This window comes from Conger conger, chromosome 8 (assembly GCF_963514075.1).
Source record: "Conger conger chromosome 8, fConCon1.1, whole genome shotgun sequence".
Taxonomy (NCBI): Eukaryota; Metazoa; Chordata; class Actinopteri; order Anguilliformes; family Congridae; genus Conger; species Conger conger.
The window spans coordinates 16,577,796-16,688,537 of NC_083767.1; the positions used below are offsets into that span (position 1 = coordinate 16,577,796).

The 110,742-nt window shown below is 43.0% G+C and overlaps 2 protein-coding genes across 3 annotated transcripts; both read right to left on the minus strand.

Moving 5' to 3' along the window:
- Positions 1-12,993: 12,993 nt before the first annotated feature.
- Positions 12,994-25,786, minus strand: LOC133134715 (guanine nucleotide-binding protein G(i) subunit alpha-1-like). Of its 2 annotated transcripts, XM_061251043.1 has the most exons (10): positions 25,626-25,775; positions 25,325-25,458; positions 17,378-17,420; positions 16,863-17,004; positions 16,556-16,713; positions 15,567-15,695; positions 15,143-15,272; positions 14,904-15,057; positions 14,286-14,492; positions 12,994-13,876 (listed from the first exon to the last, which is right to left on the minus strand). In XM_061251043.1, exons 2-9 carry the CDS (start codon positions 25,449-25,451, stop codon positions 14,302-14,304), a joined length of 1,074 nt encoding a protein of 357 aa, XP_061107027.1. In that variant the 5' UTR covers positions 25,452-25,458; positions 25,626-25,775; the 3' UTR covers positions 12,994-13,876; positions 14,286-14,301. The 2 variants fall into 2 exon arrangements, with proteins under 2 accessions (XP_061107027.1, XP_061107026.1); XM_061251042.1 differs by having other exon boundaries at positions 25,325-25,786.
- Positions 25,787-42,013: 16,227 nt separating this feature from the next.
- LOC133134995 (semaphorin-3C-like) lies at positions 42,014-70,981 on the minus strand. The gene is made up of 18 exons (XM_061251711.1): positions 70,837-70,981; positions 65,084-65,260; positions 58,084-58,244; positions 56,620-56,682; positions 55,504-55,623; positions 54,753-54,843; positions 54,114-54,233; positions 53,529-53,671; positions 52,999-53,113; positions 52,226-52,295; positions 50,600-50,744; positions 49,561-49,783; positions 48,836-48,924; positions 48,074-48,115; positions 47,809-47,966; positions 46,198-46,268; positions 45,814-45,944; positions 42,014-44,985 (listed from the first exon to the last, which is right to left on the minus strand). The coding sequence occupies exons 2-18, from the start codon at positions 65,220-65,222 to the stop codon at positions 44,638-44,640; spliced, it is 2,229 nt and encodes a 742-aa protein (XP_061107695.1). The 5' UTR covers positions 65,223-65,260; positions 70,837-70,981; the 3' UTR covers positions 42,014-44,637.
- Positions 70,982-110,742: the final 39,761 nt, after the last annotated feature.

Here is a 110,742-nt window from a genome sequence, read left to right on the forward strand (position 1 = left end):
TTTGCTCTGTATGGACAAATCTCAGTTTTTTATGTTTCTCTAACAGCAGTGTGCCTGTGCTCTGTGCTCTAACAGCAGTGTGCCTGTGCTCTGTACTCTAACAGACAGCAGTGTGCTCTGTGCTCTAACAGCAGTGTGCCTGTGCTCTGTACTCTAACAGACAGCAGTGTGCTCTGTGCTCTAACAGCAGTGTGCCTGTGCTCTGTGCTCTAACAGCAGTGTGCCTGTGCTCTAACAGCAGTGTGCCTGTGCTCTGTACTCTAACAGACAGCAGTGTGCTCTGTGCTCTAACAGACAGCAGTGTGCCTGTACTCTAACAGTAGTGTGCCTGTGCTCTGTGCTCTAACAGCAGTGTGCCTGTGCTCTGTGCTCTGACAGACAGCACTTTCCCTTAATTCGGTTCAGTTTTTCAAAACTTTGCTCTGTATGGACAAATCTCAGTTCTTTATGTTTCTCATTTCAGCATCTGGCACACACTCTCATCCAGTGCTACATGCACAAAATTGATCCCTTCCATACAATTCATTCATACATTTGACACCCTCGAAAAATATTGCAATCAATTTCGGAATTTCAGGCAGGGATTCAAACCAGAAAACCACCCCCTCATCTGTCACGAGACCCCCCCTCAACACACACACACACACACACGACAGTACACTGCCCCACCCATCGCATCTACACCTACAGCAAACTGCACTTCAGTTACCATTTAGCATTCAGTATTTTATATTTACAGACACATTCTAAAATTCAAAACTAGGCACCTTGGGAAACCAGGCCGGGGCAGTTTCTGCCAAATAAGTTTCTCTCTCACACTGCAGACCCATTATTTTGAGGTCAAATTTCAGCCCCCATCAGGATCACCAGGGTGGAACCAGCGATATATTCACCCCAGAGCTGTAGCCTGTGACGTGTGGCCTAAAACACTGGATTAATTTGGGCAGCGAAGCGTGCTATTTACTGAGTCTGGCTGGTGTGCGCCATTTTTTGATGTGCGTTGTGATCTGAATGTTTTTCCCTTCCTCTGTGGTCCAATGCACACCTCCTCTCCCCAGGATAGATCTGTACATATTCATGCACAACGCAATTTCTACGCATCGCATACTGTAAATATGCAGAGGTGCAAAAAGCAGAATTTCTCATTCCTAGCGTTATGGATGCTTTATCTCCCCATAGGAGAGAAAACGCAGGGGGAGGGTGAGAGGGGATCTTTCCAGTCCCACGGTAAGCACGGTGAAATAAATGAGGGAATTCGCTACGCTAATGCTAATACTACGCATCACGGCAGAATGCAGTCCTATTATGCATGCGACCTATGAGAGATGGGCGTGATGTGAAATGGCATTTTAGAAGGCTTCTGGATACTCGCTGAAGTGAAAGGAGCGGGTTCGTGGAACGTTCCGGGTTGCAGTGAAGAGTAGGCTAATTATCCGTTATCAGACAGAGCCACAGAGTGTCCCATGGGGGAGACAGGAACTCACAGCGGGAGTGGGTCCCATGGGGGAGACAGGAACTCACAGCGGGAGTGGGTCCCATGGGGAGACAGGATCTCACAGTGGGTCCCAAGGGAAGACAGGACCTCGATTGCAGCTGTACAGCAGGGGGAGGCTCCAGCATTCCTGCTAGGTCCAGACATCCCTCAAAAATCCTCCAACCTTTGCAGACAAAGGAAGCAATGCTCCCAGAGATGCTCAGAGTATTTATCTGAAATTATTGGTATTATGAAACAAAAGTTGCTCAGTTTGGTGATAGTTCAGCATCATTATCACGATAATAATAAAGACATGTTTTAGAAGGGTATACCAGCATTGGATGCCCTTCCTATTGTAGTCTCTGTATAGGGATGGATGAAGTTTGTAAAGGAATTAAGTCTGTCTGATTTTATACCTCCAGGCTCAAACACTTTTCAGGAATCTCAGTGATTCCTGCTGCTAATCCTGTGAGATTACTCACAGGCCACACTACAGATTAACTAGGAGCTTCGTGTGGATCTAACAAACTCCACTGACCCCCCCCCCCCCCCAAGCTGGGATAGAAAAAGGACTGCCTCCTTCCAGCTGCAAGCTAAATGCATACAGTACATATGCATACAGTGAGTGTATTTATCACAATATGGTCTGCATCAGAGATCCCAGCACAGACTTTCACAAAAACATGGCAGAAACTCCCTCTCTGGACCAATTATAAGAAACTCTGTGAGGAAAGAGGCCACTACAACCACTCAGAACTGGTCAGACAGTGTTAATGAGTACACTAATTACAGCTATGAGTTACTGAAACCTAGTGATAATAATGATCATATTGTTTATTGTATGAGATCAGAACAGTGAGATCACGACAATGATTAAGGAACTGTCTGTTTCTTCCCATCCTTTCACTCATTAAAATACATTCATTCTTTTCCTTCTTCGTCCTGGTGCGACATTCTGTTTATTTTTCATGTCATTTAAATGAGCCCACGGGGCATGCTGTGAAGGCACAACACTGCCAGGAGGTCTGAGCCAAAAAAAGGGTATCGTATCGCCATGGCCTTCCATTACCTGATCGATATAGCACAGATACAACACAGATACGGCACAAACAGATAAGGCACAGACAGAAAGTGCAGACAGGTGAACATATGGCATAAACCTTTTTCCCATGGAGAGTCACTTCAGATAAAAGGAATGGTAAAAAAAAAAGGGGGGAGGGATTTCTGTTCAGGTTGTAAACTGGCCAGTGATGGCTGCAGCTGCACAGATTTGGACATTTCATCTTGTGTCGCGGGAATTTTCTTTACCTGTTAGTGACGCACCAGTGGTAGCACAGTGAACACATTTTGGCTGGGTGCTGAGATGTATCACATGGGCAGAGGATGAATTAATTAACTAAACTGGGTCTGCAATGGAGACAGAGCAGCAGAACCAAGTCAGTAATAGAGACGGAGCAGCAGAACCGGGTCGGAAATGGAGACAGCAGAACCAGGTCTGTAACAGAGATGGAGCAGCAGAACCAGGTCTGTAATGGAGATGAAGCAGCAGAACCAGGTCTGTAACAGAGATGGAGCAGCAGAACCAGGTCTGTAACAGAGATGAAACAGCAGAACCAGGTCTGTAACAGAGATGGAGCAGCAGAACCAGGTCTGTAATGGAGACAGAACAGCAGAACCAGGTCTGTAATGGAGATGGAGCAGCAGAACCGGGTCTGTAATGGAGATGGAGCAGCTGGCAGAGAGCAGCAGAAGATGGGTGATACAAGATCTTACACCTCCTCCGGAGGATACACCTCTTCGGGAAACTCTCACCATATTTTCTTTCTCTCTCGCTCTCTTTCTCTCTCACACACACAGACACACATGCATGTCTGGCCACTCTGTTCATTATCTTACAGAAACAGGTAGGCCAGCAGTATGAGTCTCCATTCCGCAGGACACAGCTAAATGACAAGCTGTGGAGCCGCGGCCAGCGCTCCTCTTTAGTCACAGTTTTCCTCCGATAATAACCAGCGATACAGACAACAATCCCTGCCGCCCAGCACTCAGATAGGCGTGACAATCCGATGAGCTCGGACTCCGATGCAATTAAAGCCGTTTAGATTGGACTGTTTCACAGGTCGAGTGTCGCTGCACACCCCTTAATTCCATTCCGCACCAGACGTGACCGTTAAACTCATAAAGCCGTGGCAGTCAGGGGACCCATACTGCCATCTAGCGTTGTAAAACAAAATGGCACCCGGAGTTATACACGTGACTCTGGCCGGTTGCATTAGCCAGGCTCAGAGAGAAGGCGGGTGTGAGGCTGATATTGGCACGGTGCCGTATCAGTGCCACATTGATCCAAAGGGGATCAAGCTCTGCCTTCTCATCTCAGGGTTTACCATCTAAATTTAATGTTTATCCCCTTAAAGCCCTCGCCCCATCTGAGGGTTATCAGCCTCGATCGCCCAACCTCATCAGCATGTCAGTGTCGAACAGCTGGATGGCCGAAATGGTTATCTTTCAATTACTGCGGAGTGGTAATACGAATTCGGGCTCGCTCAAAGTCCTTTCAAAACGTGTCCGACGGTACAAAACTATTGGGGTAAATATCTTGGTTCTGGGGGAGCGGGGATTTAATCTATGATTTGATTTTAAATTATTTTGCCTCGTAGTTTCTTAAGAGACATTAATCCACCAGTAAGACGGTCCGAGCGAGTGTGTGCAAGTTTTCAAAGAGTTTCTGTAACGCAAACACAAACTACAAAATCAATTGAAACTCTCTGCAGATGGGTCTTCCATCGAGATAGCATTGCAGCTAATCCCTCGATCGATTGTTCTGAGAGTGTTTTGGCTGTAAATGGAGATAAAAACCAATGGAAAATATGAATAAATGATTAAACTAACCAGAGCTGTTCATCAAGTCCCATGGTTGTTTTTCAAGGCAAAACACAAACAAAGCTATGTATTACGTTTTCAAAGAGTGACTCATATCGTGTAAATATGTAATGAAAGCGACCCGAATAGGCTACATGGCAGCGTGGAGTGGAGTAGGCTACTCATCCCGGCGAACGGCTCTTGAATACCGACAATCCCAACGTGGCCAGGTGCGGTTTCTGTGCTCTCAGTATCAGAGCGCCTTGCTGTGCATGGATGGGGCGGTCTGAGCTAGAAGGCCCAATGTAAGATCTTTTCATAGGGCCCAAAATCCCTGGTATACCCATGCACAAATGCATGTGCGCACACACATACGCAGTGCAAAAAGAAAATAGTAAATTTACCAAGTACATTAGCTTATTATTCTTATTCTATTAAACTTATGACTTTCTAATTCTAATTTCTAATTATTTGCCAATGGGGTTAGATATAGTTCTCTACTTGAGAGGGGAAAAAAAAGAATTTAAGACTCATTACAAGACTAAAACACTTAAGACAGACATTTTTGCTGTGCATGGGTGTGTGTGTGTGTGTGTGTGTATGTGCGCAAGTGAGATGGTCATCCTGATTACTAAAACACAACTAGACGTGATAGAAAATCAGGCTGAGCAAGATTATATGACAATGTTACTGCAGGACAGAAAAGTGCTTAGGCCTACACCTAAAATTTATAAAGATTCTTCAGAGTTCAAGATTGTGCTGCAAGAGCAGGTTGTTATTTTTGATTGACAGTTAAAAATCGTGCCTCTCCTTTTCTGACAGGGGCGTTCTTTATAGAATGTAAAGAATAGCGTCTCTCACAGGCATTCAGTTGTCCAATTTAGGTAGGCTACCGAACACATCGTGCAAGGGAGAAGAGTTTTCTGTTTGTAGTTTAAATGGTGAATATACCTAGATATAAACAGGAATAAAACAACAATTAAATCTGTGTATGCAAACTCAAGCGTCATCGTTAATATTTCTAGAACCAGGTGTCCATCTGATTCATGAAGTACAAAACACACACTCTATTTAATGCCTACGGTTAGTTTTGAAATGCATAGGTTTGTTTACTAGGTTACATAGGTTTGAGACCACTCAAAGAACAGTAGACTGAGGACGATTGTAACACATTCTGCGTCAACATATATAACTCAATGAATGTATATGCTAGCTCCCAAACTTTGACATAAGCTACCCACATTTTTCTGCCACAAATACTAGTCATCATCCACTACCTCACAGAATGTTTGAGTTAATGTCAAATACAAGGAGTTCCACTGTTACAACCCACCCCACTTATGGGATGAGTTGTGACACCAACTGGAGATGGATCCAACAGGAACAGAACATGTGCTTAAATCAGGCCGACACTATTACTAGGGCGGCCTGTAGCCTAGTGGTTAAGGTACAGGACTGGGATACGCAAGGTCTGTGGTTCCAATCCCAGTGTAACCATGATAAGATCCACACAGCCATTGGGCCCTTGAGCAAGGCCCTTAACCCTGCATTGCTCCAGGGGAGGATTGTCTCCTGCTTAGTCTAATCAACTGTATGTCGCTCTGGATAAGAGCGTCTGCCAAATGCCAATAATGTAAATTACGTTTGCAGTTTAGGCCTTCTTCCGTGAGATAATGGGAGAATTTTAACGTTAGTCAATGTCAGCTTAGTTTATTTACACTCCAAACAAGAACTCGCCGGACCGCTGCTTTTGTTTTCGTAAGGAAATGTAAAATCCCGATCTCGTGAGGACAGCCTTTTCCGCGCTTCTTCATGAAGATGAACAGAAGGTGTGTGCGCGAGCGTGTGCGTGCGAGGTCACCTTCACCTTGTTGTTTTTGTTTGAGCTGCATCGGTCTTGTGGGAGACTCATTTGGTGCTGAATAATGACGTATTTTACTCGTTTGTCTTGTTTATCGCGGAGGCTGAGATCAAATGCGTCTGTGCATCATTCGTTTCTCAGGACTCTGGGACGTGCTGGCCTTTTGTGAGGTGAATAAGTGGATGAGATTAAGTGTTCACTTTTAGCCGTATACATTAATATTGGCCTGGTCTTTTCTCACAGAGAGGTAATTGGGCCCTAGTGTCTGCCGGTTTGGTCTCCCAGTGAGCTTGTCCTTTACACACTTGCCTTTGGCTTCATGGGGGTTTAGGCCATGAGTATACTATTGCATTGTGGCAAATATTTTGCAAAATCTTTTGCAAAATGTGCAATATAAATAAAACCTGGTTGTTCAAAAAATTCATTGGCTGGTGTCTAAAGTGCTATTTCAGTTGAAGCATTTGGCACAGCGTTACCTGACTCCCTGGTAAGGTATAGCCCCCTGGTACCTCCATGTGCCAAACACCCGCCTGTTCACACTGTTATTCACAGTGCAAAATGTGGTGTAAACACATTAACAGAATCGGTTTTAGTGCTGTGACAGCGTCTCCTCTCAACTGATACTTTAACCTGTTCTTCTGGTAACCTAAACAGCTTTCTCTGCGGTACTGCCAACTTTCATATTTGCTAGGGTATTAAGAATTCTTCTGGCAGTAGCAGTTTGACGTCAGAGCTTTATTAAAATAAATAAAAGATAATTGGTCTCACATCACCCGTCTGTGGGCCTTTGATTGTGGATTAACTTGCGTGTGACATTCCCCTCAATGTCAGTCTAATAGAAAGTGCTCACAGGCAGCTCTGCTGTTCTCAGTCTCTCTCCATGGAAAAGGGCTTCAGCTGATGGAAAGTCACAGCCAGGAAAACTCACAGTGTTCTCCTCTGCCCTGTGCTGTTGTGCACAGGAGCTCCTTTACTTTAAAGGCACAGGATGGAAACAGTCTTGCTTACTTAGAAAAGTAGTCATTAGCTGTCCTGTTCAGTTTAAGCAGCCTGTTCAATTCCATGTCCACCCATCATAATATGCAAAGTTCAGACAAATGGGGAGTTTTATAATGGCTATAATAGAATGCTATGTTTTATAATGGTATCATAATGGCTATAATAGAATAACTTACGTGAAGTCAAACCAAGTATTATGTCTTCCAAACTTATTTAAAAAAGCAATGAAGGAATAATTAAAATGCCCATTAAATATTTAATATAAATGCAGAAGTACAGGCATGTGGTACTAAAACTGCACAGACAATGAAGTTTGTGTATAGATTCATTATATGGCCTATTTCTATGCATGGACCATATTTTTAATGGGTAGGGCCATGCATGACTAAATTCCTGAAGAGGAATTGAATCTATTCAGTAGGTCCATTGTTCCATGATATCAACAAAAGGTTACTATCATATGTGAAAGAGATTTGTTATTTAAATGAAATATGTTAAACATTAAAACTGGCACAATAACCCACAGCTTACTTCCTCAAATCCACCCCTCCCCCCCTTCCACACAGATTAAATAAGATCTGTTCTGCTGTCTCTCTCTGTCTCTCACGCAAAAACACACACAGAAACTGGTAGTAGATTTTAGATTAGATTTTACTCCGAAAGGGTTAATTTGCTCCTTTAGCAAGATGTAGCCCAGTTTCATGTTTTTCCAGAATGAAATATTTCAGCTGTGGTGACAGCCGGATAATGAGACAGTCACTGGATATGATATCTTATACAAACAGAGACGAAGTGGAATGTTGCTTATCTACAATCTATACGCACCTGACTGCCAAGTAGGAGAGATTTGGTTATTTTTATCAGCTACTTTTAATCAAGGTTCCATGAACATTTTCACAATACTGAATTACCTTGTTGTGAATGCATGCTAAACCACAAAAAAAAAAGAAGTCTATGTAGTCTATGTAGGCAAACACTTACACTGAAATATACAATTATAAATCGTCTGAACTCGCTGCGAGTGCTTATAGGGAAAACTGCATGTTTGGTGACAATGTTGTCCCACAGTCTTTACAGATCTAGAGCAGGAAATTTTATTTCATCAAATCATTTGTGATTAATGTTTCCCCTCTTTGCTGTAAAAACAGCTTCTAGACTTGTGCCACCAGTGGGCGCAATGAGCAAGGTATCGCCGAGGAAAGATCTCAGCTATAAGATGAAAAGTGCACCACACACTTGACTAGGTGTCCCATTACTTTTTACTCCATCCTACTTTACTCCACTCCCCCACTACCACTCCTCCACTCCAGTGGAAGTATGTGGCGCAAAGGAGTGGAGTTAAGGAGAGGAGCAAAGGACCAAACAAGGGGGAGTGAAGAACATTGGGACAAGCTTATCCACTTCGCCGTCATCAAAGTTGATGTCCGGTGTTGAAGAAATAGCCCTATTATAAGCGTTATTTTTTGCTGAGCTCATAAATATTCCCATAGCCCAGGGGTCGGCAACCCTGGTGGAGAGCCACAGGGTGAGCTGGCTTTTGTTGTTACTCTGCACTTAATTGATCAATTAAAGCAGTCCATTACACAGTCATCTCACCTCACCTGGTTTCTTGGGTCTGAATTGGTTGCTGGTATTAAGGCATAAACAAAAACCAGCACACACTGCGCCTCTCCAGGATTACAGGGTTGCCAAGCCCTGCTATAGCCAGTTACAGATCTCACACATGGTCAGCCCATTTAAAGCAACAAAGTCGCTTGTACGTTTCAAGCACACAAGTTGCATAGTAGGATACAACAGCCTGTACTTGTTGTTGAAATGTTGCCAACTTATATGAAGCTTCCTATATGACTAATTGTTTTCCAGTGCTCAGTGTTCACATTGAAACGTTTGGTTGAATAAATTCATCCAATAAATTCATCATAATGGTACCTGCTGTGCTTATTTAGAGTCATGCTAGTTTTATGTAGAAATAAATAAATCTTTATATTTATAGACATTACAATTCCTGTGAGCACATCCTTATCCACTGTGACAGATTTGCCGGTGCAAATGATAGCATCCCTCTCTGATTGATTCAACATCCAACAGCCATCAAGGGTTATAATTTGGGCGGAGAGCTCAGTGTTGAACATATTGAATCAGAAGGAACCCTGACCCACATTATGTTAAAAATAAAATAATACGAGCCGCGGTGGCGCAACAGGCTAAGATGCAGCAGGCTTGCGGTTGCAGTTTGCTGCAGTTGCACACCGGGGACTGGGGTTCGATTCTCGGTCCTGCCAAAAGCAGTTTGGCCGGCTCACGTGGGGCAGCAATAATTATAAAATAATACAAATTCTAGGAGATTTCAGAAAATATTTCTGGGGGGGTTTCAGTAAATCTTTCTTCAAACTAAATGCATGTCTCAGTATATGAATACACTTAAACCCCCTTCTAACCCAAAATAAGTGAATAATTTATCCCTTGTATCCCTCAATATTGCTGTTAAAAGCATTAAGATTGAAGACTGCTGTCACATGGAAAAGCTAATGCTGCACTCGTCTTCTTTGCCTTTTCACAGAACAGGGATATGTTATTTTTTCTGAACAGAAGACATATAAATTATAATTGTGTTATTTATGTATAAACACAAGTATATTCCCATAAGTGCTGACTATATAACTGCAATCATATAAATAGTGCCACTATTTATTAAAAATCCCAATGGTGAAATCTATTACTGCAATTCCATTGTGGTACAGAGTTTCCATATGCAAACTACCTATTTTAACATTGCTGCCATATGGCAACGCTCATATTTTCTTAATTTACTTTAAAAGTATGTTAAACAAAGTTTATTCGTGAATCTATTTAATGGACCAAAAATGCAGGAGAAAAAATCATAATGTAGAACAAATGCACAAAATCTTTTGTAGTGATATTTGTGGACAACTTTGACAAGCCTCTTACTTGAGATGGTGACCATGGGAAAGGGAGGCCCAGATTCATTTAAATGGCATGCAACTTAAAAACAGCACATTGTTGGCTACCTAAAGGCCTCCCCTTTTAATTCCTACAATGCAGTATGTTGTAGTTTTTTTTCTGAATAGCGAAATGATGTTCCCATATGGCAACATTGTACCATAGAGGGCGAAAGTCAAAGCTAAACATAATAATTTTGTTTTGAACATGAAACATTTTAGTAATTACATGTTTCCTCAAAAGCTTTTAAACTCCCAGTCCAGAGATGAAACATAAATGAGCTTGGCACTTTCACTTTGCTTGAATATTAATACTTCCATCTGTACCAGAATTTAAGGATGATGAATTAACAATGGCTGAACAAGTGTCCCCGTACGCGTTTAGCATTTGCATCAGCGACGCAGACACTGGGTTTTGGCAGACACGTCAGTCATTCTCTGAGGAGAATTTATGGCGGATGATTTCAGCTGAGGTAGCCTACCTGTCGCCACGATACCAGTACTGCCGCGCGTTCCAGTACATATGACGCCGTTGGTCCAGCGCTGGCCTAACATCAACTTTTTTTATTTACCCTCAATTTGCATCTGCAGCATATTTGCATTCCCTTACCATAGCTGCAGCATCCTGTCAGTTGGGGAGGACGCACGCACAGACAGGCGCGGGTCAGATCTTGGACTGTATCTGCTGAGGGCTGCTAGCAGGTGATTAGCGGAACTGCTAACAGCTGTACAATGTAGAACTGCGACTGGGACGTAGACTACAGGGCTAGTTGGTTTCTGCTAGTTTACACACTGTTTAGGATGTGACATAACAGACACAGTAAAATGTCAAGTGTTAACTCAACACAAACAGAGTACATGGTCCTATTGTGGACCAGCGTAGAATCATATACTCTGTAAGTCTTGATCTAACACTGTAAGTGTTTATTTAACAATCTTATTTAACATTTAACAATTTTACGGTGCAGTGTTGGAATTGTTCAGTTAATGTGTTGGAGATTAACGGAACCTGTGCTTTGATATTTTAAAGACAACAGGATATTTAAACAGTAGGCTACATTTCTCACACAATGAAGTGGGAGTACAGATGTCATTTCTATACCACGATGTTCTCAGAGCAGTGATGGACATTTTGCCTGAACACCCCGTCATGGTCCTTAACACACAGCATTCAGCATCTCAGGCAGCTACAGGCTCTGCTATCCTTTGAGCCCAGAACAGGTGACTCATTTAAGCACTGTGGAGATGAAAGGCTAATGGTCAGTTTGCTTGGAGCTCATGATTACCTCATTCTCCAGGTCCAGACGCAACACAAATCAGCGAACAGTAGCACTGCATTATGTGACAATAATCATGGATGTGGATGGAACAGTAACAACAGTAGCAGTCACGGCAGAACTGGTGGAGCAAGAAAGGGTGCTGGCAGTTCAGTTGCTCCCAGGCACACAGGGCTCCCTGGGAGCAACTGAACTGCCAGCAGGAAGGCCTTTCATGCTTTATATATGGCTAATTTGGCTAATGTTGCACACTCACGGCGACATCAAAGCTGTGTTTCTTACATTCTGTAATGTATTCAAATTAAATGGCTTCAAATAAGAATAATAAAACTGAGGAAAACGTTACTGTAGCTAAAATGATTTGCATAATGTCATGGCATTCCCTAATGCCTGCCAAATTTGTCATCAGCGGTGGTTTCCCAAGGAAAAGAAAAGTGTTCAATTTGTCAGCATACAATGAAACGCTTACACCAAGGAGAGGGAAAGCGCTGCCTTTTATATTTAAACATAAAAGTGGCGCAAAAAAGGAAATTGCAGCGCGCCCACGAGAAAGTAGCCACATGTCTTCTGAAATTGGACCCTTTTTGGTCTTCTTCTGCCAGAGATTTAGTTGATGTTATTGAGGGGCTAGGCAGAGCAAGCTAACAGCAGCACTGCAGCCTGTGGTGTTTCGCCTGTATCTCCACAACCACCTTCAGGGGCTAGCTCTGACAACAGGTAGCCTTTACGTTATCCTACTTACTACCCATCTAAAGTAGATAAAAGATAAATGGACAAATATCTCCAAATATCTCCACAAATACTGTTAGGACAAATATCTAATTGTATTTGTGTGTGTGTGTGTGTGTGTACGTGTGTGTGTGTGTGCGGTGAGAAAACCCAGATAAACCAGAGATATCTATGGCTCTGATAAGTAGGAGCTCTGCCTTTGTTAACTGATCATCCAGTGGCAAAAAATGGGGTTGTGATGAAGGCCCATTGGGAATTCTTACACTCAGGCCCATAGTAACTCTGTTCTGCAAGAGACCATTAACATCTTATATAAATGTTGTGTAGAAACCGTGTACAGCTTGTGTGAAAGCTGTGTAGAGACCATGTACAGCTTGTGTAATAGCTGTGTAGAGACCGTGTACAGCTTATGTAATAGCTGTGTAGAGACTGTGTGCAGCTTGTGTGAAAGCCACAGCTTCATTCCACTGTTGTTCTCTGGCTCCACAGTACTGATAAGGCAGCACCTCCATCTGTCATCTGACCAAATAGCAACTAAAGACACCAGAGAGTACAGGACAGGGAGAGTGAGATAGTATTACATGCACGCACGCACGCACACACACGCTTTCTCTTTTTCTCTCTGTCACAGACACTCTCCCTCTCTCTCTCTCTCATGCACACACAGTCACTCGATCTCTCTTTCTCTTTTCTCACTCACACACCATGAGTTTTTACACCGCTGTGAAAAAGGGGTACACATCGGCGTCATACGAGGCAGCCCCCCCCCCCCCCTCGCCCCCCACAAACACCCAGCTCAGCCACAGGACTGAAAGACTGCACCGCACAAGCGTCGAGATTGTTAATGTTTTTATTAGCAAAATAAGGTAAATGAGGCTACAAATGTCCCCTTTACACAGGGAACAGAGCTACAGACAGTGCTAGGCACAGGTTCTCCCACTTAAACACAGCAACCCCCTTTTGTGCTTTTAAAACTGCACCTCTGACACCTTTCAGGCTGTCACCTCTTCTAAAAGGCTTTAAAACTATTTAAAATCCATATGATTGGACAGTTCTCCCTAATAGACAGAGTTAGTTTCCTCCTCTGTCCTGCCTACACCTCTGTTTAGGTTTAAATAAGGCTGCTGTCCTACTAAGAAGATTGAGTAAAATTAGGCACCGCATCCAGTTCTAAATGGGGGAGACTCTTTGGCGTCTCTGTCGTAGACACACTGTCACAATTCCACCAACGTCTAAGCTCTTAAGCAGCCGAGATTCCCACAATCTCTGGAGTGGGGGTGGAGGGGGAATATATGAAAGTTACACTTTTGTTGGAACGATTCCAGTAGGTAAAAAAATGGTTTAACAAAGAGATGCAGAAGGCACGAGTACCACAAACTTGATCCAAATTCAGGAACCAACCATTTTCCTCTTTGGGGAAAATAAAAATTATTTTCTTATACTAAAGTGAGGCAAGTCTTCTTTTTTTTAACAAAACGAGGAAAAAATAAAGCTGAATAAAATATCCTTCTTTAAAAAATAGCTCTGTGAATAAACCACTGCAATAGTTACTATACAAACATCAGACACAAATATTCTGCTTAAAAGGTTCCCAGACAGAGATAAATTAAGCTGCAGAACTCATGAGCTTCCGTTCCATGCATGTGCTTCCCGATTTTCTCCTTGTACACGCACAGAGTTCCCAAAAAACAGCGTGCTGAGCTGACCCCATCTGCCCCTGTGTGAGTCAACACACACGCACACAGAGGAACCACATTAGAACAGCAAGCCTCAATCATGCATGCAGTCCAAATGCAGTAATCACATTTCTCTGACAAATCATCAACATTTACCCTATACATTGCTGTCATCAATGAACATCTTTTTCTGTCTCTTATTTAGCTTTTACTTAAGCAAGTAATGAAACAGATTTCAGTTCTCATTTCAACCATTTTCAGTCAGTGTGTGTTTTAAGCAGTCAGTCAGTGTGTGTTTTAAGTAGTCAGTCAGTGTGTGTTTTAAGCAGTCAGTCAGTGTGGGCTTAAGCAGTCAGTCAGTGTGGGCTTAAGCAGTCAGTCAGTGTGGGCATAAGCAGTCAGTCAGTGTGGGCATAAGCAGTCAGTCAGTGTGGGTTGAGGCAGTCTTACCAGAAATGTACTGGCTCTAGAATAGGCCGCAGTCCTTCAGGTTGTTTTTGATGATGACGTCAGTGACAGCGTCAAAGACAAACTGCACATTCTTGGTGTCGGTGGCGCAGGTGAAGTGGGAGTAGATCTCCTTGGTGTCTTTGCGCTTGTTCAGGTCCTCAAACTGGCACTGAACATAGGCAGCAGCCTCCTCATATGTGCTGGATCCTGAGCACAGGAGATAGAGTGAAATGCACTGAGCCAACTTTTCCTCAACACACTGAGCCAACACTTCCTCAACACACCAAGCCAACACTTTCTCAACACACTGAGCCAATGTTCCCTCAACACAACAAGCCAACATATTCTCAACACACTGAGTCAAGGTTCCCTCAACATACCAAGCCAATGTTGTGATGCATTGTAGGTAGAGTTTATAGATGTGTCACTGCTGACGGTGCAAATACTCGCATCCTGCGCTTCCGCCCAATCAGCACTACACACCTGCATAGACATGGTCACCTACACAGTCCTGGCTTGGTCTGGTCTGGGCAGGATAGCCTATATGTTGTCAGCGTGGTCTGGGTGTACTGACCTGCATACCATGAGTGTTTACCTGCATGCTATGGGTGTGGTTACCTGTGTATTCGGGGAAGCAGATGGTCAGTGGACTCTTCTTGACCTTATCCTCAAACAGGTCCTTCTTGTTGAGGAAGAGGATGATGGATGTGTCCGTGAACCACTTGTTATTGCAGATGCTGTCAAATAGCTTCATGCTTTCATGCATGCGGTTCTGGGTACCACATAAACACGGTCAAAAGTGCGGTCAAACACAAACACGGTTATGATGCTGTGAAACACGGTCAGAATGATCTCACCATCTCCTCATCCTCGGCCAGGACCAGGTCGAAGTCGCTCAGAGCCACACAGAAGATGATGGCGGTAACACCCTCAAAACAGTGGATCCACTTCTTTCTCTCTGACCTCTGACCGCCCACATCAAACATCCTGAGACACAAAAATGCGCACACACACTCATATCCAGCTATGTGAGGTCATACCAGTACCATCTCGAATTCGGGGTGGGGGTTTACAATGGCGGTCTGTGCTCCTGCATACATCACATCCTGTTTACACCCCCTTCCCAGTCACATCACATGCCCTTTTCTGTATACATCACATCCTCCTTTCAGTTTACACCACATTCACTTCCTGTTCACATCACTAACATGGTGTGGCCCCTCTGTATTATTGAACTCGTACCAGCAGCTGAATGTTCTAGCTGCCTGGGCGGAGACTTACTTGAAGTGGAGGTCTTTGAAGGTGAAGTGGGTCTCTACGATGCCGGTGGTCTTGACACGCGACCGTAGGACGTCCTGCTGGTTGGGGACGTAGCTGGCCTGTGATATCCTGTCCAGGTCGTTCAGGTAGCTGCAGAGAACAGGGAGGCGGGGTCACTGAGGGTCCCACAGACTTCACATCCAAATGTATCACTCACTCAAACACAAACACACTGTCAATCTTCAGTAAAATGGCTCTCCTGCCCAATTTAACTCATACTGCTCATGTCATATGGTTCATTATTCTTGCTGCAGCATCATCTTCCTCTAGGGCTGACTTATGGGCCGTATTAGCAGACTGCATTAAGAACCACATTCCAGCTCATCTCTCCCATGCAGAGATGTGGCAAATGATAGAACTAAATGTTCTGTGCCGTCCCGCTGCAGGGTGAGGAGTAAACACTTCAAGCTTCCTTAGTGAACCTCTCTGTCACTTCGGTTTCCCATTTAGCCTTGTTACTGTGGGGTTCGAGTGAGTACAGCACTGTTACTGTGAGGTTTAGGTGAGTTCAGCCCTGTTACTGAGAGGATGAGCGGGGTTCAGTTAAGTTCAGCTCTGTCACTGTGGGGGTTAGGTGAGTTTAGCCCTGTTACTGTGGGGTTCAGCTGAGTTCAGCCCCCCTGTTACTGAGGGGTTCAGCTGAGTTCAGCCCCCCTGTTACAGAGGGGTTCAGCTGAGTTCAGCCCCCCTGTTACAGAGGGGTTCAGCTGAGTTCAGCCCCCCTGTTACTGAGGGGTTCAGCTGAGTTCAGCCCCCCTGTTACTGAGGGGTTCAGACTAGTTCAGCCCTGTCACTGAGGGGATGAGCGGGGTTCAGCTGAGTTCAGCCCTGTTACTGGCGGGTTCAGGTGAGCCACCCCGCTGTAAAGCACTCTGGAAAAATGTTATCCATAATTATCACTATCATCATCATCAGCAGCAGCAGAAAGAGAAGAGGAGCAGTAGACCCACTATGACGCCGAGTCGTTGAGCTGGTACTCTCTGGAGCGAGCGAAACACGTCTGCACTCCCGCGTCCTTCCACAGGCGCTTTATCACGCCCGCCAGCTCCGCCGTCATGAACCCCTCGTCCGCCGAACCCGCCAACACAAACAGCTGCCGCGCGTCGTCCTGAGGAAGCACACCATTGTCATCATCATTACCCATGGAAGTATCGTCATCCTCACAACACTCAACCTTTACAGTTCTTCAGCCGACTGTCTGAATCTCTCGCTCCCTCACACATGCACATACACTGCACACTGAACACACGCACGCACCGCTCTGGCGGGGTCGGCGAAGTCGATCTTGAGGCGGCCCATGGCGCGGACTATGGCGATGATGGACTGGATGATGTTGCTGTAGACCACCGCCGCGTACTGCTGACACTCCTCCTCTGAGTACCCTGCCTCATGGATAATCCTGAGAGACAAAGATTACCGTTACCCGGGCAAAAGCACGCACGCGCACACACACACACACACACACACACACACACACACACACACACACAAACACAAACACAAACACAAACGTTCTCTCTGGGGACACTATTCGTTTAAATTAACCCACAAGCAAGGGCTGACACAGAAAAAGCTACTACAAGATGCTCTGAACTGACGTTTAATGATGTCTTCAGTTCAGCATAAGTGAATACACTTCATGAAATGTTTCAGTAAACAAGGACCTTGGATAAAAAGGCTTGTTTTCAACATTGCATGAAACATGTCTAAGAACAACACAAAAGCTTCTCTCAGTTTGTTCATGTGCACTTTCATCTACGGTGAACACTTACTTCATCTGTTTGACGATTGTGCTTTTCCCCGACTCACCGGCACCTGAGAGAGAGAGAGAGAGAGAGAGAGAGAGAGCAAGAGAGAGCGAGAGAGAGCAAGAGAACCAAGGAAGAACAAGAGAGCGAGAGAAGCGATAGAGAGGGAGAGAGATTATCAGTTCATGCACATATCCTGTACATCATTTAGGACAGAAAACTCTTGGCAGAAGACACTGAAAGCTTTTCTTTTTTTTCAGAAAATGAGAAGAAATGTTACAATACAAAATATACGTTTAATCACAATGCAAAAGCAAAGCACCGAGACTTCATTGCAGAATAAACAGATGGAATCTAGAGAAATTCAGCAGCAATGAAACTGCTTGTTTGCACACATTTAATATTGTACTGTTTATTCAGTGATAAACATGGAGCGGTTAATGCTGTATAAATAGAACATACAGTGCCCTCCATAATGGTTTAGACAAAGGCTTGATTATGTCTTGATTTGCCACTGATTTGCCACAATTTCAGATTTGGAATCACACAATTAACATGTCTTAAAGTGGGTATTTTTTTATACATTTTGGTTTCACCATGTAGAAATTACAGCAGTATTTATACATAGTCGACCCATTCAATGGCACCATAATGTTTGGGACACATGGCTTCACAGGTGTTTGTAAATGCTCAGGTGTGTTTAATTGCCTCCTTACTGCAGTTATAAATGAGCTCTCAGCACCTAGTCTTTGCTCTAATGTTTCAATCACCTTCGGAAACTATTATTGCCTTTTATCAACATGAGGACCAAAGTTGTGACAATGAAAATCAAAGAAGCCATTATGAGACTGAGATACAAGAGGAAAATGGTTAGAGACATCGGCCAAACCTTAGGTTTACCAAAATCAACTGTCTGAAGCACAATTAAAGTGCCCTCAGGAGGTAAGAGCAGTCGTCTGGCAGTCGGAGGGCTGCCGGTACGATTCCCGTGTGTTGAAGTGTCCCTGAGCAAGACTGGCTAGCCCCCAAATGCTCCTGACAAGCTGGTTGGTGCCTTGCATGGCAGCCAATTGCCATTAGTGTGTGAGTGCATGTATGAATGGGTGAATGAGAAGCATCAATTGTACAGTGCTTTGGAGAAACTCCAACCATTTACCATTTATATGACCACTGCTGTAATTTCTATGTGGTGATCCAAAATGTAAAACAATAAAAAATATGACAATGTGCACTTTAACCATATGTGATTTTAAAAAAAAATTACTAATCTCAAATGGCGAAGTACAGAGGCAAATGAATAAATGATGGGTCTTTGTTCCAAACATTATGGAGGGCACTGTAAAGCCATCAGTCTCCCCGCAACAGGAGAAAGACTTATAGACGCTACGCTCTGAGCCCTGTTTTAAAACACATATGTGCAAAAACGGATTGCAGAAGGTTTTCACAAACTGCAGTTAAAAGCAGAAACTACAACTAAAAGTGTGAACTACTGAAAAAGCAGAAACTACAGGAAGACCCCCTAACTACAGGAAAATGCACACATTTCAGGACACCAAGCAAATACATTATCCAGGCAAGCTGTTCACCAGCTACTTGACTCACTGCTGGAAAAACCCCATGTTTCACTGCACCTTACTGTGTTTTGCTGTACTTCACTAAAGCAGACCCAAATCAGACACACCCTGATCAGCACTGCTCACTCTTTGATTTAGTATGTGCCCCAGATGTTATTAATTATAGGCCTTCGCACAAAAATAGCTCTATTCCCCAGAATTATTATTGCCTGGAAGTCCAATCTGCAAAGCAGCAACATGCAGTTCATTTCTGTGACCTGGGATGGGAGTTTGATTGGGAGCATCTGGTGTTTGAACACAGAACAATCTTACATTTTTTTATGCCATGAACTGTTGGACAGAAGAGACCTTTCACAGATTAGAAAAAATGGCATTCTCTCACAAGGCATCTGCTTGTTAAAAAGGGCGCGCCCGCCTCCCAGAACAGGTTGCCTGTTACATCACTCAAACATGTTTCACCGAGGTCATGGCGACCCCCCCACAGGGGTGCCATGCACTGTCTGTGTGGTTCTACCAGAGAAACAAAGACAAAGGGAGGAGCCAGTGCATGGGGGAGCCAGTGAGAGTGAGAGAAAGGGGATGACTGACTGGGGAACACAGAGATGTGACATGACTCACAATCTCACAGTCCTGCCAACTGGGGCTCATGCACACGCCATGCTGCCATGGCAACTAGCCCCCCCACCGACCCACGATGGAGGGTGGGGGGAGTCTGAGCGCTTGTTTATAGCACTTGTTTTAATCTATATTAGCTTGTACAATCAAGATCTAATAATCTATTATACGAATGAAAAAAACAAAAAAACAAACCAAAAAAACTCATGTGGTTCTGGTGGGGTACCCCAGTTTGGGAAATGCAGTGTTATAGCACTGATTTTGGGGCAAGCTCTGAGGGTTCAGGAAAGTGGGGTTCAGGAGAGTGGGGTTTGCCTTGTGATCTGGGGGTTCAGGAGAGTGGGGTTTGCCTTGTGATCTGGGGGTTCAGGAGAGTGGGGTTTGCCTTGTGGTCTGGGGATTCAGGAGAGTGGGGTTTGCCTTGTGGTCTGTGAGTTCAGGAGAGTGGGGTTTGCCTTGTGGTCTGTGAGTTCAGGAGAGTAGGGTTTGCCTTGTGGTCTGTGAGTTCAGGAGAGTGGCTTTCAGGAGAGTGAGACAATGGTACAGCATTTGTCACCGGCTCATCTTCCCCTTTCTGTCCTCGGTCACGTAGGTGGAAATGGAGAACTGGGTTTGCGTTTGTCCTTATGCACAGAAATGCACACACTCTCCAAATGCTCCCTCTTGCTCTCACGCACACGCGTACACACACACACACACACACACACACACACACAGCAGCGTGCCATGGGACAGCAGTGCTGAGAGGGATGTCACTGCAGGGTGTTTTAGTTCTTCATTTTAATTACCGTGTCAGCGTTGTGCCTTCCCAGGCCCCAGGGGGCGCCAGCGCACAGAGCAGCAGCATCCCAGGGCCAAACACACACAGCTAAACGGTCCAAAGGGACCGACCAAGCCCCACCTCGGGACAGCCCACCAGCCCCTACCCGCATCAGACCAGGCAGACCCACCACGATTTACAGCATTCAAACAACCCGATGAAATTACCCAGCGGTTTCCATACAGAGATCACTGCAGCACAAAATAAAATTACAGACAGGGAATAGTTTGTGTTTGTCCAACCAAACAATTTTAAGGGGTTGATTTTATGCCAACGCCCTCCCCATGTTTACATGGCTCTCTTCCTACGCGCACACACACACACGCACTAGTGTCTCTCTGCTACTGTTGCTCCCACACAGATCTTACTTTTGGAATGAAGCCATGTTTTCTGACAGAGATTATGAATAAGTTATTAAAAATATTTTCCCTCAATAAAACCACCCTAATGACTGCCTAAAAAAGCGTTACAGCCTCAACACATCTGGAACTGGATATCAGGATATGTTGTATATGTGGAACAGTACAGCAGAACTGCACTCACAGAGCCAGGGGCCCCAATCACCTCATTGGGGCCTTACAGAGTAAGATACAGTCTGAGACAGTATGACCATCAGTTCTAAACTAACCTGCTTTTAAGGTCATTCCATGAAAAATCATCAATCAGAGGTATGGGGGGTGACTCTGATTTTGCTCAGACTTCGTGCAAATGTTCCTTATATATTGAATACACAACATTAGCTTCATAGGAAGTCATTCTAGAGAATAAGTTGGGGGTGGCACCCAGTCACGTGATTGGAAATTGCGGTTTGTGTCCAGTTTGGAGGATCATATCTTTGTTATTAAAGCAGGGAAACACCTGAAAACGTTTTCCCTACTTTCAGATAATAAACTTCAATTTATTGTACATAATACTGCTTAGAAACAAAGTTATGGTAAGTTATCAAAGTGTTCATAGCTCTGATTGATTTTTCACGGAAAGACCCTTTAGCACAAACACCATTGGGCACATATAAACTGTTTTGGCTCCTACAAATCTCTGGCCAACCCTATAAAGTAGAAACTGTTGTTAGCATTTTCTTGCCATTGATGTCACAACTGTGGTTTAATTCCCAGCCAGCAGAGGGTGCCGTTTGTAGTGTGAGGTACAGAATTGTGGAAGTGCGATTTAATTGATGCTCCAAATCAGTCCAGTGCTTTGGGGTACTTCTACAGGTGCTTCTTCACAACAGTTGTATGGTCTCAGCCAATCCCAAGGCTCTGTCCACTCTGTGATGCAGCAGTCATGTTTAACTGAGTTAATGAGTCACACACTCGAGTGAAAAGCAGGAAATTACCCCCAAGCCATTAGAGACACACAGTACTTCCTAGCTCGGCCTGGGTGAACAAGCTTTGCAGTTTCATAATCAATGAATCATAGTTATATGACAGACTACATCCTAAAAATGTTTGCAGCTACCATGACACCAAGGAAAGACACTAAAAACAGTCAGCCATTTTATGAACGTGGCCACCATTTATCTTCTCTGTGACACCCTTGTTATGGTTAGCGAGATGAAGGCTGCTCCTCTATTCTCAGACAGGATCACAGTTTCAATCCTGATCTCACCATTTCAGCTCTGTCCGATAAGTAACCAGCACGCTCACTTTCAGTCTTAGCTATTACTCACAGCACCCCTGCTCACAGATCACATGACCTCCGCTTTAATCTCTCTGCTATTTACCAGCTAGTGTTTAATCTGCTCTACATGAGAGTACAGCAGCCAATTAAAGCTTGCCTAATCCACCTGCACTCACCCCATAACAACGCCACACTGTTACCAGCCAGAGAGCTTAACAAAGAGCCACAGACAGGCAGAGCCTTTAGTTAAGCCTTTACTTAATCACATTAAATAAGACGGGGGGCACAGATCAGCAGCAGCAGTGTGGAGCAGTGGTCAGAGCGGCGGTGTGGAGGAGTGGTCAGAGCAGCAGTGTGGAGCAGTGGTCAGAGCAGCAGTGTGGAGCAGTGGTCAGAGCAGCAGTGTGGAGCAGTGGTCAGAGCAGCAGTGTGGAGCAGTGGTCAGAGCAGCAGTGTGGAGCAGTGGTCAGAGCAGCAGTGTGGAGCAGTGGTCAGAGCAGCAGTGTGGATCAGTGGTCAGTGCAACAGTGTGGATCAGTGGTCAGTGCAACAGTGTGGATCAGTGGTCAGAGCAGCCGTGAGGAGCAGTGGTCAGAGCAACAGTATGGAGCAGTGGGCAGTGGGTACACCACATTACATCTAACCATATCCAGGACAAAACTGCACAGCTCCTCCATTTTTAATGGCACTCAGAGGCAAGGCTCGGTTTCCGTTAGTTTAGCCCACTGCACAAACGCTGCCCCAGCTGGTAATCTGAACATGACATCAGCGTTGCCTGGCAACCACAGGGGCCTGAAGAAACCCTGAAAGCAAACATCTCAGGATGTTCAAGGTGAATGCACACATGGCACACCACACTTTGAGCCCACCAGATACTGGACACCACACTTTGGGCCCACCAGCTCCGTCATGCTTACAACCTAAAAAAGCATAACTGAGCAATTGAAGTATGAGTGCGATGGTGTGGTGGCTGAACATTATCTAAAGACCTAAATATGTTAATCTCCTCTCTTAGGCTGCTGGCACTCACCGTTCAATCAGCTCCAGTGCTGTTCGCAAACAAAAATTTCACAGAGCCTTTCAGGCATTTACAGCTGGGTGCCTTTTTATCAAGTACAACATTTTAAAAAGTCCAGTGACCTGTCAGGACAATATGGGCCAGGGGACCATTGTGTGCCAAACACAGCCAGCAGCCAGACCAACATGCATCCTGCTCCTGCCAAATGACTGAAGCTAAACAGACGTGGGCTTAGTTAATACTTGGATAGGAGACCTCCTGGGAAAACGATGTTTTTGGTGGGCCAATAGGGGGTGATCTCTGGTAAAATAAGGCCAAATGCACCAGTGCAGTGATGGGGACACTGCACTGTAGAAGTCGCGTCTTTCGGATAAAACGTTAAACTGAGGTCCTGACTCACAGTGGTTATTAAAGATCCCATGACAACCAGTCCCCGGGGCCTGGCTAAATTCCCAACCTGGTTCTTTCAACCTGCCAGCTAATCATGGCCTAATTTAATTGGCAAAAAAAAAAAAGTCTCCCTCTCCGCCTTGGCTGATGTATCGTGTGCAAAATGGCTGCCGTTGCATCACCCATGTAGGTTGTGCTTTACAGTGCTGGACTTGCCCCTCATTACTGTGAAGCCTTTTGTGCTTGAGTAAAGCACTAGCCTATATAAATGCAACCATCTATCTACCTATCTTTTCAGGGAAGAATAACAGGGAACGGTGTCACCATATCGGACTTTGGAGGGGGGGGGGGGTTAAGCTGGTTAAGCTGATGGTCAATGTGCAGGGCTCGCTAAAGCTGAACAGCTGGCCGCCCAGCTAAAAGTGTCGAAAACACAGTTTAAACAGGCCTTACCAACTTGGGCTGTTTTAAAAAAGAAATTTCAGCAGGGAGCCACAAATAGTGACACCTCCAACCAAAATGAGCAAACAGCACAGGATAAACAACACAAACTGGCTATATCTCCATTTGACGTCTGTTAGTGGTCAAAAAACTACAATGCCGCAAGCTCACATTATCAGCTCCAAGCTGTTTTAACGGTGTTAAAAACTAGGTTTTTCAGCACGCTGTGTTCCGGAGTAGAGGGAGGTAGAGCCCATGCCATTCAAACGCTGAAGCAGTAGCAACATCGGCATGGTTCATTTACGCAAAGGAATTCCACAAAACAATACCCATCTGATAACAGACAAACGCATGGCACGCTGTCATCTTAGGTGAATATCTATTTTTGAAGGGGGAAGCAACATCAGGCAGAACACGAAAGTAATCCCTCCCTTCCGAACACAACTTCTGTCATTGCTCAAACAAAGAAATGTATGATAAATATATAAAATATAGTCTAGCTTGCTATGATCATAAAATGCGACTAGTTCATTTGGCTAAAGGAATAATACTAATAATAGACTAACGTTGTTAAGAAAGATTAAAATTTCACATCTAGCCATTCTATGTCCTGGAAGAATAAATCATTCTCGCGGAGGGCCCCCGGCAACGTGATGCTCTACATATGCAACCGCAGCCGTTAGCCTAGCAGCCAATGTTACTTGTTCAACAACATTCCAGCTTCCTGATAAACAGGCGCACAGCATCTCCGTAAGAACCAAATGTAAACACAACTTCAGTTTTCCTAAAGTATATTTCGATCACTGGACAAAAACATTCTGAGTTCAACAGGTAGGGTATTTGTATTGTGCTTTATTCGCCAGCTAGCAGATCACATTAGCTTTCGAGCTATGGTGACATGGAGGGGCGGATCATCTGGCCAATGTTTGCAATCGGCATATTACAAACAAATCATGACACTTTTTAGGCCGTTCTAAAATACTAATCAAAGTAAGTACTCGTATAAATGTGTTTATTACAGCAACTCAATAATTAATCCAGAAAACGCGGCTATAGGCTACTGTCTATATAGGCATTTGCACTAAAAGGCAGCCTATACCGCGCTGGCAGTTTTGTGTCAGATTTAATGCCCGATTGCTTTGGTTACTGTGTAACACTGTTGCAAACTTTCGGATATTTGTTCAAACACTCAACAACGTTACAGCAGTTCACCGCCGTGCTAGGGCTGTTGAGGCTGGAGTATCAGCTTAACACTATGTTCAGGCTGTCGCAAGAATAGTAGTAGTGTGCGTAGCGCAACAATCTACTTAACTCTGGCAGCGAGATACACTCACTCCGTATGTATGAAAAGTGCATTCGCAATCCCTGTTTTAGCTTGCAAGGACAAAAAACTACTCGCTACTTTTTCTAAAGCTGACGATTCTGGCAAAGGGGAGCGAAAATGTAACTGATAACACCACAGGGAAAAGTTTGCCAAAATCCCCACTTCTTACCCAGGAGGAGTAACTTGACTTCCCTGGCGGCTTTCTCTCCGTCGTCCCGCAGATTCTTGTCGATCATTTTACTGCGCTCCATCGCCGACTTATCCCCTGTTGCACTTAGGGTGCACCCCATCCTCATGCGGGTCCTCGGGACGGTGTCAAAACGGAGAGATAAAATTCATGCAACGTCCACATGCAAGATTAAAAAAAATACCCTCCAAAGAAAACACGTCCTTGTAGCAAACGAGTAGCGGACACAAACAAGTAAGAGTTTCGAGAGCTAATTAGTGGGTTACAAGTTTCCGGTTTATACCTTGCTGTCTTCAATAGATTAAAAAAAAAATGAAAACAGTTTCTTCCTTAGATGTCACTGACTGAAAAACACAGTTAAAACCACGGAGACGCTCCCACTGGCTGTATGTATCCGTCTCCGCGTTCATTCGCAGCTCTGCTGTCATGCACGAGGGCTCGTGCCCAGCAAGCGCGTGCCCAGCAAGCGCGCCCACCTGCGCAGGAGCGGCTCTGGCTCCAGCGCAGGCGGGGTTGGACTGCACCCGCATCCACATCCGCAAACTGGGTGACTTTTCACATACTGACAAATATGTCAAAAATAGACTTATGTTCAAGAGAAAGTGAAAAGCACAGCGAACAAACAGCTGACCAATACCCGGATAAGAGACGTCAAGTATGCATTGGTTTGCTAAGAGGTTTTGGACTATTTTTAAACATCCAGCCTGATTCTCTGCCTAGTGGTGACAGTCACCAGTAGGCCTAATGTCTTTACATTTTCAAAAAGGATATTGTCATGTTATGAATCAAAATTTCATTCTATTTCAAGCATTATTTTAGCTTTTTAAGATTTTATTTAAGTAAATATTTGCTTATATTTTTCTGTATGCTATTTTAGTGCACTTTTAATCCTACAAAAAATAGTTTTGTAACAGACTTATATGTTTATGTTGCTGTAGGCTAAATTAATAAAATGCTTTTAATGAATGCTTTAAAATGATTCCACAAAATTTGCTTCTCTGCCAAGATAATGTCTCTGCAGACTGAAGCTCACTGACTGGTGTTTACTGACAAAGCAGCAGTCTTGGTAAGCTTTGCCTAGAGGCAGCAGTGCTGATTGGATGTTTAATATATGAGTTTGAGTTTATTAATTGTTTATTAATTGTATTGACAGTTTACAGTACTCCAGATGCAAATGCACATGGCTAATCTGCTAGATTTGGACATTTGCTTAACCTCTACCGTTCAGGCTGAGTATTAATATGAGATGATCAGATTTTCACCCATTTGGTTAATCTTTTTTTCCTGCAGGGTGCCTTTGCTTTGACAGAACTGTGTTTTTATGTTTTTTGCATCTGTCATATTTAAACTGATGCAAATGAAGATGTGGCCTATTAGCACGGAGGAAGGTTTTCCTGACAGAGTTATCCCCAGCTAAGTTGGGATGCTCTCTCTCTCTTTTGGAGGGCAAACCTATTTGAATACATCCGGCAGATATGGAAAGGTTTCTGGGGCCTTTCCGCCCATCTCCTGGCAGGGACACGCTTGCAGGCCCTCAGAACGTCACGCTCTGCCATCTGCCAAACATAGATTTGCATGTGGACCGGTGGTTTGGATAAGCAGAAAGCAGAGAGCCAATACCCAGTACACTTTAGCATTAGTGCTAAACCTCCCACATTTTGGAATTTAAATGTTTTATTTATTGGCAGGATAAGCCCCTTGAGATGGTTCTAAACAAAAGTAGTAGACTCATCTTATGAAGTGTATCTTCTGAAAAGCAAATTACTTTAAGAAAAAAATTAAATAAAGGGTGACTGGATGGAAAAAAAAAGTTTAAAAGGGAATAAAGAGCAACATTTGTGTTTCTGTGAACTACTCCATGCCGTGTTTTTCCTTCAGAGATAACTTGCATTCCTCAGCCGAACAGACTGAGGGGAGAACTCAGCCTGTGATCAAAATAATGCTTTTATCATGCCATGGTGATACTTATTACAGGAATTGTCAGAACTTCTCTAGAGGAAGCAAACTACACAGTAATGTCTGGTGAATGTTTACAAACTGGATGTGAAGGATTCCCCTAAGAAGATAAATATGGACAGGAAACTCAGTGGTATAAAAAAGGTGTTCACTCAATTCTGCACAAGTCTAAGGCAATCTACTAGCCTAGTACATTAGACTAATAACTTGCGTGTGTAGTGGATTATAAAACACCTGTAGGGAATCATACAAAATAAATAGAATGACATCTGTCAGTGTGGATGGCACCCAATCAGTTTCTTTCTACATTACATTAATGGCATTTGGCAGACGCTCTTATCCAGAGCGACATACAGTTGGTTAGACTAAGCAGGTGACAATCCTCCCCTGGAGTGATGCAGGGTTAAGGGCCTCGCTCAAGGGCCCAATGGCTGTGCGGATCTTATTGTGGCTACACCGGGGATCGAACCACCAACCCCAGTCATGTACCTTAACCACTACGCTACAGGCCACACAGTTCACATAATGCATCCTAATAAGGGAGACAAAGTTCAGAGATAAATGCTCATAACCTCAGCTACTAAAGGTTATACTCAGTCAGGACAGCTGTGGTCTGACCGGTCAGGTGGGGGGCAAAACCTTCCGGTTTATTTAAGGTGTGGAGTCCACACATACCTGCTCCCAGCTCAGTGGACCACTGAAGCTTTCTTCCATGATGTATCTTTACATAATATTTCCATCTGATATGGATACAGGAGGCTGAGTATGCAAATTGCCATCACTGCCTGTCCAGTGCAGTCATGTGGATAAACCTCACTGGGTAGCGCCATGGAAACCAGGTGCAGAACAGAATGTCTAGCACAGCTCCACACTGATACAACTACAAGCAGGAGAGTGTTTATCACAACAGACACACGCAACCATTAGAGTGTGTTTATCATTGTGCGTCATGAGCGTGTCTTTATGATGCCAGATTGGTAGAGGACATTTTTGTGGGGGTTTCTAATTATGTGTGATTATGTAAACAGCTATAAAAAAGGGCTATAAAATATCTTATGAGCTGCATATTGTTTGGGGCAAAGACATTTTTATTTTCTTGAGTTTGGCTCTGTCATTTTAGATTTGTAATCAAACAACAATTTGTAATCAAACTAACCCTAACCATAACCCCCCCCCCCCCCCCCATTTCAGCATTTCAGGGTACACAAGTCTTTCTGATTAGTCAAGTGTGTTCAATTGCTTCCTTAGCACAGGCAAGAGAGCTTTCATATCACATCTTGATTTTAGGCCTTTACTTGCCTTTGGAGTTTGTTACTGGCATTTGTCAACAGGAGGACCTGAGTTGTGCTAATCAACATAAAGGAAGCCATCATGAATATAAGAGATTGTCAGAGAAATAAACATTTCAGGCCAAACCTTAGGCTTACCCAAATCTATTATTTGGGACATCATTAAGAAGACAGAGAGCACTGGTGAGCTCAATAATTGCAAACCACCTGCTAGGCCAGGAAAGACCTTCTCACCATTTAAAAAAAGAAACCACTAATACCTTTTCCGACAACTCAGAAACACTCTTCATGCATGAGTATATCGGTAACTACTGTCCACAGAAGACTTCACAAACAGAACTATGGAGGTGACACTGCAAGTTGCGAACCAGTAGTTAGCTGCAGAACAGTTTGCAAGAAGTACCTAAAAGAAAAGAGCCTACAGAGTTCTGTAAAAAAGTATTGTGGACCGATGAGACCAAGATTAACTACAGACCAGAGTGATGGCAAGAGCATAGTGTGAAGACCAAAAGAAACTGCACAAAACTCAAACCATAGCAAATCTGTGAAACATGGTGGTGGGATGTATGGCTGCCAAATGTACTGGTTCATATCTTCAGCGATGGTGTAGCTGCTGTTAGCAGCAACAGAATGGATTATGATGCGTACAGAAGCATCTTATCTGCTTAAGTTTAAGCAAATGCCTCCAAACTCATTAGATGGTGCTTCATCCTACAGCAAGACAATGATCACAAACATAATGCTAAAGCAACAAAGGAGTTTTACAAAACCAAAAAACTGGAAAATTGTTGACTGGCCAAGTGAATCACCCAATATAAACTCAATTGAACAATTAATAAAAAGTGCTGTCATTTAAAATTGTGGATGACAGATCCAAATCAAGAAAAAAGATTGGGCATTGGTCTTTGTTCCAAACATTATGGAGCTCATTGTATACAGTTCATGTAATCCTGAAAATAAGGATTTACAACATTTCTAAATAAATTAGTTACTTCAAAGCATTTACAAGAACTAGAAGATCAAAGAAGAGCAAGGAGTGCTGAACAATCCACAATAACCTGACCTCAACCCCATTGAACATTTTTGGGGGCACTTGAAGAGTGACAACAGTCAGTAATATCACAAGATGCTCTTTGGAACATTGTCAAATAATGCTGGGATGACATGGATCATCAGGTTTTGCCAGTTCATGCCAGTTATGCTGATAATATAATTTTAATTGAAAAAAACTTTTGGACCCCACTGTATGTGTGAGTGTGTATACGTGTGCGTGTGCGGTGTGTGAATGTGTCTGTGTGTGTGTTAATGTATGTGTTGAGAGCTGATTTATTTTGTGTTTTGCATCCTTAGAGCCATCAGTACCTTACACCTGCAGGCAGCGGACTCACAGGTGAATAGTAATGATGGCATGCCCAGTACCTCCAGTGCTACTGCAGCCCACAAATCAACAAAGCAAATCAATTAGCAGCTCGTTAGGAAGGAGGAGCTCGTTAGCACAGGGTCCTCTGGGCTGGCCTGATTGCTGTGTTCACTGCCTGAACTTGGCAAACTGCTGTGTAGGGACCGCAGGGAGGGGGGGTCTCTAAAAACACCCCCCCTCCCCACACCCCCCAGAGCCTGGAAACATTTCCCTTCACTGACACATAATTTCTCAGCTCGATATATTTATCTCCCCTTCTCTCTCCCATGAAAATTACTGTGAATGCTTATGCTGCCAAAGTCATACTATTATCTGTAAAGACATTTAACAAGGACAATTTCTGTTATATGAATTGACCATACAGGAACTGTTTCAGTAATTATATTCAATTTTAATATTTATTACTAATATTCTTGGTAACACTTTACAATAAGGTGACATGGTGGCATTAACTAATGTAGTTGTTAACACAAATTAATGATTTACAAATGCATTAATTTAGCATTAAATTCACTTTTCATGTAATGTATTTCTTAACTCCTAACTTACATGAATAATTATACCATAGGATAAATGTATAATTCATTAAGCATTAACAGATTCACATTCAGTGGTTTTCTCATTCCAATATGAATTTGCATGATCTAATGTAGTTGTTAGCCTGTATTCATGACATAGATATACATAAACAAAGCTGAACAGCTTAATGTTTCAGTAGCTAGATACTTTAGTTCATGCCAATTCATGTAACCTTATTGTAGTGTTTCCATATTCTATAGCATACATTGAGGGTAAAGAATCCCATGGTGACAGTGAGACACAAAATATTCATAAGTCCAGCACTAGAGGGCGCTGAATGATCACAGGTAGATCACTGGAATGGGCGGCCTGCAGTGGTTAAGGTTAAGGTAATTGACTGGGACCTGCAAGGTCAGTGGTTCAATCCCCAGTGTAGCCACAATAAGATCCGCAGAACGGTTGGGCCCTTGAGCAAGGCCCTTAACCCTGCATTGCTCCAGGGGTAGATTGTCTCCTGCTTAGTCTAATCAACTCTACGTTGCCCTGGATAAGAGCATCTGCCAAATGCCATTAATGTAATGGCCTCCTTTGCGGTTCATGCTTCAGGTCTGTGAGGTGGATGGAAGTTTCTTGGAATTGACAACAGAGGACATCTCAAGGGTGTGAGATCCCTGCCTGCACAGCTGGGTGTGAGATCCCAGCAAACTGAACCTTGCCCGGGGTACAGAGTTTATCTCAATAATTCTAATGTTTGTCTTTTTTGTGCAGTGCTAATAACTGGATCCAACTGTGTATTATCTTCATATGTTTTAATCTACATATGATTCATGGGTTCCATTTACATCTGCTGGATCGCATTTAATAATGAAAATGGTCATTAATAAATCCTTTTGTGATCGGATTTACATAGGGACAGAGAGGGCTTAAATCATGTTTATCTGTGGAAAAATGAAAACAAAACAAAGTTTTCATGCAGTAGATTATTGATATTTATTGATGTATTGTTTTGAATATGCAAAACACACAAACCCAAGCACACACACTATAAATAATATATAACAATAATAACAACAACAACAACAACAACAACAACAATAATAATAATAATAATAATAATAATAATAATAATAATAATAATAATAATTTACTTCTATTTAAATAGCACCTTTCTGAAAACCAAGGGCACTTTACAAATTAAAGGATTAAAGGATATCCAACAGAAAACAGGCAACAAGAATACAAAGATACAACAAGAATACAAAGAAAACAATTCATTTATAATGCCTTGCATGCAAGATTGCAATACAAAGTATTGTACATAGTAAAGATAAAAGATGATAAAATACCTGCCCACAACACTGGAAATGGTACAAAGACAATAAAATAATAGAACACCAATAACAAAAATATCAGTAATAAAAACAATAGTATATAACAATAGTAAATTAATGAGAGTGAGAGATTAATGCAATACCGTAAAATAAGACTCAATAAGTAAATAAATAAAAGAATGGATTACTGAGGAAAAAGCTGAGATAAAAAGGTATGAGATTTTGACAAAAATGGTGATGGCTTTATACGCACAGTGTACTCAGTTCAGAGAGGCAGGCGGGATGCTTCTGTAGCTTCAGGATTGGTCAGAGCATGGGGATGAACCAGGGCAGGAGCAGGGCTGCAGTGGTCCGGGACCTCAGAGCGGGGAACCCAGTTGGAGCGGTCCATGAGCTCCGGGGGTGAGGGGTAGATGCCCCAGGACAAAGAAACAAAGTAGGGTGTGAGGCACTGTAGAAGTTACCGGACATAATTACATGTTTCGTCTGCACCAAAGCATCCTGGACGGACAACATCTTCCTTAATTTAGAAATGTTTCTCAGGTGGAAGAAGGCGACTCTCATGATATTATTAATATGGGTCTGAAAAGTTCTGAATCAATAGTCACACCAAGGTTTTTACCCACTGCTTTGGCGGAAACAGAGAAACCATCAAACTACAAAGAAAACAATTATTATCTAGATGTCAGTCTCATCTGAATTCAATCAGAATAGATTTGGGGTCATCCAAGCCTTAACATCTTTAAGACAGGCCTATTGCAAAGAAAAGAGCAAAGAACCCAAAACCAATCCTTGGGGTACTCCGAAATGTACCCTGGAATGCTTTTTGCTTGCCCTAACAAATAGATCTGTAAAATTTGAACTACATTACGCAGTAGTAGGTCAATTATGAAAAGAATAGAGATACAGCCACAATCAAGGGAGAGACACAAATCATTAATTCAGAAAGCAAGGGCTGTTTCAGTACTATGGTGCTTCCTAAACCCAGACTGAAACTTCTCATACACAATGTTGGGCTGTAGGAAATAAAACAGCTGTTGAGCAATGGTTCTTGGATAAAAAAGAGAGGTTTGAAATAGGTCTATAATTAGCCGGGACGGTGGGTTTCTTGAGTAGTGGCTTTATTTCTGCTATCTTAAAAGATATGGGAACATAACCTGATGACAGTAAAGACTTAATTATGTGAATAATTGTTTTACCAAGAACAGGCAGAAGCTCCTTTAATAGCTTTTTGGGTATAGGGTCTAGGAGATATGTGGATGATTTGGAAGAAGAAACTCATTTGATGAGTTTGCTCTGAGGTACCAAGGGACCAAGGGATTGAAATGAGAGGGAATATAATTTCATAACATCCTTATTAAAGATGGTCAAGCAAGAGAAACCAAGGAAATTACAGCAGGACCTGAGATGATTAGAAACAGCATAATGCTTCACTTGACATGATAATTAACCAAGAATTATGAATGAAAAAGAAAATGAATGTTGTAAATTAAATATAATCTCAGGAAATAAAAAGGAAACTGCTTCTGAAAATATTATGAAGCTGGTATTAAATAAGCAAAGATATTGGCTTATAGAATAAGAAGCAGGTGGAGAACACCATACGGAATAAGGAATAAGGAATCCCCTGATATATGGAGTATAAATTAAAGGATATCCAGAGGAAGAGTGAATACAGGAACCTACCATGCCCTCCAAAAGTATGGTAATGGTAATGAGTTATTTTTGTGATATATCGGAGGCATTTGGATTTGATATCAAAAGATGAATATGAGACAAAAGTACAATCAGCTTTTATTTTCATGGTATTTACAGTCCCCTCCAAGAGCATTGGAACAGCAAGGTCAATTCCCTTGATTTTTGTGGCCTGTAGTGTAGTGGTTAAGGTGCATGACTGGGACCCACAAGGTTGGTGGTTCTAATCCCAGTGTAACCACAATAAGATCCGCACAGCCATTGGGCCCTTGAGCAAGGCCTTTAACCCTGCATTGCTCCAGGGGAGGATTGCCCCCTGCTTAGTCTAATCGACTATCTAATCAACAAACTAGCTTCGGATAAAAGCGTCAGCCAAATTAAATGTAATGTAAAAAAAAAAGAGAACATATCACCTTTTGTATCAGACCACCCAATTTGAACAAAAGTATTGGAACATGATGTGAACATGACAGGTGTTTCTGGTTTCCCAGATGTGTCCTGTTAGATTTATGAACAATAAATAGTTCCGAATGTCTACTCTTGGCTTTAGCCTTGGGTTTTGCATGTGAAGACTGCATTTGTGTTAGAAAATATAAACCAAAATGAAGGCCAGAGAGCTGTCTTCGGAAGAAAGGCAAGCCATTTTGAAGCTTAGGAAAAGAGGGGAAATTGATCAGAGCCATTGCACAAGGATTGGGGATAGCATGTACAAAAACTTGGAATGTCCTGAAAAAGAAAAAAAACGCTGCTGTACTGAGCAACAGAAAACAACAGCAGTTGTTGAGAGAAACATTGTGTGAGCTGTGAAAAAAACCCCAAAACATCTGTCAGTGGCATCACAATCTCCACAGGGCAGGGGTGAAGGTATCTATCTGTGGAAAAATGATCAACCTTTTGAAGAAGACTTAGAGAACAGCAATATAGAGGCTATACCACAAGATGCAAACCACTCATCAGTAGTAGGAATCGAAAGGCGAGATTACAGTTTTCAAAGAAGTACAGAGGTGAGCCACAAAAGTTCTGGAACAAAGCTTGGAAAACCATCACAAAAGAAGAAGGCAACAGATTGGTGATGTCATTGGGTCTCAGGCTTGATGCAGTTATTGCAACAAGGGATATGCTACCAAATATTAAGTGTGATTTACTATAATTTACTTAAATATTCTATGTTTGGGTGGTCTGATGCCAAATATGCTATGTTCTAAGTAGTTGAACATACTGTATCTAGGTGTAAATACCAGGAAATAAAAGCAGAAATTCTGAACTCTTTCTCGTGTTCCTGTTTTTATCTCAACCACAAACGAGCTTTGCTGTTCCAATAATTTTGGAGGGGAATGTATATGTAAATATGCATTTACCATTTTTCAGAAATAGCTGTTTTGTGTCTTTTGTAGTTGATGATATTTTAAGAGCTGTGAAGAAGCCAATCACCAGACCTTAACCCAATTGAACATGCATTTCACCTCCTGAAGAGGAGATTGAAGGGAAAACCTCCCCCAAATAAACAACAACGGAAAAAGGCTGCAGTAAAAGCCTGAAAAAGCATCACAAAAGAAGAATGCAATAGTTTAGTGATGTCAATGAATCGCAGGCTTGATGCAGTTATTACAAGCAAGGGATTGACTGGTATAGCACAGAAGTTTGGAAAGTCTTGAAAAAGAAAGAATCCACTGGTGGACTCAGAAATAAAAACCATACAGTAAAAGTCGGCCAAATAGGACAACTGTAGTTGATGATAGTTTAAGAGCTGTGAAGAAAACCACAAAACAATGGACTGTGACTACCAGCAGTCTCCAGAGGACAGGAGTGAAAATGTCACTGTATGCAGAAGACCTGAGGCTACAGAATTGTAGAGGCTATATTTCAAGATGCAAAACTCTCATCAGCAGCAAGAACAGTCAGAGAGAGTCCTGCCACAACATTGTATGGACAGATAGGACAAAATGGCAGCAGGAAGATTAATTTGGAAGTCCACAGACAGAATGTGTCTGGCTATGTTGAAAGAAATTCCACCAACCTCATTGACCGGCACTTCATCCTGCAGCAACTCAATGACCCCAAACACACTGCATAAGTATCCATTAATGAGGAAAATGGGAAGATTTCCATTACTGGCCAGTCAGTCATATGATTGAAATCCAATTGAGCATGCATTTCACTTGCCGAAGAAGAGATTGAAGACAGAATAATGATCCCTGAAACAAAGATCAACTGAAGGTGGCTGGAAAAAAGGCGTGGAAAAGCATTTCCAAGGAAGACACAAAATGTCTAGTGATTGGTCAATGAGATTTGGACATGATGGTGCAGTTATTGCATTTAAGGGCTTTGCAACCAAATATTTGACTTCATTGCTTTGATTTACTTTTAAATTCATTATAATTCACGTAATTTTGCACAGCTGAAAATCGGGGGAACTCAACACAAAAACAGTCTCTGTAAAATCTCCTTGCTTAAAAACAAAGAGGCACACACAGAGCTGGACTTTACTGGAGTTTGGAGATGATCCCCCTAGGCCCTGTGGTAAGGACAATATTGATTTTTAAGAAAAACTAAATTATACTTCATGCTCAATAAATGTTCTGTAGATGTAATTACTTCTAATGGAGTAGGCAAAATGCCAAAAAAGTGTCCTACAGAGATTGAGGAAGTTAAATACAAATTTGGCCAGATGGAACAAACTGAACAGAAACTGCCTCTGGAAAGGAAACTTTGAGAGGACATTGAGAAACATTAAATGGAAATACAAATGGGAACAAATGGATTTTTAACCACAGAACGGGATCTGTCACAGAAATCATTCACAACCAGGCCTACTAGAAACAGCAACTGTATACTCGTATAAGAACCAGGATAAGAAGTGTCAATGCCTGTAAAGCAGGCTTATCAGGCGCCAGGACTGAAGAACCAACCGCAACTCAGAAATAGGCAGAACTTATGAATTATTTATAAATTATTAATTGACAAGATCAGGCAGGCAGGGGTTGAATGCAAACGGGCGCAATAGAGAAAACCAAGGAAAACAGACGGGTATAAATACACTGACAAATTGACTGAAATGACAAACAGGTATGAGTGAAGGCAAAACAGGTAACGAGACACAGGTGAATAAATGACTATGAAAAGCGAACAAGAACAAGAGACTCGAAAACAGGAAACGGCAAACGCTAGGACAGGGGAGCTCTGAGTGTGACAAGGCCATCATCAGAAAAAAACAATCACAATAGAGACCTGGTCAAAAAATTTGATGTGTCAAAATCAGTAAATTGTTAACAAGCAAGAATGCACTGGTGTGCTCAGCAATGGTAAATGTCCTTGCAGAGCCTGGAAGTGTATTGGATGACAGAAGAATCCTTTGAATGGTGAAGAGAAATCCCTTTCTACAGTAACTGTTCAACAGATCAAGAACACTCCCCAGGATGTAGGTGTAGATGAGTCAAAGATGACCATCAAGAGAATCACAAGATGTAATCCCCTGCCAAGCCTCAAGAATAGACTATTTCAATTTGTATTCAGGCGGCAGGGATGGTGCAGTGGGTAGCACTGCCGCCTCACAGCAAGGAGGGCCTGGGTTCGAATCCCCATCGGCCGGGGCCTCTCTGTGCGGAGTTTGCATGTTCTCCCCGTGTCTGCGTGGGTTTCCTCCGGGTACTCCGGTTTCCTCCCACAGTCCAAAGACATGCAGGTTAGGCTGATTGGAGAGTCTAAATTGCCCGTAGGTATGAGTGTGTGTGTGTGCGTGTGAGTGAATGGTGTGTGTGCCCTGCAATGGACTGGCGACCTGTCCAGGGTGTATTCCTGCCTTCGCCCAATGTATGCTGGGATAGGCTCCAGCACCCCTGCGACCCTGTTCAGGATAAGCGGGTTAGGATAATGAATGAATGAATGAATGAATTTCTATTCAATCTGTCCAATTAATTTTGTCCATTGGAGAGAATGGCAGCAACTCTGGGGTACTGTTGACACCTATTAAATCCAAGGCCAGTCTCTGACATTCTTAGCCAAGCTTCTGCCTCAAAGTGTGAAGAATTAACACTTTTTTAAAATAATAAAGTAACCATTAGACCTGGTATTGTCAACACTGGCAACTGAGATGATCAGCCCTGTAACAAGCCAGCCACTATTAGAAGCTTTACAAGCATTTCTGATGCAGGGCTTTGTAAAATTGTAGCACAGAGTAAACCTTCAACATGTCATCTTGACCCTATTCCTACCACATAAAAAAAAATGTTTTTAAGCATGTCTCAACAACTGCTCTAAAGATAGTCAATACATCTCTGGAGACTGCCATTTTTCCCAAGGCTTTTTAAACTGCGGTTGTGAAACCTCTTTCAAAGAAATTAAATTTAGATTCTAAATCCGAAGCAAGTATATACCTACATCCAACTTACTGATCATGAGCAAGATACTTGAAAATTAGTTTTTAATCAACGTAGCATCTAAACACTATAGAGATACATTAGAGAAGTTCCAGTCAGGTTTTGGATCTAAACATAGCACAGAAAGGTTTTGATTCTTAATCTTTTAGATTTGAGTGCAGCTTTTGAACCATTGACAACAATATTCTAATTCACCTTGAAAACTGCTTTGGTCTCTCCAGATGCGCTCTTAACTGGTTCAAACATATTACAGAAGACAATTTTATATTAAACGCTAGCATTGGTCTCTGTTACATCTGTATTCACCAGCACCCCTCCTACAGACATCGACCCACTTGTGATACCTGAAAGGCTCCCCCGCCACAGAGCTGCACCCAATGCTATCACCACCACAGACCTTTTACCTGCATTCATAGGTGAGCACTAAAGAACAGCTTAGTGCCCAGTGACATTGTAATCTACATTACAATGTCCATCTGTATTTACAAACTGCCAAATTAGTACATTACATTACATTATTGGCATTTGGCAGACGCTCTTATCCAGAGCGACGTACAACAAAGTGCATACCCATAACCAGGGATAAGTTCGCTGAAAGACCCTAGAGGGAAGTACAATTTCAACTGCATAATAATATATAATAATGTATAATAATATATAATAGATCTATAATAATTTCTGAAAAATATTGAAGATCCATCCATCCATTATCTGAACCCGCTTATCCTGAACAGGGTCGCAGGGGGGCTGGAGCCCATCCCAGCATACATTGGGTGAAAGGCAGGAATACACCCTGGACAGGTCGCCAGTCCATCGCAGGGCACACACACCATTCACTCACACACTCATACCTACCGGCAATTTAGACTCTCCAATCAGCCTAACCTGCATGTCTTTGGACTGTGGAAGGAAACCGGAGTACCCGGAGGAAACCCAAGCAGACACGGGGAGAACATGCAAACTCCACAAAGAGAGGCCCCAGCCAACGGGGATTCGAACCAAGGACCTCCTAGCTGTGAGGCGGCAGTGCTACCCACTGCACCATCCGTGGAGATGGCGAGACCAACTGATTTATTTTTATTTGACACCAGTCAATATGAAGCAGCACGTTCAGGAACATGTTTTACTATTGTACAGTTTGAATGAACTGAATGCCATTCTTACCCAAGCACAGTGTGATCCCTCTGGGTCACATCCTGGCTGATGTGTTGCTCCTGGATCCTCCTACAGCTTGGGAATTCCAGCCTATAGAATGGACATGAGGAACAGATAAACATGCTGAATTTGAAATTGAATGCCCGAGCAGAATACATGAACATGCAAATGAAATGAAAGGAAGTGAAAACCACTACCATTGTTCTTCTGTGCAGTCAATAGACACAGCAGACCTCTCCACGCAGGCAATGGGAAGAGCTGCCTCTTCTGCTTAGCCGATGTTATGGGCCAGTCTCTGCTCTGTGTACCTGATGTTACAGGCTGATGTCTGCTTTGCGTACCCAATGTTACGGGCCAAGGTCTGGTCTGCGTAGCCGATGTTATAGGCTGATGTCTGGTCTGCGTAGCCGATGTTATAGGCTGATGTCTGGTCTGCGTAGCCGATGTTATAGGCTGATGTCAGGTCTGCGTAGCCGATGTTATAGGCTGATGTCAGGTGATGGTCAGAGCTTTCGTAGCCAGAGCAAACCCTATGCTGTCCATGGGATCACCTTACTCTGTCCAGTCCATGGGATCAAATGGTAAATGGTAAATGGTTGGCATTTATATAGCGCCTTTATCCGAAGTGCTGTACAATTGATGCGTCTCATTCACCCATTCATACATACACTCACACACCAACGGCGATTGGCTGCCATGCAAGGCACCAACCAGCTCGTCAGGAGCATTTAGGGGTTAGGTGTCTTGCTCAGGGACACTTTGACACAGCCTGGGCGGGGGATCGAACCAGCATTCCTCCGACTGCCAGACGACTGCGCTTACTGCCTGAGCCAATGTCGCCCCCAGAACACCTTGCTCTGTCCAGTCCATGGGAACACCTTGCTCTGTCCTGTCCATGGGAACAACTTTCTCTGTCCAATCCATGGGAACGCCTTGTTCTGTCCAATCCATGGGAACGCCTTGCTCCACAACCTGGGCCCATATGTTAAAAAAAATCATGGATTCATGAATGAATGAAAAGTCAGTGAATTTTAAATTAATCATGTTAAATTTTATCCTAAGTAATTCTTAACTGAAACAAAACCCTCAACATTTTTACATTTTATTTTGAGAAATATAAAAATGTTTCAATATATTCAGTGGTCGTGAAACACTTGTCTTGTCATTCTACATGATATTTGATATTTCCGTATACAGTAGGCTATATTCTTGGCTGACCCATTATTTTTTTTATTTTTTTTATCTGATATATGTTTATATTTAATTATATTTGAAATAGCAGTTACTCAGTTTTATATAATATTTATCCCAGGTATATTTATCGCAAAAGAACGACTTATGAAAGGAACCAATTGATACTAATGCACATAAGTGGATAACACGGACAATTCAAACATAATAACATCAAAATTAAGTAGGCTGCTTACCGGACAAAAATATAACAATGAAAAGCTCATTTTGGTAAATTAACGCAGTCTGTCTTGTTCAGTGAGTATTGTAATTGTTTTGAAAGATTAATTTGGCGGTAAACATTCAGTGTACATCACGTCATGAAATTCAAAAATTCCAAACGATGACTGTTATTTTAAAATTTAAAATTAAAAATATAAAGAAAAAAATGCAATTAGGCGGCATATGCATTCAATCCCTCTGAAAGCACCATTTCCTAGAATACAGAATTGCTTTATTTATCATTGGCCTCTGCCTGGGAATCACTCTTCTGTCACAGATCTGGCCCAGAGTCACCAAAAAGCATGAGGATGATCCGGTTAAGACGTGGGAAAAGGTTATGTGGTCAGATAGAGATTTTCGGCAAACAATTAAAATTGCTATGTGTGGCACAAACCTAACACAGTCCATGCCTGAAGTAACACCATTATTATGCAGTGAGGTATGGTGGTGTCAGCACCATGCTGAGGGGATGATTTTCATCAGCATGGCCTGGGCACCTTGTCAAGAATGAAAAGCGAAAAGTACAGGTTAATACTGCAACAGAACAGCTCATCAGGACAATGATCCCAAACACAAAGACAAGGTAGCGCTTGAGCAGGTGAAGGTCAAAAATGTTAATGTCCTATGATGTGCGGCCCTGTCTAAGCCCACTTCTCCATCCCTCTGAGAATCTGTGGCACTATTTGAAGATTGCTGTCCATCCAACCTACCTGAACTACTTGGAGCAAATCTGTTCGGAAGAATGGGCAGAAATCACGCTCAAACATTGTGCAAAGCTGGCAGATACTTACCCCAAAAGACTTAAAGCAGCAAAAGGTGGCTCCATCAAACATTCATGTGTGGGGGTCATTATTTATGTAGGCTGCATATTTCAGGTTTTTTTATTTTTTTTATTTAATTTCTTCTTAATTTAATATCTGCTGATAACTGATTTTGGCTTTGAAAATATGCCGCTAGGGCAAAGGAATATACACACTTGGTGTGAGATCCTATCAGACCTATCAGACAATTGTAATGAAAAGTCGGAGTGTTTCTTTTAAATGTAATTTTTCTATTTGAATATTGCTGTCTTTCTAAGACTAATGTAAAAAAAAGAAAGATGGTTCAATACAGTGGGGGGACCCCCTGCAGTGAATTCCTTTTCATCTACACAATCACACATTTGCATGTAATTTCATCATTAGTGCCATTACATAACACAATTTCACTATAATATCACCCTGAAAAACAGTAGTCATTACATTAATTATGAGGGAAATTCGTAATCCGGTACAAATAATGTGTAGGATGTAAAACAATCAGTGACTAGGCCAAACCTAGTGTCACCAAACCCTCTGAGTTTAGAGCTTTTAAATATATTCCATAGGCAACTTCGCCCTCTGCTGGCAGAGATGTGTATGTACGCATTTTGTTTCACATATCTGCCAATCAGACCCAGGAACGAATCTTTTTTCCATTTTCAAACACAATGACTTGAATCAAATTCATATCCATTTTAATGAAGCAGGCATTGAGGATATTACATTCATAAATAAAAATACATGTACATTGTAAGTTCTTAATTTTTAAAATAAAACAAACAAAAAAAACCTATTGCAAAAAGTTTACAAATTATTAAAATATTAAGACAATAAATTTGATCTTTCAAACCAACGAGACAAAACATTTCATTATAAACAGCACTGTTAAAAATGAAAAACAATCTGCAATTTGCAGATCTGGTCTAAAACACCTGAAGAAACATTCCTAAATTATATACAGGATTTGATCATAAATTTAAAAACCAAAATACATTCAAACTTACATGATGACACGTTAATCACAACAATAACAATGAATACTCTCGACACACACACACACACACACATACACACACACACACACACACACACACACACACACACCAAAAACTGTACAATGCAACAAACTCCACAGGGAATATCACACAGTATATTTCCATTCCTCCTTAATCTAGTGTTTAAAAGAGCAATCATCTAATTGAATAATAACTGAATTGGACATTCATCACATGCATTATGACATTATCATCATAGCAGGTAGCTACTAAACACTAATATTATTCTGGGATCTAAGTGCAATAACTTTTAAGTTTGTATAATCAATTCTGTGACAGATTTCAAATGGCAGAAGCCTCATAATTCATATATAGATCATTTAAACAAGTTCAAAGTTATGATTATGTCTGACAAAGCATGCTGTATCACAGAGAAGAAACTTTAACCAGGAAATAAAATGGTGACAAAAATGCAGTTTCCTCCAAAGAAAATATTTAATTACAAGAGAAATTATGTCATCCTCTGACTCCAAAAATATGTTTACAATATTTTAAAATGTGCAGATTTCAATTCACCAATGACAAAACACTTTCTTCCTTCTACTCCTCACTTTAGCTGAAACACAGTTGAGCCCTTATTACAGTTAAGGGCTTTGGTCAATTTTTTGCTTAACTTAAAAATGCATGAACTCTTTGAATGTGAGGATGAATTTTGATCTGTGAATGTGGAGTGAATTCCCTGCATTTGTACAGGTAATAGAATACCCATGCACTCATACACTCAGAGCACAGCTGGGCTGACTCATTTTAACTTTCTGTGGAAAACACACACACACACACACACATACACACACACACTCTCTCTCTCTCTCTCTCTCTCTCTCTCTCTCTCTCTCTCTCTCTCTCACACACACACACACACACACACGTATGCACACTTTTTTTTCATTGGATAAAGAAAATAAAAAAATGCTATCTGGCATTTTTGGGGAGTCAGACCCAAAAAAAGCGCTTGGGTACTTGGACGCACACACACGTACACAGATAATTTTTTCTAGACTATTTTTGACTATTTTTCTTCTATTGAAATAATCCTACCAAACAGGACCTGAAATAGTTTCCTTCATTTTCATTGAAAAAGGCTGGGATGTTTAATCTTATCAGGAAAGGGTCGATGTGGGTGCAGGTTTTTTTTTAGCCTACACTATGACATTAAAGTGTCATGGTCTTCAATTAAGATATTGGTCAGTAGAATCTGGTGTCTTTGCACTGGGATAAAACAAAAACCTACGCCCACATGGATAAGATTGTCCATCCCTCTTCGAGAATTTCAAATAACATTCATATCATGTGAGTGAACATCAATAGTGAACATTCTGTAAATGAAACCATGCACTTTGAACAACTGTATAAGAAACCCACCACACTAACTGTAAAGCCTTTACACTTCTGCCCTGAATCTATGCAGAGCCAACGGCGTAGTCTACGCAAGGGGCCTACATTGCTGTGAGCATTTATACTGGGGTGCGCTGGGGTGTCTGCGTCACTCTGCAATTTGTTTTCTGCTAGTTTTCGCCAGGCATTACATCCCATAATCATTTGGGATTAACCGTATGATTCTTGCGTGAAATTAATAGCGGGTGAAAACAGCGGCGGAGTTTGCAAGGAACTGTAAAAGAGCTTGTCCACAAGTGCAAGTACACAATGAGCTCGACATTTTGTTTTAGTTATACTTTTGAAGCAAAATTTTAATTGCTTGACACACTGAAATAACGTATGTAATGTTTTAAGCCTCCGTGAGCTAGCCAGCTAAATTGCTTGTAATTGCGCATTACGTAATTACTATACTTTCACTCTGACATCTTTCTGTCTTCAAAGCGCATCTCAATTGCGTGCTGCAAAGGAACCTCCAGAGTCGCCATGGAAGGACTGATTACTAATCAGGCAACAAGGCATCAAGTCAACTGACTGCAGTTTCAGACACAGCCACAGGCGACTGAAACTGATCAATGGCAGAGCGGCCGGAAATGTGTAATGCGATGCTACCAAGAGGACCAATCACAGTTGTTGTGGTCTGCATCGCCGTTATGTGTAGTTACATTTCTGTGGAGGTGCACATCAGGCTACGGTGTAGGCTACGGTGTAGGGAACGCATCTATGCGGTACGTACGCCATAGTCTCTGCGTAGAATCGACGGAGAAGAATAAATCAGACCGAACACATATCAGCAAAGCATCTATAGGTGGGTGTACGTGCGCCCCTCCCAGCTACACCACACCAAACCCCCAGCCTCACCCACTGTCCCGCCTAGTCCTGAGAGAGAGGGTTTCTGCGGCTCCTGCTCTTCCTGTGCTCCACGATCTTCTTCAGTTTGGCCAGGTCTCCTCTCAGAAGGCCCACCCGCTCGGCCTGCTGCTGCTCCTTGCAGTATCGCTGCATAGCTAGCGCCTCGCTCGCGCTCACCGCCCCCTGCGTGACCCTGAGGGGCGACTGCCCGTCGGTCAGCGAGCCTAGCACCCGCAGGCGGATCTTAGCCACCGTGCGCTTGAAGCTGTTCTCCGTGGCCAGGCAGTAATACAGGCCCTGGTCTATGGGCTGGACGGAGCGGAAGAGAAGGCCGTGATCCGTCGACACCACCCTGTTGCTCAGCTTCACCTGCGCGGGGAAACGCGCTGTGCTTAGTAAACTATACTGTGCTAATATACTGTGCTAAATGATGTACGCTGTTATAAACATTGTGCTAAATACTGCTAATTAACATAGGCCTAGACCAGAGCTACTCAACTCCTTGTCCTGCGGGCCACAGTGTCTGCAGGTATTTGTTCTGACCACGTGCTACACTACCTGATTTCACTTAGCTTATTATCCAAACCAAGCAGGTTAAATAATTAGTGAAATGGTGTAGCACACGGTCAGAGTGAAAACCTGCAGACACTGAGGCGTTGAGGAGATAAGTAGAGCTGGCCTTGACAGTGCTAAACACTGTGCTAAAAATGACCAAACACTGCATTAAATACTGTGCTAATTAACAAACACTACTGTGATAAACACTGTTCATTTAATTAAGCCTACAGTGTGTTAAACAATCCCTAGTGTAAAATCCCGCTATGGCCAGCTTGAATTTGATTCAAAACATACAGTAGTTTCAGCTGGTCAAATCATGTTGAGTATGGATCTGGTCTGAACTGGTCCCAACTTAAACTGTGTTTTTTCAGCAGGGCTGTGCTAAATATTGTGCTAATTAACAATTACTGCACAAAACACAGCATGAATAAAAATACACTGTGCTAAAAACTATGCTAAACACTGTGATAATTAACATACACTGTTCCAAACCCTGCTATTACAGTCTGTGCTAAACTGTGCTAATTAACTATACCAAATGACACTGGGCTACACGCTGTGCTAGTGATCATACGCTGTGCTAAACCTGTGCTAATATACACCACAGAAAACAGCTGTTATATCAGTGTGAGACTCCACCTCTTTCCGCCGATCGTTGTCCCTCTGAATCAGCCACTTGATGGAGACCTGTGGGGTCTTTGGCAAACACTCCAGGAAAGTGGTGTTGTTCCTTACACCATACTGCACCATCTCTGCAGCATTCCTGTACTCTGCAAAACACACACACGGATGTCAAACACGCACATACACACAAATACATTTACCTAAATACACAAACATACAAATGAACACAGTTCTACACAGATCTGAGAGAGGTGTGACTGGCTACACAGCACGGCAGGCCTGCAGCTGGGCCAATGGCTTTGTGCTCAGCAGGAGAGCTGGGGTCACATTAATTCTGGCACAGAAAATCATGCGATTGCATGCATGTCATATGTCTGGTGTACATGGTATAAATCTTACCTTTCAGATTGAATCCCTTGCACTGTGTCAAAGGGTTCCCGTGAATAATATCCTGCCTTCTGCTCCTCCTGCTACAGGCACGCACACACATACACAAACACAAACACAAACACAAACACACATACACACACACACACACGCACACAGAACAAAATGTTTTATTTCTCTGTTGATTCCAAATGAACAACAGATTACCTCAACCAGAGACGGCGGAATCTGTTGACTATGTGATAGACAATCCCCAGAGGTGCTCCACACCAAGTCAGCCAAGAAGCCAAGAATGATGAGAAACAGAGTTTTAGAAGGAGCAGAGGTTTGCTCTCAAACCTCAACCTCAACCTCAACCTTAAACCTAAACCTGAATATGGGACTGTAGCCACTGCTATACCTTTGTAGCAAGGAAAGGAAAGATTTACTGTGAAGAACACAGAAAAGCCTTTTATTACCATTGGACTTTTATACAGTGATCCTGAATAATAATGGTTCTGTGTTCTATGTTTGCAATAAAAACATGGAATTTGCACTGCAAAATGTTGGACACCACACACGGAGAAACTAATACCCCGTGTCCTCTCCCTGTGGGGTAGGGAATGTGGGCTGTGTGGGGTAGAAGGGGCGGTAGGGTAAGTACTAGGGCTAAACCATATTGATGATTATCAAATATTTTTGTAAGCACAGTAACAATCATCGCTGAGAGCCAGCGTATCTGATGTCTTCTACTTTTTTTCCTTAATCATCCTGATGCAGTGTGGGGAAGTAAACCTCCAAACTTCAGAGGCCACGTAATATGCTTCTGGAGAAAAACATCAACTGATACAGTATCTATTTGGTTGATAAGCCAGCCAATCAAAAACACATCACATGGTCACATGGAAGCTGTATGACCTTGCTGCTGATTGGCTGTCTTATCAGTACCTAACAGATGTTTATTATGTGGATGTTTACTTCCTACTACCTCATCAGGTATAAAGAAAACAAAATTTAAAATGGCAATGCATTACATGGTGGTGATGATCATCATAGTGCTAAAAAAATACTTATGAATACTTATAATATCACGGTATATTCCCCAACCCTAGTCCATACTGTAGAGTACATGGGGCAAAGGTGGTCTGTACCAGCGATCACCAGCGGTCATTGGGGTAAGTACTATGGAGCAATTGATTGAGTGATGTAGATTAATTGGGATAATTATTATGGTGCCATTGCAGCACTTTTTTGCCCATCAGGTAGGGGCAAAATCATGAAGGATAATTGGGGTAAATATTAAAGGTACAATAAGCAAGATTTTTGTGTTAAAACATTGTTACAAGACTCCTATCCATTCCGATCATGGAAAAAGGCTCAAAGACATGTTGCCTCACCCTCTGCCTGTGTTTAGAGTTTACACTCTGTACCAAAACATTGTATAACTGTACAATTAGTCAAGCTCATTGGTTCAAAATTGGTTCTAATTGCCACAGCCAATGGCGTTTCAACGTAACCGTGTTTACAGAGAAGGGGGAGGGATAAACAGTGTTGTGGTTTGCAGGTGTCTGTTGCTGCTATTCCTCTCTTGACCGTTAGAGGTCTGAAATTACCTATTGTACCTTTAAGTGGCAATGGCAGTACCTTTTGCCCAGGGGGTAGAAGTGTGAGCAGGTAAGGCCATCCCAGGCACAGTAGGGGTCTCTGGCCAGACAGCAGTCTGCACATGCTGATCCGTAGGCATGGCAACGGTGCAAAGACACCTGGGAAACTCCGTACTCCGAACTCACATATAGCTGTTGCTGAAACACAAACAGTGCAAACCTCAATGTCTGCCAAAGTAACATCACTCTGATCAAACCAACATCAATCTGATCAAACCAGAATCACTGTGACTGTGTTAACTAACCTTTTTCGAGGAAATTCTTAAATGTGTCACTGGGGCCTCTTTCTGGAAAAGACAATAATTGTAAGTCAAAGGGAAATATTCTGCTGCGATGTACACCCTGTCTTAGAATGAAAGCCAGCAGCATGCTTAATACAGAGATGAAACAGGGATCACACATTCTCCAGCCATCTAGAACATTCTGTGTACTCTGGCAGCACAGACAGCTGCTGGTGATCAGACACAGGTAAAGGCCTGGTTCTCTTCTACTGCAGCAGAGCAGGTGAGCGAGTTCAGAAAAACACATGCACACATGCGTGCACGTACACATACACACACACACACACACACACACACACACACACACACACACACACACACACACACACACACACACACACACACACACACACACACACACACACACACACACACACACACACACACACACTGTAGCATAGTGGTTAAGGTACATGACAGGGACAGGCAAGGTCGGTGGTTCTAATCCCGGTGTAGCCACAATAAGATCTGTACAGCTGTTGGGCCCTTGATCAAGGCCCTTAACCCTGCATTGCTCCAGGGGAGGATTGTCTCCTGCTTAGTCTAATCAACTGTACGTCGCTCTGGATAAGACCGTCTGCCAAATGCCAATAATGTAATGTGTAAATCTTCACTGTAAATGTGCGCACATCTCTGGTGTGAATATGCATAAATCTTTGCAGTAAAGGTGTGTAAACCTCTCTGTAAAGATCTGTAAAGGTGTTGTATCTACAGGGCTGATCAAACCTTAAAGACTTCCAGCTCCTCCAGAATCAGGTCCTCATCCAGTGAGCGGTTCGTGGGGAGAACGATCACCTTCTGCACCGTTCCTTTATCTGATGATAACCAATCAATCAATTAACCAACAAATCAACAACGCAAAGCCAATCAATCAATACATCAACATAACTAATAAAAGAAACCAACAAACTGATCAATCAATCTGTCATCCAAATGTGGCCCTCAAATCCAAATCTAGCCCTGTTTGTTATTACATATTTAGTTAACTGAATAATTAGTGCTACTGGTTAGCCAGACTGCCTTCACACCTGACTCCCAGGTAAAGGGAGGGTGGAAAACCAGCCTGCAACCCTCAGACTGCGATGTGATGATCCCTGGTCATCCAGTCAACCAAAGAATAAGCCAACAAATGAATAAACCAGAGGTGCACTACTCCGGTCCTGGAGGGCCGGTCTGTGAGCTGGTTTTTGTTCGAACCAATTACCTTCATTTATTTTTCTGACAGCTCTAGAAATGATGCTGGTTCACTCCTGTACTTGAGCACAGTACAATCTTCAGGATACACTAACAGTCTGCAGCTGTAGCTGGAACATATACAAATGTCTGATCGAGGCATTAGTTATCTAATTAAATAATTAAGAGCAGAAGTTGGCACAGCAGAAATCCTACAGCCGATCGGCCCTTGCTGTGCCCCCCCGGAAGAACTACTCGGTTGGTTTCCTCTCATTTACCTGTGCCCAGGAACAGCACCTGGTAGCGGCCGTCGGCGGCGGTAACCTGGTCCACGGCGATGGCGGTGTACTTGTAGTCGGCCTGCGCACGCACCACCAGCGGCTTCCTGCCCACGGGGTAGATGGGATTGAACATCACCGGGTGATTCCTGATGAACGTCACCACCTCATCCGGAAACTCTTTAGTGGAGCGCAGGCTGGGGGTGAAGGCTCCCCCAGGGCACTATGGGTAAATTACAAATGTAAATGTATCATCTGTATTGAAGGATTATTGTCCGTCATGTTGACATTGAAAATGGCCTTCATATGTGTTTGCTTTGCGAGTGGGCTTTAATGCTCTTCTCCTGTATGGCTGGAAGTTAGCTCATTCCAGATACTTTACTTCACTCAAACCCCTTCAGTTAAGGGGGAGGGAATGACATCAGGGTTCAGCCGCTGAGCGTACTGGTTCAGACGGACCCAGTGAAACATGGGCCTGAGGGGAACATCCTGTTCTGATTTATGTCACTTAAACACAAGAATAAAGCCCTGAACCTTGAACAAAACCACAACTGTGAGAACCCTTCAGAACGGCACTATGCAGTCTGAGCAGCTCAAAATGGAGTCCATCCTCCCCAGCTCACTGAGTTCATTTGTTTTTATTTGAACATATGAGAGTAGATAAGCATAAAATAACACCAGGGCCATGTCCAAGCCAGTATACTTGCCTACTTATATACCCAATAGTAGGAAAGTGCAATGATTTGGACAAGAAAGCTTTTGCATTTCTGTTGAAACTCTGAGGGTTCAGTGCTCTCCCCCTCAGCTCTCTTGTTTGGTGCCGAACATGCTTTTAAGTGACCGTGCAGTTGTTGTACAGGAAGAAAGCAAGCAATTCACAACTTTCTTTTGAAAGGGAGAGAGAGAGAGAAATACATGGATAACCTAAAAGTGAAAGGAAAATAAAATAATAAGACAGCCTTAATCTTGTTAGTGTTGCCTTTATCCCATATGGCATCCTTCCACATGCTCAAAATAGCTTCTCCCACCCCAGACTCACCGTGCCTGGGCGGGGAAACGGGATCCGCCCATGGTACGGGATCCACTGGAAGTTGGGTCCGTCTCTGTGAGCGAAGGGGCCATTGAAGACGGTCAGGATGTCGGCCATGTTGTACATGCACACTGCCGATCCCTGGAACACCGAGCTGAGGACAGAGAATGTACTTCCTGTTAGAGCCACAGTGACAAAGAATGCACTTCCTGTCAGAGCCACAGTGATAGAGAATGCTCTTCTTTTCTGAGCCGCAGGGACAGAGAATGCATTTCCTGTCAGCCACTGAGGCAGAGAACACACTTCCTGTCTGAGCATCAGGAGCAGAGAATGCACTTCCTGTCAGAGGCAATAGGGCAGAGAACACACTGCTTGTCAGAGCCGCATGCACAGTGAATGCACTTCCTGTCAGCCACTGAGGCAGGGAACACACTTCCTGTCTGAGCCACTGGGGCAGAGAATGCACTTCCTGTCAGAGATGCTGCGGCAATGAATGCACTTCCTGTCTGAGCCACAAGGGCAGAGAACACACTTCCTGTCAGAGCCGCATGCACAGGGAATGCACTTCCTGTGCTGGATAATGGAGCTCCCTTAGTGCCCTGGCTGTATTTCCGTATTTCCCGGTTATTTGATCTGGGTGGGTTCACTGGCACACTCCTGCAGGAGGCGCCGAACCCGGATCCTAGCGGGAGTGTGCGGTCTGGCAGGAATAACAGCGTGAATGGCGGAAAGCCTCAGTGAGCTGGGTAAACAGAGAAGGCTCAAACAGGCAGAGGAAGAAACGCGCCGTTCGAATAATGTGGTGTGCCCCTGTTTGCCTTGGCTGTGGATGGAATACCTCACTGAGCGGCTGCAGTACTGCTTTATAAGGGCATGGGACAGCACACAGAACACACGCCCTCCCGCAACCACAAGGCTGTTCCGGGCTTGTAAAACACGAGTCCTCTCCTAACCGTGAGCTGGGTTAGCGCTCATAAACGCTCAGAACGCACATCTCCCAACCGTGAAACTGCTGGGTTCATAAATGCCCATAACGCATAACCTCTCCTAAACATGCGGCTAACTGTGCCTATAAACGCTCCCAAAACAGGTCCTCTCCTAACCGTGAGACTGCTAGGCTCATAAACATCCTACAGTCATAAATACACACTACATGCATTATAAATCATGGCCTATGGATATTCCTGTGTCGAAATAACTGTATGACTAGTAATAATGATAATACTCCTCCACTTTTACAAGTCACTCAGCTAAGTTACTGTAACTGTGATAACTAATAACTGTTATACTCCATTAGCTGAGGAGACAAGCACACAGCCTCCTGAACTCCGGGCTGCAGCTGCAAATTACTGCGTCTTCCCACCAGTTGAGCCATGAAGTCACTGCACATTTTCGCCAGATGGGCTGAGCAGTCAGTAGACAATCTCAGCAGCGGAGCTGAGGAGTAACTTCATGGAAGTCACACAAAATTTACTGTCTTTCCGAGACTCACCCCCCTCACCCCCATGGCGTTTTTACATGTTTGACATTTAAACAGCATGTGTGTCCTTATGGACACTAAATCCTGCACTGCTGACATCCATCATGCACTGTAGTCAGATTTCAGAGTGGAAAAAGTATTTGAGGCTGACCTACCTCGTGGATGTAAAAATCCCAAACAGCAGAAGGTTCTTGGGATGTTCGGTTTCCAGTAAAAATATGTTCTCTGGAAAAGAACAGAAAGGATTAGAATTAAAAACCAGATCACAGCTTCCCTTCCTCTACAGCTGAAACTACAGACAGGAGAGACCTGACTAATGCAGGTAAAGAACTTTCAGATTGGGGGTAAGTGCTGTTGGTTGGGTGACAGTTGGCACTTGGTGGATGGTTTGCTGGACAGTTGTATGGATGGTTGGAGGATAGTATGGTATATAGGTAGGGAAATAGTTGGAGTATGTTTGCTGGATGTATGTTTGGTGTATGGCTTCATAGATGGGTGGAGGGTGGTTAGGATGATGGTTGGACGATGTTTGGTACATGGTTGGAGGATAGTTTTGTGGATGGTTGGGGAATGGTTTAGCGACGGTTTGGTGGGTAGTTGGTGGATGGTTGCAGGATGTTTGAGGAAAGGTTTGGGGAATGGTTTGGTGGACGGCTGGGAGGCCGGTTTGTTGGACGGCTGGGAGGCCGGTTTGTTGGACGGTTAGAGGATGTTTGGTGGATGGTTGCAGGATGTTTGGTACATTGGTTTGGTGGATGGTTAGAGGATGGTCTGATGGACAGTTGAGGAATGGTTGGAGGATATTTGGTGGATAGTTTGGTGGATGGTTGGAGGATGTTTGAGGAAAGGTTTGGGGGATGGTTTGGGGGACGGCTGGGAGGGCGGTTTGTTGGACGGTTGGAGGATGGGGTCTGTACATCTCACTGACCCAGCTCATCGAAGTGCGTCTCTGTTCCATCGGGCTCCACCACTGAGCAGACCATCCGAGCCTTCAGGAAGGTGCTCCATTTGTTCACCAGACTACGCTGACCGCCAATGTCATTCTGCAAGAGAGAGCTTCACTCATCCTACTTATCACACTGAAAGCCAAGAATCTGCCTTCCTGGTACAACAACAACACTACCAATTTACCAGTTCAACACATGTAATATACAGTATGTAGTAGACACACTATCAAAGATGGGGACAACTCAGTGACGATTTTATTAGGTAGACCTGTACACCAGCTTGTTAATGCAAATATCCAATAAGCCAATCATGTGGCAGCAACCCGGTGCATAAAAGCATGCAGACACGGTCAAGAGGCTCAGTTGTTGTTCAGACCAAATCAGAACACGGAATAAATGTCATCAAAGTGAGTTTGACCATGGAATGATTGTTGGTGCCAGATGGGTTAGTTTGAGTATCTCAGAAGCTGCTGTGCATCAGAGATCAGGGCACACTCATGCACACTCTCACCGGACACACTCTTGCCACCATGGTGTGAATGTGTTTGGTGTTGCCGCTGTTGTCCATCAGTCTTTCCCGTATGAAGAAGTAGAGCTTGGCGTCGTTGGGATCGGAGCCATCGGGGATTAGCTGGGCATCGATGAAAATGGGTTCTGCAAAAGACCAGGAGCCAGACCTCAAAACCACTGCGGAATTCCCATTTCTTCATTCATTACAGCGGTGAATAAAACAAAAGCAATTTCATGAGTTAAAGATCGCAGTTAAAATTAATCACCTAAAGATTAAACTTAATAAATGTTTGATTACACAAGACTTAATGTGAATAAAGGCTAGGATAAGAATTAGATTGTGTAAAGATCAGGAGTGACACAGCTGTGGTATTTAATCTCTGGGGTTAAGGTACGTGACTGGGACCCAGACGGTTGGTGGTTGAAGTCCCAGTGTAGCCATGATGAGATCTGCACAGCTGTTGGGCCCTTTAGCAGCCCCACATTGCTCCAGGGGGGATTGTCCCTTGCTTAGCCTCATCACCTGTAAGTTGCTTTGGATAAAAGCATCAGCTAAATAACTAAATAACAAATTATCTCCCCTCACCGCTCAGCCATTTGGAATTGTGCTGGTCGGTCCGGACGGCGTTCCTCTTGGTGAGGCTCCGGAAAATGGCAGCGTCTGTTCCCATGAAGTCAATATACATTCCGGAGAAGAGTTCCTGGTCTGGGCACAAGCGACAGCTGAACAAAAACCTAAAATTCCACTCACCCACCCCCAAACCCCCAAACCCCACTTACTCACCACAAACCCTACTCACCCAACCCAAAATCCCCACTTACTCACCCCAAAGCCCATTCACCCACCCCCAAACCCCACTTACTCACCCCAAAGCCCATTCACCCACCCCCAAACCCCACTTACTCACCCCAAACCCCATTCATCCACCCCCAAACCCCACTTATTCACCCCAAACCTCACTCACAGACACACACATGTAAAGGATATAACACACACACACACACAGGTAAGAGGTGTAACAGACACACACAGGTAAGAGGCATAACAGACACACACAGGTAAGGGATGTAACATACACACAATTAAGGAGTGTAACAGACACACACAGGTAAGGGACATAACATACACACACAGATAAGGTGTGTTACAGACACACACAGGTAAGGGATGGAACACACAGAGATAAGGGTGGTATGAGTAGGATGGTAGGAGCAGATAACTCACTGAGCATGACAGAGACAGTGTTGACTGTAGGGTTGAAGGAGCACCTCCCCTTCCCAGACTCAGACTGTGAGTCCACGTAGAACACCTGGTCCTGCAGCAGAACAGATGGAGAGCCAATCACAGACAGGCAAACAAAGGCAGAGCCAATCACAGACAGGTCTTTACATACAGTGCATCTGTTTCCCTCCTCAGAGACTCTCTGGTGTGAAAGTGACATGGAGCATTTCTGGGCTCTACTGACTAGCCTGTTGGGAATATTAGTGAGCTCTGGGCTCTATTGACCAGCCTGTGAGGAACATGAGTATGCTCTCAATGGGTAACATTGTTGAATGTGCTAAACATTAGCTAAACATTAGCCCAAGTGCACTGACATGCTTAGCAATGACACTGCCATTCACACTAATCACACTGCTATGCCTGCTAACCACACTGCCACACCCGCTAACCGCACTGACATGCCGGCTAACGATGCTGCCATATACAGTAATCACACTGCTATGCCTGTTAATGATGCTGCCATATACAGTAATCACACTGCTATGCCTGCTAATGATGCTGCAATATACAGTAATCACACTGCTATGCCTGCTAATGATGCTGCCATATACAGTAATCACACTGCTATGCCTGCTAACTTCACTGCCACACCCGCTAACCACACTTCCCCACACTCAAACCATGTCTTAACTGGATGAGCGCCACAACACATACAGGATGCAGCCTAAAGGAGAATGACAGATCTCATACTGACCTCTGCCCTTCGACCTCTGTTGACGTAGGCGCAGACAGGGCTGTAGGCACCACTGCCACAAATGAAGAGATGAGTCCTGTTATAGGGTTGGATTACTCGGACAAAGTTACCACAGCCATGCTGGAGGGAGAGACAGGGGGGAGGTAGATGTAAGGTCATTGCCATGACAAACAATTATTTTGGCATATCATATTTATAAATACCATTGGTATTATAATTAATTAGTCAATCAGTTGTGGTCAAACAATCAATCTATCCATTAGACAAGGGGGGAGAGATAAACATAAAGGCACCAGAGGTGGTAATAATAACTTGGCTCCTTTTATGGAAAAAGCAGCTGTCGTGCCATATGCTCGTGTGTTTGATACCCACAGCATTATAGCATGTTGGTTTTGCGGTTGTTGAAACGTTTAAATCATCATAATGTGGTGGGTCATTCTAACAAACCTCTGAGCTACACCACCACTGTGCACACTCCTTCACTCATTCATCCCCCACTTATTCACTCCTCCACGCTCACTTATTCATTCCTCCACTCTCACTTATTCAACACCCACTGCATTCACTCCTCCACTCTCACTTATTCACTCCTCCACTCTCACTTATTCATTCCTCCACTCTCACTTATTCACTCCTCCACTCTCACTTATTCATTCCTCCACTCTCACTTATTCACTCCTCCACTCTCACTTATTCACTCCTCCACGCTCACTTATTCATTCCTCCACTCTCACTTATTCACTCCTCCACTCTCACTTATTCATTCCTCCACTCTCACTTATTCACTCCTTCACTCATTCATCCCCCACTTATTCACTCCTCCACTCTCACTTATTCATTCCTCCACTCTCACTTATTCACTCCACCACTCTCACTTATTCATTCCTCCACTCTCACTTATTCACTCCTTCACTCATTCATCCCCCACTTATTCACTCCTCCACTCTCACTTATTCATTCCTCCACTCTCACTTATTCACTCCTCCACTCTCACTTATTTACTCCTCCACTGCATTCCCTCCTCCACTCTCACTTATTCACTCCCCACTGCATTCACTCCTCCAGCTGTGATGAGGTGGGCTGGTTGTCACAGTAACAACGGCCCCCTTTTCTCACCGTGGGGTCCTTCCCTGCCATTTGGCACTCCCCCTTTTTAATGCTGGAGGCTGGCCAGAACACCTGGGAGGAGAGCAGAGAAAGGGAGAGAGCAGGAGAGAGGGGGAGGGCAGGAAAGAGGAAGGGAGGGAGGGTAGGAGAGAGTGGGAGAGAGCAGGAAAGAGAGGAACGGCAGGAAAGATGGAGGTATGGTGGGTAATAGTGAAGAAGGGAGGGTTAGAGAGAGAGTGAGAAGGGGAGAGGGACAGAGAGAGACGGAAAGAGTAAGAGAAGGTGGAGAGGCGGGAGAAGGAGTTAGAAACAAACAATGAGAGACAGAGTAAGAGAGGGAGAGAGAAAGAGCACAATGAGAACCTGCAGAAGCATGTCACTTTCTCCAAGCTGCTGAAACAGAGCTAAACTCTTTCCGCACACAGTGACTCACTCAGATTAAATTAGCCCATAAAACCACAGCATCCGGAGCAAGCAAACCTGCAGCCAAACCCTCTGAGGGTTGAGTAATTGGCCACTTCTCATAATTAGAGAGATTCTGTGAATTCACCTGATGATTAACCTGCAAATGGAGCCACCGAGGATGTTCGAAACGCTCTCATCTGTTGACAATCTCAGCTTGCGCCGGACACAAACATAACATAGCATGCAGGCACCGCATATCAATTAGAGATAATGGCTAACACGTTTGGTGCCACCTCAACTCTTATTGTACATTAGCGGTGTAATGCATGCTGGTTTTACTCTAATGGAACATCTCCACTGCTCAAATTAAGATCATTATCTGGACATCAGGGACCCAGAGCCATCTGCATTAAACAACATCTCACTGAAACTGAGCACATCAATATTCATTAATGTCCATTCAATCTGGATAAAGATACACGATACAGTTGCCTGAGGAGAGGCCATTAAAAAAGCACAACACACTTGGTGTTGTCTTATGGGGATATACCGAATATTGAGCTAAGACACACACATACCTGAACACACACCTGCGCTATAAATGCACACCTGATCTAGAAACACACACCTGAATTATAATCACAAAGCTGCATGCTATAAACACACATACACAGACATGCACTATAAACACACACCTGAAATATTATCACACACCTGAACTATAATCACAAAGCAGCATGCTATAAACAGACACACATCTGTGCTATAAACACACACATACATGTGTTATAAACACATGTACAGACATGCACTATAAACACACACCTGAATTATAAACACACACCTGAACTATTATCACATACCTGCACTATAAACACACACTGTAAATAAACACATGTTCTATAAACACACATCATGACACACCTGTGCTAATAATAAGCAGGTGCAGACTACACTTGGCTTCAGGCCTACTCACTGCAGCCCATGAACCTGCACTCAAAGTTCCCTGTAAACTACTGGGAGACTGACATATAGTTCCCTGGGTGATGTGGCTGCTATGGGACTCACCTGTAGGGTTCCCTGGGTGATGTTGTTGATGTCCATGGAGAAGGCATGGTCCTTGCAGCCCACATACATACGGTCCTGATCCTCATCCATCTTGAGGATTCTGTAATCCATGGGCTCCTCGGAGAGACTGAAATACTGCAGGGACTGAGAGGCCAACAGCTCTGTAACACACATAATGCATACAGTGCTGTGAAAAAGTATTCCTGATTGGTCTCTATAGACAAAATGTAATATGATACAATGAGAACCTGGGTAAACACAAAACACATTTTTAAAATGACATTTACACTGGCTTCGGTAAGTATTCAGATTTAATAACCCACAATGACAATGAATGAATGTTTTTAGGAATAGAAAACTCTAATTTACATAAGTATTCAGACCCTTTGCTGTGACACTCCAAATTGTGCTTAGATGCATAGAAAGGCACATACCTTATAAGGTATACAAGGTCCCACAATTGGACAAAATCCAAGCCATGAGTCCAAGGAATTTTCTGTAGACCTCCATGATATCATTGTAGTGAGGCATAGACTAGAGCAAGGCTATAAAACAATTTTGAGTGTTCCCAGAAGCACAGTGACCTGTCAAATGGAAGAAGTTGGGAGCACCAGGGCTCATTTGGAAGTCCTCTGCAGAGATGGGAGAACCTGCCGGAAGGACGACCATCTCAGCAGCACTCCATCAATCAGGCCTTTATGATAGAGTGGCTAGATGGAAGCCACTCTTGAGTAAAAGGCATATGAAAGTGTGCTTGGACACATGAGAAAAATGATTCTCAGGTCTGATGAGACAAAAATGAACCCTTTTGGCAGAACACCAAGCATCACCTGGCTTATACTGTCCCAATGGTGAAGCAGTGCTCAGTGGACAGAAAGTCTGGTCAGAATTCAGGGAAGGACGAATGCAGCCAAATACAGAGAGTTCCTCTAAAAAAAACAGCTCCAGGGTGCACATGACCTCAGACTGGGGGGATGGTTCACCTTTAAGCATGACAATGACCTGAGGCGTACAGCCAAGACAATGCTGGAGTGGCTTTGGAAAAGTCTCTGACTGTCCTTGAGTGGCCCAGCCAAAGCTCAGACATAAACCCCATACAACATCTGTGGAGAGACAGAAGATGGCAGTTCACAGATGCTTCCCATCCAGTCTGAAGGAGCTTGAGAGGATCTGCCAGGAAGAATAGGATAAACCGCCCAAATCCAGGTGTGCAAAGCTAGTAGAGACATATCCGAGAAGACTCAAAGCTGTAATTGCTGCCAAAGGGGCTTCTACAAAACACTGACTTAAGCATCTGAATACAATATAAATGAGAGATTTCCGTTTTTGATTTTTAATACATTTCCAAAGATTTCTAAAAACATGTTTTCACTTACAGGTTATTGAGAGTAGATTGATGGGCAAAAATGGCAATTTCATAAGACAATACAGAGTGCAAAAAGTGAAGGGGTCTGGATACAGAGAACCCACTGAATTACATGAAACTTACCAAGCACCCAAATCATTAATGTGAAAAAAATAACTGCCCCCTTAAAACCTACTAACAGGTTGAACCACCTTTAGCTGCAATACTGCACTTCAAGGGTTTTTAGAAATTATATCCTTGAAGAACAAAACTGTACGTCACTGTCACTTTATTTCTGAGAGTGTATATGAGAAAAACAATATCATGAGGTTACAATATCCCATGTCAGCCCTTACGAGATGAGGGTTTGGCTCCATTTCTTAATGAGCTCACTCCCTGGGTAGCAGAGGGCTCTCCTATCACCACAGAATGTTGCTCATGGCTTGGACACTTCAGCACATCTGATATTTGCATTTGTTCCTCATTCAGTACAGTACACACATGGCACAGCTCAGCCAATGAGACCACTTCCATAAGTGGTCTGTGAGCTGCTTCCGTTGCATGAGATTATAAGCAGAACACAGGCAAGCCAACACTGCAAACCATTACCCATTAAAATCACTTCCACCGCTGTAGTCCTTTGAAGAAGGTCATAACAGTCATTCTATACGGCAGTTTTTTACAAGATCAAGAAGTCTGTGTTATTCTGGATTGAATTTACAAGCAACGGCCAGAATCACAATCTCATCGTATGCTTCATATACCAAAAGAGTAAAACAATAATCAAACATCTCACAAAATATCAGCATTGCGCCTTTGAACCTGCATTCAATGTTCCACAAGAAATCTTTGACCAAATCAACACAATATGTTTTGTAACTGCAAAATGAAAACACACAGCATGTAAATGATTGATGTTTTTGTGTGTTAGGCTGTGCTTTGGGGTGGTGGTGGGGGGGGGGGAGTCTTTCATTATTGATACGGGGAGCTGGGCCTCAGTGTACCCATAATGCCTCAGGACCACAACTCCAGCCCTGACCGCGACTTCAAGCTGTGCTCATGCTGCTAACTGACGGACCATGCTTTCAGGAAGCACCCTGTGAGTATTCACGTGTGTGTGAGTGTGTGTGTGAGTGGTTTTGTGTGTGTGCGTATGTGTGCGTGTGCATGTATGTGTGAGAGTGTGTATGCATGTATGTGAGTGTGCATGTGCATGTGTGTTTGAATGTGTGTGTGTGCATGTGTGTATGTGCGTGTGTGTGTGTGTGTGTGTGTGTGTGTGTGTATGTGCGCATGTGTGTGTGTGCATGTATGTGTGAGAGTGTGTATGCATGTGTGTGAGTGTGCATGTGCATGTGTGTTTGAATGTGTGTGTGCGTGTGTGTGTACATGCGCATGCGTGTGTGTGCATGTGTGTGAGAGTGTGCACGCATGTGTGTGAGTGTGCATGTGTGTTTGAATGTGTGTGTCTGTCCATGCATTTGTATGTGTGTGTGTGTGAGGGTGTGCGTAAAGTCTGGTCGACTGAAATCGCAGAATGTTCATGAACGTTCTAACGTTGCTTGACATTGAAACGGCCGTTGTTAACCCAAATGTCACTGCGACCAGCGATGAGTATAAACCAGCCTTGAGAGTGCATGTGTGTTTGAATGTGTGAGTGCATGTGTGTATATGAGTATGTGTGCTTGTGTGTGGAATGGATTGCTTTAGATGTTACAGGAGTTTGGTGTAAAGACAAGATTCCCTTTGATGGGTATTTGCTTTTTCGAGAGCCAGGGAGGAAGACCTGATGTGCACAGGCCATATTTTGTTTCTGATGAGTGAACCTATCGAACAGATAGGACACTCTGTCTGTGCTGAGACCCCTTACCCCCCCTCCTCATCCCCCCTGTCAGAGAGAGACCACCCAAGCTGAGCGCCTGTGGGTCTGTCCGCTCCGCATTGCCTGCATTCTTACTCAGACAGCGAGACCACGCTCCTGATATCTGCTGACTGAGGAAGAGAGAGGGGGAAACTGGGCCAGTAGGGTAGCGCAGTGGTTCTGGCAACTGGGCTGTAACTGAGAGATTATAGGTTAGACTCCCAGGCGGAAATCAAACGCTGCTGTCGCGCGCGTGAGCCAAAGTGGCTTAAGCCAAACGAGTCGTTAAAATATCGAGCGAATAAAATAAACGGACCGAAAACACAGAAGCTCCTGAACACGTCTCTGAAGTGCACTGTAAACGTAGTGTAGTTATTATCATTCATCGATATTTATTTATAATAATGAAATGAACAATTATGAACAAATGAAAAGCAGTAAGTGCTCTGGTAGTAGTTTAATAAATCGGAAATATCTGAGGCAAGTGGCCAAAATCAGGCTTCCTTTTGATAGTCATTTCCTGTTCCTGTTGAGAGATGGTGCTCATTAGCACCATTTCAGTTGGCTTCAGTATAGGTGTTTCAGACACCCTTTCAATGGTAACAATACAGTAAAAATCAAGTCAATATTTTCTTCCGCAGGAAAATGTAATCTGTGTTTTCTCTTTAACCAATGTCTCCCCAATGTCTACCCAAGTTATTGTCTTATTAGGACAATACAGCAATGCTTTGTGGATGAATCAGGGACAGTTTGCGTCACTCGTAAACTTGACTTCTGCGGTTTAAAAAAACGCTTTTCACAAGCCCATGTGGGTGATGTAACAGGCACTCGGTCCATATTTTTCGATAGTCTATGGTCTGAGCACATGTGGAATTACAGGAAACAGAGCGGAGTTCTGGGTAATTTTTGTGGGTTCCTCACCAATCAAAACTGAGATCATGTCTTCTGCTTCTCCAATTAACACCTGACCCCCTTCACCTGTCAGAACCTTCCGCCGGGCATCCTCTGACCCTTCACCTCCACCAGTGGGCTTCCTGTGACCTATGACCCCTGTGGCTGTAAATGTGTGTTTAAAAGCAGGATGTGTGTGGGGGCAGGGAGCAGTGACTTGGGCTGGCTATGATAAGTTTGCTGTTAGGTAATGCCGGATTTTAGAGGGTTGAGTACTGTCGGCCATGTTGTTTTGTTTCATGTCCTGATGACATTAAATGTAAATTTAGCACATAGCCTAGCGTCAGGTCCCAGGTTTAACCAGGTTTAACCTGATGTTACCTGGCGATGGTGACATCATAGTTGATTCATTCCATGGCCAATAAGAGAGGGTCAGGGTGAACAATAAGCTGCTCATTTTCTATCAACACGGATAGACTGAAAGACAAATATAATAAGCGATCTTTGAATCAGCAAAACAAAATAATGCAGCATATAAGTATTATATAATATATAATTAATGTGTGAGAGCAGCTTTAATAAATCTCTTGGAGTATTAAAATATACAAAACATATTACTTTATCTCCTCTGGAAGCATGGATCACATTTTGTTTTTGACCCTGACAGCAAACCAGGAATGTCCACAGGGTCATAGGTCAAATCTATACAGTACACATTTGATTACTACAATCATCTTTTTTCCCTAGGTAGAGAGATGTTTTGACATAAAGGTTAACCCCAACAGACCTGGATGCATTCTAGCTATGTCCTTCTCGCTACAAAACTTTCACTCTTCAACCAAGCCGGATTTTCACCTGAATGCCTAGATGGCTTTTCCCTCACTTTTCACTGACTTTTCACCACAAAAATGTTCACTTGGAAGTTACTCTGTGCTTTTCTGCTGAGCTGAAACTGTTTTAAGGACACCAAGTGCTCCCAGTCACTGAGATATCATCGGATTTTAACAGGAAGGGAATTAAGGAAAAGTTGTATGACAGACTTTTTCCTACTCATTCAGCTGAACACATGCACATACACACACACCCACCGAGTGCACACACACATACAGTCACAGACACACAAGTACACACACACACGCAAAGCAGAAAACGAATTGCAGCAGACGGAAGGTTTCTCGCCAGGATAAATATTCAGAGGTCTCAGGTTGGAAACTACTTCAGAACTCTTTAAATATCTATAAATAAATAGAACATGTATGTAATGAATACCCACGAGGAAGACCCGGTCCACATCACTCCCCATGTCGCTGCTTCAGAATGAGCTTCAGCCAGAAGTGAGCGTGAAGGTCCGTTACCTGAGCTGACCCTTGGAGCTTCAGTCAAGGCCGATTGGCTGAAGCTCGAAGACAAACGACAATATTCTTTATTTTGGAGAGAATGATTTGGCCAAGCCGAGGACTGCTTAACGGACCCTTAAAACGCAAACCACGATTAAACTGTAAATACGGGCTGTCCCACACGCTGGAATGTCTCAACAGTTTTTAAGTTTATTGTTTTGCCGAAGGCTGAAACCTCACTGCTCGTCTCAGTGGCACTGGAGTTTTATGATTATTATTTTTCATTACGGGAGGATGAGGCCACGTTCTGGCATCTATTAATGTGTTTGTGCCGAGATCTGGAGCCGTGGACTTAACTCCTTATCGCCGCGCCTCTCTCGCCGTTCTGTCGCCTGAGCCAATCGGAGAGCGGCGCTAACCTAACGAGGCAGGAATGTAGGACACTGCAGCTACAGCAAAGCGAAAGCAGACTCTGTGACCCGGCTTTACCCCCGGCTAGAGTTACAGGAGCGAAAAACAGAAACTCACCAGTACTGACCAGCAGAGCAGACCCCTCAAACTCCCTCAGTATTTCTTAACCAGCGTCTCTCTGAAATTTACTCACTCATACGCAGGGGTGGAAAGTCCAGGGGTCAGAAAGTAAAAGCCCTGACATGTGTTTGCTTTCACCCGTGAACTAATAATTAGTTCTACCTCCTACCTGAAGAATGGTATGAATTAACAAAACCAGGCGATTGGAAACAAAACACTGGAGAGGACCTTTACTTCCTGATCCAGGGTCTTCGACCTGTGCTCATATCTCACAACAACAATGCCCTCCCATACTTGGCATGCCACCATGTTCCCACCAGACAGAAGCTCCTAATGGGTTTTGTGTGAAACAGCAGCCTCTCCACTGTGCACTATAACGTTTAGGAAATGGATTTGTAATGGCTTAGAGTTTGGAGGTTCAACTCCTTACTTGAAATGCACACTGTACCTAGTAAATGGATTGTATATAAACGATCATAACTGACAAATAAGCGCTCTGGGTCTGCAGAATGTCCAAATATGAATGTAAATGTCTGTGGTTTCCTCTGTACTGTGGGGCTGCGGGGGAATGGCATCGAAAAATAGGCATCCGGCCGCTGAATATTTATATGTGGTTTTCCTTGTTTCCAGCAGAGGTAGAGTAGGACACGCTAAAATTGCCAAAAACATTTACTCTGTCTCTCAGCTCCCTGTGAAACTCCAGGCACCGTATCCACTGCAACTTCCTTCCTGCCTTCAATTCTCTGTGACATCACAACTAATACCAACGCATAACACACACTGCATGTTTAAATTACGGCCTGAAAAAGCCAGAGAGACACAGACAGACAGAGAGAGAGACAGAGACAGAGACAGAGAGAGAGAGAGAGAGAGAGAGAGAGAGAGGGGGAGGGAGAGAGTAAGGGAAGTAAGGGGGGCTTAGCCAGGCTGCTGTCCTACACATGTCTGACAGCAGTGTGGAACTGGCTGCAGAGGTTATTTAACTTTTCACTCCAGTGGGACTGAGACGTAAACAGGAAGTGACCGGCTCTTTACCTTGGAAGGGCAGGAAGACTCTGGGCAGGGGCTGCTGGGAGACTCCAGAGACGCTGATGAAGAGGAGCAGGAGGAGGGGCCCCGCTGACTGCACTGCGACCATAGCTGACCGGGTCACGCCCCTCTTTGGCCACCCCATAACTGCTGGTCGCCGGAACCGCACCCAGGCCTCCGGGCCTACAGAACCAGAACAGAACCACAGAGTGAGAGTGTTACCATGGAGATCAGGTCAGAACTAGAACATCATGCTGTCTAATCACCTTTCAGGAAAGGAGACAAGAATGCAGACTTCAAGAGGATGAATCATGAATGACAAACATTGCCCTATGCTCATTTCTCTCAGAGCTAATTTCATCCTGTGAAGAGCAGGAATTTTGGAATGTTCTTTCAAAATCTAAATCACTGTTTGAGAAATACATTGCATTCAGCTACAAGTATTTATTATTAAATTAGCAGTAGAATTTTGAGTTTAGAGCACATACTGTATTTGCGATCTTACACCTTAAATGGTTAAAAGCTTCTAACCATAGCTACTGCCCAAGAGAGTTCATTCCAAAGAACTCAACATAGAACATTAAACAATGGAAAAAGTGCAGCAACTCGAAAATAATTATTTTATTCGAGCAGGAAAAGCTGTTTTAATGAGGTTTCTCTCACAGACTGAAGAAGGGCAGCAGACTAAAACATTGCTGTTTTTACTGTTAAAATAAAAAGTCTTTTAAAAGCAGTGTACCACCATTTTCCTTAATTTTATACGGATAGCGTCATTACATTACATTACATTACATTATTGGCATTTGGCAGACGCTCTTATCCAGAGCGACGTACAACAAAGTGCATACCCATAACCAGGGATAAGTTCGCTGAAAGACCCTAGAGGTAAGTACAATTTCAACTGCTACCTGTACAACAAAGATAAGGACAAGGGCCATTTTTTTTTTTTTTTTTTTTTTTTTTTTTTAAACAAACAGAGCAAAAGTCACCAAAGTTAACTATCCAAACACTGCTTACCTAGCCAACTAAAATACTGATACACAAGTCACAGAGACAACAATTAAGGTTCACAGGGAGGTAGGGAGGGATGGGTCATCAGAAAGAACAGGTCTGGCAGGCTGTGGTCTGGTACTCAGAGATAGGATCAGGACTGAGAGACTGTACTTTGGTACACAGGTGCATATTCTGCATGAGTGCTTCTGTGTCCTAAAAGGCTTTGTAGATTCTTTGGCTGGGACCAGCAAAGCACCTGAGCTCTTTGCAGCATTATTTATACATAAGGACAAATAAAGCTGTGCAGTAACAGGTCTCCTGGCTCATATATTAAACACGAGCCTGGTAAAACATTAACAGGCTCAGGAGGGTGAATCCTCCTCCCACTCCTTTAGAGCCAAGCTGCAGACAGGTATGTGTGGAGCGCAGTGCTAGGTGGAGAAGATTTTACTGCTCACTTTGGAATACCATCGAGGGGGAGAGAGCTGGGGTTTAGAAGTGAGTGCTCATACATGCGTGTGTGTGTGTCTGTATTAGACATATGGAAATCTCAGATGCAGTACTGCGTGTTGGCAGTATTACAGGGCTGCTGGTGCTCCCTATAAAAGGGAGACCTGTACAGCTGCTGGAGCCATCACTGCAAACCCAGCTCACTGCAAACGCAGCTCACTGCATCCCCATCTCACGGCAAACCCAACTCACTGAATCCTCATCTCACTGCAAACCCATCTCACTGAAAACCCAACTCACTGAATCCTCATCTCACTGCAAACCCATCTCACTGAAAACCCAACTCCCTGCACCCTCATCTCACTGCAAACCCATCTCACTGCATACTCATCTCACTGCAAACCCAACTCACTGCATCCTCATCTCACTGAAAATCCATCTCACTGAAAACCCAACTTACTGCAACCTCATCTCACTGAAAACCCATCTCACTGCATACTCATCACACTGCAAACCCAGCTCACGGCACCTCATCACACTGCAAACCCAACTCACTGCATCCTCATCTCACTGAAAACCCATCTCACTGCATCCTCATCTCACTGAAAACCCATCTCACTGCATCCTCATCACACTGCAAACCCAGCTCACGGCACCTCATCACACTGCAAACCCAACTCACTGCATCCTCATCTCACTGAAAACCCATCTCACTGCATCCTCATCTCACTGAAAACCCATCTCACTGCATCCTCATCTCACTGAAAACCCATCTCACTGCAAACCCATCTCACTGCAAACCCATCTCACTGAAAACCCAACTCCCTGCACCCTCATCTCACTGCAAACCCAACTCATTGCATGCTCATCTCACTGCAAACCCAACTCACTGCATCCTCATCTCACTGAAAATCCATCTCACTGAAAACCCAACTCCCTGCACCCTCATCTCACTGCAAACCCATCTCACTGCATACTCATCTCACTGCAAACCCAACTCACTGCATCCTCATCTCACTGAAAATCCATGTCACTGAAAACCCAACTTACTGCAACCTCATCTCACTGAAAACCCATCTCACTGCAAACCCAGCTCACGGCACCTCATCACACTGCAAACCCAACTCACTGCATCCTCATCTCACTGAAAACCCATCTCACTGCATCCTCATCTCACTGAAAACCCATCTCACTGCAAACCCATCTCACTGCAAACCCATCTCACTGAAAACCCAACTCCCTGCACCCTCATCTCACTGCAAACCCATCTCACTGCATACTCATCTCACTGCAAACCCAACTCACTGCATCCTCATCTCACTGAAAATCCATCTCACTGAAAACCCAACTTACTGCAACCTCATCTCACTGAAAACCCATCTCACTGCATACTCATCGCACTGCAAACCCAGCTCACGGCACCTCATCACACTGCAAACCCAACTCACTGCATCCTCATCTCACTGAAAACCCATCTCACTGCATCCTCATCTCACTGCAAACCCATCTCACTGCAAACCCATCTCACTGAAAACCCAACTCCCTGCACCCTCATCTCACTGCAAACCCAACTCATTGCATACTCATCTCACTGCAAACCCAGCTCACTGCATCCTCATCTCACTGAAAACCCAATTCACTGCATACTCATCTCACTGCATCATCTCACTGCAAACCCAACTCACTGCATCCTCATCTCACTGCAGACCCAACTCACTGCATCCTCATCTCACTGCAAACCCCACTCACTGCATCCTCAACTCACTGCAAACCCAATTCACTGCATACTCATCTCACTGCAAACCCAGCTCACTGCATCATCTCACTGCAAACGCAACTCACTGCATCCTCATCTCACTGAAAACCCATCTCACTGCATCCTCATCTCACTGAAAACCCATCTCACTGCAAACCCAACTCACTGCATCCTCATATCACTGAAAACCCATCTCACTGCAAACCCAACTCACTGCATCCTCATATCACTGCACAGCTAGCTCATTGCAGAATCATTTCACTGCACACATCACACGGCACAATCACAAAGGCCAGGACACATTCCTCAAGAACATTACAAACCTCATCAGCACTAAGGCACACCTGCATTCCAAACATTACAGCAAAATCAACTCTGACATCCCTGTCCACACCCTACAACCAATGAGCTCTTACACACCCACACCCTACAGCCAATGAGCTCTTACACATCCACACCCTACAGCCAATGAGCTCTTACACACCCACACCCTATAGCCAATGAGCTCTTACACACCCACACCCTATAGTCAATGAGCTCTTAGGGCATCCACACCCTACAGCCAATGAGCTCTTACACATCCACACCCTGCAGCCAATGAGCTCTTACACATCCACATCCTACAGCCACACTCAGAACTGGTTTTCCACCCTTCCTTTACCTGGGAGGCGGCTGGGAAGACAGTCTGTCCAATTAGTAGTTTTAATTGCCCCGGAGAAACAAAACCAGCGCTGGATTTGTATTTCAGGGTCAGAGTTGATGATCCCTGCCCTACAGCAATTTCTAAAACAGCACTTACAGTTATGAGAGGAATGTAATTAATTATCATTATTGTGTGTGCTCCCTCAGTTTTTTTTCCAGAACTTTCATTGTTTTAGAATTAAGCAGAGAAAGTCTGTTTTTGAAAGGATTTCAAAAACAGAGAGGATAGAAATTCCAATCCCCTTGCCCCTCTGCACATGTGTATCTCTGCTCAGTGTAATGTTATTATGAGAAATTATGAGTAACTATGAGTAACTATGAATCACTTGCAAATCTTAAGGGCTCATTTTTGATGCTCCCTGAAAGGATGTAATGAAAGCCTGTCTTTTTACATCGCTCAGGGTCTTAGCTTTCCATTCAGGGATTTTCTGGGTTATTCTTACTTAAATATCTATTTCCACACACTTAGAGTCATTAGTGTGAAAGTACCACATTCATTCAGTACAGCTTCAGACCCGATGCGTGCATGGAATAACCATCATTCTAGTTGTGAATGACTCACTCCCCCCCACACACACCCTGTCACATGACTCACACTGCCCTGTCACGTGACTCACCACACCCTGTCACATGAACCACCACACCCTGTCACTGTGTCACTCTCACCCACCTGCCACACCCATCTCTTCACCCATCAGTGCCCAGCACACTAACACACAGACCATTCAGTGTTACTAACATGACAACACATACACACAAACACTTCAGTGTGTTATACCCATGACAACACACTTACGCACAGACCGTCCAGTGTGTTATTCACATGGACACACTTACACACAGATCCTTCAGTGCAGTGATCGCAAACTCGTTGCCACGGAGGGCCGTGTGTATCCAGATTTTCATTCCAACAAATTACGGCTGCCTTAATTGATTCCAATTACTCATTCAGCCATTTGCATATAACTTCATTAAAGCATGGAATGCAAGCAACGGTTGTCATAGACAACACAAATAACATATTTCACTTTACATACATTACAAACCCTACAGCCCTAATTCAGCAAATGTTTGAACTAATTATACAATCAAGATCTGAGGCTGGAATAAAGACCAGCATACACATGGCCTTCCACGGCACTGAGTTTGAGACCACTGCTCGAGTGTGTTACTCACATGGAAACACTTACTGTACACACAGACCCTCGAGTGTGTTACTCACATGGAGACGCATACATACCGATCATTGCGTTATTCACATCAACACACAAGCATGCCTGAAAAGATCCATCTCTTCAATTCCATGAAATTCGCAAGACACAATCCAGCTATTGGGCTGTAAATCAGAGTTACTCAGTCAGCCAGCCAGGAGAACTCAACACCTTTCACACCATATGCTAGAGACTAAATACCACTCAGAGATTTAAAGAAAAATCTTGGAAGAAAAAATGTTAACCACAGCACATTAATTATTATGTTAATAACATAACTTTCATTCCATGTGCAAATAAAGAAGATGTGGATATGTGTCATTCATTTAGATAGAAAGCTTTTATTGTCCTCAAAGAGGAAATTCCTTGAATTTGTTGCCTTTGGTGAAAGACACTGTGAAATTCCAAGAGAAAACAGATGTGCAAAACAGCAACATGTAGATATAAGTAAAAAAAGACTACAACCTACCAAAATAATATTCACTAACTTTTCAAAGATGACTGAACACGTTGTTTGTGAGAGCAGATTTAAAGATGTGATAAACAGAGACCTACAGCTGATTTAAAGAGACCCTGCACCTGCCTATCGGCACTCTGTGACACTCTCTTCCACGGTAAGTGCGTGTCCGGCTCAGTTCGGGACCCACCTGGACAGACTGCTCCCTGCGCTTTTGGGGTTCCCTCTCCCGGTTTCCCGTGGTGACCCCGTTTGCCGGGGTTCCCTCGTGTTACTCCGCCGACGCGCCAAACGCCCTGTGACTTCCCCTACGAGCACATAGATACGCACCACGAGCCCTACTGCGCAATACAGCTGGCCGCGGGGTACGACGGAGAGAGGGAGGGAGAGAGGGAGAGAGAGGGAGAGAGAGAGGAGGAGGAGGGAAGGTTTGGTTTCCTGTTACTCTGGTCTGAGCTCACCCCCCCCACTCTCTCTCTCTCTCCACCCACTTTGCTAACGAGACAGCAGCCTGGCCGTCGCACCCCCCCAAGCACACAAACATTGGTCCTGCAGAAGAAACCTATGCCATTAGGAGACACAGAGAGCTACAAACAGGGAACACAAGAATCTGAAATCACACTTTCTCTTTCTCTCTCTCTCACACACACACGCGCACACACACGAGCGCCAGTTCCACAGGAGCGTGCAGCTGTGTGCAGGAGTCACTGCTGCTGTTGCCCATTAAGTCAGCGCAGACAGATGAAATCATGCTGTTCCAAGCACGAGTTCAAACGCACAGCGCAGAAAATTAAGTCCTCCTTGATAGGAACAATAGAATACGTGATTGAAGCTGGCAGTTCAAAGAGGCACCGTTTTCCATACGGTGAGCCTTGCCTATAAAAGGCGTGCTAGGTGTGTGTGGAGATGGGATTAATGAAAAACACACAGCAAAGGCAGAGAGCAAAGAGGAGCAGAACGTCTTACGGCCACGGAAGTCATGGAGAAAGAGAGACGATACTCGTGGGGCCAGACGTGGAGACGATATTCGGGGCTCAGGGTTTCTGGGCTGGGGGGCGGGTGAGAAGAGGGGTGTCTGTTTCAGACAGGAGGGGGGCCCCATGAACAGGCGTCATGGCTGCAGACACTGTGAGGCTGAAGGTTAAATTTAAGGGGGACAAGACACTCAGACAAGACACTTAAAATGTGACACTCGGAACCAGGGAAAGGAAACCACAATGAGAGAAGCAGCATGAACTTCAATACAGACCAGCACACGAGCATGAAGGTTTCACTGACCATCATAAAATACAAACAAATAAGCTATAATTATAAAATATAGGCCTTCTGCAAAATATGATGTGTGACGTGTACTGGAAATTGACATACTACTGTAATATAAATATGATGCTGAGCAGTTTTGACGCTGAACTTTCACTGTCCATGGAAATGCCACAAACAACAGAAGGAGAGAGACAGAACAGCTTCATCGTGCTTTTGCACACCGCTAAACCGTCTCTCAATATGCCTTGAAACATTATGTATGATTCACAAAGCACCCGCAGTGAGTGAGAAGCGCGCACAACTGCACTAACATGGTCATGCATATTTAAATTGTGTTAGGCTATCTACATACATTTCAGCACCCACTTAAATTTTTTTTAAATATGGCTCAATACAGGAAACGTCCGATTCACAAAAATAATCGAAAATTACTGCTGCCAATAAAAAATAAAAAAACACGCCCCGAAACGTGGTTGCGCAGTCTATTTCAAAGCAATGCACGTACAGAGACAAATATGTAGACGACTCCAATTACCATGGTAATTGAAGCGGTCCATTTGCAGGTCATTCAACCAATCTCGTCAATCTCGTTATTATTCCCGCGCCATTGATTGCGTGCCAAATTAAAAAGAATCCCTTGTACATAACAGGCAAGTTTCCAAATACTGTTACAAGATCAACGCTTGCTCAACTTAAAAATGAGGTGTGACGAAAAACAGCCTTTTACTTTTTTTGCGCATTAGGAAATAACTCGACACTAAGTCCTTTTTTAAGTTTTTACAAATAATTGAACTGAGACGAGACGCAGCCCGAAATGTACATTGATGCATCAGAGAGGAGACGTGGTTCAATCCTCACTTTAAAAATATTTTATGAAGGCTGAACTGATGGCCGAAAAGTCGTGTCTCTGAATTAAAAAAGTGCCTACTGTACGTGTTAACTGCACTCACTTATTTTGGCCGTGGTTTTCATCAACATCAAGCGTGGCGGGGATAGCATTCGCAGCTGTTGCGCAATAAGCAGCACTGCGCGTGATATTTTTTCTTAGCAGACCTACGACCATTATCTTACACATAAATGATGATGATGATTATTATTAATAATATTAATTACGTTGCTATTACGTGCCATTGTGCCAAAATATGACTTCAACATTACTACAGATAATGTTTTAAGGTGATATTTTGGCGTGTACACTGCTGTTATTCTGACACGGTTGGTGTAGTGCAATTCACCACACCAGCAGCAGCGAACTGCTCAAGTCTTGGAGCTGCGAGTGTTTTGGCCCATAGGAGGACACAGGGAAATCCTCTTAAGAACTAGAGGTAAAGCGTGTGCAGACAGACGGAAATAATTACCTCCGCTCTGACGGACAGAATTACGCCTCCCCAATTAAGCTGTCAGAAAGCTGTAACTGCGCAGGGAACATTAGCATGGTCGTTAAACCTTTGTTATCGAGCAAAAAAAAAAAAGGAAAAAACGGGAACGGAACTCCTTAATTCTGATTGCACAACAGGCCAGACCGCTGTAAAAAAACAGGGCAAGACAGGCAGCTCTGATTGGCGTGGCTGTGAGACAGACAGCTCTAATGGGATGCAACACAATGAAAACAGATCCTAGGAAACCGGGAAAAAATCCCATCAGATCTGTCTCAATCAAAGACAACTTCTGCATAATCCTCTCTGTCTGTGGAACACGTGGAGAGATGCCGTGATATTTGTGCTAAGAACATGCTCCACTCATCACTCACAGACTCCGTACATTCTCATCTGAGTACGTAAATCCTCCTTTTATCGTTGTCACCTGTGCTCAATACAGCTCTGCATTGCTAGTTTGCAGTTATTTTAACCAAGCGTTTCCAGGAATTAGCAGAAGAAGCCATTTTTCAAGTGAGTGAATAAATCACAGAGGGCGATTCATCATCCTCAAACCCCGTATGTACCCCCTGTACATGCTCTATACCAACCACCGGCACCTATAGCGCAACCTCTTTCACCTGCCTTATACCCAACTGACCTGCGCCCTAAGTTGTACCCATCACACCCTGCCATCACCTGTAGGCCATATCCTGTACCTGCACCAGTGTTCTGACTGCAGTATTACCAGAAACAGGTGGTAATGTACCGTACTGCATGTGCTGGACTTCTGTGAGCTGGAGCAGTGAGCTGCCTGCAGATGTTTGTCACAGTAATGTTGGACAGCTGTGCCGTAACACTGAAGTCTGAAATTGTCAGGGGGGTTCTCTATGATCGTGAGGGGAAAGGGGCAGGGTGATGTGGGAGAGAGAGACCGAGAGATGAGAGGAAGTGATGTGGAGGGGACCTCTACGGTGTGGGGTTTATGTGTGACAGACAGGCGGACACAGGGGTGAAACCCAGGCCAGTTCCTCATTAATGAGTTTCACAGAACATCACAGCACTTTCTTTGGGAGGGGTTCATTCATTAGAACCCCACTTTCCCTTCCCACACTGAAAATCTCTGAAACGAGATTTCTCCCCGACATTGGCTCAGGAAGTAAGAGCAGTCGTCTGGCAGTCGCAAGGAGTGTTGAAGAGTCCCTGAGCAAGACACCTAACCCCCAATTGCTCCTGATGAGCATGGCAGCCAATCGCCTTTGGTGTGTGTGTTGAGGCAGTTCAGTGCTGTGATGCATTCTGGGTGATGCTGCAAGTCACTATTTCGCTGTGTGGCGGAGTACCGGTGATGTCACGAACAGGGGGGGTCACTCAGCATTAAAAACATGGGGGTGCTGGTTGTATAAGACATGATGCTATGGTGCAAGGCAAAACTAAACGCTACCAGAAAAGCTCTTTCCCTGCTCTGTCTCAAGGCCAGGTTTACGAGCTGCTGCTGCTTTCCAGCCGTGAATCATATGTTCTGTCTGTTCTGTGCGAACAGCCACAGCTTTCCACTTCAAAAAAGCAAAACAATTTCATGTGACAGTTCGCATTGCAACTTCAGCTGCATAATTTCAACAGAGTGCATAACAGGGAAGAAAAAAAAGGCAAATTCTGATACAAATCAGACAATAATATGCGACAGAACGCAAGCTGCTGTTTGTGTGAATTCTGTCTGGCTGTAGATCAGAGAGGAACCTGAATGGAAAGACATGGGCATTGGAGACATGCAAAGTCAAGGTCCTTATAATAGCTTTTGCAGTGAACTATTATGTCGTTCCACCAAGAACAGATAGCACAGTCTCACAGGTCATCTGAGCTTCTGTAGCCACATACAAGTAATAATCTGTGGAATACTCTGGCCAATACAGAACTCCAGTGGTGCCCAGTATAGAACCACACAAGAGCCCAATACACAGCCACATTATAGCCCAGTATAGAACCACACAACAGCCCAATACAGATCCACATTACAGCCCAGTATAGAACCACACACCAGCCCAATACAGGACCCCAGTACAACCCAATATAGAACCACACACCAGACCAATACAGAACCCCAGTACAACCAACTACTGTATATTAGAGGAAATGTGCGCCTGAAGATCTTTTTCTTGGTGCATGCATGCTGCTACATTATGTGCAAAGTAAAAGTAAATGTCTGCTGGAAGTGCCATCCCCAAAGCCATTCATTTGAGTACATATTTTTTACAGTTACAGTGTTTCAAGATTTCATCCAATTTCATGCTCCGTTTCACTGCATTAATAACACGCATATTTTTAAAGATGATCTGATTGAATTCCAACAGAGATGTGATTTTATTTTCATCAGAAGGTCTGCATCCAGACAGATAGACAGACAGACAGATGGTACCACACTAACCAGGGACAGACAGACTACCTCACTCTCCAGGGACAGACAAACAGACAGAACCATATTAACCAGGGATAGACGGACAGACTACCACACTATCCAGGTATAGAAATACAGACAGTACCATACTAACAGGGACAGATAGACTGTAAAAAAACAGGTTTCCTCATGACAACAGGTGTAAAAGTACTTGAGGCAGGTGGGGCCAGTCCAACACTAACACCACGGCAAAAAGTAAGTAAACGCTCTCCCCTGGCACTCAACCTGCCAGCCAGTCCACTGGCTAAGATGTGTATGTCCTGGGGTAATGGGTGAAATTTGAAACCCAGCACGGCCCTGCAGACACTCGCTGCCCAATAACCACGGAGTCCTCCCCCCAAAACTGCAGTGAATGAGAAAAATATTTATCAAAAAAATGCGGTAAGAGGAAATAATGTCCCACAAGCGGACAGGTTTAAAGCCTGCTATAGCCATCAAAGGCCCAGTACACGTGCCCAGGATCACTGCTGTGAGCTGCGACTTGAAAACACTCACAGTTTCTGCTGTGAGCTGAGACTCTGAAACACTCACAGTTACTGCTGTAGCAGCGCCCATGACCCATATGCAGCCTGATAATCGATTATCCAAAATATCATCAGATAATCATCAGTTCTCTGCTGCCAGATGTCTTTCGGAAACCAAAGAGGACGTTCTGGGCTACGCTGCAAAGCCCAAAATATAAATTTTCCGTCAACGTTCCATTTTCAACCTTATTTTCCGCTTAAATGATGCTGTGGTCTAATTTTCCACTGAAGCTAGAACGTTCATTTTAACTTGGAAGCTGCTCAGGTCCTAGAAGCAAGACCATTTTTAAATTATGAGCTCAGATGCTGAGTCGTGCTTTACAGAATCAGCTAAAAAGAAAATTACTGCTCCTTAGCTCAATATGAATGCCCTCTTTCTCAAAAGTACAAAAACTACTTCAAAGCCGACACCAACTCTACACATAATATTATTATAGTGATCTACTCATTACTACTTTCATATGGCTAAGTCACGAAAGAAAAGCATATACTGTATGTAATGTTTTATATAATACCAACAAAAAGAGTAAAATCATAACTCATTTATGTGGATAAAGAAAATTACTTGCCTTGCATATAACAGGAAAAAATTCAGTTATTTTTATAAGGACTACTGCATCTCCATGGTCAGCATGGATGATCATGAGCACTGGTCTACGTGCTTTCTGCGATCAGTACCGTTTAATCCTCTCTACAGGTCCTTCACCCTGTTTAATCCTCTCTACCGGTCCATCTCTCTGTTTAATCCTCTCTACAGGTACTTTTCTTTGTTTAATCCTCTCTACAGGTCCTTCTCTCTGTTTAATCCTCTCTACCGGTCCATCTCTCTGTTTAATCCTCTCTACAGGTACTTTTCTTTGTTTAATCCTCTCTACAGGTCCTTCTCTCTGTTTAATCCTCTCCACACGTCCTTCTCTCTGTTTAATCCTCTCTACAGGTCCTTCTCTCTGTTTAATCCTCTCTACAGGTTTTTCTCTCTGTTTAATCCTCTCTACAGGTCCTTCTCTCTGTTTAATCCTCTCTACCGGTCCATCTCTCTGTTTAATCCTCTCTACAGGTACTTTTCTTTGTTTAATCCTCTCTACAGGTCCTTCTCTCTGTTTAATCCTCTCCACACGTCCTTCTCTCTGTTTAATCCTCTCTACAGGTCCTTTTCTCTGTTTAATCCTCTCTACAGGTCCTTCTCTCTGTTTAATCCTCTCTACAGGTCCTTCTCTCTGTTTAATCCTCTCTACAGGTTGTTCTCTCTGTTTAATCCTCTCTACAGGTCCTTCTCTCTGTTTAATCCTCTCTACAGGTTTTTCTCTCTGTTTAATCCTCTCTACAGGTCCTTATCTCTGTTTAATACTCTCTACAGGTTGTTCTCTCTGTTTAATCCTCTCTACATGTCCTTCTCTCTGTTTAATCCTCTCCACAGGTCCTTATCTCTGTTTAGTCCTCTCTACAGGTGCATTTTAGTGTTCTTCTTGATGATGAATGAGCTTTTATCGGCATGCATAACGAGTCATGCATAACGTCATGCATAATGTCCATGTGAAATACATTGTATAAAAGTGGCATGTGGTTTCTGCTTACAAGACATAGTCAATCCAGGATAAACGGCTGTTTCAGCTGATTAGCACTTACCGTGTAAAGCCATTTAATTTGTGCTCCCTTGAGCACTGTCCAATAAAACTGCTGCACTCTATGTTCAGCTCTTCAGTCTTTAATCAATAAGCAAACTTCCACCAACACAGCAGCCTCTTTCACTAGTGCTGTACTTCAGGATTTTATGGCTGGTCATCCTGACATACCTTCTTATAATAATCATCTTAAACATTTAGACAGACTTATTATTTTCCTATACCGCCTGTTTTTAATATCAGAGCTGACAGGGTTGTTTGTGTTCCCATCTCCATGACAGGGGGAATAAGAGTAAGATATAATCTCAACAGCAGGTTGAATAAAGACCATCTATCCACAAATGTGTTTGCTGCTTTCCATTAATGAGACGCTGGCAATGCTAATGATCACATGACCATGTTTCAATGTCAGAACAGTGTTGAGTTGTGATGGATTTTTTAATGGTTTTCAGGCAGCACTTGAGAAAAGCAGTTCCAATAGTAGAAACACGCACACATGGATGAATCAAACACCCACACATTACATTACATGTTATTTGGCCAACGCTTTTATCCAAAGCGACTTCGTTCATTAGACTAGTTCACCCAGACCTTGCGGGTCCCAGTCATGTATCTTAACCACTACACTACAGGCTGCCCCCTGCCACATACATACACATGCACATACACGCATGCACAAATACAAAACGTGCGCACACACACACACACACACACACACACACACACACACACACACACACACAGTGTACAGGTGAACCAATGCAAGCAAAGGCCAGATGTTAGTGTAAAATACATTATGTGAACAGTGGGGACCTTAACCTCCACACAGCACATAGATACATGTGAGATATTGTCCCTCTTCTGCTGACCACAGACATTCAATTTGAGGTAAAGAGAGGATCTAACAGATTCAGCAGAACAATGAGCTGGACAGAGGTGACCCCTGTTGCGGCTACCGTTTCCATCAGCCTTAAAACGATGACTTAAAGTAAAATCAATGCTAGCATCAAAGGGACCCCGGCACTGTGGGGAGGGGTGTATGTGGTGTATTATTGGGCATTAGGGTGATTGTATGGGGGGTGTGGAGACTGGAACTCCATCAGCATTGATTATATTGTTTTAATTAACCTCTCAGATTTAACGCAAGGTTACACGCACTGAAAGACTATCGATGGCTGCACATTTATTCAGCCAATCGGATGAAAGAGTGATGTAGGGACCAACCGTGTCATGTGACCGTGTCCACAGCCTGATCGATGTCCCTGCAGCGAGATGATCTGAGCCAATACGGAATCATTACGGCAAATGATTCATCACAAAACTGCTTTCTTCCAATGACCGATTGAATTTAAATCATGCCCTATTAATCACATTGTACAGTACTAAACAAACAATCTAGTCACTGGAACACTGCCATGAAGAGGAATGGATTGTGTGTGCACAAAGCGCAGTAATCATAGAATGAGCTTTTGATAATTAAAAAATTAGCATAGAGATTGCTTTCAGCATCAGTGAAAAACAAAAGGTTAACATAATAAAACACTACTGCAGCTAAACTTCTTTCCCCTTCAGAGGTCAGCCCTGGACACTGAGGCATTCCTCACATGGGGTGAATTCATTACTGCGTGAAAACAGGGCTACATCATCACAAAGGCACTTAATCACAGTTACCAAAAACAAATATCTGTGCAATGATATCATAATCGCCCCCAAGAACTGCCTGAACAGTAACATCGAAGTCCTCCATTAGTTCTATCTGCACAATGACATTACAATCAGGGATGTAATCACTGCTGCAACACATACATACACACACACGCACACAGGCGCACAGACACACACACGCTCACGCACACATGGACCGACTCATTGATTATTCACACTGCTGCATGACACTCGGACTGTTAACTATTAAAAAAAGTCTCTTTTTGGAACTAAAAAAAGGCACAGAGCAATGTTTTTGTTCATGAGACAGTGGATGAAGTCCAGACACTGTGCAATATCCCTGCTGCTAACGTTGTACTAGAGACCAGTCTATGACTTAAACACCCTACTGGAGCGCTAATGCTAACACTGTCCCAGAGAGCAACCCACTCTGCTGCTTAAAAACCCCACTGCAGCGCTAATGCTAACACTATCCCAGAGAGCAACCCACTCTGCTGCTCAAACACCCCACTGCAGGCTAATGCTAACACTGTCCCAGAGAGCAACCCACTCTGCTGCTCGAACACACCACTGCAGCGCTAATGCTAACACTGTCACAGAGAGCAACCCACTCTGCTGCTCGAACACCCCACTGCAGCGCTAATGCTAACACTGTCACAGAGAGCAGCCCACTCTGCTGCTCGAACACACCACTGCAGCGCTAATGCTAACGCTGTCCCAGAGAGCAGCCCACTCTGCTGCTCGAACACACCACTGCAGTGCTAATACTAACACTGTCACAGAGAGCAGCCCATTCTGCTGCTTAAAAACCCCACTGGAGCACGAATGCTAACATTGTCCCAGAGTGCAGCTCACTCTGCTGTTCAGTGGGCTGCTGGATAGATTGGCTAATTTTCCTGGAAATAAGCCTTTCCCTGGAAATAAGCCATCTTCCTCAGGAATTACTCTGGATCTCGCTACTCTCAAATGCTCAGAATGCTTTGGATACCATGGCTGCGAGGGAAGAGCAGGGGATCGTGGGCGTTAAACGCCACGTGTCCATCTGGAAAAGAGAACGTACAGCGTGAGGGGATCTGGTTCCTCTCAACGCGGGAGAACCACTCTCCCCTTTTCTGCACTTTGCAAGCGGACACTACCTGTTTTGCAAGCGAACACTATTTCTTTTGCAAGTCGCCCTACCTGCTTAGCAAATGGACACTAACTGTAACTTTTACAGTTGTCCACCTGGAAAGGGGCTGACGGAATTACAGAACAAGACAGCAAAGTTTTAGCGACTATCTACTGCTGCTTTAATACTGTCCCAGAGAGCCACAAGGGTATCCAGCTGATCAGTTAAAGCAGCTGATCACATAGCTGACTCATCTTATCTGGTGTCTTGGGTCTGAACTGGTTGCCAATTTTAACGTTTATCGTTTAACGTCAAAATAAAAGCCAGTCAACCTTTAAGGGTAACATTGCTCTAATCTCAAACTGCTGTGCTGGACAATTACCTTTAAAACTTGTGTTGCTTCCAGCCACTAGAGGGCGCTGTGCAAAAGCCAGGCTTTCAGTAATAAATCTGCACGCTGATGTCTGATGTCTGCATTTACTAGTTACTCCCACAAGATGGTTTTGTAAATTTTTTTAGATCTTTCTGTGACCAAAATGACTACAAATGTTTTCACTTTAAACAAGTTTAATCTTATTCTCTTCTTCTCCAGTTCTGACAAGAGCACATTCTTTCACTGTTTTTCAGGGCAGAATCACACCCATATGCTGCTGCTGCTCCTCACTGCCAATGGAATGCTTTTAATGTTGCTACTGGAGATACAGGCCCTGATTGGCTACTGCGCCCCTCCCGAACAAAGCAGTTCAAATGCAGGGCAGGTTCCAGGTGGGGGCATGAAGTGATGGGGGGGGGGGGGGGGGGGGGGGCAGTAATGGGGGGTAGTTTCCAGGGTGATGGTGTCAAGGTGACGGGGAAGGGGCAGTTAGGTAATGAAGAGGCTTTTCTTGATGTATAGTGGGGTCTGAGACCGGCAGTGAAAATGTCATTTAATATAACTAAATGTTCAGTCATTTAATACAAACATTTTAATTACAAATTATATTATCAAGATAACAATTTCAGTGAGAAGTTTACATGAATTTCTAAGTATTTTCTAGTTATCTTAGCATTACTTGACAATGTTGCAAAGAGTATCTTGTGATGTTACTGCTGAATGCTTGGCTTTGGTCAGTCTTCCAGTGTCCCCCATAAACACAGACACAGACACACGCACACACACACTAATATTATATAATACAGATATGTTGCATGATGATGGAAAAGCTATTTCTCTGGCATGAATGGTGAGGTTGTGTGATTTTAATCAGGAACAGAAGTCCTGGCAGCGAATGTAGATCAGATTTGTATGGAGGTGCAGTCCATAAGCCCCATACAGGCTGGCTGCCTTCTCCACTTCTGTCTGTTTTACTCCTTACATTTTTAATGTACATCTTCAAAGTACTAATTACAAAAGTAACAGGTCAAACTACAAACTTTTTTTTTCTCTGGCCAAAATATCAATCCCTGTTTTTATTTAAAACAGCAAATAAAACCCATATCAATCGTTAATGAACCCACCCACAGCCATTCTGATTGAGAGTTAAAACTTTCTGATTTCAAAAATTATATTGTTGTGCATGGTAAAGAGTAAAAACGAATTACTCTTAACTGATGTCATCTAAAATAACATGAAACACATTTCAATGCAAAAAAAAAACTGCCATCTGTCCCTTAATTTCAGCATTGTATAAAAATAAGCAATTAAAAAGTTTAGTTTTTACTTTTTTATACTTTTTAGTAGTGGATTTTTTTTTTTTTTTTTTTTACTTTCACTCAAGTATGTTTTTAGCTAGTTTTGCAATTTGCAAAATTGCAATAGCTAGTTTTTAGCTAGCTTTTGGCTAGTTTCCTAGCCGGTCTCCCAGTGTGTGCCATCAAGCCCCTCCAGCTGGTCCAGAATGCTGCAGCCTGCCTGATCACCAGTCAGCCCAGGTCAGCTCATGTCACCCCGCTTCTCATTGGCCTCCACTGGCTTCCTATTGCCGCACGCATCCGTTTCAAGGCCCTAGTGTTGGCATTTCAGGCTGCTAAAGGGACTGCCCCACCTTACATACAATCCCTGATCACTCCCTACTCCCCAGCTAGACCACTCCGGTCTGCCAGCTCTGGTCGCCTTATGGTTCCCTCACTAGTGCACCTGGCGGTCGAGCTGCATGTTCACGCCTGTTTTCCGTTCTGGTTCCTCAGTGGTGGAATGACTTGCCTACCACTGTCAGAACAGCAGAATCCCTCCCCCTATTTCGACGCAGACTCAAAACCAACCTTTTCAAACTCTACCTTAGTCCTCCCTCCTGATTTCCCCTGCCCCTCCTTTCTGATATCCCTATCCTTGTCTAACCCCGCCCCCCCCCCCCCGCCAAAAAAAAATGATGACACTTATGGCACTTATGATGACAACTATGTTTAGAACAGCATTTCATGTGTATTTTGCTAGTTTCTGGATGTGATGCTTTGACTTATGGTAGAACCTATGCACTTGTAAGTCGCTTTGGATTAAAAGCGTCTGCCAAATGACTAAAATGTAAAATGTAGAAACTCTGACCTTGAATTGAGATTTTTTACACAGTACCCATACTTCCACCTCTGATCTGTGATACCCGGGTAAGGACTGATCTGCTCCCACCTGCTGTCCTGCGAGCAGAAAACAGCTGCTCTTACACTGAAACCTGCCTTTGGATGAAACCATAGCCCTGATAAAACGAACAAACAAACTTGGTTACATGCTGCTGTTTGTAAAGACTGAAAGGCAGAATTCATAAAAAGGCCAGTTAAAGAAGGATAGCTAATGTACTATACCATAGCACCACCTAGTGTAGGCAACATGCAATACCACTATCTAGGCCCCTCTCAAAAGGTGTTTTTGAAAATTATAGTGAAAATTATATAAAGACAAATCATAGACTCCCTCGTAAGGGTAATGTTATGACAGACCCTGATATGCGCCCGCTTGCAAGGTGGGGTGAACTGAGAAACAAGTGAGTTTGAGGGGTGTGGCATATATTCAATCAAAACATTACCAGCTCCCAGTTCTCTAAACCACAGATACTTTAAATGGAGTTTGCTCCATTTAACACTCAAGCGCAGGTCATTTTTACAGTGTAATTTTGCTATACCATAGCCACTCAGTACTGCAGCTTCAGGAGCTAATGTCATTAATGCAAATTAAAATGGCTGCTAATTGTAGTGTAAGAAGCAACCAGTCCTCCAATAGACTGTCACCTAGCCTATCATTCACCCAACAAACTAAATGCCACAAGAGCAGAACATTTTGCTATGGTTCAATTTCTTTATGAAAATGTTTAGGGAATAGCCTTGGTGCTGGAGTAGGCCAATGGAGTTAAACAATGCAAATGTCCACAGTATAAAAAGCACTCAGTTATACAACCGGATGTTCAGTTCTTTAGTCCAATTTCTGTTTTAAAATGTTTACGGAACATTTTGATGCTCTTCAGTAAACCCACATTCTTTTTATCGAGTGATACCTATTGCCCACTCAATAAAAATCTGTAAATTAAGAGAAAATCCCTCCATGAAAATTAAACACCTTCCCGTTGCAGTGAAAATAGTCCTGAGTCAAACCATGGCTGTGTCTGACTCAGTGTACTTGCCTACTATTGAGTATACAAGTTGTAAACAACTTGCATAGACTACTCAGTCAGAGGCAAGCATGCTGATTTGGACATGGCCCCAACGAATATCATTCTTTAATTCCCCACTGCCAAAGAAAAATCTATGGTGCACACTGCCACCTAGTGTCTAAAAAGAAATGACTCAGGGCCTTTCCTGTAATTTATACAAATGCAATTAAAGTTTCTATTTCAGAATGACTTCAGTGAACACAGCTGATTGAAGAGTTTCAAGAAAGCAATATCAGTTATTAAATGACAAAAAAAAAGACATATTCCCCCAATAGATCTACAGAGTGGACAAGACTCTTGAATCACCTATTGATACATTTATTCAAGACAGCACTTTCTAAACCCCACTGCTATTCTGACAGAATAGTGTTTCTAAACAAAGTGTGCTGCGAAAATTTGTGTTTCATATCAACATCCTTTCTTGAGTGAAATCTCTGCCGAAGCTGCAGTTACCACAAGAGGGCACTAATACAACAAGAAGAAAAAATGGCCAACTCCACTGCTCACAGCGATAGTAACCGTGCAAGCTGATATCGGGAGACATTTCTGATTTATGAACGGAGGAAAATGCAAATGGCAGACAGCTGGGCCAACACAGCCTTCAAGCCAATATTTATATGGAACTAAGAATGCCTGGTGGAACTACTCATACAAGGTGCAAGAGTGGGTTCATGCTATAAATCACAGGCTGGCCAACGCTGTTCCTGGAGATCTACCATCTTGTAGGTTTTCACTCCAACCCTAACAAAGCACACCTCATTGAGCAGCTAGAGAGCTCATTGAGCTGCTAATTAGGGCTGAAAATAAAACCGTAGGGTAGATGTCCAGGAACAGGGTTGGGCAACCCTGCCATAAATATAAATCTATTTCTTAGTGCCTGCTTGGAAAACCTTTTTCCAGTAGGAAACAGTAAGAACAGGCAAAAACACGCACAGATTTTCTCTGGTCTGGTTGCCCAACATCGTTCCCGGAGATGTACCATCCAGTAGGTTTTAATTTCAGTCCTAATTCGGCACACCTTATTCTACTAATTAGCAGCTCAATGAGCTCTCTAGCTGTTCAATGAGGCCTGCATTGTTTAGGTTTGGAGTGAAAACCGACAAGATGGTCGATCTCCAGGAACAGAGTTGCGTAGCCCTCCTCTATAATTTCCCCTCTCATATCATCTCACACTCATGCCTCCTTTCAGTTACTCCCCTCTTTCTGCTGTAAAAAGCACAAAAAGAGCACCATTTTGCAGGGTTGTTTTTAGGCGCACGGTGCTGTAGCTACTTTTAGTAATGGATCTCCAGCCATTTTTCATTAACCCACACTCCCCCCTCCCCCTATCACCGCCAACCATCTGCTAGTAATACAGAGCATCAGGGTCATTCTAACCACTTCTTTAAAAATGATGGGCCACAATGCGCCTGTCCAAAACAGCATTATGAGGGGGCGTCCCAGTTAGACAGGAGGAACACATGGAGGAACACGAATTCTGCTCTGAGCCCAATTACTCTGACAAATGACCCATTTTTGCACGTTGGATGTAACAAATGAGAATGCTAAATTGTTTCAAGATCCTAGAAACTCACACAGACACACTCACTCGCAAGCATACACACACATGCACAAAAACACACAAATGCTCTCTCTCACACACACACACACACACACACACACACACACGCTCACAAACGCATATACTGCATTCAACAGCTCAGGCAGAAAGCACAAGCACACATTAATATGATAACCTGCCAGGAATTGTTGCCATCCAACAGCAATTGAACATATCTGGCATCCAATTTCCATTTCAGTAAATTAATTGAAAATGTATTCCATTAATTAGTAACTGAAAAATCAGCCCTGAAATTTTTTTTCAATTTGTGAATTGATTTTCAATTAATGTCCTGAACTGACTGAACATGCATCACAGTGTGGGTTTTATACATACACAGAGTCCCACTTGGTTTATCTCAAAATTACATTTTTATCCATAAGCATAAATGTGTCACTGGAGAAATGTATGAAGCTTTCCTTGTCGCAGTGAGCAGTAGCAGCAGGTTGAGAGACTGGGGTTCTGCAGCACTGCTTCATTAGAACGGCTGCTGTTACACTGGCCCAAAGTGCCCATCATCCACGCTACAGCTCTCCCAGTCATTTACATTTATATAGAATCCGCTCTCAGCTCTTTGTGCTTCCCAGTCAATGTCAGTTCTTATCACATCTCCTCCCCATCAGCCTCTTACAGGAAATGTTTTTACACAACGAGGCTTCAAAATCACAGCCTACCAATCACGTGCACTCTGCATCCCCATTCACATGACCATGACCAATCATATGTGCGCCCACACTGACAATCATCGAGCATGTAACCACTCTCACAACCAGCCAATGAGGAGTGTAGCTCCAGTCAGACATGCAGGGTATTAACAGTCCAGAGCAGACCTGTTTTGTTGAATTTTCATTTTTTAAGAGTTAAAATCCTGCTCTAGAGAGTGCTATCTAAAAAGTTACAGTATTTGAGATATGTATTTGACTCAAGGCCTGACCCAGGGAAAGCTCCAGTGGGATTCTAAAGCCAGGGTCTGGATCATGAAGCAGGATTACTGTTAGCTGCATAACTGCACTGAATAAAACCTGCAACAGCTTTTTACCATGTTCCAGATATGGGAGGGTTCCATGTTTTTGCTCAGTACAGTTATCCAGCTAACTCAATAATCCTGCTTTGCAATACAGGCTCCTGATATCACGTCTTTACAAATTGCCAATGCCAGGGTTCGGGGTTCTAATGCGTAAATCACCAAAAGATAAAAAGTATTCCAGTGTCCATGGGAACCATTTTTCATTAAAGCTCTAGTGAGTGTTTAGCAGCTTTGTACAAAATGATTATTACTTCTTGTGTCGAGCCAATACGAATAACGAGCTTCTGGGAGCTGTAGTTGCTGTATGGCTTTGTTCTTTGTGAAGGGAAAGACATCTGTTCACTTTCTTAAACGTAAAAATTCTAAGAGAATAAATTACCCAGCAGGCAGTGTAACGCAAATAGTAGATGAAACAGAAGGACCTAAGTAGCCACTCTGGATTAGTCTGCTGGTTTCGGCATTTGTGTAGCGGAAATTATTAGAACAGTTATAGCAAAGCTGAATATTAATCAATGAACAATGAACAAGTTTACAAAACATGATAGGAATAAGCAACAGTACAATTGACACAAATTACTTCTAATTATATTTGTGGAGTGATTAGATATGAAAACCAATAAGTAAAATTGATGAAACACAAATTAAATCATAAAATCATGTTCTCATAATTTTTCATCTCCTACATAGAAAAGGCAAATGAATAATTAATCACACTCTGGGCAGCAAAGGAGCATTGGCTTTTTGATTTCCTTGAAATTGAATTCTCATGAACTGACTTCAATATGCAATTTTTGAAGAAAACTAAAAGGATACAGTATTTAGTTATTTATTACGCCAGCTTTTGTTAACCCCTTAAATCTCACCAGCCCAGTGCAGATAGTGGACCAAATACATAATAGTTTCTCATTCTAAAAATGTGCTAACTCTGAGAAACGTTGATAGAATGTCCATTCTGTTATTATTGTTGTCCGTTTTGCCATTGTATACATAAGTACTTGCACATAGAAATGCTATTATCTATGTTTTGTAATGAGCCCAAGTACAACCATCTCTGAACAGTATTTGTACTTTAGTGGCAGACAAAATGCGTTTCCATCCTTGTGTAAGAAAATTCAGTATAACTTCAGCTCATCAAAGAACTGACTACGAGCATGTTATTGAAGTGACAACTAAAAAGCATGTCAGCTAATGACATTACATTTTATATGTACAGTATAATTTGTTAGGCTTGCATAAAACAACACAGCATTATTTTACCTCTGTAACAAAACTGTATCATTTTCAATATGCACATGGAGTCTGTTGTGCTTGGGCAAAAATAGTTATTGAGCCCAAAAATGGTGACGTCTTCAGAGAATATTTCTGAGGAAGACAGTGAAAACACTCTTGACAACACATGAGGGCATTTTCAGGGATGTGACCCCATTTTATATTGGTGAGCATCTAAATACATTCTCAATTTGTGAATAAATGTTTTTTTTTTTCCTGTTTTCTCCTAATTTGGTAGCCAATCTATTCTGATCACCCATGTTGCTGTGGGTACACCACAACAGCCCCGTTGCTCTGTGGCCCAAGAGATTCTGGATTTTAGAGAGTGTCACGCCTTCTACAAGCCCCATCGTATCAAGTTCCCACGACCGTGACTCGAGTGCAATCAGGGCTCTATTGTATACGGTGATTCCAATTGAGAGGTGGGCCGATTATACCGCTCCACGTGAGCCGACCAACCTCAGCTTTGATAGGACCAGGGCGCGAACCCCGGTCCTCGGTGTGAAACTGCAACAAACTGATGCCTGATTAGAAAAAACAATGCAGAATGCTCATTTTGGTGATATTGTCCTCAAATTTGAAAGGGGATTGTCCAGTGGTGTGACTTGACTCCATTGTTTCTAAATGCACCAGCCACAGCTACAATAATCTGTATCCAGTCAAAAACAGAAAATCTTTCCGGTGAGGAAAAAAATGAGCTACTGTAACTTTGTTTCAGTAATATTTGGAGTAATTCTGACTCTTGGAAAGCAAACCCCAAAGGACTACATTTCAGAAGAGTAAAAGAATAGTAACAATTTTATTTTGGGTATTCAAGTCAAGAAAAGGGGCGATACTCAAGGGGTTAAGGAATACAAAATAATGAAAAGCAGCAGTGTCAGTGGCAGAGGGTTTTAACTATGAAGAAAGAGAGTGACTATAACAGAGCATGTGGCTATGGAGACACAGCACAGCCACCTTTAGTTACTCATATGCATGCACACACGCAAACACACACACGCGCAAGCACATGGGTTCACACACATACACACACACACACACACACACACACACAGAGGCTCAGTAAAAAAGTTGAGAATCAGTGTAGTTTCCATGATATTGTTTAGCTCTTTAACAATTTATTTGTGTAACCTTCTTAGGAAAAGGATAATTATAAATTGTGGAGGCTGCAAGGGGTTAATTTCTTTTCTTGTTATTTTGGTTGGACATTTTCAGTTTGTTACTTCCTATAATTAATGTCTGAGTTTTTAATTAATGTCTGGGTTTTCTGGGTTATTCAGTTTGAGTTTGTTTTTTGTTGGCTGTGAATAGAGTTGGAGAAGGGACTGGTGGCAGTGCAGACACTGCAGATACAGAACCTGCCGGCAAATTCGCAGGTGAAACATTCCCAGAATGGGAAGGGTTTGAGAGACTGTATAGCTGAATGTCTACCATTTTTCGAGGACGGGAAGTTCAATCTCCTTCCAAAAAGTCTCTGCAAAAGTTGTGAGTGCACTGGCCCAACAAGAAGGTATTTCTTTTTATTTGAGGTAAAAAATAGTCAACAGTATTCTTCATTTGACCAACTGTGTTTGTGTTGTATATGGGAGCCCGTCTATTGTTTTGATATGACCAGGTTTATTTAGTACTAAAGTGTAGCTAGTTAACATCTTATTTCACCATCTACATTGCTAGCCCAAGTTCCTAGATTCGATTAATAAACGAAGTACAGTTTAGATGGTGCTGTCTCAGTTTGCTATCCCGGCAAGAAATAAATGTAATACTAGTTAAACATTTTATGATATGAATATTTTTTATTCTTTCTTCTGCTGGTTCATAAAACCTTTCACCTTTCACCTATTTTACAACAGCAGCCTGTTTGACGCAATATTGGATGTGTTTTGTGCTGCACAGGGCTAGAAGCCAAAACTGTATGTACTATATGCTGCACAGGGTTATAAACCTGCACCAGCAAAATAAAGCCTACCGTTTATGGTGAGTACCAAACGTGTCTGCTACAAATGAATAATATTCTCAGAGAAATGCTCACTCACTCACTCACTCGAGATCCACAGTATTAAAGTCAAGAGCTCACTGTCAGCCGTTGGGGGTTAACAGTCAGGTGAAGGTCAGAGTTCAATGTTCATGACCAGTTTCACTCACAGCTGCTCTGTAGAGCCGATGAAGATTTCTGGAAAGACCCAGACTAATTGCATCTTAGGGAATAGCAGTGTAATTATGTACATAAGATGAAACTGTGCTTTGACTGCACAGAGATTATCATTCTTTACTGCTGAGAAATGTGACACTTATTCCCCTCTCCAAACACTCATTCATCTTTAATACAAATACCCTTAATATACATTCTGGCAATTTCTAAGCCATTGTTTTACTTGGCATATATGCAGTTTTCTTCTGTCATAGCACAGTAATAGATGCTTACATGCTTTTCAATGAAAGTTAAGAAAATAGCTTTCCAAAATTATAATGAAGCTACTCGGCTCTACGGCTAACAGTACTGAGGCTATAGACAGATGTGAGGTTTTATATAAAAAAAGACCATATGCATATCCATTTCATGTTTTATTAAAATACGTACAATATGAAAAGAACAATGGAACATTTGATAACCTTGTTTATACTACACAGATGCTGGTGAGACATAAAGTCTGATCTGAGGACTGTTTCTTCCAAGTCATCCCACTCCTCTTATCAGGGCAAGCTTTGGCTAGGCCGTCTCAGGACCTTCGAGGATAATTGACTGTTAGCCACAAACCTATCCATCATCACATCATCAACATCCTTCATCACAAACAAGTAGGCTCGTTATTAATCTTTCTTCATTAGGCAGGCTTGTCCAAGGCTTTAACTGTGACAGGAAATTTAAACCATCTTTTTCTCTTGGCTATATGTGCAGTATACTAATGTGAATGTTGGTCAACCAAAGTATGAACTCACAGCAAGTCAGTAAAAGGGCAGAATTCCTTTGGATCTGCAGTGAATAAATAAATTATGGGAGGGTCGCGGCTGAAATTCTGGGATAAATACGGGAAATGGCTGATCTCTCTGTAAAAATACCCCTTGTCAGAGCTACCCTGGAGACATACCATACCCTGAGACAAAGCTTACCCTCAGACAGAGCTTACTCTGAGAGACAGAGGTTACACTGAGAGAAAGAGCTTACTCTTAGACAGCTAACCTGGAGACAGAGTATACCCTGAGACAAGGCTTACCCTCAGACAGAACTTACTTTGAGAGGCAGAGGTTACCTTTAGACAGCTAACCTGGAGACAGACCATACCCTGAGACAAAGTTTACCCTCAGACAGTTTTCTCTGAGAGACAGAATTTACTCTGAGAGACAGAATTTACACTTAGACAGCTAACCTGGAGACAGACCATAACGTGAGACAAAGCTTACTCTTAGACAGAGCTTACTCTGAGAGACAGGGGTTAGCCTGAGACTTAGCTTATCCTGAGACAGAGCTTTCCATATGCTCCACCACAGGGAACAGAAAGCAGGAATGGAATTCAGTTTTTTTTAGCTGAGGTCAAAGGCTGGCCACAGATTTATGTTTGTACAGTTCAGGAAGACTGTAAAGACTTTGATCTTCCATTTCTGCTACTGGTAACACCATGAACTCACCTGACCTGCACATCACACAGTCGTGTGCACCTGTTTTGCTTTACTGAAATCCTCCGCTCTCAGAAGGCTGATTAAGAAGGAAAGCACTTAGCCTCAGGCAATCTTACATTGCGACACTCCAGACTCAAATGTTTTTCATATAACTATGGTACCTTTATTTACAGTCTTACTTACTTAAACGGACTCTCTGTCATGACACTCTAAAACCATAAATATGGGTCTCACACGTACTTAACTGAGATGGACACACAGGAAATATTTCATTTCAGAATATTAATTCTGATGGCTAAATTTAATTTGCAGCCAATTCAGTGCTTGGCCTCTTTATGAAAATCCTGGGACCAGCATCCTAGAGTTTGTGTCCGTGATTGGTTTCGGTATAATCTGCAATCACCCAGCTATACACAGGCTGTTGTGGGGTGATTGACTCGAATTTCCGTAAGATAATTACAAAGAAACCCCTCAATTACAGAAGAAATGGCATAATTCCCAGGACTGAGCAGCCAGATTGGACAAGCTGACAAATAGTACCAGGAGTCAGAGAACAGGAACAGAACATGGCGTCCCCCCAGAATGCACTTATACACACAGATCCATGGAGCTGGGGCTCACAGCTACACAAACTCAATTCACTCACATACAGACCACAGGTCATACTGCACAAGACGTGTTGCATATATAATAACAATTACATAAACCAACCTTAATATACAGAACTGTATATTGAATAATATTGAACTTTGAATACTGCATATTGAAATATTGAGCCTTATCCAACCTGTTCTATAGTTTGTTCTAATGACCTTGATATGCACTTTTTTCCCCTTTGGATAAAACGTATGCTAAATAAAATGTAATGTAATTGTAATGTAATTGAACTAAGTATTAATCTACAATATATGCTTTATTAATACAAAGGACAGACTGTTTCCAAATAAGCTTCCAAATGTCCTTTTATGTTTCATTTTAGATAATCAGATTTTATAACTAAACCTGTTAGAAATGAGCTCTGGAGTCTGTATGGAGGAGAATCACATGCGTAGGAAGGCCATTGTTCCTAATGACCAAGTGAGGACTTGAGACAGTACGGAGCTGATTATTTCCAGTTTCCATTTTTATTCAAAGCCTCGCAGGCCTGTACAGCTGGAGAACATCCATCCAACTGCATGAAATTAAAGCCTCTGCAGAGTTTGTTTGTTGCTGTTCATGGCGACGGGGGAACTGCAACGTCAGCAAGCCACGGAGCACAACCCCGAGCGACAGTGGTGGCTTCTGGGAAATGAAGAGGGAACAGTTCACAGGGAGCTCGGCCACCACTGCCACAGGATTCCTTTTCTGAAAGTTTTATTGGTTCAGAATGGTAAATGGTAAATGGTTGGCATTTATATAGAGCCTTTATCCAAAACGCAGTACAATTGCTTTTTCATTCACCAATTCATACACATTCACACACACCAACGGCAATTGGCTGCCACGAAAGGCACCAACCAGCTTGTCAGGAGCATTTTGGGGGTTAGGTGTTGCTCAGTGACACTTCGACACACCCAGGGTGGGACTGAATCGGCAACCCTCCGACCACCAGATGACTGCTCACCCCAGAAGGATGGTGATCATTGATGAGATTCATGGATCAGGTCAATGACCACATAAAGGAATCGCGAACTAGAGGAGGAACACGGTGTGACTGCACCACTCTATAAGCAGGACCGGGATCATTCATCATCAAGGAAAAGCAGGACCAAGACCATTCATCAGCAAAGGAAACTCTGTCCTGATGTGCCAGCCAGTGAAGCCAGGTCTTTTCAGACCATCAGTAGAAATGACTATTTTCCTTAACTTGCTGTGATCTCTCAGAAATTATGCCTACCCACATTTCAGAGGATTACAGAATGACTGACTGACCCTAAATCCTGTAGAGCCTAGAGGATGTAGGCTGCTTATTCCCGGACTATATAAGCATCATTCTCACACACGGCACATAGAGCTGACCTCCAGAGGACTGCAATCACACTCACTTTCATAAGCATCGCTCTTACACACAGCACATAGAGCTGACCTCCAGAGTACTGCAATCACACTCACTTTCATAAGCATCACTCTTATACACAGCACATAGAGCTGACCTCCAGAGTACTGGACTCATACTCTTTCATAAACACCAGTATTACACATCACATAGAGCTGACCTTCACAGGACCCGCATCACACCGTCACTGGCCAACCTGAGGAGGACCTACCATACCAAACAAAACAGGCCACATCTCAACACTGTGGTCTCCTTGGCACAATCAGCTCTGATGCTGGTGAGGCTTCAACCCATGACTGTATGACCCTGCTTGCGCTTTACTGCCTTAGGCACAGAAGAGACTAGATTTGGCAGGTCTTACCTTTAAAACGTCATCATGTAAATGGCTGATCTAGCATAGAAGACAGCTATTGACAAAAGCTGATAGTGATAATGATGATGACTATTATTTTTAATCTTTACATTTTTCTTGGAGGAAGTTTCTTACAGAGCAGATAATATTTCTACTTTGAGTTATTGGATTTTTGATTTTGGATTTGATTCACGCTGGCTGTTTTGAAAAGTTGTTCATAAAATGGCCTGCAAATCCTGTGCAATTTTAACTTTTGAAACCATTCTTCTACCTAACCATAGCCACATGTTTAATAACTACTGAGCTGTTGTTTTTTCTCCACAGGGTAGGGAATTGAAAAGATCTAAGGAAAGCTAGAAAAAAAGGGTTTTAGTTGAGAAAGTATCTTCCAACATATTACTTTAAACATCTTACAGTATTTGGTTGAGATATAATAGGAAAAATAAAATTACCTATGAATAGTGATCTAGACATCAACAAAATAATTTCTATCTATATAGCATTCTTACAATGTTGTATTCTTGGCAGAAACAGTATAGTATTCCATTTATAAGGGTTCGTGGTTGATGCAAGCGTTACTTTCCCTTGTGAATTGTTTGTGGAGTTCATTTCATGGAGCTGTTTGTGAAGACTATAAAGACTATAAATATTAAACAGCATGACCACGTGTAATTTACCTCCTACTAGCAAAAACATAAGTTGCATTTGTAAATATACAGGATGTGGACTATATTTTTAATCATACAGGAAGTTGGTTGTAGCTGAAAGCATACAGGTAATGGGCTGTATTTGTAAATATAGAGGAAGTGGGCTGTACTTGTATGCATACAGGAAGTGGGCTGTATCTGAAAGCTTACATGATGTTGCTGTGTCTGTAAACATAAGAGCTGTGGGCCCCAATCCAGACTTAGATTGTGTCTGAATCAACCTGCTACGGTAACTGTCTCGGGCGGCCTGTAGTGTAGTGGTTAAGGTAAATGACTGGGACACGCAAGGTTGGTGGTTCGATTCCCGGTGTAGCCACAATAAGATCCGCACAGCCGTTGCGCCCTTGAGCAAGGCCCTTAACCCTGCATTGCTCCAGGGGAGGCTTAGTCTAATCAAATGTACGTCGCTCTGGATAAGAGCGCCTGCCATATGCCATTAATGTAATATAATGTAATGCTGTCTACTACGAATAATACAGACTGTTTAGTGCATATTTTTAGTACATGGACAGTATGAAAAATATATACTCCATACTATTTTCCAACCGTATTGTGGAAGTGTCAAAGATGCTGCGCTTTTACAGCCATGTTCTCATTTTTAAAGCAAAGCTGTGCGTCAGATTTATTGGGGCAAATAAGTTCATCATCCTGTTATTGAAAGCACACTATATTTACAGAAAATTTTAATCTAGTGTTCTCAACAGTTATACTCAATAGTACGCACTTTGTGGTTGAAACTTGCTCTATAAATACAGTGCATATACTGTTCTATAAATATAATTCATTCATTCATTCATTATCCTAACCCGGTTATCCTGAACAGGGTCGCAGGGGGCTGGAGCCTATCCCAGCATACATTGGGCAAAAGGTAGGAAAACACCCTGGACAGGTCGCCAGTCCATGGCAAGGCACACACACCATTCACTCACACACTCATACCTACGGGCAATTGAGACTCTCCAATCAGCTTAACCTGCATGTCTTTGGACTGTGGGAGGAAACCGGAGTACCTGGAGGAAACCTGGGGATTCGAACCCAGGACCTCCTTGCTGTGAGGCGGCAGTGCTACCCCCTGCACCATCCGTGCCGCCCATTCTATAAATATAGTATACGTATATGCACCTTCCGTGGGGATATCTTATATGCAACACAGGTATTGAGACTGCATACTGTGAAATCACTAATCCATTCCCACTTGATATTGACATTCTCACTGATGCAGTTGGATCAGACATGAAATCATTCAGACACAAATTCCAAATGCCTCTCTTATAATTCAGCTTTTGGATATGCATTGACTCTGGCCAGGCTGCTCATAGCCTTGCAGTACAGTGAGCCAGACCAGACAGCTCATAACCTTACAATATTATGAGCCTGACCAGGCTGCTCATATCCTCGCAGTATTATGCGTTTGACCAGGCTGCTCATAACCAGGCTGCTCATAACCTTACAGTACTATGAGCCTGACCAGGCTGCTCATATCCTTACAGTACTATGAGCCTGACCAGGCTGCTCATATCCTTGCAGTGCTATGAGTTTGACCAGGCTGCTCATAACCAGGCTGCTCAGAACCTTACAGTACTATGAGCCTGACCAGGCTGCTCAGAACCTTACTGTAATATGAGGCTGACCAGGTCAATCTTCTGATGTAACATCCAGGGACATACTTTGCTATGACAGGGCAGTGACTGCGGGTCATTATTTTATTTTTCCCAGTCTGTTACGCTCATCTTCCTCCACTTTGTGGAAAAATAATTCTATAGTGAAGATCTCAGATGCAATTTGAAAAGTGTGTTGGTTTTGACGTGGAAGTGTTCTGAATGAAAGCTAATCTGGCTAAAAAAGGCATCCCTACGGAATTGAGCTCTCAAAATCACAGCTTCAAAAAGATACAAAATACCAGCTCATTTCTCTCTAGACCTAGTCGAGCAGGCAAGAGGAGCATGGGCTCATGATTTATGACGAATTAAAACTCTGTATCTCTGCAATGTTGTCTCTGTTCACGATGCGGCACATTGTGGTTTCTGTAACCAATTACAGTAATAGTCACACATATCAGTGTGAACTTTCTGATAATAATGTTAAAAAATAATAGGGAATAGTGTGTGTGGATTTGCATGGCAGTAAACGGATTACATCATATTTCTGAAATGAAGACTGTATTCCTGTCTCTGGCTGTATGTCTGTCTGTCTCCCGTTTCCCACCATGAAATCATACACACCAAAATCACTGCACTGGAACGGTCCAAAAACACAAGTGGCTTTTTGACTGTGATATTTTCCCCCACAAGTGTGAGAGCACGTTTTTCCCTGACTGTGTTTATCAACATTGGGAATGATTAAATATTTTTGACTTTCATATTGGTATTGCAAAATGTTAGAAAATGGTCTAATATGGAATACCTACAGTACAGCTGGGGTCTAATACTCTCTCCCCCTTACAGTACAGCTGGGGTCTAATACTCTCCCCCTTACAGTACAGCTTGGGTCTAATACTCTCCCCTTACAGTGAATCTGGGTTCTAATACTCTCTCCCCCTTACAGTACAGCTGGGGTCTAATACTCTCCCCCTTACAGTACAGCTTGGGTCTAATACTCTCCCCTTACAGTACAGCTGGGGTCTAATACTCTCTCCCCCTTACAGTACAGCTGGGGTATAATACTCTCCCCCTTACAGTACAGCTGGGGTCTAATACTCTCCCCTTACAGTACAGCTGGGATCTAATAATCTCCCCCTTACAGTACAGAGGGGGTCTAGTCCTCTTAGCATGCATGTTTAATCTTTTCCATGTTTGTGTCTTGTTGCATCTGAAGCCAATCAATATTTGTCTTGAACTTCACTTACACATACATTCAAGCATTTGGTAGTGTTTATTTTATTTGTACGAAACATTATTCACACCAATATATCAGCAAAAGGTCTCTGACTTCCCAGGCACCAGTACAATTCCATAAACTTGGATCTCATTCTTTAAGAAGCAGCTAGCCAAACATCTCTTTTTTGTGTAATTTGTACAAATCAAAAACTGTAACTCCAGGGCCATGTCCAAACCTCAGAAATAATGTGCTTGCTTATTTTCATAATGTGGTGACAATTATTTTAAGATTATGATTTCTTAAGCATTCATATTTTAAACCAGCCTTCCTTCACAATCCAAGGTCCCAGTGTGTTTGTAATGTGTTTGAACTGTGTCACTGTCTGAGCTGGCTGGCTGACACTGTGGACCTTCTCACAAAACATTCAATTATGTACAAGCAATGCAGAGAAAGAGGAGCGATAATGGATATTTTTCAGGCAAAAAGGCCAGCCTACTGAATACAAATGTGTCAAATAGAAATACAACTCAGAGTAGTCAAATTTATAGTGTACAAAATGCTGGTCTTAACTGGGTCTTAAGTACGATCTTAAGACCAGATAAGTCTAAATCCTTGACATTATGCGTGGTTTATAGTACGAAACACTCAACTCAGTGAGGAACTCATCTCTGATCTGCTGCATTCTGTAAGCACTCTACCTGGGATTAGCCTGTCATTGACCCTAACCCTAACCCTCTCATTAGTGTCTATCCTGTGAGATAGAGCAAGGCTTCAGTAAAGGGGATTTATGGGGTTTGTAGTATGCACTTTCCCCTTGGTTGATGTTGAAATGCATTCACAATAAAAGTCATCAAATCACTGAGGATGAGCACATCTGCAACTTGAATCTGAAAACAAGTAGGGTGAACTGCTGACAGAGATAGAATGGCAACATGTGCTGTTAAAATAATTTATGTAGCTTTTTATTCTGAAGTCTGTGTGTGTGTGTGTGTGTGTGTGTGTGTGCATGTGTACACACTGATGTAGAGATAGTATATAACAGTGAGTGGAGTTGGACCTGAGGCTAACTCAAAACTGCCAGACCAGAATTGGCACTGGTTGTGTAGTAAATGTTCATGTTGATGAATGTTGTACATTACTGTCTTTATTACACAACAGTGTGCTTTATTTGGACTGCTATAACAGCAGGGTGGATGGCCTTTTCAGACTACACTGCCACTGGCATTTTGAAAATTGTTAACAAACAGCTTCACATCTAAACCAGACGTGCGTTCAAGATATGTTCACGGCGAACTATGTTTGCAGCAAACAGCTGTCAAACAATTTTAAATGAACATTCCATTTAGTTCACCACCAATGGCTTTTTAATATAAAATGGATGTGGCTTTCATCTAACAATGCCAGCTAGCTGATTTGTTTCTTTCCACTAACTAAATGGTTGGCATTTATATAGCGCCTTTATCCAAAGCGCTGTACAATTGATGCTTCTCATTCACCCATTCATACACACACTCACACACCGACGGCGACTGGCTGCCATGCAAGGCGCCAACCAGCTCGTCAGGAGCATTTGGGGGTTAGGTGTCTTGCTCAGGAACACTTCGACACAGCCCAGGCGGGGGATCGAACCGGCAGCCCTCCGACTGCCAGACGACTGCTCCTACTGCCTGAGCCATGTCGCCCCATATATATATATATATATAAGGTAAGAACAACTACTACACTGACTAAAGTGTATTATAACAGCCAAATAATTGTCAACTTTTGTTCTCTCTGCGTTATCCCCAGCAGCCATTTTTGTTTGCCGCACACTACCTAACCACATAGCTAACGTTTGTGGCGAAAATAAAAAAGTTTGAATATGTTGGTGAATGTCAGCTAAAGTTGTCTTGGGTAATGTCTTGGGGAAATGTAGGGGTAGTGTGCAGTAATGCTTCAGAAAATGTTGGTGTAATCTGCTATATTGGTTGGGGAAATGTTGGTGTAATGTGCCATATTGGTCGGAAAGATGTTGGTGTAATGTATCATATTGGTTAGGTAGATGTTGGTGTAATGGAACATATTGGTTGGGTAGTTGTTGGTGTAATGTAACATATTGGTTGGGTAGATGTTGGTGTAATGTAACATATTGGTTGGGTAGATGTTGGTGTAATGTAACATATTGGTTGGGTAGATGTTGGTGTAATGTACCATATTGGTTGGGAAGATGTTGGTGTAATGTAACATATTGGTTGGGTAGATGTTGGTGTAATGTACCATATTGATTGGAAAGATACTGGTGTAATGTATCATAATGGCTGGGGAAACTATGGTGTAATATGCATTAATAGCTAGGGAAATGTGCCATAATGGTTGGGAAGATGTTGGAATAATGCACCATAATGGTTGGGTAGATGTTGGTGTAATGTGCCACAATGGTTGGGAATATGTTGATGCAGTGTGCATTAATGGCCAGGGAAATGTCGGTGTAATGTGTCATAATTGTTGAGGAGATGTGAGGATAGTGTGCCATAATATTTAGGGAAAGTACTGCAGTAATGCTTATAGTTCCCTAAGCCACTATAGCACCTGCAGGTGCTTTTCAGTGAGTTTTCACAACCTGTGTTACTGTTTAACAGGTCAATGGTTCTCAGGGTGCTTTGTGGTTCAGATCTGTCTCTGCCTATAGTTCAGAGCTTTCTTATTCCCAATGTTTACACACATCTCCCTGTGTTCAGCTGAATGTTTTTCATTATCCATGGAATCAAGACTTCAGCACCAGGGCTCCATTTAAAAGAGATTTTTATCTTAATGTGACTCACCTGCATAACAGCAAAATAAAATAGTAAATAAAATTATAACCACAGACAGAGCCCTCACAGGGCTTTTAGCCTGGTTTGTGGAGCAACATAAATAAAGATGCGCTTAGCAGAAGTCAAACAGCAACATTAAGGGGTTCAGTGAACGGCGAATTCATGTTGACAGCCATTTCTCGCATATAAAACCCTGTCTACTGTACAGGGCATCAGGGCATGCATACTGCTGCTATGGTATATACTGTACACTATAAATAAAAACGTAAACCTCACATTTTAAGTATACAGGCACGGCTTCTCTTTTTGCAGACTCAGTGTACAGCGGTTTCACAATTCCCAGAATTCCCAGTCCCTTCCGCTGAAACCCACAGGCATTCCTACGTTCCCATTCTCCCGGCCTGCAGCCCCGACTATTTCTGCTCGCTGCTCCTCCACGTTGCAGTTTCCTCCATGGCCCGAAGTCTGGTCCTGGTTCTGTTTCTGTTTTTTGCCGGAAAGCTATTTCGGCGGACCTGGGCTTTGTCACGTTCTATTTCCCAGATTCAATCAGCTACAATTTTGTGCGTGTTAAAGTGACGGCCAAATGATTTACGGCGAAGAAGCGCCTCTCAGTCTCTGAAACAGACAGCTAAATGTAGGGCCCTCAGCTGAGCGGGTTCTGGGTAATTGAAAACACACATTTCGCAGGCATTCTTGTGGGTCCGACCGGCCCTGTTTTCAGGAGATTTGTCTCTTTTCTCGTGCCTTCTTGAGGGAACCGAATTACCGTCCTAAAGAGAAGACGAGGAACATTTTATTTTCAGCCCGTAAGCTGTTTAAAATACCATTTCGCTGTCATGGGATTTCTGCAACATTAACCTTATTAATGCCAAAACCAACAGTGGCACTGTACGCACAGCATGTGTGCATCCAGGAACTAGCTCTCTCTTTCTGCTTTAAATTCCCTCTCTCCAGCTCGACTGATGTGTGCTGAGCTCTCTGGCACAAAATGGCCGCTGAACATCACCCAGTTGGCGGCTGGACACTGGTGGGTGATTACTTCGCTGTGAGGTGCTTTGATATTATGATATAAGAGCATGCGAACACTCAGTGAGCACTCAGTGAGCACTTAAACTTGATTTTTAGACTTAAGAGGTTTGATGCATTTAGTCATTTGGCAGACGCTTTTAATCCAAAGCGATTTACAAGTGCATAGGTTCTTCCACAAGTCAAAGCATCTATAACTAGTAGTTATTTGCATTACTGTCACCTTCCTGTCAGTGTCAATCAGTCTGGCCCTTCTCCTCTGATCTCGTTTTTTCCTGCAGAACTGCTGCTCACTGGATGTTTTTTGTTTGTCGCACACCTCTCTGCAAACTCTGAATATTGCTGTGTGTGAAAATGACAGGAGATCAGCAGTTTCTAAGATACTGAAAGCAGCCTGACTGGCACCCACAATCATTCCACAGTCAAAGTCACTTAGATTGCATTTCTTCCCCATTCTGACATATGGTCTGAACAACAGTACCCACGTCCGGATGCTTTTCTGCATTTGGTTGCTGCCATACCTTAATATTGAGCAGCATACCTGAGCAGGCAGCAGATATACAGGTGATGTTCCATGTTCAGTAGACTATCATGACTGGGTGGCAGGGCTTGGGGTGTTCTGCACTGGAAAACATTGGTGGGTTTGGGGGAATTTAGCAAACATTCTTTTCTGAATTACAAGGCAAACACTCAGAGAGAGCAGAATAACAAGCTGCTTTCATCATCCAGTTGGCATTTTCACCACAAACACCAATTAAGTCAATTCACCATCACCACTCAAACAGAAAGTAGCAGAGAGACATGTGAAGGGTTGGTAAACACAGACCCTGTCACTGGAAAAAACACCCCAAAGGCAAAAAAAAAGTTAATTTCCATCTAACATGTTGGATACATAATTGGACAAAGTATAAAGGTTTTTTCTCTTTCTTTAAAAATGTAACATTAAAGTTCCAGGAGATAAGGTTCAGAGTTTAAACTGTAGCCAGGCCCCTTGTTCCCTGAACAGTCTACTGCTTAAATCATCAAATGAACTTCAGTCAACACAACACAGGTATTTAGAATGTACATTTATCTACAATACGCTGTCACAGTGTGTTAGTTTATAGTATGATCATAGTGTGTTTACATCTGCATGTCTGTACATTTAAGGGTTTCTCAAACAATGCTGAAATATGGCATGAGAAAATTGTGCAATGTTTCCATTTTCGTCCTTACAATAAACGGTGGGATATTTCATGGCTTCATAGTTTATGTAAATGTTCCAGGAGTTATCCATCAGCGCTTAGTGTGGCCAATGCTGCGTTCCCCCTTCTTTCTCAGAGATCTTTCGCCAGTTTGTTCATTTACAGTGATGGAGCGTTTCTATGGCAGGGCGAACGAGAGCTGGTCATGTGATCGTTATTCATCCTCTGTCTCGCAGGGCTGTGTGTTAACCGGAGAATAATAATCCCCTCTGACAGGGTCGTATTTATGAGGAGTTTGGTTCTCCGCTCGCCTTGTGAAAGTGCAGATATGAAAGACATTCGTCTTCTCCGATGGGCATGTCTCCAGTTTCTCTGGAAGAATAATAAACTCGCTGTGCGCTTTGGAGAGGGTGCAGAGCAGCTGAAGTGGAGTGAACAGGAGCCGTGCAGCGAGCACCACTCGTGATTAATGCATCGATGGTGCTGAATGCATCGCCGGTACTAAATGCATCAATGGTACTAAATGCATCACTGGTGCTGAATGCATCGCCGGTACTAAATGCATCAATGGTACTAAATGCATCACTGGTGCTGAATGCATCACTGGTACTAAATGCATCACTGGTGCTGAATGCATCGCCGGTACTAAATGCATCACTGGTACTAAATGCATCACTGGTGCTGAATGCATTGCTGCTGCTGCTTAATCTATTGCTGATGCTGAATGCATTGCTGCTGTTTAATGAAACGCTGGTGCTGAATGCACTGTTGGTACTAAATGCATTGCTGGTGCTGAATACATTGCTGCTGTTTAATACAACGCTGGTACTAAATGCATTGCTGGTACTAAATGCATTGCTGGTGCTGAATGTATCACTGGTGCTACATTCATAGATGCTGTTTAATGCACCACTGGTACTTAATGCATTATATCACCAACATTACATTATGTGAGCAGTTTTTTTTTTTACTTGCCCTGAAGTGACATAATGCAGCCTGTTTTGTTAGAGCAGCCATACTTCACTGCAATTATCAGAGGCTGATTTTGCCGAACATACAAAGGTAAGGAAAACAGACAATATTAGTGGATTCAGTTCAAGCAAGTCAGAAATAGGAAAAGAGCAGGCCTGAACAGGTCCGTATGGGAGCAACAGCCCCAGCTTCCAGAATTAACTTTCCTGAAAATATTATCTTATAGATTTTACTTTGGGGTTTAGCAGGTTTAGCAGGTTTGCTAAACCCCAGGATACCTTTCAGCCTCTTGCTTCTACAGCTCTGCAAAGGTAGAAAGTGCAGTCCTGAATGTCCATGACATTTTTCCAGCATATGTGTGTTGTCGTTGGAAACTCAATCCTCAAAATTCTGTGATTGATTAACTCATTTAACTGTGTTAGAAAAAAAGGAAAAATGTAACAATGCAACTATGTAAATGTATGTAAATGTAACAGCTGTGAGCTCATGTTCTGTAAAAAAAGCACATTTAAATTAATTAACTGTTCTGAAAACAAAAATTAGAATTCTCTCACTTTAGATCCGATGCGGTTGTGTATAAGGGTTGTGTTTTACGGTTGTTAATAACGTTTATGTACAATGGTTGTGTAGAATGGTTGTGTTTTACAGTTGTGTATAACATTGATGTAAGATTGTGTATATGGGTTCTGTTTTACGGTTGCGTATAATGTTTATTTACGTTTGTATAATGGTTATGTACACATGTTTTGTATCGCAGTTATGTTAAACAGTTGTGTATTATGGTTGTGTTTTATGGTTGGTATAACATTTATGTATAACGGTTGAGTATAAGGGTTGTGTGTTTTTTAGAAGGACAAACAGCACTGTCCGGTGATGCTAACTGTTCTGTGCGGTGATGCTAAACCCCCTGTGTGATACTAACCACTCTGTGTGCAGATGCTGACTGGTCTATATGCTAATGCCAAGTACTCCATGTGGTGATACTAATGGCTCTCTGCCATGATCCTAACTGTTCTATGAAGTGATGTTAGCCTTTATGTGCGGTGATGCTAATCTCTGTGTGCGGTGATGGTAACTGTTTTAAGTGGTGATGTTCCCCACTCCCTGCAAGTTAAATGTTCACACTCTGTACCCTTCAAACAAGTTCAATGATAACCAAAATTAATTAAAAACATTTGTTGACATCAAGCACATAGCAGCATTTTTCAAATTGGATTCACACATGCCTCAACTTCAATCACTCCAATGAAATTATTCTCATAAATCATGAATCTGTAAGTCCTTGGAGATTTCATCACCTGTGAAGAATGTTTGAGGTTTAACGACTCTCCGCAAAGCAAAAAAAAAGCTGAATGCCTGACTCATAAAATCGGGTCACTTTCAGAGAGTTACAAGTAAGTGCTGCTGGAAATGGCCTCTGATTGGATCGTTTTGTCATTTTGATCATAACCTCGTGTCTCATTAAAATGCACCTCGGTCTGCTTTTGAAGCTGAAGTAGCATGGCGAGAGCGACTGATGGAGTCAGCGGAGAAAAGGAAGGATAATTGGGGCCCTGGTAAGGCTGAGACGCCACTTTAACGTGCCGACCTCAAACTTTTCAAAAAATCGAGACAACATAATTGTAATTAGGAGAGAGGGCACTCCCGAAGGACTCTACTCAAGGAAGCCTTGAGGCTTTGAAGCCTGATATCCGAGACCTGCCATAAACCCCAAAATGGCGCTTTTAAACGGACACCCCGGCACCGTGCTCTATGGAAGCGGGGATCCTAGCGCAGATATGGACTCGGAGTTCCGTTTGTCAGGGAGCAGGGCAGACTTCCCCTACACGGCCTTCGGGATGAAGCGGGATCACACTGTATCCCCTAGACTTTTATGGAGCTGTAAAGTCATAACTTATGACTCTGAACATGAGCTCCGTCAGGGCACACGAGTCAGACCTGTAATTAAACACTGAAATACGGCTGGAATCGGTGATTAAGGAGAAGGTTGTGACTTTGAGGGCATGGGGTGATCTTCTGAGGCATTTATTGTGCATTATGTCTTGTAATGGCTTTCTGTATAGACCCTGGGTTGGCCTTGTGTGGATGGTGTAAGTCAACACACATAAATAAAATGCGCATACAACTTTGTGAATGGAATGATATATGGTGACTGTTAATGTTGAACAAATACCAGTAAATATTTAATTTGGGCCAATGACTGTGTGAATGTGCATGTAAATGTCCCTTCTCTCCCAAACAAAAATGACATTTCACAAAGTAATATTGTACTCTGCTGTATAAATTGCTTTATAGCAGGGAAACTCTATGAGTGGCTCTTGTGGAAATACTGTAGTTATACAGTGCACATGTTTATTTTTATTTCCTGTATTTACTGCATGTTGTTCCATAATAAGAGACTAGAGCTAAATTCACCCAAAATACAGGCTCTGACATCACTTTATTAAAGATTGAACTAGCTGAGACTCCAGGTTTGGCAGGAGCCAGGAATGGGCATTAAAGCCATTTCATGTGGGTAGAATATTCTGGCTTAATAGAAGTGCTCAGAATGTAATTGTTGTTGTTGTTTGGGTAGGGGCATGGAAAAAAACAACCTGAACTCTTATAATCTAATTATAGTCTGGGCCCAAAATGTCATTATGAGAGGAATCAGCTAATGTGTTCCAAATACAAAATAGGTTTATGCACAAATACCTATACAGAATCATTGCCCAATGCACAAAATACAGTAAAACTGAGGCGAGATGGTGATGCCTTCAAAAGAAACACCTTCACAAGAATTTTAATTTAAAAGACAGGGTTTGAATTAGTTGACTGAGTATTAATCGATATAAAAAAATGTAAAATGTTGTGGTGGAGGTGCATTAACAGGGGGGAAAGAGCAGGTGTTTTTCTGCAATAGCAATAGCATTCATGGTAACAAGCTATAATAGACATTCCAGCTTCAAGGGCTGCCTTACTCATAAATCAACTGTGAGGCAGCACTTACATACTGTCCAGCAGAGGTTAACGGGTTACCATTAGCAATAGGGTGATAAATAAACGCCTGATTATTCTGTAGAATAAAGGAACAGGAACACACTGCTCATCGTGTTAGTCTAAGAGCAAAGAAACATCCAATTTCCCTTAAAAGTTTATCACTATTGCCCATTTTCTCCCAACATCTCACGCAAAACCTGCCTGTGATTAGCGTGCTTAGAACACGCACCAGACATATTAATTCAATTCATGCACAAGTTTCATTATTGTAATTAATCAGTGGTTTTGTCAGGAGATCAGTATAAAAAGTTGATGTGGTTCACACACCACTTATTTCAAAGAATCCTGGTAGATTTTAAAATTCTAAGCAGGTATAAGCTGCAGAATGAATTTTAATAGAAACATTTTAAATGTGGTCACGGCTCAGAATTTCATTTAGTCTGTTATTACTTAAACCCAAAATTGGGGCCATATATTAATAGACAATCATATTCATGCAAATGTATGTTTCTGCTGCCAATACACACAGAAATTGAGTTATTCACATTTTTTCTACATTATGTCTGCAATGACATTTCCCAGAAAACAAATTAAATAAATGACATTATCTACTTAGCAGACACCCTTATCTAGAGCAATTTATCATCTCAACTTTCTATTTTTATCCAAGATCCATTTACATACGTGGCTGGATATTAAATATCAAATTGAAGCAACTCAGATGAATTAGTTACCTTGCTGGAGGGTCCCTGCAGTGCCCCACCTTAGAGACAGACCTCGGGGGCAGCCTGTAGCCTAGTGGCTAAGGTACATGACTGAGTGGGACATATTTATTGAACTATTTAAACCTCTACTGAGTTAATACCTGGCTCCCCTACTGTCAGACAAACAGAAATACTATAACTGCACAAACACATCCCATAAACATGACCACACCAACACATCCTGTAAATGTAGCCACACAAACAGATCCTGTAAATATAACCACACCAACACATCCTGTAAATATAACCACACCAACACATCCTGTAAATATAACCATACCAACACATCCCGTAAATATAACCACACAAACACATTCCATAAGCTTCCTAAGAATGAAGATACATTCGGTAGAATTGTAGAAATTAAGTTTACAGAGGGTATGCACAGTCTGGCTGTTAATACATATCTTTTTTGTGAGGCACATTTTTTAGTAAAACACAGATTAAAGGACACAAACGAACAACTCATTACAATTATTTGGGACAGCACATCTGACACAACTGTAAGGAAAATAAATAATATAGATGAGGCAAAAAATTACTTAAAAAAAAAGTATTTTACATATACAAATGGTGGGAGTAGAATATACGTATGTACTTGGTCTTCTGTTAATAAATATACTGAAAGAATGATAAGCCCGGTTAAACACAGTGTGTGTTGATATGATATGAGATGGAAGCCTGACTCTAGTTTAGTTACTGGTCTGCGTGAGAAGTTCTTCCCAGCTGATCTACAGACAGCTTAAAGTGTGTCTGGGGGCCGCACATAAAAATCTCTGGTTTCAAGGACGTCTCAAAGATTATTCTTTCGCCCCTCTCAGGGGGATAGGCCTGTCCCTCCCACTCAGCGTCAGGGCCCCACAGTAACAACAAAACACATGGCCAAACTCCCAACATGCACTGCAGCAGTCACGCCAAACCGTGCTGTTGTACCGGCATGAGAAGGCGGCAGACACTCAGCCTTCTTTAACTCAGTGAGTTATGAGTCTGCCTTTCCGTTCAGCTGCAGTTTTAAAAGGTACAATAGGTCATTTCAGACTCCTAATGGCCAAGAGAGGAATTGCAGCAACAAACACCCTCAAACCACAACACTGTTTATCCCTCCCCCTTCTCTGTGAACGCGCTGACGTTGAACCCCCCCCCCCCACCCCCACCCCCCATGCCATTGGCTGTGGCAATTATAAACACAGTCTCAACCAATGAGCTTGAACTATTGTACAGCTGTCCGTTGTTTGAAACCTGTCAACATGTCAGTGAGCCTTTTTAAATGATAGGAAGGGATTTACACAAAAATCTCACTTATTGCAACTTTAAATCTCATCTTTTTCTTTTTTTCCGTCTCTCATTTCCCATGAAGGAGCTCCGACAGGCCACAGTGGGAATTGTAAACCAGGAATAGTCTAGTGATTACCCGTTTGAGAAGCACCAGATTACCCAGGAGAGACATTTAGATAACAAATGGACAAATGGGCCGAGCAGCCCTACGCAGGTGGTTCGTTTCACCCAATATAATCCATCTAATTCCTCCACACCTCCAGTCCCCCCACCCCCCAAGCTCTCAGTGCCACTCAGGCAAGAACACACCTCAGCTCAGTTACTGACACTGCTGGAGTGGGGGGGGGCAGTAACCAAGGAGATGAACTAGCCCCCCCTGCCACCCCCAGTATGTGCTTGCTGCTTTAGGTGCTGTTTAAAACAGCCCGTCAGAATGTGGACATGGTCTGGGAAAGGAAGGCAGATTTCACGGCCAGGGTAGAAAAACAAAAAACTTATGGATGAATGTGAATATGAATGACTGATATTTGAAGACTCTGGATGCCAAAAAGCACATTCCGTGATTTAACAATGCAGCTCGTGTGCGAGGGGGCTCAGAAACACTGTTAGGTCTTGAAATTGGAAGAATGACATGAAACATGCTATTTTAGCCAAGCTGGAGCCTGCAGAGTGCACAAATACTTCTTCATATTAAAGTCATATGAACCACAGTGTAAATGCTATTTATATACCATTTCATATGACTTTTATATTAAGTTTTGTAAGTATTAAAAACTATTAAAAATTGGAAAAATAACTGGGAGATCTGGCCTTCATCATTCACCAACCACACGGTCTGAGCTGCTCACCAATCACACGGTCTGAGCTGCTCACCAATCACACGGTCTGAGCTGCTCACCAATCACACGGTCTGAGCTGCTCACCAATCACACGGTCTGAGCTGCTCACCAATCACACAGTCTGAGCTACTCACCAATCACATGGTCTAAGCTGCTCACCAATAAGTACATCTGCTCTCTGTCACTGGAAATAAAGTGGGTGTAACTACATCAGGATTTCTCTAATGACTTCTTTAGATCACACAATGAAGCCCTGCTTCCTGGCCCAGTGCACATCACCCCCTCTAATTCATGAGATCCACACCCTCTAAAGACCACAACATATCACGCAATTTGTGTTCATTTAGCTGAACATCAAACAGAGTGTCTGGCACCACACAGAACTTTCCCACAAAAGACTTCCTATGGGTGTCGATTCACTGTTAAATTCATTTCCATAGATACCGGCATTTCATGGATCTGAGTTAATTCTGGTCCGACACAGAAACGATCCACAATATGACCCAAAAACAATACATTGCAGGCATTTAGCAGACCCTATTATCCAGAGTGACTCACACAGCTTTGGCATTTCTCCATGGTATCGATTCATGCAGCTGGATATTTACTGGCCCAATTCAGGTTAAGTACCTCACTCAAGGGTCCATCGGCAGTGTCCTACCTGTGAATCAAACCTGTGGTCCTTTTACAAGCCCAGGTCCCTAACCATTACACAACACTGCCATCCCTCTGGGTAGATAAGGAATAAGGCTGTTTATAACTGCCAGAGTAATTACAACTAATGCCCCATTTACATCAATACTTTAGCTCCAAGTACCTCTCTAAAACCCAGCCAAAAATCAAAGAAAGCCTAAAATCAGTTTCTTTCCAAAAATCGAACATCCTGTCTTGGTAAAAGACCAGAGGAAGTAATGAGGCCTGTAGGGCAGGGATCATCAAATCTGGCCCTCAAATCCAAATCCAGCCCTGGTTTTCTTTTCTGCGGGGTACTTAGTGCGATTGATTGGCCAGACTGTTTTCGGACCTGACTCCTAGGGTGGAAAACCGGCAGTTTTCAGGACCATGATTTGATGATCTCGGCTGAAAAGCGAGTGGATGAAATTGTAGTCCTGGGTGTGCCTTTTGTCTGGAAAATACAGCAGAGGATGATTAGGATAATCAGATGAATCTAAGGTATAAAGGACAGGAAGAGCCAAATGGACAAAGGAAATGGCGCCAATCGGCATACGAG

Coding starts and splice junctions, on each gene's coding strand:
- LOC133134715 (XM_061251042.1), bottom strand. CDS start 25,451: ATGAGGATGGGGTGCACCCTAAGTGCAACAGGGGATAAGTCGGCGATG. Junction 17,421..25,324: donor AGTCAAGTTACTCCTCCTGG/GTAAGAAGTGGG, acceptor TCTCTCTCTCAG/GTGCCGGTGAGTCGGGGAAA. Junction 15,058..15,142: donor TGGCCGAGGATGAGGAGATG/GTGAGATCATTC, acceptor TGTGGTACCCAG/AACCGCATGCATGAAAGCAT.
- LOC133134995 (XM_061251711.1), bottom strand. CDS start 65,222: ATGGGGTGGCCAAAGAGGGGCGTGACCCGGTCAGCTATGGTCGCAGTG. Junction 54,844..55,503: donor ACAGAGGTCGAAGGGCAGAG/GTCAGTATGAGA, acceptor GTTCTGCTGCAG/GACCAGGTGTTCTACGTGGA. Junction 47,967..48,073: donor TAAGAATTTCCTCGAAAAAG/GTTAGTTAACAC, acceptor TTTGTGTTTCAG/CAACAGCTATATGTGAGTTC.